We start from the raw sequence: 135,670 nt of genomic DNA, 5'->3' as shown, positions 1-135,670 counted from the left end.
TTAAAAGCAAAATTTGCTTAACAGTAGAAAATGGCTTGTTGTTTTTGTTCTTTCTTGTATATATCTTATCTGTAGTAGAAATAAAAATACCTTGGGGAAAGTACTCTGGGATGGTGCAGTCTGCTCAAGGGAGAAGTTACTGTTGTACACATAACTGTATACAGGTTTATATCTGCAAGTTCAACAAAAATTTGGCCTCAGAGTCACTACTGTTTCTTTCAGCAACCAATGAGAATGCATGCCCATGGCAGAACTGCTTATATGGCCAAATTTGTGGATTCAAGTTTCCAGCATAATCTGTGGGCTGAAATTGCATACGGCTGTAAGTTGGGTAGTACTTCAGAGATGTGAATTCTTCTCGTGTCTGCTTTGAGATTATTTTTTGTTCTCTAAAAGTAAAACAACCCCATTTGTTGCAAGATATGGTTTCTTACCCTGGCTTCTAATCTAAAATTTGTGCAAGGGTAATTTTCTGCTGCCACTACAGAGTTGGCAGTTTCTTGGTGGAAGTAAGGAAGCAACTGGCAGTACCTTGGGCATTGGAGCATCAAGGGAGCTTAGCTGGTAGCTGCATAAAGTGGAAAATGTATGGTACAATGCCAGCACAGACTGTCCCTTTATGAGGCAGATGGATGAACCTTTAAAAGGGTTCTGTTGGCTCAGGAGATGCTGGACAATGTGTTGGTCTTCATGCAAAGACTTGCAGGTTTCAGTGAAATGACATAGAAGCTTGGTTGGTGTGTGCAAAGCCCAGATGGTGTCTCATGCTTGGGTTTGAAAGGGTGTTTTCTGTTTGACCAGAGTTGCAGGGGCCATTGTTGTTTCATCTCTGTTATAATCATGGGAAAGTTTTGATACAGTTTGTGCAGATGCTGTTTGGGTGGCTCAGCAGAGGGACGGGCAAATGGCTGGCCCAGCCATGTCCCCCCAGCCCCTCACAGCCCCGCTTTATACTGTGGGACAGCACCTTGCCACTTCAGGTATGTTTGCAACTCTAATACCAAATCCCTCTTGGACTGGACATTTGTGAATGCAAAATACAGAAGAAATTGAGAACTGAGTTATTTCTATCGTGTTGCTTCTTGCAAATACTTTCTAAGAAAGGGAAAACAAAACACTGGATCAAAGTCATCCTTTGGCAGATTGGGTGGAGAAGAACACATTGTTTATTTGGTGAGGTCTGTATAAATGAGAATTAAAGGTGGCAAAAATATTTTTCTTTAATATTTTTACTGAACATTCACTTTTCATTTTGTTCATAGCAACTGAGCAAAGGGTTGGGTTTTGGTATTCCTGGATTTTCTTCCAGCTTGAAATTGCAAAACCTAAAATGCAAGAAAGAAACAAAAACCATCCAGAGAGGCTGGAGCAGTGGAAAGAGAGGAGGAAAGGTATGCAGTAGTGATAGTGCTGTAACTTGCCCTTTGAAACAGAAAATAAAGCTCTTGGTTTGGAATGCTTTTTTTGAGACAGACAAATTATTACACCAAGTTCAATCTTTGGGCCACGTCCAGTACAAAGTTCATTTGATACATTAAATGCAGTCCCACATTTGCAAATATGCTGAATTTGATTTGATTGCATCTTTTGGAAGGCTATACTAGCAGCAAATAAAATACATGCCAGGCATTCCTCCTGAGAAAAATAACAATTGCTAGTATTTCAGTCTAAATATCTCAAATGCCAATAGTTTTTCTCATTTTTCTTTATTTCTGCTCTTCTTAAAGAATCATAACTTGAACTCTGAAGCGATAGAAGCAGCCAACTTATCCTGCATGATAGTGGATAGTGCTGGAAAATGTGCTTTTGGTCATTGACAAAACAAAAAATTAAGAAGTGTGTGTTGCAAAGATAATTGCGTTCTGGCCTTCCATCAATCTGTCTTGAAAATTGCCCTTAGTAACACAGTTGTCTGAGGATCACTGACAGAGGCTGTCTCACCAGACTGAGTCCTTTGCTGCACACCACAATCGCATACAGGGAGTGATGAACTGATATTTCTCAAGGCTGGTTTTCCCCCTCTCTGCTGGGTATGTTCACTGGGCAGGCATGCACAATGCTGGCAAAAACACTTGAAGCCAGACATATCCTTCCAGGCATTAAGATCCAGAATGAATCTGAAACTCAGTGTAGGTTTCCTGAAATATGTCCACAAAGGAAGAGCAAGGCTGCTGCAAGAAGATTTTATGCTAGCAGAATCTATGTAATTTGGAGGATCCTAGAAATTCCTACCAAGTAATAGCTTGTTTACACAGTACTAGTTCTGGAAAAAGTTATGGTGGTGCCAAATTGGGAGAGAGAATTGGGGTTGTTCAGCCTGGAAATGAGAAGGCTTGGGATGACCTAATTGTGACCTTCCAGTACTTGAAGGGAATCTACGAGAAAGATGGAGAGGGACTTTCTACAAGAACAAGTGGTGACAGGACAAGGGGGGAATGACTTGAGTCAGTACGTTTACATTAGACGCTAGGGAGAAATTCTTTACTGTGAGGGTGGTGAGGCTCTGGCCCCCCAGAGAAGCTGTGGCTGCCCCATCCCTGGAAGTGTTCAAGGCCAGGTTCAATGAGGCTTTGAGCAGCCTGGTCTAGTGGAAGGTGTCCCAGCCTGTGGCAGTAGAACTTGGTAGTAAATGTGCTTTAAGGTCACTTCTACCCCAAGCCATTCTATGCTCTTCATATGACCTGGATTTTGTGCACGAAGGAGATTGCTTTCTCAGTTATTTGACTGTCATGTCCTAGAAAGATATATTAAAAACTAAGCTGCTAAAAAATTGCTTGTTTATGGCAATAAACTAGATAATTACAATCTTGTCTTCTTGCATTTATTGCCAAGAACTAGAACTCTTAAGTAGCTTAATTTCCCTTCCACATGTTCCTTCCTCCTGTCTTGAGGTTAGGTTTGTCCACTTTCCAAGGCTGAAGGATAATGTAGGCAGCATTAATAAATGTACCAGGGAACTGGCTTCTCAAGATCAGGATTATAGTGCAATTCTGTTTACCCAAAACTAAAACGAGAGACTTGGCTGGTGAATTTTTTCACTGCTCTGTTATGATCCTGTGATTCTTGGAGCAGAAGAGGCTGTTAGAGCAAGGTTTTTAGCAGAGACTGAGGAAAAGAGCTGAAACATCAAGCTTCCAGAGAACATTGGAGTACCCACTAAATCTGTGTGCTTTTGTAGATGGCTAACAAGTAATCAGCTTGAAATCCTTGTTTTCATGTCCCACTCTCTCTGAGTGGTTGGTTAGAGCACTTTAGAAAAGATGAGAAGAAAAATCCTTCTCACTGTCCTTATACCTACTGAAATGCAATATTTAGTAGACAGGTCTGTGATGTTGTCCCCTCTGCTTCTCAGGGGGCATGGGCTGGCAGATACCTAGGCTCACCAGTGTGTTCCAGGTGCCTGTCATATGTTCTGCTGTTGTTGATGTGCAGTTGCCCTGTCCTGTTCCTGGGACCTTGCTTTGCAGGGCTGGTATGGCTTTAGTTGTTGTCACACACCCTTTGTGCCTGTGGAATGGATAGGCAGGATTCATTTCATGGATCTCAAGCCTTGCCAAAAGTACAAAATGTTTTGGAAGTGGCAAACTGAAAAACCTGTGTTATTATGTATGTTTAGAAAACACTGACTGCCTTCTCATATGCTGCAAATGGCAGATGTGATTGTTATACCTGCTGAGATAACAGAGGTGTTGCACTACATTCATTAAAGCCTGAGGAACACTCCTGCTCCAGTGCTGAGAACTGCAAATCCATTGCCTGACACAGGCACTAGTCCGAGCAGACCGAAACCAAACTCCCACATACAGACTTGAGAACACCTTCTATGAAATGCTGGGGTGCTGTCTCACCTGGCTCTTCCTGTGACACACCTCCCTGGGGAATTCAGATTTCCAGGGTCAAACTTAGGCTCAAGCCCATGTTTTGAGATACCATCTCTAACATTAAAGGGCACCACACCTTATTCTTCTTTTCAAGACTCCTGGATGTGGTAGGACAGGAGAAGAATATGCAGACACTACCTGCTGGCCTATCTCAAGCTCGTGCTTACATCTCTGTCTCATTTCTGTCTATCAGAGTAAATCTGCTCTATCCAGCAAGTCTCATCATTAATGCTGGTGCAGTTCCTTTCCTAACTCAAAGGTAGCTGGCACATGTAACTGTGTCCCACAAGAGAGTTTAATGAAGTATGGCTTTGTGGCTCCAAGCTGAGACAGTATTCAGGCTGATTGGGTTTTTTTCCAGATCTGATTTGTCTAGGAATAGAGTTGAAAGCTGCTTTTTAGTTTCAAAACACTTAACCATCCTACTAAATTTACTAGCATTGGCAAGATGCCGCCACGTGGGATGGAGTCCAGTTCCGGCAAGGCGGTAGAACTGCTCTCTTACTTAAGTGGTTTTTATTGAATAGCAACCATGAAAGACCACCGAATATTCATCCAAATTTTTCCTTCTGATCTCATAGGAGCAGGATGTATAAATAGCATTGAGTCTGAGGGAAATGTGGGCTCTTCTCTCCCATGCCTTTCTCTTTTGTGTGTGCCAAGTTAAGGAAGAAGAGAATTCAGAAAAGGCAAAGAATTCTTATTTCACTTTTCTCCTTGCTTGTTTTAAAGTGCCAGAGTGAGAAGCTGGTACCTTAACATGTCTTCTATTTATTACCCTAGACACACTTCTTTGTGATGTTGATACGTGGAAAGGGAACATCCTCCGCCAGGGGTATTTTGGACTCCTGTTATTGTATTTGCTGATGTTTGTAAAACTCAGTTTATTGTCCTGTCTGTTTGTTGTTTTGTTTCAATACACCTTTAGCTGATCTTTGCTCCAGAGAACTGTTAAACATTGCAGGCATGCTTGAGGAAGGCAACTAATTTTTCTTTCAACTTTGAGTGCAGCACTTAAATTCATTGGTGCAGCAGAAGGAGCAGTAGATGTGCTGTGGGTGGTGCTAAACTGGTTTGGAGAGAGCTGGGAACAGCATGAAGAGCGGATCAAAAACTTTAGGCTGTGATGGGATGGATAAGTTAGCATCTATGAGCTGGCAGACTTTGTTGTGTGGGAATGTTAGAGCTTTAACAGCTTTGTCGGCTATAGAAGGAGCACTTTGGAAAGTCTTTGAGCCCCAGCTATCCTTTGCCTTGGAGAAGGTAAAGGAGATCACCAGAGATGGTTAATAAGGCTTTAGCTGCTGAGCTCACTAAACATTCTTCCAGTTCAATGGCCTGTGCAGAATGATGTGTTTAGTCAATGTTTAATTCCTAAGCAACAAATGGTGATTGTCAAACTAGAAGGCACTTTTGTGGTGTTGACTGAAGCAGTGGAGGCCAAGGATTAAAAAGGTCATGCAGGAAGATTACTTTGGCAGCCTCAAAGCTCTCACCTCTAGGTCAGGTCCCTTCTTACCAGGAGAAAACAAGGAGAAGTTCATGCTGCCTTAAGGCCAAAAAAGGTTTTCCAATAAGAAAATAAACAAGCTGTTAAAAAAAAAATTGGCTGTAGGAAACAAAACAAGGGGAAATGTGAACTGTGGATAGCTGAGGGAAGGCAGGGGAAAGCAGGAAATGAAGAGACATTTACTCTTTCCCTGGTGATGGGAGAGCAGGCGTGGAGCATGTAGCTGGTCAGTAGAGGCAGACTGTGACTGACAGCAAGAGGAGAAATTAGCAGCAGCTGTTGAGGAGGTTGAGGGCTGCTTAAATAGCTCAGATCTGGAGAAGAGGTGAGAGAACTGCAAACAATGCCTTCATGGAGCAGGAGAAGATGTGGACGGGATGTCAGGCAGAAAACTCAAGAAACTTTCTTGTTGAATGAGTCAGAAATGAGAAGAGCCCTCTCAGCTGAGAGAATCTAACTCTGTGTCACCTTCAGCCTTTTCCAAGATCTGATTGTGAAGGCGTGGACCCTAGGCTCTGAGCAGCCACCAGGGCTGTTTTTCCCCAAGCCTGGCCCGGTTTTGTCTGAAGCTGCCTTATCCAAGGATTCTGTTAACTCAAGCTTGAAGGGGGGGGGGGGGGGGGGGGGGGGGTGGGAATAGGCATATGACATTCCTGCTTCCTATGAAACTAACTCAAAGCATGTGAAGTTTACAAGTCTTTATAAAGTTTGGCCCAGGCCAGTGGGAGTAGCTTAGCTGTTTCCTACATATAGCAGCTCACTTCTGTATCAGTGCTAGGAGGATTGGGATGATTTGTCCTTTATTGTTCTTTATTTTCTATGTTTTATACATCAAAATGCATAATAGCAATTATTTTGAGCTTTTCCACCTCTGCTGGGTAAAGTACATAGGGATTTTGTGATGCAGACAGACAAAAAGTAAAGTGCTGCTCAAACCACTGCACTTTCCAGGTTGTGACTCAGTCTTTGGTATTGCTTTGTCTTAAAGACAGATAGAGCTATAACCAATTTTTTTGGCTTGTTTTTTGGGATTTTTTGTTTGTTTGTTTGTTTTTTGTTTTGTTAGGCTGTTACTGAGCCTGGACATGTGCAATGCAGACCAGACTTCTGCTTCAGTTTTAGAAGATTAAGGCAAGACTGAGTAGATTTTTTGATCTACCAAGTAGGTTCTTTGATCTACCAAGACCTCCACTGCTGATCTACTAAGAGAGGGCAAGATTGCAAGCTAATAATAGGGCTTATTTGTGGTCAGGACACACTACTTCTTCCAAGCTGGATATTGGCTCCAGTACTTATTTACTGGGCACCAGGAATAAGTTTTCATCCATGCAATTTCCAGTTGCAAGATAGGCTTAGTTCTAAATTACTGATCTGTGATGATTTCATTGATGGCAATGATTAATTTTGCTGATGAGTTGATGGTTTTGTAAACATGTAGGGCAGCTCTGCAAAAGTCATTGTTTATGAGGTATTTACTACTTTTCCTTTTGAAATTTCATGCTGTTTACCTTGAGAATGCTGTATAAAAGTCGCATGTCCTATGAGCCAGTATTACTTTGCTCAGTGTTAGCAGGGCTGAGCTGTTCCAGCAGTAAGGGTGCACATTTCAAAGCAATTAGAGCAGATTCATAAGTAAATACTGCTCAGCAGCTGATAAAATGCCTTTCAGATGTCTTCATAAAATAGATTCAGGTGACCAGTAAAGAACTACTTTGTTTAATCTTTGCAATCAAATGTGAAAATACTTCTTTTGATTCTTAACAGCTTTTTCATTTAAAAATTGCTGTGAATTGAAAGTAGTTCATTTGTCTTGTTGAAATAGCCTGCAAGTGAGTCACAGTGAAAAGAAATGGTGACAATCATGGATTCCCCACCCTATGTGCTTTGTCAGGGTGTCTGCCCTCTCTGAGCATAACCACCCATTGAAATAATTTCATACTTGGTTTACTGTGAGTATAAAATCTTCTAGGGAGGAGGAAGAACAAGTGGGAGGGTGGAAACAAAAAAAAAAAAAAGAATTTCCTTTGCCTATAAACTGGTGTAAAAAATTGCAATTCATCTGGGAAGCTCTGCAAACTGAAGCATACCTGTTTTCTGCTCAGAATGAGTATGGCTTCAAGCTACAGCACTGATTCCCAAACTTCTTGGACCAGCTTTTACCTATATTATCTCTTGTCATAGAGCTTTGAATTCCCAACCTCAGAACATGGGTGTGGTCTCCAGGCCCTTTTGCAAGCCCACCTCACAGCAATCTGTATTTCCAGCTGTGAGAACACCTGCCCTAGGGCACTCTTTGGGTAAATGCATAGGATGTTGGCCATTATGTATGCCAAGACCAAAGCTAAAAATCTTTTTCCAGAAGCATTCTTTCAGAAATTAAACAAAACAGTCTTTTACATGTGGGTTTGCTTTTCTCTTTCATTACCCTTGTTTTCCTGATTTTCATTCTCTACTATCTTTTATACCTCTTGGCTAGTGTTACTTTCTGGGGATTGTTTCCTTTTGTTGAATCATAAAATAATAAATGGACCTTTAAAGGCCATCTAGTCAAAAAAACCCTGGAATAAGCAGGGACATTCTTTACCAGACCAGGTTGCTCAGAGACCTGTCTAGCCTAACCTTGAATGTTTCCAAGAATGAAGTATTCACCACCTTTCTGGGCAACCCGCTCCATTGTTTAATCACAGTCATTATAAGAAACTTGCTCTTTATAGCTGATCTAAATCAGCCTTCTTCTCATTTAAAACCATCACCCCTCATCCTATCACAGCAGTCCCACTAAAAAGTTGGTCCTTATCTTTCTTATAATCAGAGAATCATCAAGGCTGGAAGAGACCTCTAAGATGATCAAGTCCAACCATTAACCCAGTACTGCTAAGACCTCTTGAAGTACTGAAAGGCTGCTCGAAGGCTTTCTCAGAGCCTTGTTCTCCCAGGAAGAACAACCACAACTCTTTTTGCTTATCATCACAGGAGAGGGGGCTTCAGCCCTTAGATCATCTTAATGGCTTCTCTGCACAAGAAGACAGGCAGGGGGCAAGGCAGGACACTCACTGGAAACTCCAGCTGCAAGGATGAAGGAGGCCAAACATGTGAAGAGTGCATAGGGCTGAGTGCTGAGCCTAAGGAGCTGTAGAGAGTGGAGGTGGGCCTCAAGCAATAACAGCTGAACTTCAGCCTGGACAGTGCATGAGCCAAACCCTAAATCTGTTTGCTTTGACTGGGTAACTTAAGACCTACACTTGGACACTGTGGTCCAGGCCCTGGCCGCCAAGCATATGGAGCATTAGTCTGTGTGAGTATGAGGAAGAAATAATCAGCTTTGGCAGTCCAAGTCCCAAGCCTGTCATATAAGCACACCCTGAACCTTAAACCTATGTGTAGCCCTTTTTTCCAGTTCAGCATTTGAAAATATGTCCTTGCTCCAATGCTTCACCCTGATGAAGAAAACAGAATTTATAAAGAAGATTTTAAGCATAAAGTTGCCTTTTGTTCTATATTGTACTGGAGCACACAGATAGTAATCACACACAAAGATCTGTTTAATTTCATTTACTCCAGATAACAGAAGTAGAGCTAGCATTGGTTTTGGTTCTTTTTTTGGTTGTTGTTTTGTTTGGGTTTTTTTGTTGGGGTTTTGTGTGTGTGTGTGTGTTTGTGTGTGCATGTGTGTATTTTTGTGTTGGTATTGTTCTGTTTTGATGTGGTTTTCCTGAGGGTGGTTGTATGTGATGTGGTAGCATGAGAATTGTCAGTCAAAGAACTGGCTTGGCAGTTTTCTGTGGATATCCAGGATGTTGCTAATGGCATGTATCTGGCAAGGGTCCAGATGTGATCAACTAACAGAAGATATTCTTCCCCTTGCTACCCCCACAAGCTTTCTTCCAGAACAGCACCTCATATTTATACTTGGTAAATCCCATTGCTGCTGGAAACCTTGGCCAGCTTTGTAGAGTACCTCCAGCCTGATGTGATATCCAGGTAAGTCAAATCTACTTTTTATCTTCCTGCCTCCCAAGTCTAAATATAAAAGTCTGTGTTTCCATGTGGTGTTTCTTTTATAATCCCAAGCTAAACTAAATAGAGAATCCTGTTGATTATGCTATGCAGTCATATTTATAACATGATTGTCTTCCTCAGCTAGACTCAGCTTTTTTAAAATAAAAAACAACAAACCAAGTATTTCCAGAATGAGGCAACTAAAGCTTTCCAATATCTCTGGGACCTTCAGTTCACAAGAAGTGTCCTGATCCTGGTTTGCTGTGAGTTAAAACCTAAACAAAATCTTTAGGTCAACCTTACTTCCCCCACTGATCTCCACTACATTAGAGACAAAGTACATTAGAGTACAAATTTTACCTGAATTATTTACCTGGAAGAGCTTTAAAGGACCTTCCTCAGTTTGGAAACCTTGTGGAAAAAGTAAAAGGAAGTTTCTATAATTTTATGTTTAGTTTCAAGATGGAGTCAGAACCTTCATGGTATTTTCTGGCTTTGGTTTGGAAAGGGAGACACTTGGCTATCAGCCAGCTGGCACAGGATAGCTTTCAGCCCTCCCCGTGGAGCCCTGCTCTCTGCAAGTCAATAGCTGAGCCACAGAGTCTGGCCACAGGCAGGAGAGTTGGGTCCTGGCCAACTTGGCATGCTACAGCCCTGCTGGCTAAGGATGCAGCAGGCCAATAACTGAGCCTCTGAGAATCAGGAAGAGGACCTGTAAGGAGCCTACCCCTGCCTCCCTTAGGAGGGTGCTGCTGCTTCACACCAGCATTGGTCTGGCAGGAAGCAGGTGTCTACATCATTCAGGACTGGATGGGAGGATTTTTATTTCTCTGTTTCCTAATCCGACACTGAGTGGAACAAGGTTGAAATCTGCAGCAAAATTAGCTCTGAGTCCTACTACCCTGAGTGATATTCAGACTGCTAAAAAAATTTTTAAAGTCCTGTCATGGTTCTTTAAATCCATGTGTTCTTACCTACTTCAAAGCTCTTGTGTTGGCATGACCAGCAGCAGTCCTATATGTGGTCCCATGTGATGAGCGATATTATTCACCTGCAGAGGAGGAACCTCCAAAGTCCTCTTCTGCTATAGAAACAGAATCATAGAATGGTTCAGCTAGAAGGGACCTTAAAGGTAATTTAGTTTCAACACCTGGGCTATGGGCAGGGATACCACCCACTGGACCTTTTTGCTCAGGACTCCATCCAAGGTGGCCTTGAACACTTCAGTAGATGGGACAACTTCCCCAGGCAGCCTGTTCCAGTGCCTTGCCACTCTCACAGGAAACAATTCCTTCTTAATGCCGAATCTAAATCTTCCCTCTTTCAGTTTAAACCTTGCCCCTTGTCCTGTCACTGTCTGCCCATATAAAAACTCCTTCTTCCTCCTTTTTATGAGCCTCCATAAGGTACCAAAAGGCTGCAGTGAGGTGTCCCTTGAGGCCTTCTCTTCTCCAGGCTAAACAACTCCAGCTCTCTCAGCCTGTCTTTGTAGAGGAGCTGCTCCATCCCTCTGATCATCTTCATGACCCTCCTCTGGATTTGCTCCAATAGGCTAATGCTTTTCCTGTGCTGGGAACCCCAGAGCTGGCCGCTCCCACCCCAGGTGGGGTCTGAAAAGGAGAGAATCCTCTCCCTTGACCTGCTGGCCAGGCTGCTTTGCATGCAGCCCAGGGTGGGTTTGGCTTTCTGGGCTGCAAGAGCACATTGCCAGGTCATGTCCAATTTCTTGTCCATGAGAACTCCTAAGTCCTTCTCCACAGGGCTGCTCTCAATGATTGCTTCTTCCAGCCTATGCTTTTGTCTGGGATTGGCCAATACTCCATCACTTGAAACCTGGATGGTCCTGCTGTTTTTGCTATTAACACAGCCCATATTTAGCCATGTGTCTCCGAAGGAAAAAACACATTTGTTTTGTTCTTTGCTGTGGGCCATAGTCTTGACCTCAGGTACAAAAGTGTATGCTGAGATCTGCAGCTTTGGAAGTTTGAATGTGGTCACCCGGGCTAAACCTGGCCTGTGTTCCTTGTACCTTGAATGCAAAGGTAAATCTTTCTCATTTTTAAACTTGTTAGTTTTCCACTTTGGTATGTTTCTGTTTGAATTGTTTCCTGGGAATGAGAATGTTAAAAGCTACTCTTTCACCTTTTAGTTTGGTAAATTAGGCTAAGTGCTGCCAATGTGACAATGTTTAAAGGGATTAGTTAGCACATTAACAGTTTCAGTTGCTAATCTCCTGTAGAACACAGAGGTTTGGAAGGGAATAACTGCTTCTCCTTAGTGACTTTCAACTGCTTGTTCTGCATGGATACAGGTATTTCCTCAGTCTCTGCAGAAGGCTAGCAAGCAGTGTGCTGAGGTAACAAATGGTGCGATGCTTCCACAAAACTGATAGTTGGCTGAGGTGCTGAGTTAGCGTTAAAATCATGCCATGGAAGACCACTGGTCATGGTCAAAAATAGAAAACGCTTCGAGGCATGACAATGTCTCCACTTCTCAGGGAAGCCAAAAGCAGCTTCTCAGTCACATAAGGCCCATTATGCCTAATCACTTCTCATGACTAAGTTAGAACAAATAGCAGAAATCAATTTCTTCTGAGTTGCTGCTTTCACTTCCAGCTGGTTGAAAAATCTGTACTTCCCACACCCCCTTGAATTTGTTCCATGCATGCATGAACTACATGGTGTTAATTTTGCACTTGCTCTGTGTAAAGCTACATAACTTCTGCATGCACATTTTTCAGCTGGGATGGTAGAAAATGCTCTCTTTTCCCCCTGTGCTTTTAGATTCCATACACAATGATAATGGGGATCTTGAATGGGTTCCTGTGGAACAGCTGCCTGCTGCTCAGATGTGGTAGGTCATGAAGCAGAGTGCTGGAGGGCAGGATACATTTGTGGTGGAAGATGGACAGAGGAAAATGAAGTCAAAGTTCCCTTCTTAAGGAAGTCTTTACATGCTGTTTACATGTAGACACAAATTATTCACCCTATCCCTTCCGCCTTAAATGTGTAATATTTTTTTCCATTAGAGAAACACACATCTCTGGCTACTCCTTCAGAAGGAATGTAGTGAAGTTCAGTGGGAAGCCAGAATTAAAATCCTCTTGAGATGTGCAGTGTGTTATGTAACCTACTGGATTCCCTCTCATGTATATTTCAGAAGAGTGTTTGCCTGTAATCTGGAGAATGTCCAATCAGTATCTTTTAGTGAATTGCACCATTTTTATTTTGAGTAAAGCTTTAACACTGTTTTCTCCAGTATTGTGTCCTGTTACTGCTCTCAGCCATGATCTCTTACTAAATCTCCTTAAAGCATACTTGTGTTCCAAAATACTTAATTGGAAATTAAACATTCAGGAAAAAGTGATAAAATGAAGGCCGTGCAGCACCATCTGATGTTTAACAAAAGGTTAACAAATGCAAAAACGGCTCCTGAAAGCTTCAGGCAATCTCAGGCCAGGTTTGCATTTTTCAAATTCTTGCTTTACCTTATTTGGCCATGCAAAATGGGATCCAGCGGTCCCCAGGGATTTGGCTGCCAGAGATTGGGCTTTGTTAAGAAGAAAGTACGTGTTTTTTCCTTCGGAGACACATGGCTAAATATGGGCTGTGTTAATAGCAAATGAGTCTGTTTGCTAGCAGAGTGACAGATTTTCAATATCTCTAAGTTAAAAAGGCAGGCAAACAGCAGCCCTGTAGCATCAAGCTTTTTGACTTTGACTGCAACTGAATTGAAAGGTGGGGGGAGTGGAGGGATGTGCCAACATCAACTGTCATGGATCTTGGGAAGTAGTTTGGGAACAAGACAGCTACATTGTCTAAAACAACTTGAAATTAAACCAAGCAGGTCAGAGAATCAGAGTTGAGTGATTTTTGTGAGCTGAGACTCATAAAAAGTCTTCTTTTCTTGTTTTTTGTGAAATTTTTCTCTTTATTAATAGTCTTTCCTGTGAACTCTGAAAAATACAAGTAGATAAAACAAGCTGGCCAAATAATATGCATAGTTTTAGGGAATAAATATTGACTTAGTATCTGATATTGGTCAAGTGATATGTCTGAGGTATGCCCTATAAAATGTAGCTCTTGGGACAGGAGTGCTATCAGATCAAAAGCTCTGCTGACTGCAGAGCTTTATTTACCTATTCACAACGATGAATTTGTTAGGCATGAAACCTGTTGATGCTTGGGCTGAGGTGAAGAGTATAAGGTGGACAGCAATGGAGAAGTATTGATAAAAGTATGTGTTGCATAAAGCAGTAACTATATAGCCACATTTTCAAAATCTAAAAAGTTGAAGAACTCTTGCAGGAACAACAGGGAGAGTCACAGGCAGTCAGGGAGCTATCAGAACCAAGGCAGATGTTAGGAAAAAGGTGTAAGTAGTTAAACAGCTCCTGCTGCTTACTTGAGCACTGCTGATGAGACAATATGAACTAGATCCTCTTGCTGGTTGAGCACTTTTTAGCTCTTCAGAAATGATTACAGGCCAAAATCCTTACAGATGATTCTCTGGTCACAAAACCAAAACCAACCCAATTTATGGGGGGAAAAAGGCTAAAAAAAAACAATGAAAGTTTAACTTTTCTTTTACGTGCAACTTGAGGCAAATCATGGAGGAAAGACAGAGAGTGTAGGTCCCACTGGGACTCTGATTAGGGACACACTACATTTCAAGCTTAGTGGCTTCACAAGGTGAGGGGATGAAAACATGAATTATCTAAAATGCTCCTTGAAGATGTTGGGAGCAGGACAGCCCTCTCTTGCTATCTGTTCTTCATAAAGTAATTCTAAACCTGCTACAGTCTCCTCATGTGTTTATATATTACCGCCTGGATTGTTTTCACTATAGCTGGTTGAAATTTTCTTGTAGGAAGAGCCTTGCACAGAAGGATTTTACTGAAAAATAAAAATTTCACAGGGAAAATGAAAACTCTTCCTGGGACATTGCTTTGGACTGTTCTTGCTATCTCTGTTCAAAATGTTTTCTGTGAAAAGAGAAGGATTTTTAAGTTAAGGAACCTTGCTTTCAGACTTCCTGTGAATATTTGTACTTTGTGGTGGGATGGAGGGGACTATTGGTTCCCATAAGTGTTGTGTGGATTAAAGACTTGGCAGACCTATGAACATGTGAAGCATTACAAAACTTCTTTTATTTTTGATGTGAATGACCTTCTCAGTTATCATGCAAATGGTTTGGAAAGCCAGAGAGCAAAGAGCTCCAAAAAAACCCCAAGTGTATGTGCATGTCCAAGGGAAACATAACAACCAACCACTGATTTCTTTGTTTGCTTGCTTTTTGGTGCTCAGGTTTGTACCTGAATATTTGTAAGAGTGAATGACTTTGGTTGGAGTTGAAGGTGGTTCAGGATTATCTCAAGTTATGCTGAGGCATCTCAGGCTCCACCCCTGGATTAGGGATATTGCCCTGGAAGTTTTGCTGCAATTTTTCCTCATAGCTGACGCTAGCTTTTTACATCACCATTGCATGATAGTGAGCTGATATTTGGAGAAGATGACTGTGTCTGCTGAGGACTGGTTTCACTTGACTGTATGATTGTTGTAATTTGAAAATGTGTGACCAGTTCAGGAGTCTGCTCTGGTTAACGTCCTGAGGTAGCTGGAGAATGGGTGAATGAAGGACTGAGAGCTGAATACAGTCAAAGTCCCCTTAAAATGGTGGCTTGTTTTACTCCCTATGGCCTGTACCCAAGGCTAATGAATTTGACTATTTCTTCTGCATCCTTTCTATGGACAAGGTATAGGATTTTGATAAGGTAAATCTTCTCATGCCCTTGGAGACTGTCAAGGAACTAAGTACCTGTGCAAAAGTGGGGATGCAGCAGGCTTGTGACTTTCCACAAGAGCCAGTCTATTCCTCTAGCTCAGGTAAGATGTGCTACAGGAATGAAACCACTTGTGTAGCACCTGTGGGCTTTTTAGTAAGATTCAGTCAGGCAGTTATCAGATTTCTGTAATACTGATGTTATCACTGTTCGAGCTGCCTCTGTTTTGATTCTGAGCACCACCCACGTTCTCAGAGACGGTTTGTGAGGCTTTCACTGCTGCCTGCCTGTGCCCCTGCTGGTCATGCCAACACAAGAGCTTTGTGCCCATATTCTGGGGTACACTGGGACAAGGCTGGGATTCGTGCCTGAAATGACTGGTGCATACCAACAAACCCACTCCCACTGCCTGTCTGCTTGGAGGAGGCACTGGCAGACCAAAGGGCTCTCGTGGCCTCTTATAAATTAATTACTGGTGGTTTAAATGTTTATGGGGTGGAATGTGCCTCCCATTTAGCATCTGACCTACACTGAGAAGCTGCCTTTGACATGTTGTTTCATGGGTGAATGGTTTAAAGTGTCTGTGCAAAGTTGAAAGTTGTTTGAATGATGTGTTATCAGTGCTCCTTTATAACACCAAAGCTTCTTTGCTTTCTGATTTAAAATATGAATAAACCCAATACATTGGAGCTGGGGATGTAAGCTCTCCTGGCACAAGGGTTTCTCTGAAGCAGTCATGTAGCCCCTTCAAACCCAGTATTTTTTGTGTGTAATTGTGTTATTGCTAATTACAAGGTAGTCATTGTTTATATCCTCATCTACCCTTCCGGCTTCCTCTTGGAAGAACGGGCACAGTTCCAATCTCCCTAAGGCAACTGGAGGCTATGGCTGATGGTGATTGGTGGCACTAGCCAAAGCATGACACTTGCGAGGGGAATGTCTGAGTTGGGACCCAGTAGTTGCCTTCCAGATCATCCTAACCCAGAGCAGGACACAGAGGAATAGCCCCTCATGTGGAAGGGAAGGCTTCTAGGGTGAGCTTAGGGAATGAGATCTTGTGCAATGTACGAAAACCCCTTTATTCTGCAGTAAAGTAGAATATGAATGCCATCAGAATGGTTAATTTGAAATAACTCTGTGAATAATTGACTTGAATTCTTGAATCAGGGAGTGGTTTTGATTTTAGTTTTCCTAAAAAAAAAAAAAAATTGTTTTTAAGGAAATGAGAAGAAAGAAGGGAAGCATGCTTTTCCTTTGGAAACAATAATGAGGGATTTGGATTATCAAATAGCACTGTGTTGATGCAGACGCAATAGCTGTCTGTCAAGAGCACATGCACAGCTTACAGATGAAATTGCTGTGCTTCCACCTCCCAGCAAACACTGGTATCCATTGTGGAAGAAACTGATGATGCCATGGATGAGGCACTTCCTTAGTAGGTTTTTCCAGCATTATAGCTTAACATGATGGGAAAAATTTTGATGAAAAGATTTTCTGTAAAATAGAAATTGTGGTTTTATCTAAACTAAAACACCTTCTATGAAAATGTGGATCCTGGAAAAAAATTATTTAGAAAAAAAAAAAGAGTGATCTGTTTTCTCTGTTTGGTGAAAGTGAAATATCTATACCTAATCAACTGTGTTTTGAGAAAGCAGTGTGTTTCATTTGGTTTGTTGAAGAGTATATTCAACCCCAACTGCATCAGGTATTTTAAGGTGGATTTGAAAGTGAAGAAAGAATGTTTGGCACAAGGTTTTGCTTGACTAAAGTCAGAAATGTGAATCTAAAATACTTTTATTGGTCTTAGAATTGGGAATTTTTCAGTCTTTTTTGCTTGTTAAGACTGAATTAATCTTGAACATCACAATGATTCTCAAGAACAAAACCTGATTTTTGACTGGCTTATCCACCATAAAGCATTTCATTCAAGTAGCTATCTAACTGCTAAACAGCCTTCAGGACACTCATGCTTTAATTATTTCCTTTAGGCTGCTAACCTCTTCACTTGAAGTAACACCCCCTCTTCAGTCACAGTGTTTTTTCAGGAGCTTTTTGTACCACATGGAACAGGCAGAGAAGACAAAAGCAGCCCAACATCACATCTGAGCTTGACTTGCTTTAGATTCTTGGAAGAAAAAGCCCAAGTGGTGCTGCCCTGACAAGCTGTACAAGATCAAACCCCCCACCTGTGTTAGTGTGAATAGAATTCCCTTTTAGTAGCATCCTGAAACACAAGGGAACTTAAAAATCATCACGTTTGTGGGCACCTCTTTGTATACTTTATATGCTCATTGTCCTCAGACACATAGGAAAGAAAACATGGATGCAGGTCTTCTGTTGTGCTGCACTGGTCCTGGAGGATGCCACAGTCAGATGGAAAAGCCATGAGAAGAAAAGATTAAAAGTATGTTTGTGATGGGGAAATGAAGTGTGAGAGACAAAGCAGGAGGGGAAAGAAGTCCCTGACCAGCATACATTGCTTTAGAAGGAGTCAGTAGAGACTCCCTGGCAGCAGAACCACTAGCTTCCGGCAGATTGGAAAATGATTACGAGCTGAGCAAAACACAGGGCCTGGGAAAGGACATATTCTTCAGTAGGGTTTGGGACAGTTATTTCGCTCTGTCTATTCCTGTCTTGCAAAAATACTTTAAACTGGCACCAGTCTGTAGCCAGTGGCAGCCGATGTTGCATATTTTTCATGTACCACATTTTGAAAATGTGACTCAGAACTGCCATGATCTGAAATGTAAGTTTAATTTTGAAACTGGGAGGAATGGCTTATAAGGCTTGGTGTAAATGGAACTGTTTTAGGACACTTATTTTTAAACATGTTATGGCATTGCAAAGTAGTGTGAATCAAATGCTGATTCTCATGTTGTACCGAGAAATAGGAAAGTCTGTATTGAAGAGTAGAAGCAAAAAGGGAGTTAAAGCAAGTAAACAAATAACATGATTTCTAAGGATGCAGAGCTGTTTAATCAGACCTGGTACTGTATCTGCATGTCTTTTTCTGCCTGCTTTTTCTGCCTGAAAACTCTTTTTATCTATTGTCCAACTTTAGGTGTGATAGTGGGAGTAAGGTATACAAAGTGATTAATTTTTGTCAATGAAATGCAGTGAAAGGGTGGAGAAGATACTGTTATTCCCCAGAGAGAACTTAGAGGTAATTACAATCTTGCATAGACCCCAGAAATTCCATGCAGATGAGCCCTTGTAGCAGGGAAAGCCACCTTGGGTGGTTGCAGAGGTTCCACCTTTGTAGTGGGTTAGGCTCTACTCTTTTAGCATTTTTATGGAAAGTTTTAGTAGGATAGTTACACAGTGATGTGCTCAGCAAAGTCCTGTTTGTTGGAGAATGGAGATGGTAGAGTGTAGCAATGGTGATGGGCACTGACATTTGCATGCAAGCCCAAAGATATTACAAACCCAAAGTACTATAAACACAGAGCTGAGATTGCTCAGTTGTCTGAGCGATGAGCAGCATGGCATGGGAGAAGAATTGTGCCTCTAGCAACAAATGTGGAAATTCCCAACCTGGGAATTGTTGTTTTAGAGTATGGAGTGGCTATTAAATTGCAGAGATTAAAGGCTACCTCTGTGTTTAAAAGTTGTGTAAATATGTAAAAAAATTGAAAAAGATAGTGCAAAAGAGTGTGTGATTTTTATAAGGCTGCATTTCACAGATGCAAAATGTAACACATTTTTTGCAGGTTTTTCCTGGTACTGCTTTCCTGTTACTAGATGGTGGAGCTGTTGACTGGACCTGCTAAGGAGAGGTGCAGTTTAAATGTCCTGCCTAAGTTGATTCTCAAGCATCACATTGCAGGGCTCAGTTTCAGAGCACTGAATACTTCTTGCCATAGGGATTGGCCATGGCTGCTTTCAGGTGACATGTGTGACAGCAGTGTGGAGTGCTGGGTCATGAGCATAGTGTTGATACTGAGTCTTCCTTACAGCTGGTCTAAGTCTCATCTTTGTGCTTACAGGGAAGAAACCTGCTCCAAAGTATCCTATAGACTGTGTGAGGGCAGGATGTGACAGTGCTAGGACAATGCTCAACAAAACTGAACTTCAGGTATTCCACACTGTGGTGGCTAATACTGACATGGCATAAGGCATGTTCTTTAGTAAACAGAGCTCATCTATTCCTGATGATAGCCAGAATAGGAATATTGAGCAATGGCAGGAAATCCTTCTTAAGCAATGGTACAGTGTAAATGGCAGTTTCGCTGCTGACACTTCTCATTGTGGAAAAGCTGTGCTCTCTTTAAAAATTCTCAAACAGACCAAGTTACTACTTTATTGTCTATTTCCTACACTGTGGCAGTGATGTGCTCACCATATTATTTTATGGAGTAATATGTAACAGTGTTAAACATTTGGCTTTAGCAGAATTGTAAGATTTAGGAAACACTGAAGTTTATAAGCGAAAGGAAAAATCTCAGGATAGTAGGCAGTTTTAAAATCTTTTTGAACCTGTAAGGTTCTAGAAGTTTTTGTTATGACCAAATGTCTCCAGATTTCCAGTTTTAAATGCCTTTTGCAGTCAAAGATAATTGTTTTCTCCTGCAAATCAATGAGGACCATGCTAACTTTGGTCCTCAAAGTGAAAGATCCACCAACTAGTGTTTATGAGGAATGATGCTATTAGAGTCAACAAGGAATAGTTTCTGTAATGCCATGCTTGACTGTGGAAGAGAATAGTACAACTGTGAACACTATAACAGAAAATTGCTGCAAAAGAGTTTAACTTAGCAGTTCTGGAAATCAGGAGATTTTGAGTTTCTGCGGGACTCAGGTGATGGAATGTTTTGTGTGCATCAAATAATACTTTTAGATCCAGACCTATTAGAACTCTGGTTTTATTGTGCTATTATATTTCCCTTGGAATGAAATGGGAAATAAAACCAAGCATGTGCAGACCATGTTGATCATGGACACTATCAGCTGATGTTTTTCAACTTGAGCTGCACTGTATTTTTGGTACTGTTCCTTTCTTATTCTTTTTATGTTCTTTTTGGATCCTGGTTTTGTTGAAACTGGTCAGACCTTAAGCCTTTACACTTGTGAATGCAATTCTTACACTGTGCCTTTTGCAGGGTGCAGCAAGCAAAAATGTTTTTGTTCCACCCAGCACAAACACCAGACATGGCCTGGCTATGCATGTGGGAAGGGGAGCAGGATCTTGTGTGCCAAGGAGCAGTGACTGCCTGAGAGGAGGGCTTGGTCCTTGTGAACACTCCTTGGTCTGCAGTTAATTTTGGCTGTGAGCCAAAATTTTTTAAACTGGAGGGAAAAAAGGAGTTTTGTATGATGCACTACAAGCAGCAAATCAAACCTCTGTGGTCCTCTTGAAGAATGACCATTATGATGAGGGTGGTGAGGTTCCCCCAAGATGTTGTTGATGCCTCATCATTGACAGGGTTCAAGGCCAGGTTGGATGAGGGTTTGAGCAACCTTGTCCAGTGAAGGGTGTCCCTGCTGATGGCAGAGGAGCTGGAACTAGATGATCTTTAAAAATTCTTTTCAATTCAAACCATTCTATAATCCTATGAAGAGCATCTTGGGACCAGTCTTTCAAGGCATTGGTGGAAATAGATGAGCAACAGTTAACCACATTTGCTGCAGAGAGGATTCGGGAAGAGATGTTAGGAGATCAGCATTTGGAAGATAGAGCAAAAGGCGGCTGTGTCTTCTGAGAGGGAACATGGGATACTTGTCACTTCCTCTTCTGCTTGGGAAATTCATTCTTGCTGAAGTTGTTTTAATCTGCAAGTTTTCTGTCAGAATTCTGCAGGAAAAAGGGCTTTGATTGTCCCTTTTCAACATCACAGTAGTTTACATCAGTCTTTAAATGATACAGCCAAATGTGGATGTGTCCTTTGTTAATCCAATGTTCTGTTCTATCTAAATGTTGTTATTGTCTAGCTTGATAAGTCTAGGAAACTACAATCTAATCAAACAACAGATCAGAGAAGTGCTCTTCAAGTACTAGCTGGGATCATCATCCAAATGAAAATATTCATCAGAGAGGTCTGAAGTCAGCATTTTCCTTAAATGGATGATAGAACAGTGTTCCTTGGATGATAGAACAGTGACTCATGATTAAATATGTTTGATAAAGTAATAATATTTCGGCTGGAAGTGGGGCTTGGGATTTCTAGGCAATGAGTTTCTGTTCAAAATAACTGAAAGAAATTGAAAAAAATATTTGAAAACAGATTATGTAGGCTAGGAAAGACAAATGTGAATTTCTTCACTGTAACAAGCAATAATTGGTCAGTTGGTCACAAGGTGGGAAACAAATGAATAGATAGCAGTTCTGCAGAAAAAGATCTTAAAATGTCAGTGAGATTATATATATATATATATATATATATAGTATTTTTTTCTCAGTAATATATTTATATTTATCAGTAATATATATTGTCAGTTATTCCACAAGGTTAAACTGACAGAAGTGATAATACATGCAAGGGGATCCTGCTCCCTCTAAAACCCAGCTGGAGAGGCTTGAAAGGAATAAGAAGAAAGACTGGGGCCCTATACAGGGAAGAAAAAGACATGGGTTGTGGAATTCAAGGAAAGCAAGGCTGAAAGAAACCAAATGAGTTTGCAAAGACAAAAGCAATGCTCTGTTCTCTGGTCCATGGTGGCCAAAATAAGCATTGCGATGGCTTTGCTGAAAGTAGCAGTGGCTGGAATAGGCAAGTTGCAGATTCTTTGTTCAAACCATGTAGGTGACATCTATCAGGGGTGGTGTGTACTCAGCTGATTCTGCCTCAGAACATGACTGTGTGATGTGAATTTAAGGTCCTGCTTAGTCTTGTGCTTCTGATCATGCTGGGAGGTGGTGGGGGAGGGAGGAACCCTTAACCTGTGGTGGTCTAACTTTTTGGCCAGTGTTTGCTTCTGCCTTTCTTCAACCTCATGCTTCTAATTCCTGAACTCAGACTCTGCTCTGCCTGCTTGTTGACATAAACTATGCAGCCAGTCCTTTCAGGCAGGGACTGTGTTTACCTGCCTATTTATCTGGCATCAATGGGGCAGCAGTGTTGATTGGCACTCCAAGCATAAACAATAACCATTGTCAGAGCAGATTATTCAGAGCAGAGCAATCAGAAGTCATTTGGTTATGAAAAGTTCCCCAGAGAATTACTGCTTGCTGTGACCCAGAAATGTTGGCACAAAAATTGATTACATGGTAGGATTTATGTGGCAAACTTGTGGCTCTTCCTTGTGCAGACAGCACATGGTGTCATGGAGATGGCACCTATTGTGTGACATGTATGTGCAGCCTTCCTAAAGAGAACAAACTCCAGCCATGGGAAAGATAGCTGAAAGAGCCCATTTGTTTGGAAAGGGGATGATGAAAAGAAAGTCTTTGGAGTTTCCAAAGTGAGATGATATGAACAATAGTTGCTGGGAAGGGGGTGAGATATAGGGGCCAAAGATGCAGGGTATGAAGCCAAGTGACTCCTGTTGGGCATGGTCTCTGAAGGAATGGCAGCTCTGTTGCTTGAGAGCTCATAATACAAAGCACTGAAGAATCCAGAGCTGTTAGAAATGGGCCCAAAGCCCTTTTCTTTTTCCATTTCTCTGTCCTCCTGCTTTCTACCTCTGATGAATGTTCCTGCCATATTCTGCTTGCTTTTTGGTTGGTGGGGAGAAAGTGGGAAAAGTTAGTCCTATCACCTGCCCTATTTCAGAGGGCTTTGCTGCTGAAGGTACAACATGTCTGATTCAGGCCCTGGAAACTGCTTTTATATTCCCCACTAAAATTGTGGAAACTGCTAAGGTCCTCAGCTGGGTTTCTCAGAGCTGTAAAGGACAGTCACCTGGGCAGGCAGACTGGAGATGCACTACGCAAAAAAAAACTAAAAAAACAAAAAAAAACCCAAAAAAAACCAAAACAAAAAAACCAAAACAAACAAACAAACAAACAAAAAAAACAAAACAAAAAAAACCCCCACCAAACAAAAAAAATCCCCCAAAAAACAAAACAAAACAAACAAACAAACAAAACAAACAAAAAAACACCTTTATAAGGTTTTTATTTCTCTAAAATAGCTTTAAAATGCAAAATATATGCCTTTTTGTGTCAACCAAAACCCTCCAAAATCAAAACACCGCAAAATGACTAAAGGTCTTTATGGATACTATGCTAAAATCTTAATCTGAAATGATAAATCTGCCCCAAGGACTGAATCCATCTGAAGATGATCAAAGCCATTCTTCCAGTGCTTTCTAACTAGCACAGCAAGGGAATTTCCTAGCAAGTCATTATTGGTATGTGAAAGTGCAATGTGTTGAATATCTAAAAGGTATGCTCAGCTCAGAGCAAGGAAACTTGTCTTAATTTCTGCTTTGGACAAGTTTCAGAAACACAGAGACACAGAGCTAGAAAAGTAAAGCAGCAAGAAGATATGCATGTCCAGCATCTACATCTTCCTCCGGGGCAAATACCCAATTTTTCAATCTACAGCAAACAAACCACTTACAAAGCTATGAACATGTGTGATCGTTTCATATGCAGTGAGAAACAGTTTCCTTCCTAATCCATATGATCATCAGTTTAAACCATGAAGTGTGAAATGTGATTACCCTTGTCCAGGGTTTGAATTAGGGGGCTGCAAGGAAAGGCTCATTGCTCCGGATTGTATGAAGAAGGAGAGAACAGGCACAGAGACTGAGCTTCTACATGTCTTTGTGAGGCAGGGCAGAAAAATTACTCTTCCTTGAGATTCAAGGATGGTGAAATAGATAACATTCCCTCAGCAGGTGTTTAAGATGCAATGCACTGATTTGGAGCCCTTTCTCCTACCCTATCCTAAAAGGTTTTCTAATAGAAAAGTTAGTGTGCTTTGCTGTTGATCTAACACTGGTACTTTTTCACACTGAGAAATACTGAGAAATTCACTTTAGGGTTGCATAAGCTTTCTTTTGCATCTGTGCTGCCATTGGAGCTGTCAGCTCCGTAGAGAAATCCCACAAAAGTGTATGTAAATCTAGAATGCGTAAATGAGAACAGCTGAAAAACAGTGGTGTTTTTATTGAAACACCTAGTGTAATTTTTCTGTTGCTTCTTCACTTGCTTCACTCTTGTAGACTGAATTTCCATGTTTTTTTAACTAGTTATGGTAACCTTCTAGAATCAGAAGAATCACTGCCCTGCTCTGGAAGTAGGTGTGTGAAATGCTTTGGTGTTAAGCGTGGCTTCATCTTAGTGTACTGGCATCCCATGACTGCATTTAGAGGGACAAATCCCATCATAGCTCTTCGCTGTAATCACCTGCTTGCAAGTACTTGACTCTGCAGTTGCTTGGGCTGGGACACGTTATAATATTCATGAGATATTGATGGTATGTATCAAAGGAAAAGAATTCATTCTGCTTGCCAAGTCTGGAAACTAGACTGAAGGAAATCCACACAGTACAAAAATCTCAGCTTTAGTTTGGTGGGCTGCAAATACACGATTGGTTTATCTGAGAACAGAATTCTTCACCTGCCTATAAAATGCTACACAGCGAATACATTAGAACAGTAAAGTAGTCTTTATGCTTATTCTCTCTTAGAGGCTTTCTACTGGCCTTTGAAAACAAACCTATTTTCAACATTTTAGTATTCACTCCATGAAAGCTATTGTGTAGACTATTGGCAAGCTACCTACAAAGAAATTCCAGTCTGGTTGCCTGTTGCCTTTTCTGTCATATTATTGATGTATTAATATCTTTTCAAGCATAAGTCTGTGCACTGAGATTTTTTTGTTCATTCAAGGCATTTTTCCCCAGTCTGCTGTGTCCTTGAGGAAATTCTGGAAGGATGCTGGAGAGCTGTTGTCATGATATGTGAGTCTCACTGCTGAGCACAGGGATTGTCACTCATGAGATGGAACCTCAGACCTGTCTCCTTGACCCAGTTCCGTGACTTAGCTGCTCAATAAGAAAAGATATTGGGAGAAACAGAGTGGCTTTAGGCTGGGAGCCAGGAAAGGTGGGAAGATCCCTGTGTTTGGCCTGCTGGGGATTTGGCTAGGGTTTTGGGATGTCTTTTAGTGAGCCTCCCTATTCAGCAACAAAAGTGTTTCCTTCATTCATTCCCTGTCCTAGGCTTGAACAGCCAGCATGTGGCCCAGGCTGTGGATCCCATGCTCATTAGAATATAAAAGGTCCATTGTTTATTGCAAAATAAGCAAGTACAGATGGGACTGTTATAGCTTGAGCTATGAAATCACATCTGACTCACTAAAGGTTACAAGTCCAATTCTCCTTTCATCTGTATCAAGTGCTGTTCTGCTATTGGTGCTAATACATACAAAAACAGGCATTAATATGGGAAAGTATTTAATGTGAGGTATTCATCTTATGTTGTTTCAGACTAGGTATTTCCACTGTGTCATCACTTGTATTTAACAGTTGTCAAAACAGTTGAATATGGCAGAGGGGTTATTTCTCATCAGCAGACTTTGCAGCCTGCCTGACTTCAGATAATAAATACCTTCATAGAATAAAATATTTTCCTATGGAGAAACCAGTTATTAATTTTTGCCTTCCTCAAAGTTTTAATAATAAGCTGCATACAGGAGATATCTGTGCTTTGGATAGGATAGAGATGAGAAGAAATATAGCAATTTAATTTACATATTAGGCAATATGTCTGGATGATGGGGGATGTGATAGAATTAATTATGTAGAGCTGCAGTGACAGCTAAAAAATGGAGCATACAAATATGGATGTATCTTTTGACTATTGCTAGTTCTAGCCACCACAAATAATAGTGACTATAAAGCTGGCCCTGCTTGGTTTGTTCATTATTTCCAATTAGCTCTAATTTCTTCCAGATGTATGTGGCATTAGTTATTTTTGTATGGTGTGTATATATGGTTTGCTTAATTTTTTTTCAGATTATTTGCTATTTGTACTCTGGGCTTGGTTTAGTAATCCCAATTATGCTATTTCTGTTTCCTCACTACATGACCAAAATGCACTGGCAGAAGAACATTAAAGAAAGAAAGGCACTTAGACATCCTAAAATTTATAATCTCATTAATATTGATCACTGTTTTAGGAGCCATGAACAGTTTTACAAATACTTGGTAATCCCCAAACATTTTCAAGCCTTTAATATTCTGGTCTGGTAAATGAACACAAATTAAGCTATGGGTTTCATTCCCTTTTAAAGCCATGCTTTATTTTAAGTTTTCTTTTCCCATGCTACTGTATTTGATTAAATTGCTGCTAGCCACAGGCGTTTGTGTTTGTCACAGGCTATCATTTTCCATAGGAAGCCAGGGGCCGTTGGGTTCCTGAGGCTGGGAACTCTATTGCTGCTTTGCTGTGCTTTGTTCCTGGGGTGTCTGCCATGGACATGGCCGCACTCACCACTGCTGCCCTGGCTGCTTTTCTCTTTCTTTCTTGTGGCAGGAACTCAGCTGTATTGGGTTTGCATGGCAAGGATTTAGTAGCAGGGGGGCTACATTTGTGGCTTCTCTGAGAAGCTGCCAGAAGCCTCCCCCATCTCTGATAAACTCAAAACCACATGCCCCCAGGATGGACCTGCCATGGATCAAGGCTGAGCCTGTTGATGCCTTGTGAAGGCTGACCTAGAACAGAGACTAGATGGAGCTAAAGAATAAAGTAGGTATTTCTTAGGAGACCTTGGGCAACACAAGAGCCCAGCCAGGGCTACAGCCCAGGTGAACCCAAAATGGTCACAAAATGGACAACTGGTCATGGGGTCTCACACTTTTATGAGTCCTGATCCATTAGCATATTGGAGCTAATTGTCCAATTACAGCTCCAGCCCATGAAGTCCCATCTTTCTTGTTTTTCTCACTTCAGTCTACTGTTGTTTATGCTCTTGGGCTTGAAATTTGGATCAGTTGTCCTTGGGTCCCCGGTTAGAGAAGGAATTGTTTTGTCTACTTACTCTGTGAAGAGAGCTTACTTTCCCTTAATATGAAGCTCAGAACTACACACTAAAGAAGTACAGAATCTGAAAAATATAAAAGCTAAAACCTGAGGCATCACCATCAGTGGTAATAGTAATGACTCTGTTACAACATGTGTAAGAAAGGGAAAAAATTATTGTGGAGAAGCAAATTGCAGCCAGAGAAAAGCAGAGTGAGAACCTGTGAGAGAAACATCTCTGCAGACACAAAGGTCAGTGCAGAAGGAAGGGCAGGAGGTGCTCCAGGCACCAGAGCAGAGGTTTCCCTGCAGACCACAGCGAGGCAAGTTGTGCCCCTGCAGCCCATGAAGGTCCATGGTGGAGCAGATATTCCCCTGCAGCCCATAGAGCAGGCCATGCCAGAGTGGGTGGATGCCCAAAGCAGGCAAACCCTGTGGCAAGCCTGTACCTTTTGCGGTATTTTCTCTCTCCTGCCCAGCTGAGGAGGGGAGTGATAGAGCAGCTTTAATGGGCACCTGGTGTCCATGCAAGACTCAACCCACCACATCAACTTAGTTCAAGAAATAAACTTTTTGGCACTGGCAGTCAGTCTTATGGTCCTTGCGCCAACTGGCTGGTGCACAAGGCACAGAAAGCTCCTGACCTGTGCCTCCAGGCAGCTCTCATGACTGGTATCAGCAAGTACCACCTTCCCACATAAATCCTTATCTCCTTCTGCCCTCCAGCATCTCCTAGTTGTTTGCTGATCTTCATTTAGATTGTTTGCACATCTTCATTTAGAAGTACGGTTCTTAAAATTAGTTTACACCATTATTGAAGCTGGTTAACAGCAGCAGCTTTGGACTCTGTGGTTTGTGCAGGAACAGTAAGAGATGGTTGTTGGTTCAGCCAGAGCTTATGTAATATCTGACATGCAGCTTATATAGAAAACCCTAATGAATTCCATTGTTCATCTACAGATGGATGTAGAAATGAGAAGATGTCATGGACCTACCTGGAGTCTCAGCTGTGAGCCTCTCATTTTTGCTACCAACTTCCATTTTCTGCTTTTCTTGAATCCATGAAAGAAAGTTAAGAAACAACTGACATATGTCTTGCACATCTCTTCACATGTGAGTAGTAGATCTAATGACTACCAAAGGAGACCTTGAGTGGAACAGGCAATAGAAAGGCACAGGCTCAACACTTTGTAAAGATGTTAACTGTCTAGCTCCTTGGGATGTTAGTTTTATTTGTATGGCTCCTAAATTTTAGGATTAATTATTTTAAATACAAACTAAGCAGGATACATAATTATGTAAGTCCCTTAGCATACTTTGGAAATAAAAATCATTTTGCTGCTAGATCCCATGAACTTCAAGAGGAAAATACAGCTTTATAATATTAGGCAATGAAATTAAACTTTACCCTATAAGAGACCTCTTTGGTTATTTCTACAACTTTGCACGATGTCTTAGAAATGTTTGATGTATGCAAACATAATAAACCTCCTGCAGTGTCTCAGCTGTAGGCAAATGGCTCCATCTCTGAATGGTCCATGCAAGTGGTTTTCTAAACTTGAGGGTTAAATTGTATGATTAGGCAATTAATAGTAAAAACTTTGCTCTTCTCCAATGGAGTGCAGCAATACTCAGCTGAATGTGTTGCTCATTTGTTCCTTGTAGTTCATTTTTCCTTCTTAAACAGTCAGCACTGGTTGAGTAATCATTTTTTCATATGAGAAAAACAGCTCTGACTGCAGAGTCACCCCTTCCTGTAGTCCCTTAGTGAAAACATCTTACATTCAGTTCTCCTTTTGAGCCTACCTGTGGAGGAGATATCAATGCTAGATATTACAATTACCTCTTCTTGTTCAGAGAAGGCAAGTAAGCACGTGATTCTTCATCTTGTAAAGTGATACTATGTCTAATAGGTCATTTTGCAAACAAATTCTGATGATCCATGGAGCACAGAAGTTCACGTGCTGCAGTCTCATGCTAATACTGCTGCAGCCATCGGTGATATATAGGGCAAAGGGATATATGGGCAGTAGCAGTGTTTCCATAAGGGCATATGATGTTGCTGAGGAAGAAAATATTAGCACTGAAGAAAAAAGAAGTCTTCCTATCACTGAGTCACTGATATCCATATGCAAATAATTCACTGTCTCAGTCTTTCCAGTGTCATCACTTCTGATAATATGGGTGTGTCTGTAAGAAGCAGGAGAACTTGCCTAAACAGACTCAGCTTTTGGCAAGCCATTTCTTCTCCTTAGAAAGGATTATGTGTATTTGCTGACTTATTTGGCATAGATACTTGACTATTTTACCTTGTTAGATAGTATTTACATATGGTTTTTTGAGACTATTTGGCTTGTAAATTTAAACATTCCTTTCACCGGTGAAGGGAATAAATAATCTGGAGGAGGGTATTTAATCTGTCATCATTCTTCATTAATAGACCAAAATCTAAAGAAAAGAGTGAAGATGGACCTTAGTATGGCTGCATTTGTTCTAGTCCTGAGAGGTATTGCCTGCTTAGGCTATCTAGCTTGGGTTTCTCTTGCAAGCAGAACCCCTGCCCAGTGCCTCCCAGCCTCTAGGGATGGCTGCTTCTGGTCAATTAAAAAATATATTTTAGTCATTATTAAAGAGTCAGTCAGATAACCAGTCTTTTCAATTTTCAACTGGAGATACACCTGCATAAAGCCTGCAGACAACTTAGGGTTTGAATCCTTAGGAACATTCCTTAGGCTATTTCTGTTGATAGATGATTTTTGTGTAGGAACTTCTTAACTTGTAGAAAATTTCAGTTTTTCAGTTGTTTTTTTTTCAGGTTTTCAGTTTTGAATATTTTTTTTGGCCAGCTTTAAACACTGACACCTCTAACACATTTATCTTCTTAATATGAGTCTTCTCACTCCACCTCCTTTTCTCTGCACCTCTAGAAGATATTCCAACAGGTCTGACTATATTATTTGGACTCATTAATGATGTCTGTGAACATGGGCAGCTTTGGTCCATGGGGGAAGTAGAAAGGGAGGTGGTTGAACACCCCTTTCACAGTTTAGAGGAGAGGGATGGCCAGAAGCTGGGAGAAGGCAGCACATGTATGTGCACACCCATTGCTTTTCCTGGGTTCTCTATAGTACCTCTGTCACTTTTAAGGACATGAGCATGCAAGAGTCGGATGTGAGGACAGAAAAGCAGAACAGACATGAGGGAGTGGTGGGAGAGGCTGAGGCACGTTGTAACTCCCTGTGCACTTTGGATGCTGTCAAGGTCAGTGACTACACTCCTGAAGGTGAATGTTAGCTGCCAAATAAGCCAGGGCTCAGGCTGGACATCTGCAGATGTTTTGTTTCTCCCCAGTAAGTGCCAAGGGCACCTGGTCCACTTAAATAGAGGGGCAAGGCTGAGAAAGCCTCCCTCAGGCAGGCAGCTTGGAGCAGGAACATTGCCTTAGAGAAGCTCTTGGCCTTTCCTTACATCTCAGAAGTCAGTGGCCATCAGTGGGTGCTGTACAGCACAGCAGGGCTTTGTTTGCCCATGGCAGCCCTGTGGGGCTCACACGTAAGGCTCAGGCTGTTGCCATCCCAAGCAACCTGTACCAGGAAGGATCTGCAGAAGCAATTATTTCATGTTGTCACTTCCCCCAGGGAATTAAAATCCCCTTGGACCAAAGTTATTCCATTATATGGGAGGGGTATCTGGCAGTTCACAAAGGAAACAAAAAGGTATTCTCCTGACACAGGTCCTGCATACTGTATTGTCTCTTCCTCAAAGATGTATTAGTGTCACTGGTCCCTAATATATCCTGGATAGAAAGATCAAAGATGAAAGGGAGGTGCATGAGGAGAGTGGTCCTGTCATGTAACGTAGACAGTGAAATTATCCTATCCTTCCCTTGGCAATAAAAATAGCTGTTTACAATTTACTATGAGTATTGTGACTGAAAACTGCACATGGATTATGTGTAATCCACAATGAAATCACTACTGCAATGAAGTCACGGGCTAAAATTGCATGGCATAACTTTCTGAAGTGACAATTGGTGGTGCCTTCTTGAAATACACTGTAGGATCTGGGTTTTCAGAGGGAAAGTCTTCAATGCTGTCTGAAAAACAAAAACATCTGAGCAGTTCTGTGCATTGCATATGGCATATCAGAGATCTAAACTCAGAGGTACTTTAGAAAATATGGACTAAAATATAAGAAAATTTATTCTTCATCATTTTATTTCCAGGGTTAATTCTCCTGAGATCACCACTGACATGGATGCTGTCAGTCTTTCAATTTCATTTCTGTTGCTGTGGGTACCTAAGCAATGGAAGTGTTTAAGACTTCAAATTCTTGTAGTGCAAAGAAAATCTCCGCCTTTTTTAATAAGGTTTCTTTGTTCTGACTGAATGCAGAGAAAAATCGTTGTCTTTGGTTTAAAAGTTTGGTTACATGGTGTCATGGTTTGATGCTGGCGCAATGACAGTGCCCCCATGAAAATATATGCTCCCTGGTGTCTGCTGTGAGATGTGACCAGGAATAGAGCAAAGCAGGCTCCAGCTTAGGAATGAAGAAGAAAAACTTTATTAACGTACAACTATATATAGAAAGAAACACACACAGAACTCAGAATGAAAACCTTCTAAAAACATTCCTCCTCCCCCCACCAAATTTCTAATACTTCTACCTCTCAGATCACCAACTCTCAGTCCATCACTACCCTTCAGATAATCAATTCTCAATTCATCAAGGAGTGAGGAGTCCCTCTTGTGCCATAGGCTTCCCCTGGAAACACCGTTGAAACCTCTTGTGTTTCCATGTCACACGTGGCACCACCTGGAGATCATTTGCCATCGTGACATCTTCCTTCCATGCCCAGTGCCCTGACCACTGTGCATGGACCAGAGCTGCTTCTAGGGTTCCCCTTTTAAGGATGCTTTGCCCACTTCCAAAAAAAGCACAGTCTCTCATTTTCGGGACACCTGTCCCCTCACAAATTCACCCCCTGGGGCCGAGGGGTCTTGAGAACAGAGATCTTCTTCCCTGAAGACGGAGGGCACCACCATCACCCTCCTCACCCACTGTCTCTGTTCACGCACTCCTTCACATCACATCACTGCACTCTCTTGCCTCCAAGCCATTGCCTCCCCCTAGATGCAGTCTTCTGTGTCACAGGAAAAATGTTTCTGTCCATGGCTATACAAGAAAAGTCCAGCCAAAGGCCACTCCATCACCTCTGCCCACCCAAGATTCTTTTCAACTTCTCTCATGGCCCATTTCCTCTTATCTCTATATCTCTTCTCATTCAACTCCAGGAGGATTAGCATTTGTAAGGTTTCCATCATCGAAGAAAAGGGTTAAAAATATCGGGCTCTGCCTGTCCAGAACTCCCACGGCTGCCCCTGTCGGGCACCTTCTTGCTGCACCCCCCCACCCCCTCTCCTTCTCGGCCGGCCGTGCTATGAAATTTCAAGGCGGCACAAGCACAGGTACCAGCTCTCTCTCTGTCTCTCTCTCTCTCTCCTGGGGGTGGGGGACTGGCGGCCGGTGCCTCTCAGTGCTCCTCCACCCCTCCATCCTGCAGGGGCCTTCACCTCCCTTCTCTGTCCAAGGTCCCAGCCTACCTCACCCGGCCACATGGCTTCTCCTCCCCCGCCCAGCCCGCCGGGCAGGGGAGCTCTGAACCTTTCACTGACTGGAACCCAAGTGAGAGTTTTCCGGGGCATTCTCTGCTTTTAACCCCCTGTGTTCTCAGAGGCGTATCCATGTCCTCAGTGGCCACACCAGGTGCCAATATTCAAATCTGAGCACCTATTGGTTTGACCACAGCATCCCAAAAAACTCACTTCCTTTTCAAACCAGGACACATGGTGACTTTTGGCAGTCTTTTTCACAGAATCAGTTACAGAACCGTTTAGGTGGGAAAAGACCTCTGAGAAAGAGTCCAAGCTTTGGCTGAGCACTACCATATGAACTAGATCCTGGCACTAAATTTTTGTAGATTTTTCTTTTTTTTTTTCCCAAATTTAGATTTTCTTGTATATCACAGATCAAAACCCAAGTGAAGTGTAGCAAGACTTCCAAAATATTAGTTTTTCCAGATGTGACATGTGAGCAAAAGACGTCCAAAGAAAAAGCCTTTGGCTTTCTACCAAAATGTCAATGATATTTAAGATGAATTGAAATAAATTTTGTTAGTTGCCAAAAACTAAATAGGAAAAATAAAGCATTTTCAGCTATAGAAAATTATTCTGACTCCTTTCCATTACACTGGATGACAAGGTCTAAATTCCCTACTCCAACTGATGCAGATCTATAATAATTCTTCCAAAAGCAATGCATAGCCCAAATTTATGTATTTACAGGCCATTGAATGGAATATTGCCCAGGTAATTTCTGCAACTTTGATAAAGATTCCAGTTTTCTCAAATAAATCACCTCAGATTAAACTTTTAAAATGTTTGCATAGGTCTTAAAATGTATATTTATATTTTCATCATTTCAAACTGAAAGTACAGAGCATTCTGATTGTGGAAAATAAAGCCATGTTTTAATTGATACTGGTTACATCCTGTTAAAGTATTTTAGAAATGTAATAATAAGTGGAACTATGTACTTAAGGAAAAGCTGCTTATTTAGAGTTCTATGGTTGTATAATATACTGTGAATTAAATTTTAAGTCTGGTTGCAGGAATGGAGAATTAGGACTCATAACCAACTACTAGGCAAACCTTAAAATGGCAATAGTGAAATTTCATTTTGCATCAGTCTCTGAAAGGACAACCTGCTAGTTAAAAACAGAATACTGGATGTCTGTCCCCTTAGAGTCCTTACAATGGTTCCTAGAAAACAGGAGTTATTTGCTTCAAATACCCATATTATTACTTTACCAAGCTTTGCAGGCCCAGCAGGATACACCTTGAGCTCACCTGCTGAGATAAAAGCTAACATTTGAAATTCCCCTAAACCTTGTCACTCAGCCAAACTGCAGGTCCTGTGCCCATGTCAGCGTTTCCCTGGGCCTTGGGGCCATCCTTCCTGGCAGAATCCCTGCTGGGTGCCTTGCCTTTTGGCACAGCTGCCTGGGTGCCACATGACAATGTTACAATGCTCTTGTCCAAATGGTTCCTGCTTAGAGATAACAAAAACCACGGAGGTTGGCTGCCAGAGATACTGATGGAGAACTCCATCCTTCTGAAATGCAACAGTAAAAGGCTCTGAATGAGCTAGGCAGTAAAAACATCATTAATTTTTCTTCTAAAACATTTCAATGGTTTGATCTTTTTTTCCAACAGAATGCATTTGCTGTTCACCAAGAGGAGCACACAAAGCTAACTTGTTGGTCCTTGTACTCTTGTCTATTTGGCCTAAAATGGTTTAGCAAATTTGATCTGTATTTGTACATTTGGTTTGAGTAAATTTCTCACTTCTTTTCTTTAATACTTCTTCTCTTGCTAATACTGAATAATAAAATAATTTTATTTATGCATCAAATTTCATTAAACAGGAGTGTAGAGCATGCTCTTGGATTAAATTATTAAATATAATGTATAATATAAGTGACAAAACTAGCAGAGTGTATATATATATTTAAATATAGTATTTATTGTATACTAAACAAGAAAAGAACACTTCTGCCATTATTAATACAGAGAATAAAATCAGAAAGCAGAAGAAAAAAGGACATAAGGCTAGGTTTTTAAATATTAGTTTAAGTTAATGATTAAACACCCAAATATCTGTAAGATAGGTGGGAGAAGAAACCAAGCGATGACAAATCAGTGGCTGATATAGTCTTAAGACTTAGAATCTGAGCCCCTGGCTCCTGGCTCCCAAAACTCATTTTTGGAAGGAACGAGTTGGGCCCTTCAGTGAAGCTGTGCTGGTTTCACAGGGTCCTACTGGCATGCGGCTTTCTGGAAATGTTTCCTGCTTTGGTGCCATTTGGGTGTCTGTTACTCTTAATTGGGTTTACACACCACTTTGGTGTTTTGCAGAAATTTGAGAATAAAAAGCAAATACCTCATCTTTTGGTTTTTCTCCACTTGATTTTTTTAATAGAAACCAAAAGAGCCTGCTTTTCAGTTTTAACTATGGAAGAAACTGGACTTCTCTGAGGGACAAAACAGGATCCATGAGAAATGGCATGTTTTAGTATTTGTGTGTTTTACACTAGATGAAGATGACAGATATCACCTGTTTTCATTTAAAAGCTTCTTTTAGTTAGAGCTGCCCTTCTTTCAGCGTGGGCTTTGCCCTTACGCAGCAATTAACTGAGTAAAATTAATTAATTTAAAAGGTATTGTTTGTATTAAGGCCAGAGGACAGTTTTTCACCTGGATCTTCAAAGAGTCTTTGCTCTGAGCAATCAATCTCTTTCTTCTTCTTTATATTCAATCCAATGTCCATTCTATTTACCTCACTGTCTCATTCAAATACTGAAACACATAGTATTCTTGTTTACCTTGGGCTGTAATTTCTGTACCTCTGTGGGGTTTTTTCACCCCCACCCAGACAGGAAACAAAAGACAGGGTGTGCTTTTAAAAGCAGGAAAGTAGCTTTAAATATCCTGATGGAAGAGCTGTGAGGTTTCTTTCTTTCTTTATTTATTTATTTATTAAAAGATATAATTTTCTTGAAGACTTTCCAAATTTGTGCCTTTGTGAAACGTTTATTTTAGAGTCCCTTTCTGAGTCTAGAAGTGAAGCTTCTTCTAACAACAATAAGCAGGACTTCCTTTTCTTGTTTCATTCCCCTACCTTCCTGGGGCCTTAAAAAAGGCATTTTTCCTGTAGAATAAATAACTTAATCAAAGTAGATATATAAACCCACTGTAGAACTCAGTCTGTTTATAGCTGAAGGCCAACTGTTATTTTGCAGCTGGTCTCTGTAGTTTATGTTGAAGCATACAAAAAGTTGTCTTCTCTGAGATCTTTGTATTACATGTCAGTTCATTTAAAATGAGAAATCAACCTTCCTCCTGACCTTTTTTAATACTAAATTCTACAATCAATAGGTACGTAGAGGCTCAATACTTTGTGAATACTTAAAAAGGTATTCACCATGTACACTTTCCTAATTGGAAGTTGCACCAGAGGCAGGAGCTGGTGTCAGGGCTGGATGCGGCTCTAGCAGCCATCAAGGTGATGAAGCAGAGGAAGGTGGCCAATGTGACTGTGTGCTAAAATAATAAGACAAAGAAAAAGCTCTACATAATTAACATTATTCTTGCTATACTCAGATATGCTGCTTTGCTATTTTGCATTTTTGAGGTGGGGGAAGAGAGACAGAGACAAGAGTTACAAATTAATCTGTGCAGGACCTTTTGTGGGTGAATTCAGGACAGAGACCTTCATTTTGTAACAGACTGTAGTTTCTAAGCTAGAGGTCATGGTCATAAAAGGTTCATGATCCTGGAGGTGATGTTATGTGCCTAGAAGCATGAATAAGAAATGTATTTACAGAGCAAAAATTTTTGGAAGCAGCCCTCTCTTTTTGCCAGCGCTGCTTTTAGGTTCCTGACCACAAGAAAGCAAAGAATGCAGACAACTGGAAAATTATGTTGCTGTTCCAGTTCAGGTGGTGTTGTCAGAATATACAAGACCTAACAAAATTACAGTAGTTTTACCCTTTAATTTGAACAGATGCAAGTTGAAGTTACTCGTAGTTCTACATCATCACTTTGGTTCAACCCTGAGTCATGGGATTATTTCATTCTGCTACACTCATTTTTGATGAACCACTTTGCTCCCTTTTTTTGTTTTGTTTTGTGAGGGTGGGTTAAACAAATGCTAGTTCCTCAGTGAAATATTACTCTCCTGTTGGAACTTGAATGGGATATTACAGAGTGCAAGATCAGAAACCACCCTTCACACAATAGCTGTGCCAGAAATGGCTCACCAGGAAAGCAAATTGCCGAGGGGTGAGTAATGTGAATGAGAGGAGCGAGGGGCGGGGGGGGGGGGGGAGCTTTTCAAGGAGGACTTATATTTTGATGTTTCTTGTCTTGTGATAGTAATCTAATTTTTTTTTTTTTCACTGAATCAAGTTGGACATCACACATTTCTTTAATCCAAGTTGTTAAAATTCTCAGCTCTTGCTCGAGCACACTGTAATTTCTGCTTTTCATTAAGGTTATTTAACTATGTCATGCCATGGAAAAAGAGGTTATTCATATCACAGCTTTCCTGGTTGTGAGGAGCAGATGGGACCTCTAGCAGTATCTACCTGACTGCTAGAGCAAGTCCAGGACCAGATCATGACTCTGGATTTTTATAGGAACCCACATGTTCAGGTGCCTACAGGGCCAAACAGGTAGAAGAGCAGAGTCACAGCACCCATCTCACCCCACTGCAGAGGAGGCTCAGGGCACTGTCAAAATGTGAGTCATCTATGCAACTCCAGAGTGCAGCTGCTACAGCACCATGGGAAAGCAATAAACTGAAGCTTGAAAACTAGAGGAAGGGACAAACTTAGGGTAGAAAGAAACTGTAAGTTAGTTGAAGGGGTGCCAGGAGGATTTTAATAGAGATTTCTAAGATTTTCTTGTGACTTCTATCCTTTAATGAAGAGAAGCATTTTTCTCAGGATAGGGAACAAGATGCAGCTATGTGTATAGTCAATGTAGGCTTGACCATGGTTGCTAATGCAAATGGAGAATGGATTTTTTTTTCAAGGCATTATATTTCAAACAGAGTTTAGAGTATGAAGAAAAATACCATTCTTGCCCAGCGCTGATCTTCCCTTTGAATTTTACCTGCATTTAAATGTATTTTGTTTGTCTCCTAGAAATCCAATTCTCACCAAAGCAGACTATGTATTTATCAGACTGCACTACTCTTGGAAAAATCTGCTTACCTTTGTGCTTACATTCCCCTGCTTTTGCATTTGAGCTGAGCCCCTGACAACTGAAAATATTTAAAGAAGAAAAACTAAACCCTGATGAATGTGAAAGGCATCTGCACAAAAACACAAGCCTTCTTTCTTCTGTCTCAATTCAAATACATTAAAAGGCTTGTATAGGCTATAAAAGTAAACATGGCTACTCATTCCCTCTATGCTGTTTTGCACCAGTTTTGAAGGTCCTTGAAACTGTTTTGGTGTCCTTATTCTTTACCTAATAAAGATCCCTAAGTAAAATTTCTGTCTGTTTCTAAGCTCAGCAGCTACGTGGTCACATCTCTCTGTATCATTTTTTCTGTGAACTTTCCATTCCTTCTCCTTTACTTGGAATAAAATCAAGCATTCTGTTAATGGCCAGAAGCCTGCACTGGGAGGGCCATACCACAGCTCATCTGGGCCTGTGGATACAATAGGTGAAATGCTATCAGTCTTCTGGAACGGTGATGACTATCTGTAAAGTCACTTTCCTATAACAGAAACTTAATTTAAGAGCAGGAAAAGCATTGGTCTCCTTCATGACTTCTGAAGATGTGTTTTTGCCACATAAAGTCAACTGGCTGTAAGCTGTGGACCCAGCTTGTCTTCAAAGTGTGCCTGGCTCTTCATTCACAAGCTAAATGCTCTAGAGAGCTGCCAAACTGGGGAGATTATTTTGTCTCATTTTCTGGCAAGCTGGGACTGCGTGTACCACTTCATTTATATGCTAATTGAGGCCAGGCCTCCAAATAGGCTCCATACAATATCAGTGTGACTTGGCTCTGCCTGTATGGCTATTCTGCCTTCAGCAGCCTCCGTGTGTGCTCTGATCTGGACAGGGTTTAATATGTCTTCATCAATGAAGTCCTGGGTCCTGACTCCGGCTTTTGGAGAGTGACAGCCTAACTTGAGGAGTCATTCACACTGAGGATTACCACGTCTCTGTGAAGGTGAGCTCATGCCACTTCTTGACCGGGACTCTACATTTTTCAGGTCCGAGGAGATGTTGATGTTTCTTAGGTCAGCTGGTGTAATAAGAGGTTGCAGAGGGCACAGCTAATTATGGTGACAACGTGTTGACAAGCCAGCTAAGTTGAACAGCTGGTTTAGTTGTCTCCTCTTAAGCATTGCAAAAGCTCACTCTCTCCCAGACTGCCCATTGTCAAAGCATAGTAAGCATCCATGCTCTGTCAGCCATCCCTTGAGGAGCACAGTATTGTTATAGAAAGAGCAGATACAAATATGTGCATTCAAGGCTATTTTAAAAATATATACATTAAGGGTTCCATTTGACTGTTTGGATGTTATGAATTCCAAAAGTCAAGCATGGACTATTCAGTAAGTGGACATATGGCTTATGCTGAATATTATAGAATCAATATCACTGAGGGTCTCTCAACTTAGGTTGTGAAATGTACATACCTTTTCAGAGAGGAGTATTAGTACTTCATGCTTTAAGGAAGAGATGTGGCACATACTTTGCCATTAACCCCGGAGATCAGGGATTCATTCTAAGTTCTGAAATTTCTATGTGATATAATTTCCACACTTTTTAAAACTTTCTTTTAGAAACATATTGAGGTGTGTTTTTAGAATCTCATTAAAAGAGAACTGAGTGCTTGAAAGTTAGAAAATTCCCAGCTATCAGTCACCTGTGTGATTCCTCTGTGGGTCTACTCTGCAGCACATGCCATTTTGGAGAACAGCAGAATGGGAATATGGAGTTGCAACATGTCTAACTTTTAAAAATGGAGGGCTTGGGCTGCATTTCCAAGTCCAAGTGTCCAAAATGGACATTTTCCTGGTCCAAGTGTCCAAAATGGGGCTACTAGCCATACCCTACTGGAGAGAGCAAACAACCCAGGAAAGGGGCTGTTGACAAGAACAAAAATGTGCCAAAAATTCCTGTGCTCTCCCATACTCACAACTTTGAAATGAGGGTTTATCTGAAATCAAGATTCATGGCCTGGGCTCAGGCACTTGCATTATCACCTGGGGGATTTGCTGTTCTCTTCAGAGTTGTGCGCCCATCTCTCATCCAGTAAGCAGGAGAATCAGTTCAGCAGGAGCTTCCTCCCCTTCCTGAGGCAACTCAAACTTACACTCCCTGTGCAGTATAATTAGCTTGTCCAGTTAAATAATTGACACACAGAGGCTCTTCACCTCACCTGTAGATGTGAACTCATGATTTTGCCAGAAAAAGGAGACTCATCAAGCCACAGAGCAAAAAGCTAGAGGTAGCATGACTGCTCTGCCTAGTGATGAGGCAATTTCCTGGGATGGAGCAGTTATGGGATCAGGTACTTCCCAGAAGTATCTAAGTGTTTTTGCAATCTGCTTGTAATTCATCAGGTAAAACTTCCATGGGATTTCCAAAGCCTGCCCATGCATTCACTTTTCTTTGTTCCTATGAACAGCTTGTTCATAGCAGCATGTTGCCTCTAGGTTATGACCTGTTGGTTGACAAAAATAGGTGCCAGGTGAGGCTCCTGCCAGGGCATGACTGCCAGGCTGAAGAATTCCAAGGAGGTGGCTCATTTATTTCCATGACACTGTGCTGTTTTGTGTAATCCATGGAGCAGCTCCTGGCAAGCAGCATTGAAGCAAGTCTCTGTTTAAAGTGGAAAAGCTCCAAAGCTGATAAATTTCCTCTGTCAAATGGGTCAGAGAAAGGACATCACTGCTCTAGGCCAGGCTGGGGTCATTAGGTATACGAGGGTTGTTCCTTAGCCTTGGAAGTGGTCCAACATAGAGCTGAGCGTCTGGAAGCTATGCTAAAGGGGATGATCCTAAAGGGCAGGAGCAGGGTGGAGTATCTGCAGCACTGCAGGGAAGAGAGCTTGCTGCTGCACTCAGAGCACCATCCTGGGCTTTGTGAAGCTCTGCAAGGGGCAGCAGTCTTTGTTCCATCAGGTGTTGGCTTTTTTTTTCCATCAGGTGTTCCATCAGGTGTTTTTTCCATCAGGTGTTCCATCAGGTGTTCCTTTTGCCCAGGAAGCAAAGGCAGTAAAGAAACCTGGACAAGTTGGGAAGAGACAAAAGTTGGCACAATTTGGCTTCTAGGAGACTCGTATCTGAAGAATCATCGAAAAGTCTGAAACACCCTCTGAGCAGTGGAATTTTAAAGGTTTCTGCCCAAACCCCATTGCTACCAGTGCTGCAGTTCTATTACTGCTGGAGTACAATGCTTGCTCCTCAGCAGTATTGGAAGTTTGGAATTTGTTTATTCAATGTTGGAGTGAAAAGAGAATGGTCTGAAATGTTCTTTTTTACACATATATATTTCTTGTTAGCTCAGTTGCACTAGCGTTTGCTTTTGGATGCTAATGGGATGTTTTAATTCCTGAATATTTGTTTTGTGGTACCAGGCTCTGACCTGATACAGAATCCCACTTAAAAGTTCTGCCCAAGTTGGACCAGAGGTTTTTACTCCAGACCCACTAAGATAAACAAAGCAAGAATTTGAATGTGGGTGTCCCAATGTCAAGAGCTTTCCAGAGAATGAAGCCAGCTTCTACTCATTGCCATAAAAGACAGTTTTGACTGAAAGGTAAAAATCTCTTTATTCTGGCTGTGCTGTATCTTACCACATTAAGGTTAGCTGACAATACAGGTTAATTTTGAAATGTGTAGAGTTGCGTTTCACAAAGTTATGAATCTACAGTTAAGACAAAATCCAGATCTTTCAGCAAAGAGAACAGCCTGTGGGCATACTTAACTGGAAAATAGATTTAGCTGGGGATAGGAAAATTATTTATAGAGCAAGAGGTAGAGTGGAACAGGCCATTTTTTCGTAGTACTCAGAGTCTAGTTTTGTCAAAAAAAAAGGGAGCCACTGCATTTAAATAAGAGGTTTCACTACTGTAGGAATGTAGACGAAGATTGTCTGCAGCTCTAGAAGTTCCCTGAGAAGAGATCTGTGTATCTGAGCAAACTTGTAATCCGTGGTTAGTGTCCTGCTGAGTAGTTCTGAGGGACATAAACACAGTGGCTTGCCTGGGTACTAAAAATGCATATCTTGTGATGCTGGCATTTGCTGAGGGTAGTGGGTGTAACAACCACCATTCATTTGAATCAACTGCAAAGTGCAATTAGGCTTTAAGGAATAGATAGCTGAAACAATAGGAGCCACCACCCCAAAAATAAGGGTATACACAAAGCTGTTTAAAAAATGTTATGTAGGTGGAGGGTTTGACAACAGGCTGAATTAACATGCAGGTGGCAGAATACTGTTCATGTGGAAGAGAAACCAGAAAGACAACAGGGTAGCATGCAGAGAAGGCATAAAGAAACTCACAGCCAAATAAATACTTTCTCTCTGACTGAATAAAAGCTGAGTTTTCAGAAGTCAGGCACCTGGAGCTTCAGGAAAGCAAGGTGTTATCTGCTCTGAAGTACTCACTGATATATGAGAACTTGTGTTTAATGAGTTGCCCCGAAATCAGGAGGCTTTGTATCAGAAAAATGCAGTGCCACATTCCAACTCTTGTCCACCTGCAAGAGATAAGTTATGCAAAAGTATTAGATGGCAATGTTCTGATAGATCTCCTCATTATTGCAGTGGCAAAGAAGCAGGTATCTCAGCTTTTAACTGTAGTTAAGCAAGTGAACCTTTTATTTAGAATGCAACTCCAGTGTGGAAAATATAAATGCAGATTTCAGTGTGGAAAATATAAATTAGCATCAATTAGAAGGAAAAGGCCAGGTCAGAACAAAACACAAACCAGACCCACCTAGCCTAAATCAATTCTACTGGTGCTTTCCACATAGCAATATTTACTTGTTACAGTGTTGAACTAGCAAAGTGAGAGCTGCACTTGGAGGTTTGCTTTTTTTTCTTTACTGTACATACAGTCAGCATGATCACAGTTCAGTTTTACTCTTTGATTACTAGAGTGTCCAGCATGGTCTCTCCCTTCAATGAACTTTTCTTGGTTATTCACCTGCCTCATTGCCTAGAAGGTTTTTTGTGCAATGTTTGTTTTGTTGACTAGATTTAGCATGTGAATGGGTTGTCTGCTGTGACAGAAAGGTTGTCCCTTGTGTCTTTAATTGAAAAAACAAGGCTTTTGACAAGTCTATTTATATGCCTGACCTCAAGTGATTTCTAACATTATGAGTTTTTGAGACAAATTTCAAGACTCTCTGAACTGTGCCTTTCACAGATAGTCCCTCTGGTTTGAAAGTGCCTGCAAGCTCTACGCAATTTCCCCTGCAACCCAGTCTGACTTTTATTAAAGCACTGTCTGCATCTGCCTTTCATTAGTCCCATGAATGATCATTAAATGTAGATTTAGATTCTTCTTATACTGATATTGAAGAAAATGAAAAGCAAATGGGTTCAAGGTAAGACTGAAGCAAGGTTGCACATGATCCTGCTGCATTCTTCTGAACTCCAGTTAGCTCTCTGGTGATGCACTGGCAGGAGTACTGGCTTTTTTGAGATTTCCAGAATGCATTACCCACAGTTCAACATCTAGACATTCTTTCATGTGCATTAAAGAAGTTTTTAGTCAATTTTCAAAGTGAGAATACAAAGGCAATTATTTATTTCTCTTAAAAGAGTGAGCAGTGTGAGGTATCATACACTGTACATGGAATAAGCCACCATGGTCATCCAATCCAATGCCTCACAAGCAGAGGGGTCAGACTCAGAAGGTCTACAAATCACCCATTCTGCATATTCTGCATACACCACAAGCACAAAACCCTCCCCAGTGCTCTGTAACAGCTTGAAGTTGTACAGCATAACCATTCAAAGACACAGATTGTTGTTTGCCACAATTGCAATCACGGCAATCCAGCAGCTCTTATCACATACCACAAGAGGATAGCAAAGAAATCTAAGGCATTTTCAACATCCTAAGCACCAAACACCCTGAAGACCTCTAAATGAAAATGCACTAAGCAATATACCCCACTCCTTAGCCCTACTTCTGCACTCTGTTGGTATGACACATGCTCAGTATAGGACTTGTACCTTGCACTTGAGCATGCATGTACGTAAACGTAATCCCCAGGGAGCTTCCAAAAACTACTTTTCTGTCTTCACAGCACGACTGTGGTACGTCTTCTTGGCTCTCCAGAGCCAGAGAAGAGAGGTGGCACCTCTCTTCCCAAGCACTTCCAATGCCTGTCAGGAAGTCACCAAAGGCTCAACAGCCTCAGACACGATTCAGCCCAGAGGCTAAAGGCTTTTTTGGTCTCTGTGATCACTGGAAAAAATGAAAAGCTCTGATCTGTCTTTGAGGGGAAGAAAGTTTTGAGTCTCAACCATCTGAGCAGACACATCTTCTGGGACTTCTGCTGCTCAAATGCAGAGCTTTCTTTCCTTCTCTTGTCCTGCTGGTGACTTTTATTTCCATGAATAATTAGGTGTGAATTGCCAGGAATATTTCTTCTCTTATGCAGAACCACCTTCTGCAATTTCAGGAACAGCTGTGTGTGTTTAATATCACCATACCTGGATGCTTCTACTAGAGTCACCGCGCCCTGCTCTTTGTATATGTGTGGAAGAAATGCAGAGTACTCCCACTTGCTTTTCTCCCTCTCTCAGAGCAAAACATCAAATACAGTAACCAAAGCATATGTGCTACACAGTACCCTACAGAAAGTATGTATGTACATATGTTTTCAAAATTATGTTTGGCTTGAATTTTGAGATTTAATCCAGTTTAGGTCTTCACTTACCCAAAACACTTATCCACCTTAATTTTAAAAATGGAAACAGCAGCTCTGCTAGGGACCAGAAAATTGATTCTATAAAGCTAGTTCCAAATGAAATGGTTCAGAAAAATAAATAAATCTGAGAGCAGTACTCTTCTGGTAGCAGGTAGATGAGAGCTTTGCTTCACATGGAGGTTATGCTTGAACTATAGGCATCCAAACAGATCAGCAACATGACATTTGTTTCTCACAGGAAAATCCTTTCCCTAGGCTACAGACAGGAAATCCAAAATGAGAGGAGGTAAATACCAAAGGATCACTGAGGAAAGGGGAGGAGAAAGAACAAAAAGCACAGTGTTCACTTGTGTCCACTAAAGAAAGGCTCAGGAAAGAAAACTGCATGAGAAATAAGTGCTTATTTTGATATTAAATGAAGTGCTGTGATTGCAGGATGAACCACTTCCGTACTCCAAAGCTGTAGTTCCAATCAGTGCACAGCCCAGTGAAGTCTTTATTTACTGTGTTGTTTCCTCAAAAATCATTGAATTCCCTTGGGGGAAAAAAATAAATCAAAATTCACCTTATTCAACTAAAGCATGAGATAGACCCTTAAGTTTGTTCACAGCATTTGTTTTTCTGAGTGCTGCCCACTGTGAACCAGCAACTTTTGTGAAGATTTTGACCCTTTTGTGTTAGAAATTCTGGTGCAAACTCAAGTGATCCAGTAGTGGGTGACGATTACAGCAGTACACATGTATGTAACTCGGGGACCTTTTGCTGACCCTACTGTGTCTAGGCTCACACAGCCTCTTCAAGCTGCTTCCCTCTGAGTACAGGGTGCTCTGTTTCAGATGCAGTGAAGGCTGGGAGGCACAGGAGCTGGCCCACTGAGCCTTGCAGTCACTTCTTGAACCCAGTGACGGGAGCTTTGTTTTGCTGTCACACCAGCCTCCCCCAGAGCTCAGCGCACAAACGCCAGGCAGCCATCGGTGGGGAATTGAGAGCTCAGCGCTGAAACACAAGGAACAGAGCAAGGATAATTCACCTTGGAAGGAAGGGCAATGCAAGGCTCTTCTGTGTGGAGCTGCTGAGGTGCTCCGTGACAGGGATCCTGTGAAACGGGGGCTCTGAAAAGGACATCTTTCGCACTGGAATTGCTGACTTGAGGTTTTTGTCAGCTGGATCTTTGGGCTTCTTGCCAGCCCAGAAAAAGCTAACAAAGGCCATTTCTGCTGTTGCATATGATCAGGGAAGAAGAAAAGAAGGAAGAAAATAAATGAGGGACTGTAGTACTTTTAAAAGAGAAATATTTTTTTCAAAGAAGTAAAAATAGAAAGTTAGGACAGTTTTGAAACTGAAGCTACAATCCTGCTGCAGTAAAAACTTAAAAAAGATTAAGACTCAGATGGAATTGTTTGAACTGGATTTGTTAATCAAAGGCAAATTTATTTTGAAGTGTTATTTTCACTTACTCAACATTTTTTCATTCATTCATTTTTTCACTCAGTTTCCTATGTTCTTTGGAGGGTTCATACTGTCTTAGTGTTTATCAGGATTGCATGTGCTTTCAATAAAGAAATAGGATACTCATATATCCCTATTTTTCAAACTTCCATTTCAGTTTCTTAGCCACTGAAAAGCTGTCCAACTGAGATCAAGGCTGGTGAGCATATGGTTAAATATGCCATGACCAGGGGCTATGAGCACCATTTCATGGTGCTCATAGCCCCTGGTCATGGCATATTTAACAAAAGTTGAGCTCTCCGATAACCTTTCCCAAACAAATTCCAGTACAGCTACATTTTGACTTTCTCTTCCTGAGGTTTGACCAGATACAAGTGGCACCATTTTATTGCCAAATCCTATCCAACTTCTACAAAAAAATTGAGAGGTGAAAACAGCATTTTAATAGGGAGGTATAACTAACTGTTCCTGTCCTTTCTCTGTATAAACTATTATCAAGACTTTGAAGTTCTGCCAGCTTGTTTCCATTACAAGGAAAACCTGATACCAGCTGGAATTTTTGGAGTACAGAGAGAGCAATGGCAATAGTCCTGTTGACTTAAAAACTATGCATAATGTCCTGGGGTTTAGGAACACAAAATTAAAAAAACTGGAAACAATTTTCTTTTTAGAGGTCTCTGCCTTTTCAACACCTCAAGCAGTTTCACCTGTTAAAACTTCTTTCTAATGTGATATCCACAGGAACTTTTCTCATTCTCTCGTTTTCCAGGCTTTCATTCCTCGTCTCTCCTGCCCATCAATACTTCAGACTATCAAATGTTCCAGCCCTGTGCTTATCTACCCCTTGAGAAGCCTCACTGCTCACATAGCATAATTTCATATTTTGGGTGTTAGCTTCTGGGATTTCACAGGCATCACTTCTCCTGAGAGTCCTCCAGTTTGCCTAATGCAAGCCTGGGACTGATGAAAAGGGTGACTTAACACTTTCAGCCTAACAGCAGGCTGCAGCTAGGGACATAAAAAACAGCTGCCATGTTCTGTTGATTACATGCATCAGCAGGCAGGTAAAGCTTTATAATCAATATGATCTGTGGTAAAGGTCCTTCCTTGTATACACACACAAGCTATAGCCCTGCTTCATCTGCAAAACAGTTTCAGCATGTGTACTGTATTAAGGTTTCTTTGCTTCATTGTAAAAAATCTTCTACAATATGTTGTGATTGGAGCCACATGGTGTGTAAGAAACAGGTGGAGCAACAATCATTGAAAGAAGAAAACAGCCATTATTTTAAATAGTCAAGATAAAGGATTACGTTTGTGGCCATCACTGTCCAAACAATTATTAACAAAATAGTCAAGCCTGAGAGATGTGGTGCTAACAGTTCTGTGCTGTATGTTGTCTACAGCCAGGACTGCTACAGGACAGTTTTCTCACTTATATTTTGAGTGTTCACAATCTACTGGTTTTGTGATGATTTTTTCATCTCCATCAAGAAGATTTATTTAAATGTCTCTATTGTGTGATTCTCAAATTCACTAATACCCTTTTCGAAGTGGTGGCTGGAGCACATACCAAGTAAATATTTGTTGAAATGCTTATTAGCAAGACAATTTTCTTGGATATTTTATCTTTCCATGAATATTCATATTAGAAATGTTAATAGAAATAAGAGACAATTTGCAAAATTTGTTGATATTACTAGAGTAGCAGAAAAGAATACTTTAATTGGGGCATTTACAAATGCAAGCCTCCTTTTCATTTTGCCTTTTGCTTGACATCTGGTTTGTTTTTTTAACAAAAAAACCCTTATGCAGTTGTATGTTCCTATGGCAAGTAAAAGCCAAAGCAGTCATCCAGCTGTTAAAATTAGTGTTAGATCTGAATTTTCTATGGATTTCCCACTGCATGGCAGGAAATCAGCTTTCATTGCAGCTTCCCCTCCTCCTCATCCAGCCCCCTCTTAGATTAATACCAGAAGCATGAAGTAATGTTTAACAGAAAGTTGTTGCTTTTAGCTCTGGGAAAACTTGGCAGCCTCTCCAGAAATGAAGGGGGAGGGGGAACCTGAAGCCTCCATTAACTAAAGAGGAGATTGGAGGCATAAATAAACATTTCTCTCCCATTAAAATTCTGAAGTTTAAAAAAATGCACTAATGACAAACTGTTTCTGTCTGATGAGGAACTGCTCTCATTCCTCCTCTCTCTTTATGTATTAATTGCCCAGCTCCTATGGGCTACTTTTGGGTCACCATTTCATATTGCTTAGTAATTTATGTCCTGTTGGCAAAGTGCATCACTGAAATAGTGCATTTCTCTTTTTGTTTAGGATGGGTTTCTAGTTTACAGGATGGTCTGAGGAGCTTGCAAAAGAAGGTTGTTGCTCACCAACACTGACATGCCTCCCCCTTGAGTGCTTTATGGTTTCAGTAGTACAAAGAAGAAAAAAAAAAGGAACATGTAAACAAGGCATTATGACAAAGAAGCCAGACTACCCCCAGCTTCCTATCTCAGATTTTACAGTGGTCTTTAAACTACAGTACAAAATTAGAATTTACTTAAACAATGTGCTAAATATTGTCATATGTTAATTTCCTATGATACTGTGGGATCAGCAAGTATATTTTATTGCTTCCTGCGGGCCTAATCCTACATCAGTCAGTGGGAATTTCATGGGAAATGTGTGATGTCATGGCCACAGCAGTGCAACCCAGAGCAAAGAGCATATATGGGGCACTGTGTAAAAGGGGTGCCCGAGCTCCAGGAGCAGCACGGCAGAATAGGGACAGGCAATCTGTGGGGACCAGTGTAGACAAGGACATGTGCATAAGACAGCAGACTTTTCATGGCTCAGCTCCTGTAAAACACCATTTTCAAACTACTCATATTCCCAAAATATCTGTGTCTATTTGCTTTTCAGTTTACCTTGTACCATTAGCTGGTGTGCTGCCCTGTAAAGCTTTGGCTTCTGGTTAAAGAGCAGAGTTCCCACTGACCACCAGCTGGGCAGATGGAGAGATGCAGAGTTCTGAATCTGAAGTACCCAAGTGCTTTACTTTCTTTACACTAAGCTTAGGTACCAAAAGCTCTTCCAGCAGTCTGCAGTCTGCACAAAGAGCAAGGTGATCCAGAGCCCTCCCACAGTTTCATCCCCTGCCCAGCCTGCCAGAACCCAGTCCTGTTACTGGCCTGTGACAGACCCTGTGAGGCAGGTGGCACATCCAACAGCAGGCACAGGGAACAGTGTTACCTGTACCGTGGCTGGGCATGGTCCCCCACTACTCCCCAGGGTAACCCAAACTTGGGCTGACATAAGGAGGAAAGGGAAGAACAGAATAATCTGGCACAGGGCATATATATCCTGGCTTCAGGAGCCAGGCTTTTACAGCACCCATCTGTTAAAAACCTGTGGGGAAGTGCTGGACCATCTTCCCCTTTCCCTTGCACATTCTGTTTGGAGATGAATGTATTGCATTCTGTGACATTCTCCACTATCCCAATATACTTTTAGGGTGGAAGGGGGTGCAAGTGCAGTGGGAAAGCCATGTGGTGGTGGGTTGTAGTTTGACTTCTATTTCGGTTTAGGTTGATTTTACCTTGGGTATTAGTGCATCTTCAGGATGTTTGTCTTTGGGTTTAGCATATTTTGTCTAAGCATTTAAGGCAAACTTACATAAGGGCTGTACAGGGAGAGAATTGTTATAATTTACATTTTTCAGATGCTTTTAATCCTGCCTCTGCTAGGAGAAAAAATCCAGAAATCTGAGGCTAAAATCTATCTCTGCATCTTTTTCTGCCTCTACCACGGTGAGAAAGTAGTAGCAATATTGTGTCATCCTTTGTGGTGCTAATGGGACATAATTCAACATTTGGGGGCCATCTGCTGAAAAGAAAACCTCTACAACCCTTCTGAATGCACATATAAAAACTTGTCAGCAAAAACAGCTTCATGAATAAGTTGTGAGAATATATTTTATCTAAACTTCATTAGACAAAGCTTTTTCCTTTACAAAAGCCCAAATGTCTCCAAAGAGAATGAAAGAAGCTTTGGCAACCATCTTTCTTTTTGGTACAAACTCATTGTTTCATCTCTTTTGACTCCATATTAATTAATTTAATTTCACTTGAAGGGAAAGAATACTTTTTTGCAGGAGGAAGAAAACAAATGAGAATTTATTTCAGCACAAAGAGATCCATCTTTACACAGATTAACTGTGAAATTAAAGTAGTAACTTTGGTTTTTCTGTTCCATACCATGCCCCCACTGAGATTTCTTGTGTAACCTTGGGCAAATAGCTTAAATTGCTTTAGAGTTCATCTCACTTCCTACTAAAGGAAGTACTGTCTTACTGACATGACCCACAGTACTGTTATATATGCATCCAGATTTGATAAACAGAGACCAAAGGAGAATAGAAAACTTCCCTGGCTTGGAATCAGAAGGAAATCATAAGGTACCAAACTTTGGTGCATGTAAGGACTTATGAATCAGCTTATTGCTTGCTGGGTAAAAGATAAGACTAGAAGGAGAATGAAGGCAACTATAGAATGAAGGTACCAATGTATCCAACCACTGAGTACAAAACTATTAGCTGTCCTAATCTGTGACTATAATTGTAAACCAGCGTATCTACAGAATTTGCACCATGTCTTGTGCCAACTTCTTTCCTACTGCTTTGCCATCTATGAGGAGCACTGACCAAGGTTTTGCTAGTGCTTGTAGTTTTCAACATGTTCTCTCACAGATCGTATATTCAAAATGTACTTGTGTACAGGAAAAAACACTTTACTAGCACTGCAGAAAGCTTAGCAGAGCTGGCTGATGAAGCCCCCAGCCACCCTCACTGACCAGTGCTCACACTGATTCTAGGAAAAGGAAGCGATTAATCAGCTGTGAAGACAGAGAACCATACACAAGCTAATAGGGGAGCTAAAAGGTGCTCTTGTGATTTGAAGCAATGTCCATACTGTGGTAGCAAAAATTCTTTTGATTACTAAAATACCCTATTTAATGAAGAAATAGCATGCTCTTCTATTGCATTAAATGGTCAAGTTGCTTAATAAAAATAGTTACCTCTCGGACAAATCTTGTCTTGTCTATATCTTTAGGCCATTATGGATGCAACACTGCTGCTTCTTAAGTGAGTCATTATGAGTTGTGCAATTATAGAGAGATTTTTTTAAGGTAACTACTGATTATTTACAGAAAATTAACTGTCTAAATTAGTCTTCCTTTAATAGTAGTTCTGCAACAGAGTTATATGTGCGCTGGGCAGTCAGCATAAAGGAAGAGCAAACCTCCCAAATGTACTGTAAATCTAGACAAAAACTCACAGAAGTGCAACAAAACCCATGTACCAGACCTGTCTCTTAAGCTCTGAATTCAACTGCAAAAGCAGCCAGGGCCTGATGATTCAGAAAACGTAAAAAATATAATTGCTTTTTTTGCCTTGCAATTACAACCTAGTTAATTATGTACAACTGTGCAAAGGAAGAGTGTAAGGAAATTCCTTTCTTTAGACTTCCAGCAATTGACTTGTGCCCTGAAGCATGAGATTTGATTACTCATGTAACTTATTTTCCCCAGGGAGTTTCTTCTTGATAGCTCTTGTGTGATAGTTCAAGAAAGTTCCAGGACAAGTCACAAGAACACTCCACTGGTTGAACCCCAACTTCTTTTACTACTAATATACATTTCCATTGAGTGCTAAATTAAGAGCTTTTTAGATTTTTAACTAGGATGACCAGTGTAAGTACAGAGTGTGATATTTTTTTTCACCAGAATGGTACTGATGAATGCAGTCATCCTCCACATTGCTTTTTGATTTTGCAGATTCCCAACGAGCCTTAAAAATCAAGATTCTTTCAAAACCTAGAATCCAGCCTGCTACACTGCCTCAAAATGTCTTTGAGGAAGTTACAGCAGAGGAATGACTGCTTACTTTGAAGTTTCACCCAAAGTTCTGCTTTTCAAGCTATAGACAGGTGGTTCAAAATGCTCTGGTTACATCCTAGAAAACGGAATCCTTATGACTTCAATTGTTGTAACAGGTTTGTTCAAAAAGTGTGCAACTTAATAATCCATTGGTGTGTTGGTGATGCTGGTTTAAGAAACAAAGGTTCAGTCTGAAGCACAACTGCTCAGATCTAGCTGTTTCTCTTCTCATCAATCACTCTAATACAAGTAATTTCTGGACTTTTTTCAGAAGACATAGAGGTGTTGGGAAGGAATAGCTTTCACCTGGATCATTTTCTTGATCTGGTTTTAATAAATAATTGCATCACCCCACCAAAGAATGTAACAAATCATAGACTATGAATCCAAATGAGTAGTTAAGGCACAAAATGGAAGACACAAGACCAGTTTTGCCACCAAAGAAAAGGCTGGGTGTAACAGCACCCAGTCATCAATCGGAAGCTTTATCTCAACCAGCTTTGTCTGATTGGGAATGGCCTCTCCTCCTGCAGGTAACAAAAGGCTGAACCAACTCCCAGCTGTGGGCTTTGGCTCATTTGACAAAAATGCAGTCTTTGTCCACACCTGATGTGGATAAAATCTGTGAAGGTAAGGGACCAGGTAATGCAGAGGTTGTGACTGCGGGTGCTTGCTCAGAGATTACTTCAGTTCTGAAGCAGCTGAAGTGATTTCACCTGTTTTACAGAAGCGTGGCATTGAAGGATGGTAACAAAATGGCATTTTATTACCATTTGCAGTTCTCCTGATTAAAGCATGCTTTTTGTAAACATTTCCACATTCCATTTCTACTTATATGGATTACCATGGAAACCAAATTTTTATCGGGCATGCTTGCATACTGAAGGGTGGAGAATTTTAAAAGCCTCTGTGATATGCAGTACCATTGATGTTGAAGTATAATTGCCATGAAAACTGTTAATGCTAGCTAGATGGACTGTAGAACCCATCTATGACTCGTAGCTCTCATGCAAGTTTCCATATACTTTTTCCTGACATTTTTAAAATTAGTAGCATTGCTTCTTTTGCTCCAACAAGAGTTTTCAGCTCTTTAGTCTATGGAGGTACTCTTGTTTCCTAATTTTTAAGTATTTTCTACTAATAAAATGTAAGATGGAGTTTTTGTTGTTGTTTTGTATTGCCAGACTCTTGCCTGTTAAACATTACAACTTACCAAGTTATTTCAGAACCTCAGCTATGGCTGGGTACTTATTATTTTGAGTACTTATTATTATTTTAAAAATAAGTCCTATTCTGTATTTGTATTTCTTTTGCTGAAAAGAAACAGATTACACTGATTAAGACAAAGTTTTCACAGCATACAGGTAGCAGGGGAAACATATGTTCTGCCTTACCCAGCTTTGCTGCCTCCACACCTACTGGGTAGGAGCTAAGTGAAGGAATATTTCAGCTGACATATCACAAGTCCTTCAGAGCAATGGTTTGACCACAAGAGCAAAGTTGCAGCTTTCCATACTTCTAGGCTTCACGTTCCCTAGGGAGATTTTTGCAGACTATTACTTACACTTTTTCCCACTTAAAAGGAAAAGGAAGATCATGTGAGATGATGGGAAGGCTGGCTGCTTTTGGTTCTGGCTGTGGCAGGATTAAAAGCAATTTTCAGTTCTACCAACTGTGAGCATGCCTGTAACTCTGCATTTATTACACACATATGCCTTTGTTTTTTAAGTGCCTTGCTTGCTCAGTGAACAAAACAGAAGAGCCAGGTTCAATGCTAGTGGAAAATGAAACACTGGGATGTTTATAGAGGCACCACAGAAGAGACCATCTAGGTTCTGGCCTCAGAGTAATTAGTCTCAATGCTTGTCTTTTTATAGTAAACCAGAGTAGACACTAGGACAGTCAAGGGCATCTTTTTTAAAATATTCTCTAGTATTGTGGGTATCACTATATAGATTTCAGGTACTAATGAGTTATTACCAAGTTTATATTGTAGTAAAGTAATGGTTCTAGCCAAGTAAAGTATCCCCTGGAATACCTAAGGCAGGAAGCATATCACAGCAAACTCTGTTTGCTCGTGGTACACGGGAACAGGCAGCAGTCGCAGCAGTGACTTACCTGGCTGAGTGCTGGGTGAGCTTTGACCCATCCCGCACGACCCCTGCACAGCAGGTAAGTGCTGCTATCCCCGAATTCCCTCTTTAGGAAACAAATGGGGAAAGGTAAAGTGACGAGGCCACACAGCATGGAACAAGATCTCTGTGCAGGATACTCTGGCTCACTGCCCTGAGTCCTCCAGGCTGGCTCGCATCTCTCACTGCCGGGATTTCTTTACCAAGCCTGACACTGCACAGGCGCTCAGAAAGCAAAGGTTGGTTATACGCCCTGGGCTGCCAGCACCCAGTGATCCCGGGCGAGGGACGACCCCTCCCCGGGAGGCTTTATCCCCTTTTCTTTCCCCCTTGTAACAGCTCCAAGCCCGCAGGATACTGCCTCTGTCATTGAGCAGCCTCCTGAGCCAGGACCCCTGAAGGTGGGCCCTGGCACCTCCAGCCGCTTGCCAAACAAGGACGGGCCAGACGTGCTGCTCTTGCAAACACTTTTTGCCGAGCTGGTGCTGGTTTGTAGGATTGCTCTGGTGTGAAAATCCCTCCAGCAAGGACCGGCCGGTCTCACCAGCCCTTTCCCTGCTTTGGAAACAGCAAAGAGCTGGTGGTGGCAGCTACATCCTTCAGTGATGCATGGGGACTGGTCGGGGGTCTTTTGGGACCCCGTGTGTGTATACACACGAGGGTGTCTATGTATTACACACATACTTTCATGGGTGTGTTTTTCTCGGGTAAGAGAAAATCTTCAATTTCAGGACCCCTCAGGCAGAGGCAACAGCAGGGTGTGACCCCGGGCTGAGTGAGTGGCAGGGTCGCCCCAGTCAGGGAACGGAGGCAACCCGGCTCCGCTCCGGGATCAGGAGAGCGGAGGGCAGCTCCCTCTGAAACACGGCTTTCCCGGGGATGAGAAGGAGGAAGATGAGGTGGAGGGCAGGCGCAGGTAAAGCGCGCCCCAGGCACGCAAAATGGGGCCCGCGCCCTGCCAGCGCCGCCCTGTTTGCTCAGCTAATCTCGCGGGCAGGAAATTGCCAGCCAACTCATATTTATGGATCGTGAAGAGCTCCACGGTGGCCCCTCCGGGAACATCCCTGTGCCCGTTTCCCGTTCTCGTCCGTCCACCCCCTGCTCCGTCCCTTCCCCCGATCATGGCTGCCCTTTGCCCGCCCCGCTCCCGCGACCCTGGCCTGAGGGGAGCGAACCATTCAGCCCGCGGGGGTGCCCCGGCCCCGCCGGGGGGCGGGCGCTGCGGCAGGGGGCGGCTCCCGGGGGCGGCGGCGCTCCTGCAGCCGGGCGGGCGGCGGAGACCGGGATGCGTGGGGAGCGGCGGTGGGAGGCAGCGGTGAGTGCGGGGGAAATGCTGTCCCGCGGGGTGGGTGACGCCCTCTCAGGCCGCCAGGATGGAAAGAGGCGGCGGGGCCCCGCGGAGATGGGGAGAGGGTCCCTCTCGGATACGCAGAGCCTGGGCTGACGCCGGCTCAGCTGCTTGCAGCCGTCTCCGTTTTTTGGGCTACTTTTAAGGGAGTTTGTGCCACCATCATCCCCATCCACTCCCCCGCCTCCCGTCCCTTCGCACGTCTGACGGGTGAGGGCGGTGGAGTCCCCCCTTGCCGCCCGGCTCTGCAGGGACCCCGCAGCTGATAGAGACGGGGCTCCCTTCCTCCCTATCCCTTTCGTCGCCAGAGGCTTCTCCCTCTTTGTCCGGGTGTTTCCCCTGGTTCTGCCGCTTCCCCGCTGGCGAACAAAGCCTCTGTTCCGGGGGCGCCGGGGACATCCGTCCGAGGTCCGAGGAAGCAAGGGAGGAACGGCGGGGCTTGGCTCTGCTTGGTTTGGCTTTCCATCGTAAATTATCTACCTGGTGGAGGGGAAGACGTGGGACAAGGCTCTTTGTCCGCGATCCTTTGTTCGGCTGGTGGCTTATAAAGGCTCCTGCGGCTGTGCGAGGGCTGCCGTGCCGGCGGGGATGGGTTCCCGTTCCCGGCGGGGATGGCTGAGCCGCCGATGGATGCCGTCTCAGGATCGCTGGAGTTTAGCGACAGGAACTCGGTGTTACGGCGGATCGGCTTGCGGACGGAAATCGGGGGTTTGGGTTCCATCTCCCCTGATAGATTCAGAGCTCCTAAGTTCCCTCTCGTGTAGCCCTGTCAGCAGCTGGGTGGGATTCGGGGGCGCCCGGAGCCCCGCGCTCGGTGGTGAGTTCAGCTTGGAGATCAGAGCTTTTCTTGGGAAGATATCTGCCCACGATCAGAGGGAGCAGAGGGCTGAAAACTACGGTTCCCGCTCCCTCTCCTGCCCCAAAGCTGCCTGAGGAATTTACCCATGTCCAGAACTGTAAATAGACTATCTGCGCTTACATAAAGACTCAAGAGATGGCTTTCTGCTCCTGCCACTGAGTGCTTTCTTGATCTCACACACATGGCTTTTGTCACCAGTTCCTTTTTCCCCCAAATGCTTATCTTGTCAACCTGTCATCTCGTCTCTGTGCCTTGACTCTTCACGTGCCCGAATCCTCTGTGTCTGCATCTTCAGGGCATCTGGGTGAACATGTTGCCAGTCAGAACATGGAGAATATTGCATTTTTGTGCCACACCTTCACTCTCTTTTGGAGGAAGAGGGACACCAGAGCAACCTTTTTTGCAGATTTTCATGTTTAGTGAACTTTCTAGTTTTTGCATTCTCCATATTCTTGTGGATAATGTCCTCAAAAATAAGTTATTAACATGGGAAAGGATCAGAGATGGAAGGAAGTAAGGCATGATAGAATGGAATTGCAAAGGGTGAGGATGGGCTTGCTTTCCCACAGCAGAAGGAAGCAGTGTAGTAAAGAAAGGAGATTAAGTGATGAGAAGATGGGAGAGCTCACTGAGATAAGTTAAAGGAAGAAGGAGGGTTAACTTATCTCAGTGAGCTACCTTTGCTGTCATGGGGAGGGTGAGTCTGAACTAAGCGGGTTACAGAAAAAGAGATACTTTTAGGGCTGTCAAGTAGTGACATCCTACCCTTTCTATATAGTTCATTTTACACAGTTCCTTTAACACACCAGTAATTTATTCTGCTTCCATTTTGACAAATGCTAAATCAACTCATTAGTGTGTCTCTTTTTACTGAGGAAATGGAAATCTTTGCCATCAGCCAGGGCAGGAAGAGTGGCCATTTTTTTTCCATATCAGTTACTGTCTATGCTTATCAGATACAATTATCAACCATATCCATGGAAGTAGTCAAAGGCATCATTTGACTATTGTTGAGAAGCAACAAAGCCCATCATGAAAAATTTAAAGTATTTTGGGTTTAGATAGGAAGTGGAGATTGGGTGAGGTAAAGGTAGCTGATCCATCTTGAGGCTGGAGTTGGATAAGAAGGATGGAAGATGTTTAAATGGGAAGATCTTTTTTGTCTTTTCCGCTTGAAGATCCAGAAAAAAGCTGAATTAATCAAAGTAGGTATGGGCAAGTGCTGGTGATTGTTAATGAAGAGATTAATGCTATGTTCACTGTGTATTATTTCTATTTTAATTTGTTAAAATGAATGGTTAAATCTGGTGTGTAATAACTGCCAGCAAGGCAAACAGTGTTTCCCACTGAATTAAACAAGCAGCTATAAAATTATGTTCTGGGTGTTTTGAGCAGGTGTTGTTCATTTAGGATTTGTTTTAGACTGGTGGAGCACATCCAAGATGCCACAGAAATCCAAGGGGATTTTTCCCCTGTACAAAGAAGGTCCTCCAGAGACTACAGTGTAGAGGGAACTGTGTAAATATGACCAAGATTGAGGGTTTTTTTTCTTGCTTGGGTCTTGTGCAGGTGGAGTCAGTTTTTAAATGAACCACTTCATTTAACTTCCTTTATTATATAGTAAATAGTGTAACTGCAGGTGTCGCACCTCTGTGCCTCACTTGAGGGAACACAGTTCTGGGACCTGCTGGTAAATGCTGCCCTGTGTTGGCACAAGCAGACCCATGGCTTGGGAGCACAGCAGCCACAGTGGGTGCCATTCAAGCTGTCACTGCCATGGTGGGGTTTGCCAAGCATGTGTGATGAGAAGCATTTAGTCTGGGGGCATGCTTGCTGCCCTGAGACTGCTGGGAAATGAAGAGGCATTAAAGAGCTAGAGGGGACATTTGGAAATATGGGGCAAACATCCCAGGAAGGAGACAAATTGAGGAGAAAAGGACAAGCAAAACAGGAGAGACAGAAGCTGTCAGAGTAAGTGGGCACTAGAGAGAACTGATTAACGGAAGGAAGTGACAGGCACAAAGTGGCAGTGAAAGAAATCAGCACAGAGGAAAGCAGATCACGGGCAAAGGTTGCCTGAGAGTGGGAAAATGCAATAGATGGGGGGAAAATGCAATAGATGGGAGAAAAATGGTAAGGACATGCAAGAAGAAAAAAGAATAAGAGTGGATGAAGCTGTTTTGATTAGTTCTTCTATCTGCTTAGATTTTCTGGGCCTTACCTACCTGTTCTCATTGTATTTGTCAGGGGTGCCCTAGGGGCAAGTTTGTCGTGTCAAGTAGGGTGGGAACAGAGAAACTTCTCTTTAAGGTGTTTCTGCTCTTGTACAGACAGAAATTCTGCTCCTCCATGATATGAATTTGGATACATAATTGTTTTGCACTCAATACCCTTCCTGAAATTTTAGATGAAGAAAGTCTGTTTTATTGAGCTTCAGGAATGAGAAATATTGGTCTAGAGTATTTAAATGTATTTATTTGTACACCAGCTATGTTGTTTGGTTTGGGTTTTCTTATTCTGCACAGTAAGCAGTCACAGCCCACCAGCAGAGCTTTCAATTTGCCATCTCTGTGTGAAACTTTAAAGTTTTAGTTTGCAAATCTTTTGAGCATACTCAACTTTTCAATAGCAAAGGAGTTAATGAAATAGCATCAGAATGATACCAGGGAGCTTGTCACTACTGTCATGAGATGATACAGTCATTGGGTCAGATAACTGACTCTGGAACTTAACTACCAGAAAGGTAGTACCAAAATAGAAAAGATGAGTATGGCTGGAGTTTGGCTTGTCCTCTGTCAACCCCATCTTTCTGCATGATGAAAGGAGTTCAGTTTTAACAGAAATCTCTTCTAGTATGTTTCTACCTGTCTGGGCTTTTGTTCCAGCAGAAAAGGATTAACCCTCCTTCCTTTAACTTATCTCAGTGAGCTACTCCAGATGAAATGGTGATTAGTGTGACTCTAAGGTAAGGAGGGGCAGTGATGTCTACTAAAGTAATGCTGTTTCAGTAGGTGGTCTAATATCTTGTCTTACCAAATGCACAGGAATTAGTTTAGATTCATTGAAATCAGTGCTTTGACAGTTTCAGTTTCAGGTAAGAGTAGCTATGTTATGGCACAAAAGTTAGAAAGCTTCAGCATTTTCCCCAGCATTTTTATTTGTGTCTCATATGTCAATGGCTCTATCCTCAGTTTGTAGTCACCCAGCCATAATGTTTACATGGAAATGAATGTTTTCATTTTTGATGCATATTTAAAATTGTCAGCTGTCGTGACCTGATTAAAATGATTATGTCCATCTATTGGAAAGTGCAATTGATGGGCAATGCCTGCAACATAAATCTGTATCAAATAGGAGAGAATCATGTTATAACAATAAGACAGGGTAATTAAAAATGTCATATTTAAGTGCAATTTTTGGAGTAGTCATGTGGGTTGTTACAGTAAAATATATGTGGTTTATGAGTGGGATAATGTTACTCAGGGTGTTTTCTCTTGCACTATTTTATTTCTTCTTCTTCTTCAGTATCAACATGATAATTTCTCAGAGAAAGAGGTAAGCCATAAGAGCGACTTCCTCTGCCACTCCCTTTTCCACATCGGAAACCTGCAGGGCTGCAAGGGAGTGACTTAGTCAAATATGATTCACAGATATTTGATTTTTAATGTACTTAGTGTTGCTGAAGGTGCCAAGCTGTGAGTTTTAGGAACTAAAACAATCTGCCTGTAAGTAGGCCTTATGCTCACTTGCATGCAAAGACCTATGTGTTGCAGGATTTATATCTTGAAAAGACAGGGACTGAACAGATTTCAGGACTATGCTGGCAAGAAGTTAGGTGTATTATGTTGTGGGGTAGGAGGAGGAGGAAATGAAGAAGGATGTTTAGGGCAACCTTTAGATCACAGCCTTGCTGAGTTGTCCAGTTTTTGGCAGAGATGACTTTGCATGTCTCATAAAGATGTGTTCATTCATAGGTACAGAATCTCCACCAAATTATGCAGGTGCCTTTCTGTGAATATATTGTTTTAGTATGACAGTGGGCTTGGGGAAAGGTGGATTTCCACGTAAGTGTTTCAGAGGCAAACAGTAGATTCCAGTGAGTTATACTTTGCCAATGAGCCTATCAAGACTTTTGTTTGTAAATAAGCAGAGTAAATCAGGAATAAAACCAAGTTTGATTTAATCAGGAGTAAGTACATTGTCCTCAGATTACACAGGGAAAAAGTAAATGAGCCTGGTGTTGGAACAGTCTGTTTATGCACGTAGGCGTGCTATACTGTGGGAAAATGAAATCTCCAGATGCTGAAGCCATCAGCACTCATTCACCAAATTTTGTTCAGAGTGTGAAAATTCAGAGGCTTTCTTGCTTCCAAAACAATGTGTCTTTTATTGGAATAGTTGAAACGGACCCTAATCATTTGAAGATCTTGTGGCAGACCAAATGAAACTCTAATGATGTGCAGGCGGTGCCAGTGATGGGCTTTTGTCCTCACCCTCCTTCAGTTGGGGTTTCATCTGTTTTCCAAGAGTGGCAATACACTGCTGTAGGAGTTTCTGAATAGAAATGTCAGAGATAGTAGAAGTGCCAAGAGCTGTAGGGAGACACTGTTAATGTTCAGTGAGAAACTGAAAATGAAAAAACAATGAAAAGCAAAAAAAGCCTTAAAAGATAGATGGCCAAGTTTGAGAGTTTTCTTTAAAACTGTTTATTATCAGTCAGAGAAGGGCCTTGATGATGTCTGAGGCACTGCAACCCTCTTGATTGGTAACATAAGAGCAAAGTGGATGCCAGAGGCGACTCAGCTAAAGGGAGGTAGGTAGCCCAGGCAGAAGTAAGGAATAGGTGAGAAGCTTATGTGCTGGGAAAACTTCTCCCTAAATCTATGGATGAAATGCTGGGAAGTGCTGGTACACAGGTACACAGGTACACAGGTAGTGTACTTGTGGCTTGGTTGAACTGCAGCTTTTGGCTCCTACAATAAAGTGTCCTTGTTTTGGCTGGGGTACAGTTCATTTCTTCCTGCTAGCTGCTACAGCATTGTGTTTTGGATTTAGTATGAAAATAATGTTGATAACACACTGGTGTTTTCAGTTGTTGCTATGTAGTATTTCTTTTGAGTCAAGGACTGTTCACCTTCTTATGCCACACCAGTGAGGAGGCTGAGGGGGCATGGGAAGTTCAAAGGGGACATAGCTGGGACAGCTGGCCCAAGGGATATCCCACATCCTATTGCATCATAATCAGCATATAAAGCTGGGACAGGAAGGGTTTCCTAGGGGTTCAATTCCTTATTTTGCTTTGCTTTATCTATCAAACTGTCATTATTTTAATACATGTTTTCACTCTTTTATGATTCTCTCCCCCATCCTGGGTGGGTATTAGCAAGCAGCTACAGGGTCTGAGTTGCCAGCTGGGCTTAAACCACTGCACAAGGGAAAGGAGTTCTTACTGTAAAGCCACCCAGTGTTATAATATCTTAAAATTGGAATCCTTTGTTTGACTCTCTGCTTGAGTTGTGAATCATTGTTTCTTCTGGTTGTTAGTGAAACAAAACTTAATTTGGCCTGGGCACTGTAGAGATGAAACATGATTGGTAATGCTGTATACATTCACTTCAGATGACTTTATAAATCCCAGATGAAATAATTTTGCTTCATTCCAGACAAGGCAGAGTGTGGCATGTGCTCTGTAACAAGAGTCAGCCTTGCTGGACGCCCTGCATAACTTTATCTAAAAGAGTATGATTTCATGAGAGCAGATATACTGTGGATTTTGAGCTGTTTGTTACATTAGCTCATTAATTCACTCGTTGTTTCTTGGTTTTGCTCACAGTGGAAAGTTTTTTAAAAAGTTCTTTTCCCCTTCAAATCCAATTATTATTAAGTGATGACTTCTCCGATCTCTCATCCTCTAGGAAAGGAGATGAAAAAATACAGGTGTTAGAATGGTAGGTGTTGCTGCCTAACTCTTGTACCCAACAAACCTCTCCTGTCAAAAAGCAGGCTGAGTTAACATTCAGGCAATGCAGTCAAACCTCCACTCAACACTCACCACAACTGTCTCAGCAATAGAGGCAAGAAAGGCTCTTTTGCAAGGTTTTATTCTGGCAGAGTAACACAGTCGCTGAAGGGAAACCCGATGGGAAAGAGAGCGAACCACATGGAGCAGGCAACTTATCAAGGGGAAGGGGTGGGGGGGCAGAGCTAAGGGCTGGGCAGAGGGGACTGACTGGCCTCCAGGTGAAGTGGGATGGCCGCCAGGGATGCCAAGCCAGTCAGGGGACGGGGGAAGGAGTAACCAGAGGAAGTTGTGACACAAAAGGTCCATTTGGGAGCCTGTTTTTCCCCTGCAGGAGGACTAACTCTTAAGGTGAGTAATGCTACAATGTGTGATGAGTTCTCAAACATGAAATGAAACCATATAAATATTTAACCTTAAAAAAGGTTGTTAGAAAACCCAAGTATTCACCACACTGAATAAAAGATTGAATTTTTAATTGCATAGAAACCCTTCCCTTTGAGATGTGCTCTCCTTAATCAGCATATAAAGCTGGGAGAGTTTGTCACATTGATTAAGTGGTAGCTGTCATCTCACGAGATAGGAAGGATGAGGTTTTTGGTGGTCTTTACCATAAATCACGGGACATAAATCAGAGACATGGGAAATGCAATGAATCTTCCTGTTTTTTTAACCAACCCTTTACTCTGTCTTCTAATTCCAAGTTTTCCCTGTTTTGTTTTTCTGTTCAATGATACGGTGACATCTTTGTTGCAGACATCTGTGAAATATTGAGTGTCACTAGTTTTCTGTGTTAAGTTGAACATGGCCTGAAAAATTAAATTTTTGGTTCTTTTCTGGGGACCTCTGGGCACAAAGTGCAGTATTTTTGATAGAGATAACACAAGCAATATGCCAAGGTGTCAACATAGTGGCAGTATTAACTGGATTTGTGTCATGATCCTTCAGTGTTTGGTCTGCAGACAAGTGGGAGAGCCACTGTCACCTCTTGCTGGGGTCAGCTGCCTGTGGCTGCAGCTGTGCTTGGGGTCCAGGGGCAGTCCCCAGCCCTGCTCCAGCAAAGCTGGGTGCCTGGGATGCTGTGCAGGCTTTGAGTTTGGAGGATCTGTGGCAAGCTGGAAGGAGCTAGCAAAGGGGTCTGTCAATGGATTGGAAGACAAATGAGGTAAAAATGATGGTAAATGTCTCATGTCAATAAAATAACCTTCTGAGGATGAAAATTGGGTTGTAAAGCTCTCTGCTGTCCAGGTTCTTCCCCATCAGCTGCTCTGCAGAATTTTAGTCCTGTTATGCTGGAAAGCCTTGACATGTGGGTGAGTCCCTTCAGGAGCTGCAGTGCTCTGGGGGGCTTCCTGTTCTCTGGTTCCTTGGACAGTAGTGCCATTTTTTGGGAACAGTGGATTATGTGATCTTAAAGGAACCTGCATCTTGCTGTGAGGGCAGAATATGCACAGTGGGGTTAAAACTTTCCTTAGGACTGAGAAATGACCTCCACAGAGAAAGAAAAAGCACTGCAAAGTGAGGCCAGCACAGGGGGATTCCTGGTGAACAGAGGGAAAGGTCTGGCCTCCCTTGGGAGAGCAGGTTGTGGGGAGCAGGAGAGGCAAAAGCCAGAGGTCAGAGAGAAGGAGCCTCCCTCCGCAAGGATCAGCAGCCAGCTCCCTTCTCCCAGGCCTGTCCTCCCAAGGGAATAACATGAAAAAGCATGGCACAGAAAGTCTGTGCACCACAGACCTGCAACCTTGGGGCTGTGATGACTGCAGTTAATTAAATAGGTAGCTTGTCTCTAGACAGCCCAGACATCTGTCTCCATTCTTTACTTGTTTTTCTGACACGTTTCTATTTGCTTGTCCAGAGCTAAGCCCAGAGGACCTACAGATGGTCATCATTAATTTTGTCACTTGATGCAATTAAAATTTTTTTTTCTCAACCTTTTAAAAACAGATGTGTATAAAAAATAAATAAATCTGTTAATAAAGCAACTCACTAGATGTCTTCTATTTGGATTTAGATTTAATTTTAATTTTTAGTGGCTGGGATTCAATTTTGACATTTCTTTTAAACCAAATCTCTCTTGTAGCCATATCAATTTTAAAATTTGATCTTAAATAAACTTTCAAGTTTCCCTTTGCATTCCTAGTCTGGCTTCTTTGGAAACTCAAAAATCATTGCATACCAACATATTTTCTTTGTTTTGGATCACATACCTGGTTTTGTATAGGTTTATTCATGATTGCAGGATGCTGGTGTTGTGTGGGCTGAACTTGGGCTATGGGCTTTCCAAATAAAGTCTTCAGCAGCAAAGTGAAACCTTGTTAGTGATTTCTTAAGGAAGCCACAGGATTACAGACAAAACTCAGGAGGGGTGACTAGTAACTGCCTGTTCAGAGTCAGGATCATAGATAATGGCCTGTTATGAAAAGTAATTATATATACTCTTAAAAGGATAAACTAGCTGCAGACAGGTTTTGGCACTTTTTTTTTTCACAGTCACCATATTAAATGTGGAGTGTCCTTTCTAAATATCTTTTAACATATTTCTCTTTGAGTTGCCTCTGGAAATTTTACCAGAAGAAAAGCTAATTGTGTTCTATATTATGCACTTGAAAAATGTTCCTAGGATACACTTCTTAACAGAATGCTGGTTTTTTTTCCTTTTTTACTTTATTTGCAGGTCAAAATTTATCTGGTTCACTCAAATTAGTGTAATTTTAACCATCCAGTAGAAGAGAAATATGATGCCAAACAGAAGTAACCTCTCCTCCTTCCAGAATGTTGGATCAGGTAATCAATTAAAATGAAGTTTATTTGTAATGCACTGAGATATTTCAGAATTTCTAATTGACTTTGGTCCTTTAATTCTCTTGACACATGGATAAGATCAGTGCTCTGTTCTTATTCCATGTCTAACTCCATTTGCCAGGCAGAACTAGGCACAGCTGGATATGCTTCAGACAGCCAACCCTCCCCCATCACTTTAATGCCTGTCTGTAATAGATATCAGTGACGCCCAGCTAAACAACTTGGGAAAGGAAGAAAAGGAAAGAGAGAGGGAAAATAAGAATTAAAAAAAAAAATAAAAAAGGAAGAATTTCCTTCTGTAGCTCCAGGCAGCAAATACTTTGCTAAACAGAGGACCCTTGTGCTGAGCATGAAAACTGGGTCTGACCTGGAAGCTGGATGGGTTCAGGACACGTCAAAAGCTGAAGCTCCCATCCTCAGTCTCCATAGATGCGTGCAAAGACAGCACCAGCCAGGGTGTGTAACACATCCTGGCATATTCATCAAGTTTCTACTCAAACATTACCCTAAAAATAAACAAAACAAACAAGATATGGTTGGTGGGAAGCAGCTATGTTTTACTTGAACGTGTGCTGTTGTCCAGTTGGGATTTAACTGTATGACTGCGGGCACTGTGGCACTGGAAGCAAAAACACAGAAGAACTGGCATAAGGGATAGGAGAGAAAAGCTGAACTGAAGTGGCTACATGAAGGTATTGTGACCTTTTCTTAATGTACTTGCTTGGATTTCAAGTACAATGAGCCCTTCACTGCTTCACTGTGGTGAACAGGCATGAAAGTTTCCATGAGCTAACTTGTTTTTTGGCTAAAGCATTCAGTCTTTGAAGGATTAAATGTGTCCTACTGCTGTTGCAAGAGAGTAATGAACAATTATTAATGTCCTATTAATATGTCTGCCAAGCTATTTAGAGAGTAGCCAGTGAAATTTCTGCAAAAATATTTGAACTTAGCTGTGTTAGTTAAGGTTTGGACAGTAAAATTTTCATATGAAATTAGATTTCAGTTTTAAGAGAGATTTGGAAGAGGCGAGGAGAAAGAGAGACTGAGATGGAAATTAGGGTCTGTTCCACAATGAAAGGTTAAGTATAAAAGGCATATACATTGTGTTTTACGTCTGGGCTCTTAAATAAATTCTACATCTTTTTCCATAAAACACCACTAATATCATGAATACTTGATTTATCCAGATGATGTTTTCTTGTCCTATCAAGAGTTCTTTTGAATTTGGGTCACATTTATCCTTTTGTTCATTTGAAATTCATCATGGCTGTTATCAAAATTTATGAAAATAGCTAAAAAATGTCAAGTAAAATATCACAATATAAGAAATGGTAGTTTCACTGCTCAAGGTGGTGATGGTGTGATGGAGAACTCTGTGAGCTCTCTGGTTCAAAGGCAGCTTAGATAGTTGTATCATCATAATGAGTGCGTTAAAATTATAAATATAATATAAATCCCATAATTACAGCCAGCATAAAAATATTAAATTCTGTGTAGTGGTAGACTTGAGGTTTAGTTTTGAAGGTGCAAGTTAATGCTTTTGGCTGCTACCAGAGCTTGTAATTAACAATAGCTTAACCAGGTCCACTGTGGTCAAGAAGGTGTTGTATTTTACTTTGAGTTTTGTGTTTGTGTTCCCTAATGCTGGCTCCTTCTATCTTCTGCTTACTCTATTCCATTAGTAGTGATGGTTACCTTTATTCTCAAACTTATGGCTTTTTTCCTTAATAACTGAGGAGAAGCTGTTGTTGCATGTCTGGTGGTGCAGGGGAAGCCTGGGTGGCAGAGCACTGCTGATGCCCTGGACAGTGGTGAATTCCAAAGCATTGTGCCTTATCAGCAAGGAAGGTCCCAGAAACACCTGTGAGGAACGCATTGCCACCTTCCACAAGATCTGAACCTAGTGGTTCTCAATGAAACCAGGTCATATGAGCTCTGGTGGCGGACAGGAGTCCCAGATTCTGTCTCTTAGTTCATGTAATTGCCTGAAGCAGTACTTGGACTAAAGTACTGCCTCTGAGGATGTTAAGGGCACTTTACACATTAGATTTTCCCTCTGAGTGACAAGCTGAAATTCAGTTTCTCATGAGGAAGCTGAAGTCATAGCTGAAATGTGACTGAGCCAAGAGTAAATCCCAGATTTGAGCCTTATTTTCAGAAACTCTTGCTGGCACTTCAGTAACTGACACTCAGGAGTGCTTTATAAGTTTCAGGTGTAGACTAGCACAAGCCAGGAACTGCTGTAAATATTAATGATGTCATTTCTACATCAGCTGAGGTCTAAGTGCAAATCTGCTGGGGGTCCAGTTTAACTCCTGCAATAACTGGCACTGTCAGGAGCTGAATTCTTTGCTTTTGGCAAAGTGGAGCTCAGAACTGTATGCTAGAGCTTGATACATTGTTGAACAATAACATCCAGCAGAGCAAAGGCTTTTTTGGTCTGTGCTCTCTTCCTAGGTATAAATTAGATTTTTCCAAAATCATTAGGATCTGGAACCTTTCCCTCAGCAGTATTTTTAATAGTCATGTGGTTTTGTTGTTTTGAACAAAGTCATGCAACCTAGCATTCTGCTTCCTTAAGGTTATCTTTTAACCAAAGTGTTCTTTGCAGAGATAGTTGCAGCCTTGTATTTTTAGAGCAATAAGCTGAAACACCTTGAAAAATGTGACTTGGTTTTGTACTTTCGTATTAAGCTTTGCAGGACCATCCACTAAGCAAAAAGGTAACAAACTCCTACTGAGCTTTAAATTGAGCTTGCTAGTTTGTTGGGGTTCAGATGCTCTAGCTGCACAGATTAAAGGGAGAGGTGATCCACAGCAGTGTCTTATGTCTTTGGCCCTGGGAGACGTGAGTTGGGTTCTTTACTCTGCTGTCTGCGTTGTATATTCTCCCTGTGCCTCCATTCCTCAGCTGTAAAACATCGGGGCAATAATTCTTCCTTACTTCATGGATATCTCAAGAGGCTCAGGAATATAGAGGCTGAGCCACAGGCTCCTGCAAAGGATTGGACAGCAAAGAAAGAGTCTAGCCTCTCTCCAATTGTGTTGCTGATTTTGGTATGGTTTTGTGCCTCTACCCCTTCTTTTTCAGTCTCACATCTTTTGCAGAAACAGATGGGAAAATTGTGCATCTCCTCCTTTGCTTAGTGATCTGAGACACATTTACTACAAGCACAGTAATTATTGCAAAAAGTGTTCACATTATTTTGCAGGCATGCACATGCAAGAGGCTATTTACTTGCTAAATTTTTTCTCTCGTTTGGTCTTCTTTACAGATTCCAGCAAGATTATGGCAGACTATAGCCACTCACAGAACCAGATGGAATTACAAAATGCTAGTTTGGGAAAGGGTTCTGTGGCAAATTCCCTTGAAAATAGTCTCCAAGATATTATGGAAAACCTCAACACAAAGAAATATTCATCAACTCTTAAATTTAAAACAAATGGGGACTATGCTGGCTCTTATTTAACCCTTTCACAACCTATGCCAATTAAACCTAATCCTTCCACCAGTGTTAAAAATATGCACTCTATTAACAAAATTCAAGGAGGCAAGCAGTTCCCCTGTGAAAGCCCATATCTTCCAGATAAAAGCATCTCTGCAAAGCATTTGAGTTCCATATCAGGCATGTCTCCATCCCTCAGCGGGTATAGTTCTGGAAGGACAGATTTTGACATTTATGCCAGCAGAGAAAATGAAAAATCCCTTGGACACATGGAAAAGTTTCACTACTCAAAGTACAGTCAGAGAAATAAATCTTATGACAACATCTACTTCCCAGGAATGCTGGAATCCAAGAAGATCTCAGGTTCTCTTCTGACTATGTGGAATGGAAGCTCGGGAAACGAGCTGACGCTTTCACCTTGTAGCAATTCTGGGGCAGCCAGCATGCCTTCCAGCCCAAAGCAAAGCAGGAGGATGAATGCTGAAAACAGTCTGGCCCTTCACATAAAACCAGTGAAGTACAAGGATGAGCTGATGGAAACTCTGGGTTCACGGCCAAGGAAATACTCTGGTGGATCTCTAAGTCATATGGGAATGTACAGTCGTTCCCTTCCCAGACTTTATAAATCAACAGAAATCCAGCTGGTGCCATTAAGTTTGCCCCCCAGAAGCTCTCTGGGTAATAGTAAAAGGAAAAAACTTGGAGAAAAAGATCTACCTCAGAATGCTTTCGATGCTGATAATTACCTGAATTTTTCTTCTTGCAGCTCAGGGGTTTCACCACATGTAAACTCTGTCTCCAGGAGTAATCCTTATGTCAATTCAACTCTCAGTGTTCCTGCAAGCCCTCGTATTGCTAAAAAAATGCTTTTAGCACCTTCTTCCCCATATCTCCCTGATGATTTTGACAGACTTGGACTCTCAGAAACAAGTCCCAGTAGTTCTTTCTCCCCAGTGGATTTTGACAGGTCATTCTCTGTCCGAAGAAACCTTTCCACCAGTTCCATGGAACTTGATGACCCAGATCTGGAAAGTTACAGACAGACACCAAATTCTCTGCAAACATCCATGCGAGAGCGGAAGAACAGCATTAGCTCGATTTCAGGAAGGGAAGACCTCATGGACTATCACAGGAGGCAGAGAGAAGAGCGACTTCGGGAGCAGGAAATGGAACGGCTGGTAATTTTTTCTCTTCCTCTTAATTATCTGTGATATTTACCATTTGCAAAACACCCATCCCAAGTCTAGCCATCAGGAAGGTACAGCAAAGAATAAGCTGCTCTGTTTTGAAATTCAAATGCAGCCTGCTCCAGATACCTTGTTTATTATCACAGTCCATGAAGCTGACACTTACAAAGCATGCTGCTTGGATAGACAGTACCATTCAGCTACCCTGGAAAGAATGCTGGAACCCGTGTAAATTGTGTTCAGTTATCCTGCAGGCTGTGTTAAAATGTCTGTGTACATAAAACCCGAAAATTACATTGCAGGGATCCTGCAGGACTTTTTGTTTTACATGATGGCACTGTTTTGTGATAAGTGAGCAAAGAAGAAGAGATTCTGCTCAGCCTTGTGTGCTGCAGAGTCAGGTGTACATTGGTGTGGGCTAAACAGCCATCAGCAGAGTTTTTTCTGCTTAGTTTTCATTTTTTCTTTCTGAACATGTTCATTAAAATAGAGGCCTCCTTGCTTCTCCCCCTCCCAACATGGAGAGTAGCAGAGGGGAGCAGTTTCTCTCTTTGTCTCAGTCAGTGTAAAGCAGTGCATACTGCCTCAGCTTGGGATTATCTAGATAGTAAAATGTAATTTATGTTTACTAAAATAAAAAGGTCTTCAGAACCTACAGAGGTGTTTGAAACAGTTTTGTATTGAAACTGTCTCTACAAGAACACATAACAGTTCCTCCAAAGGGTTTTCAAAGTGGCTTTGGGACTCTCTGACCCTATTAACATGTCTTCATATTTTATCATCCACATAGAAACAGAGGTCATTAGATGGGCCAGTTGGTATTCCTGAATCTTAAATTTGAGACACTAATTTTACATTTGTGTGCCTTAATTCACATCTTATGAATTTGAGCAAAATGGCAATAGGATTCTCTTGAACCTGTCTAGTTTGCATACAGACAGCAAGCCTGCAGGAAAAGTCACTTTCTGGGCAGGGTGGAGGTGAAAAGCCATGGGGAAGATGGATGCAGGGGTAGTGGGAATCTGGGAGAAGGGGATGCCTGTCAATGACCACTAGCAATGACCTGGTGCCTATGCAGGGCCACTGTTCCCAACTTGAACCACACGAGTGAGCAGGTTTAGGTTAAAGAACTGTAACCCAGTGAGATGTCTCCCCTTTCCCCATCTCACCTATGTCCTTGATGCAAGCTGGTGAGGAGCCTGTTATGCAGATAGAAGTCTGCCTTTTCCTCCCCATTCCACTGATCACTGTAGTTTATAAGATAACCACTGTTGTTTGCAAGATGTGAAAAAGTCTTTGCCTGCTCAAAGGCTGTAGTGTTGAGGCTCAGGTGTGAGAGGCAGGCAAGCACTGCCCCCTCCCCACTCCATGAGTGTCAGGGCAAGTGCACCCCATCTCTGCTTTGCTCCCCAAAACCTCTGCTGGCTCCCCTTGAAGCTGCAGCTTCTCAGGAGCAGGGACTGGGCTCCCCAGGGCGAGAAGGACTGGCTGTGAGTGAAATGGCTGGGTGGCTTAAGACAAAGGTTTTGGGAAACATGTTTCTCCCTCTTCTTGCTGCCTTTGTGCTGCCATTCCTCTGCTCCTTTCAGTAATCTTCTCCCATCCTGGTGTGTTGTGTGTGCAGTGGTGATTGCTTCTTTGCTTCTTATCAGAAGGTTTTTCAGGCAGTCATGCTGTAAAACCTGAGATAATCAGTCATAAAAGCAACGTATTTGTATTTCAAAGAGAACAGCCCTTTTTTTGGTTTTAATTATTATTTGCATTGAGGGATGAAAGATACTGGGTTGTTTCAGTATTCAGTGATGCTGATAATCATTCTGGTTTTATATTTGGATGAAGTGGCTACATTCCCACCCCTCAGTATTTCCTCTTGCTCACCAAGACTTCCTTCAAGTCCCAATTCTTCAAAAAGAGAATTTGCTTACTATTTTTCCAAAGCTTTTGAAAACGAGATGATGTTTTGTGTGTTGCATATTTGAACATGAATGATTTTCCTCCTGCTTGAGGTCATCTTATACTCAAGATCCCATATCTGCTCCATTCTCCATTTATTAGAGCTATCTAATAGATTGAGTGAAATATCAGGACAGTGCCTCCTTCCACTGGTTTGAGACTCTGAAAAATGCCATAAGCAGATTTGTAGATCTCTGCGAAGCAGAAAGATATATATTAAAAAATCCACACATCAGTTCTTTGTATATTAGAGTCTGTCCTGTTCTGGTGTTATTTTACTTTGTCCTTCTGTATGGATCCCTGTCCAAGGATAGTCAAGGATCTGTCCAAGCAGGGTCTTGGATGTATCTAGCCAGAGCTTCCAAAGAACAATTTTGTTTGCCGTTGTATCCTGACATGGGCAAAGGATCCATGTCTGCTCAGGTCTCTCTTTTTCTATGGGGTTGGGGAAGGTATGAATAAAAAACCCCAACTAAACAAGCACTCATGGATATCAAAACTCTGTGCTCTGAGCTTTCAGTACTGTATAAAAGCCCAGGCTGAGTAGCTGGTAGGTAAATGGCAGGGGAAATGTAGTCTCTCTGTGCACAAGTGTTAGGATTTTCCCTACTGGGTTTTTGAAGCACAGTAGGGAGAACAACAGTGTAGGAATACTCAAATAAGTCCATCAGAAAAAATAACACCCTTTTTTAGAGGACTAGACTGCCTGTGGCCCAGATAAGAAGTGGAGAGTGTCTTTCTTTGCACCAGCACTGCCCCTGTAGCTATTCTGCTGGCATAGAGTGGCTTGAAAGTGTTCTAATTGATAGCTGATATTCACGTCTGGATTTTTTTTTGGTAGTAAAATCCCTGCACTCGTTGCAATTTGACCTAGTATCTGCCCTTGAACTCTTCTGTTTACTTTCACTTGTTTAATGTTTCTTTGTGTTTAGTTTGCTTTTAAATGTCAGAGGCTCTTCTGGTAGTTTGCATTTAGAGCTGCTGCTGCAGCCTGCATATGAAAACAAATTATTTGCAATCATTGCCCAAATAAATAACCAGAGATTAAAAAAAAAAGAAAAAGTACAAATAGTAAAAATATGCAGGTTGGGTTTTTTTTTAATTGTTTAAAAATCCAAGTTTTAATTTGTTTCTGTGCACCAAATACAAAAGACACATAAATAGTTGTGTAGGATTTGGTGGTTTTCCATATCTGATTCTTTAGATCTGCTGTCTGTGGCTGGATTCACATAAATTAGCTGAAGACTGGTGCCCCTTCTGCTTTGCCAGCATGTTCCTTTGTGGCTTGAAGAGCAGGGGGAGCTGGCATTCTGAGTCCTGCCATCCCCCTGGTGCTGGTGCTGGGGGCTGATGGGCTGTGGGAGCAGGTGGGGCAGCCACGGCTGCTCCTGGCACAGGCAGCGGGGTGACAACCTGCTTCTGCTTCCTCTCCAGCCCAGCTGACCGGACACTGCATCCCACCATGGGATGTTTATGACGAGCTGTACACAAGTAGAAGTTGGAGTAGCTATTGCTGACACTAGCCCAGGAGCCTTATAAACAAGGGAGAAAGTTACTGCTGTGATCTAATAATGTTCCATGTGATTCAGTTAGCTTTATTATTATTATTATTATTATTATTATTATTATTATTATTTAAAGAGGAAATCTCACTCTTTTTTTTTCCCTGAGATGAAAGCCCAGTTGTAGCTCATGGAACTAAAAGGGGCTCTTTTTCTTCAGCTGATAGGGGGGTTGGGAGTGGAACTGCACAGGCAACATAGTTTAGTAGATATTAAGGGTCATCTGTTTTCTTTAATAGCTACTTGTTTAAATAGCACTAAACTTTTCAGTACTGGTTTTTAGGCAGTACAATGTATTTCCTCTAGGTGGTGGTAGGTACCTAAAAATTAGATGTGCAGTAGGTTCATGATGCCTTCCATTGCCCAGCTGTCTGTAGGGATCTGTGAACATACATAAACATTGTTAATGAAGTTTTAGTAGACCCAGGATTTGTACTGGGAGAGGTTTGAAGTTATCAGTGCTTGAATGAGCAGTAATAAAATTCAAGGGGCTTATTCCATAGTCCACTTCGTCCCAGTCAGAAGAGCACTGAATTTCATTAGTGTATTCAGAAGTAGGGAATAATACAGAATATCACTATGCCTGGTTTGCATTGATGCCTTGCAATTTAGTAAGATGTGCTTATGCAAAGGAAAATGAAATGAAACTATTTTGGGGTTTTTAAGATGGTACTGCTTTAAAATCATGGTTAATGGAGCTTATGTAAATCTTCATATGGTTTGTGGAAAACCTCACATACATGTTTTATAAATCTGTATTTTCACTATGTCTTTCTATAGACCCTTTAAGCATAAAGTACTCAAGCTGTATGTAAAACTGTAAGTGTTTAGCTCTTAAAGGAGCCCGAGCCAAGTAGACAAAGGATAGCTTCAAGGTAATTTTTCCCACCACTAGTATTTGACAGTCTCTATAGTTTTACAGAACAACTAAATATAATTTAGTTTTGTAATTGAATAAGTGCTGTATAATAGGATAAAACCCCCTGCAGAATATAACTAATGTTGATGACTCCATAACTTTCCAGGAACATTCAGTTTCAATTGTGTTGGAAAACATTTCTGTGGGGTCTTTAATAAGCCAAAATCTGGATTACATATGCTTAATTTTTGCAGCTATATCTATTATGTAAATTAACACTCAGGTCCAGGAAGAAATCAATTACAGGAGACCTGTTCTCATTTACAGAACGTAAGTACTGCTCTATAACTCTGGTCTTCAGGCTCCTGCCCTCAGTGTGGTTTGAAAAGGAGCATCTGCATAGGTACTATAGTGACAAAAGGGATGAACAGTGCTGTTATTTTGGCAGCCAGTGGCATTCCCTCAGGAGCAGAACACATGCCTTGGGTACAAGAGCTAATTCTTGGAAAGTCATCTGCTCAGCTCTTCCCTGCAGGCTGTCTCTGCTCTGTGCCACTGCTCTCTCCTGCTTTTACCAGTCTGTTTCTCCTGTGCCTGATCTGGGAAGGAAAGGAGGCACACCTGCTCCTGTGCTGTGACCTGGGCCTCTCCATACTGCTTCTCTGTGCAGGTGTCTCTGCTGTCACAGCTGCCTCTGAGAGTGGGACATGAAATACAGGTGCTGCTTCTGAAAGCTGTGCTATTGCTGGTAACTTTGGAGCTGAAGCACTAGCTATAGGAAAACAAGGACTGGCAATGAGAAAACAAACTAGTCTGGAGTAAGAAAATGGTGCAAACTGGAGGGAAGGGAAAGAACACTTGCAAATTGTTGTCTGTCCCAGTTCAAGTTTATAATTGAAATAAGCTCTTCAGAAATGTAGCACAGAAAGAGAAAGCTTTCTCCAGCCTCTCCTTCATGCGGTAGTGAATTGACATGTGAGAAAGAAAGTTTGGGGGTTTTCTGCACCTGTCTTCTCCAGTCTTTCTGCCTCTCTCCCCACCATCCGTTTTTACTAGCTGCTGTTCCCAGCTTTTGCTGACAAAGTGATGGTTTGTCTGAGCAACCGTAGGAACATTTTTCTTTGGCAGCTGAAAAGTGCAACAGCTTCTTCAGGCAAAGGGAACCTGGCTCCATGGACTAGCCATACTTCATGTTAGTCTTTGTCACAAGGGATAGACTGCATATGTATTTTTAATGAAATTTGAGGTTATCTAGTTCCTAGTGGCACTTGCCTGAAAAGCTTCCTGTTTACCACAGCTGATTAACTGAGGCTTGCCTTGATATCCAGATATCAAGCACTTCTACACATTTGTAAAATTCATAAATTGTGATATGTAGCAGATGAACAAATCTAAGAATCACCACATGGTTGCTATTAAAAAAGTGGGATATTTATCTCTGCTATTTTGGAATTTTTTTTTACAGGGTACCAGGGATGTCTCTTAATGTCATTGATAATCAACAGCAGAAGAAGGTTATTAGCTCCTTATCCCACCCTTGTCCTTCAGCACTTAAATTTGCAGCCAACCATAGGTGATATGTAGCTTTCTCAAAGCCAGGAATAGTGAAGCTGCTCAGGCAGAAACTGCGCAAGACTTGTTACCCCTTTTTGTAGTGGGCAAGAGAATTACACGGAAATGTTTAAATGTTAAAAGAAAATAAACAGAGATGTTTAAATCAGTTAGAAAAGACATTTTATAGGGAAACACACTGACCAGCTTACAAGGCTTGAGTCAACATTCCCCCCTCCCACCAGAGCCAATTTTAAATCCATTTCCTGCTCTTGACATACCTGTTTTTTTCCCTCTGCTGTGTTCAGTGTCACAAATAACTTGTGTGGTATCTCTTGCAAAATTATTGACTGGATTTTCCATGTCCTACTCATTCGGTGTTCTTCATTGCAAGGGTGCTTTCCTAGCTTGCTTCTTCACTGAGAAATTAATTCTGGAAACAGTTACATGCAGGTGTGCTGGAACTGGAACGAGCTGGCTGAGATGAAATTATGAGAATAGGGTGTATTAAATAACCACAGAGCTTCCTGTCCATAAGCCTCTCAGCACATGTCAAAATAGAAGTGAGAAATATCAGTATTTCTGTAATGCATCTGAAAGCTCATCAGGAAATTTTTGAAGACTGGTTTTCCTGCAATTTTTAAGCTTCTTCTGAGCAACTGAGACTTGGTGGGGGTGCGGGGGGAGGGGGAGAGGCGGGGGGAAGAATCCCTGTTTTCCTGACTGCTGGCAAATGGCTGGTTTGCTGCCAGAACCCTTCACCTGAGCACTTAGGCTGGAATGAGCAGTGGCCTGCTTTGAAATTTGCTGTTTCCTATTATTGCCCAAGGGATGGAAGCTTGGCGTGGGGTAACCCGATACAGCCTGTTTTTGCCGGAGGGGTGGGACCTCCCTCATATCCTAATGTCCATGTTTCCCATCTATAATCATTATGACAGGCCCAATGCCGTCACAACGGGGAGAGCTGCATAATTACTGACTGTCCCAGCCAGCACTTGCACAGGGCTTTAGGAATTGGGTTGCCTGGCCAAACTCTTAGTAAGAGGGAGGATAGTGGTGTTGGAAGGATAAGGGAAGAGGCTTATAGGGTCTGGCAGTAGTTGCCTGGTAGGAAGAAGGCTTTGGAGAGTTGTAATTATGTCGACCATTTGGGGTTGAAGGATGTCTGAGAATCTGCTATTCATGGAATAGCAGAGGACCTATTTCATGGAAAACAGTTTTCAGTTGCTGCCCTGCGCTCCGTTATTTCAGCGGCTCATCTTGATACAGGAGGATTCTGAGGAAAGCTGCAGTGGGAATCTGGGAATAAGCCCCCCAAAGGCAAAAGCACTCTCTTGTTTGGGTAGTGCTTGGAAAGGGCTGGGTTCAGACAGGTTCTCCAGCTCAGAGGTCTGAATTGCAGGTGATGTGCATGTGTGGTGCATACAGCCAGGTAATCTCTCAGTAGTGCTATAAAACTCGGGGTGCATGTAACCAGTGTTGCATTTTCATACAACGCAGTGGCTTGCTGCAGGGAAAGCTGAGGCAGTGCATTGCCTGTCCTGTTTTGCTTGATCCTTGTTATCACTTGCTGTTAGGCATAGGAAGTGTTTGGGCTGGCAGAAGTAGCTGCTGTACAAATTCTCCTTGCAAATGTAGTGCCAGGTAGAGCTGGGAAATCAAGTCTGTCTGTGGTGGTTCCTGGGGAGGGAGGCTGACTACGCTGGTTTTTTGGCTTTCTTTTTAAATACTACTGTAGAAGGATTTCTCAGAAATCAGATCATTAGGGCAGATACTAATGCCAAGCATGGAACTCTCACAGTGGTCTTTTTTCCAGCAAAATTTTCAATAGACTTATGGTAAGCAATTTTTCTTTTCTTTTTTTCTTTAACAAAAGTAACATGAAATTACATAAATGTTTTATCTCTTAAAAATGAAAAGGTATAAAAAAATCCATCTGAAATAGAAGTTACCAGAAGCTATGCATACAGTAAGATAAAACAAATATAACTTGCTAACAGTTGATAAAAGGTGTCATAAAGATCTAGAAATCCTTCAGAAATTAAATGTTTATCAAAACCTGAAGCATATCTAGTCAAAATGGCACAGCTACTCTGAATCTCAAGTTTGAAATGTTGGTATGAATCCATAGTGAATTTGAGTATACTGGTAAATAAAGATTTCATCCACTTCTGTTCATTTGACAGATGCTGTATTTTAGATATGATGCCTCTTTTTTCTGTTAATGCTCCTAAAACTGTGTTTTTCAAAATGTGGACTAATTCTCTCAAAAGGAGGAATCAGAGTTAACAAAATGGAAAATCTAAATAAGTCAGGAATGCGTGAGTTCATGGAAAATCTGTGCAATATTTTTCAGTTTGGTAGGAATATAGCATATGTGTGAAATGGAACAATTAGTGATTTACGTAGTGAGATCACTGGACGTGTGTACATATGGGGTGTAGACACAGACACCTCAATAAAAAATTTAAAAGCACATTTCACAGAAATTAATGGCTAGTTAAATAAGATGTCCTGACATTAATTTATCTTTCCAGTGTAGAAAGTTTTAATATTCTTAAAATCTTCTTTCACATTAATTTTGATTCTTCATCTTGCACTGTAATTTATTTATTACAGTTTATTATCTAGAAGTGGTAGATGGACTTTAATCCTTCATTCTAAAACAAAAAAAAAACAAACAAAAAAAAAGACCCAAAGCAACAAACAAACAAAACCCTAACCCAAACAAAACAAAAAATACAGGCAAACGATTTTTGACTTCATCTTTACTTTAGCTCACAAGTGACAATCAGTGCTATTATCTTTTTCTGAACCAGGAACGACAGCGGCTCGAGACCATCCGCAATCTGTGTGCAGAATATTCCAAATCTGACAGTGATCCTGCTGCAGCCACTACAGTTGCTGATGTTCAGAAAATTAACAAAGAACTCGAAAAACTTCAACTCTCTGATGAGGATTCCGTGTTTGAAGACTCACAGATGAATCTGGAAATGAGGTTCAGAAGCCACTTGAAATCATCTGCAAGTGACTCTGATTTCTCGGAGCTGAGCAGCCACAGCCGTGGCACTGCTGCTTACCTGCCCTTGCGCGGGCTGAGGGCTGAGGAGCACTTCAGTGAGAGGACCAAGCCTCCACCTTTCGCTGCTCACAGCTTCCTGAAGGATGCCACTGAGTCATCCTACCTAAGCATCACACCAAAGGTAATGCTCTGTAGGAGGAGACAGCGTAATCCAGACTTGAAATCCTCCTCTAGGAGTTATGTGTCCTGGCAAGGGCCACAATTAGGCTGGCTTAGGTATGGGAATTAATCTCAGAACTCATACAGCTTTATAAGCCATCAAATATAGAAGATATAGCCAGCAAAATGTAGCAGCCAGCAAATTATTATTCCATATCCTGTGGAAGCTAATGGTACCGGAAGTTGGTTTGTTTTTATAGTGGGATGTACTGTTCAGGAAGAGTTTTAAGACCTTCCAAGGGAGAAAGATTTGCTTGAACAATTATAGCTACTTAAATAAAGGTTTCCAGAACCCTGCTTATCATCCTGCTGAGATGAAGGAGGGAAGAGGCACTCTGCTGGTTTTTCCCAACCTGAGGCTCTTGTAAGAGGAGCATGTTTTCTCACACTCACATGGGAGATGAAGAGGAGTTGCCTGAGCCAAATTTACTTCCTGTCTCTTTCCTGGGGTTGGACCTGAGCCTCTTGCCAGATCAGCTGTTGTCTCTTGGGAATGATGCAGTGGCAGCAAGCCTTCTGCCCCTCCAACCCAACTGCTGCCTTTAATAAGCTCCTTTCCTGTGTGCTTCTCACTGCTGTTTCATTACCAAAAGGAAGTTGTCCTTTAATAAAGGAGCTAACAGCATTCCTAACTATTTCCGTGCTAGTGCAGCAGCAGCCTCCTCCCAGCTGTGCCAGAGCAGCAGTGTAGCAAATCCCAGTGGCAGGCAGTGTGTTAAATAACTGGACTGAAGAGCTGGAGTCAGGAGTGAAATGAGACCAAGCAAAGCCATAAAAGCAGGTTTCTGTTTAACAAGTTCACACCTTCAAAATACTTTGTCTCTTCTATTTACTGTTATTTACACACTGTATGATCTTAAGCATGGTTATATGCGTCAGGTGAATTGTATTTAACCCCTGCTACACTCACAGCTTGAGAGTCAGTAGTGTGTGTGTAGAAGATGAGAGAGGTGTGACAGTAACACATTTTCATTTCCAAAGGGTGATCTCTGTGGAAATCTGTCTGCCAAATCTTCTGGTGTGAAATTGTGTTGAACAGGAACATGCTATTATGGCTTGACTTGCTCTTTCCACATTGAAAAGATGGTAACACATTTCACTTACAAGTTGTTGTGGTCTTTTATTTCTTTCCCGTTTGTTGCTTTCTTCATGCAAGTCAGAGATCCTATTTAAAATCCTTATTAGGAAGTTGAAATCAAAGATTTTATGTCAGCATTATCCAAACAGGAGACAGGACAAAAAGAGGCTTTGCTGCTAGGACTACTATTGCTAAATCAAGGAATAGTGTTCATTCATTCATTGTAAAGGGAGTTCTGTTAAGCCCTGAGAAAAGCACCAGCAAGCAACTGCATTAATGAAGTGCAGCTTGTCTTTAAATACTGACTTCAGATTTGTTCAGGATAAAATGCCTACTCTCACAGTAGCCATTCATTAGCTGAACTGAGCCTCTCTTGAGCAAGGCTGTGTGGCCCAGAGGTGACTGCGAAGGCCTACAGGCAGCCCAACTCTAAATCCTGGTTGGGTATAATGAACAAGCAGCCTTCCCAGAGAAAGTGGATTGCAAGCCCCTGGGGTCAGGTGAACATGAAGAATGCATTTCAAACTCAGTACTGTTTGATCTAGTATTGGATGGTGTAAGATCCCATGTATTTTCTTCCTAAATCTTGTTTAATTCTTGACACAGGCATCTAGTAAGGAAATATCAATGAAAAGTGGAGCATTAAGGGTGCTACTTCCTTAGTGCTACCTGGGGAGATAGGACCAACTTTTGTCCTTATTTTACAGAAGCCACCCATCTTCATGGCTGGTTACAAAAATGTGCTATCCTACCTCCTGGCCTGTATTAAATGAACAGCTGAAATGTACCTAAAAAGTGTCTTCATCTGTCTGTGTTATTTTTATAAGGAAAAAATTGGATTTTCACAACCTAAATAGCACAGCATGTAAAGGATTCTCAAAGGTTAAGTTTTAGTAATTCCTTTAGAATGAATAGTATTTACTGCTAAGTGTAGTATTTACTTCCAATGCCTGGAAGTAAAGTATCATGTTTGTTTCTGTTGTACGCCTCCTAAATATAGAAATGGCAATATAGTAGATAGGAAATATGTAATGGGTTCAAAACCAACAGTGCCATACTTGTCTAAAGTGAAAACTATATGGAAGGGGGCAGAAAAGGCAGCATTTGCCTCTTTTTCTAATGAACCTCTTGTGATGTGCAACTGCAGATATCAGAATGCACCAGTGAAGACCAGAGAAGGCAGGAGCTTGGTCAGCTGGAGGAGGAACGCATAGTAATACTGAATAACTTGGAAGAACTTGAGCAGAAGATCAAAGATTTAAATGACCAGATGGATGAATCCTCAAGAGAGGTATGAAAATATGGTTTTGGTTTTCAATGTCTTGGCTGTTACATGTGCTTCCATAGCAGAAGTCTGATGGGTTCAGCAAGTACAACATGAGGGAACTCGTGGATGTGTGTAGTCTTCATATTCTGTGCTTTTTCACCAGAATCACAAACTTGCCAATCTCCTGCTATAAAGGGTATTTTTTCTCTAGCTGGGGGATGCTTATAATGCTTGGATTAGCTTTTCCCAGTTGTAACCATTACACTCTGAAGTGGAATTGGAACAATCTTGCTTGTTTAATGGCCACTCAGTTAATCCAAATACCTTGGGTCACTTGGGAGTTTTATGGTGGTATCTCCTGTGACTGTTTAAAGAAAAAGGAAGTGAGACAACTTCCTTTCAATCTTCCTTGGCTTTACAGTGGCAAGGGTAGGTTGGCACCCTGTTGAGTTTTGGAATCTCACAGTTGCAAACTAAGCTGGCCAGGCATTTGGGTTCTGCCTGGGAAAGAAACAGCTGTTCCAGAAGGGTTTCCTACGGAGCCTCGGCACAGAGACAGCATCATAACAGGAGATAGCACAGAGAAGAGTTAGAAAACAAAAAATTTTGGAAAAAAGAATCTTCAAGCTAAAGTTGGTTTGGACTTTATTTTGCACTATTTTATGTGCAATTTTACTTTTTCTCAAATTTGTGACCTCTTTTTAACTTTCGTGGCAGAAAATCTTATGGTTTTTTTTTTTATCCTCTCCTTTTTAAAAAATATTTCTCTCTTGTGAACAACCTCATTCCCCTCCCCCTAAAAATAATGTGTATTGAGATTTTTTCTGAATCTGGACTGCTTCTGAAAGATGTTTTGTGTTCCTAGTTGGATATGGAATGTGCCCTTTTGGATGGGGAACAGAAATCTGAAACAACAGAGCTGCTGAAAGAAAAGGAAATATTGGATCATCTAAACAGGAAAATAGCTGAACTGGAGAGAAATGTTATTGGTGAAAAGACAAAGGTAATTCAGTCATTGTAGCCTGCTGTGTTCTCTGTTACCCTTGATTTTCAAAATATTTTTATATGGTTAATATTAATGGAGCTTATTTGATGAAATACTGCCTGTAAGTAAACTTGCTTCATAAATAAGGAAGAAAAAATTATTTTTTCACTGTCATTTCCCTTTCACAGTATTGTTTTCCAAGGTATGATTGACAACCAAAAGATAGTAAGCCAAAATAGAAAGACCTGACCTACTGTGAAGATACTTTTATTAATAAAAACACCCCATATAGGGCTTGTACTTGGGCTACCTGCTGTTTAAAAGAACAGTATTAATTGAACTGTTCCCTCCTTTATATAATTTGGAGGGAAAAAAAAAGAAATTATTTTCTCAGCAAAGGAGCAAAATGAAAAAGGGTGCAGTTTTTATCTAATATCATATAGAATACATAGTATAAGACATCCATCAAGTATGTAATTTTAAAGTCATTATATTGTTTTGTTTGCTGACTGACAATTTAAGTACTGAAGACTATTCCCTCTGTAATTAAGTCTCAGAAATTAATTAGTTTTGATATACAGTCACATACTTAATTGTTCTCAGCTACACAAGAAACAGATAGGCACATATTTGCAAAATAAGATAGCAGTATAAGATTTTAAGTGCAGAAATGGAAAGGGCCTGCAAGATGAAATTGCATCACTCAAGGCAGGGAGTGCTGGTTCCCTCCAACAGGCTTTTTGCTGGCCTCTTCAGGCATGCAATTCCCTTCTCCACAGGGGATCTGCCACGGCCAATAATACCTCAAGGTCAGGAAGCTTTTCCAGGGATTTCAGCCAGCATTGTTTCCTTTTAAAATTTTATCCTCTACCTCATAATTTAGACCTGTCACTTGTGGAATTGCTCTAGCTAGTCTCTCTTCTTTTCTTAAGCTTTCCAGAAATATCTGTAAGTCTTCTGCATTTTTTGCTTAGAAAAACTGCATGCTTTTAGCATGTCCACAGTTCCCATTCAATTCACATTTTACAGCTTGCATTGTTTTATTCTGAGCTTTCTATCCTCAATTTCTGCCTGCCCTGTGAGGAACCTGGCTGCTGTTTTTTGGCTCTGCTTATCAAGCTTGTGTCTGAAATGGAGAATGGTGCTCCCACGTCTCCACTCTGTGGGGAGACAGTGCACATCCAGTTTGAGTTTGAACCTCCCTGAACTTCCCTGTCTGCACTTTTCTTTGTGCTTGTGTACCCCTCACTGATCCTTCAGCTTTCAGTGTTGCCTGTGGTCACATTTTAAGTTGCCTATGGGACATGTTTTATACTTGATTTTAGCAGAAAGATGAGTTCAGACAGGGTGTGCAACCAGCAGACAGGGTGTGCAACCAGATGCCCTTCAAAAGAATGCGGCTGGAAGTTTTGGTTGGTAAGCAGTAATAAATAACACGTTCAGAAATTCAAGAGATCTTTAGTATTGGCTTTCCAGTAGCCTGAAAGTTCAGTTAAACTAATGGAAGTTATTGTAAAATCTGGACGAAATTTAAATTTCCTTGCAGCCATCTGTTAGTGTGTAGGTAGCAAAAGACAGGTCTAGTTTAAATTTTCAGGTGAAATGAAACACAGAAAGCAGCCTATAAAAGGCACTTTTTGTTTAAAAGGCAAGTTCACTCAAAACATTTTTTTCGGTATGAGGCATGGCACTATTCAGATCAGCTACAAAATTATAGTTGTGTTTTCTTTTGTGTTCCTCTTTGTTTTAAACAAAGAAACCCAGTGTGATTGTGTGCTGTAAATGTCGAGCCATGGCTCAGTTAATACTGAAATTATCTTTGCAGGAATACACTCACAGTTGTTTGGTTTTTGTTTTTTGGGAATATGTCTGAAAGCATTGCATAAAAGTGAAAGTTGAAAATACAAATGGGAGATGGGCTTCTACAAAGGGAGTAAAGTATAAAGTGACAGCTGAAGTGTTCTGGGGAAAGTAGTGTCAGCCAGCAAAACAGATGGCACTGATCCTGTCAACAAATAAAAGTTCTGGCTGGCTTGAAACAGTAGCATTTTTTAAAGCTTGATTATTGTATCTATGTTGACGTTCAAGCAATGCAGATCTGCTGCAAGATAGTCAACATCTTGACTCTGTAGTAATACAGAATCAGCCCCCACCCACAGAAAGGGGGCTCAGGTGGAGGTGATAGGTAGTCCCTTTTGCTGAAATAATTTCATACTTAGGACAGAATTAAGGCTTGGGTTTTGACCAGAAGTTTCCACTCTGCTGATGGTACTTTTTGTGTTATGTCTTGCTAAAACAAGTGTCCCAGTGTCCACTGGTTCGTCACAGTTTCTATTAGTTGCCTTAATGTTTCACCCCTACTGATAGCTGAGGTCTTGGTTTTTGGTGGGGCTTCAAGGCAAGAAGCTGTTGGGGTCCCATATCTTGAACAGTGGTTACATTTCTGCCAGGGTAAGGGAGTGATATCTGAATACACCACATGGTGTTCGTTATCTGGAGGTGAGAGGGAGAGTTCATTTGATGGCAGGGGCATTAGTGCTGTATATGATGTCATTCGTCTCTGGAGCAGCTTGAGCATCTCATGGAATTTGCCACTGATCTTGGCACCTGTTTGACAGTAAACTCCTGCCTTCTTGAGTCTTATCCTTACCCGTACACCTGTTTGGAAAACGTGTGAAATTCTTAAAAAGAGAGATAATAAATTACAATCTAATTTTTTGGCCATGTTATGTACTTGAAATGAACTGTTTGTAGAAGCTCTTGTACTACCTTCTACCTAAGTATTTAGGATTTTTTTTTAAATGCCCTGTGCATGTTTCATTTAGGTGATGACACAAAGTTTTCCCAACTTTTTCAGAGTATTAAAGCCATAATTTTTAGTCCTTGCAAGGCAAAAGAATTGACTGGAAAACATACTGGAAGTCAGAAGGCAGGAGTGAGTTCAGGATTGGGCTGTCAGTGTGCTCTTTGCTGTGGTGCAATATCTCTGTGTCCCAGCCCCTTGCTTGTAAACCAGGGATGTATTTTGTGAGTGGTTTGTACATTATGCATTAAGCTGCATGATGGTCTCATCCGAGTCCCATGCTCAACCCTCTCAGATCACGAGGCAGGACTAATGGGGGAAGAGGACAAATGAATGAGTGGGGAAGATGATGTAGTGCTCACCCTCAGGGTAGTTGAAAGCTTTTCCCTTGCCTTTGTGATTCTGCCACCACACACATTAGAAGGAGTGAAGCACCTTGTATTGGTTTTCTGGGTTTTGAAAATCAGAGCTATGGGTGATTGCCGTTTCAAAAAGATGACAGAACCTTTCAGCACCCCTGCTGGACTTGGGATAGTTCTCATGTGGTACCTGGCCTGTCTACGACCTACCAGTGCTGTCAGGACTCAGTTGTCCTGGCTGGAGTAGCTACTTCCAGAGCTGGTTCACATGGCCTGTGCTTTCAGCTATGCTGGAAACCATGCTAGCATGTGGAGAAAAGTCCAACTTTGCCTCCTTATCTGGTCTTCTTGAGAACAGCTTCCTTTCTTCATCCTTTCTTCTCTACAGAAAAAGGTGATGACCTACATATGTGAATATCAGCTGTTAAGCTGTTAATCACAAGTTCCATTTATGCAGAGAGAGCCCTGATAAGTCCTTACTAACACAATTTGACAGATCCAGCTTGAAGCTCTCTGGGAAAGAGCTTAGTTATGGCTCTTGACAAAATTACTTTGAGCACAGCTTGCTAAAGAGGGAGCTGAGCTGGGCAGTATGTAATAAGTTAGTTACCATTCATACAGAAAAAAGAAAAAAGAACTATTATGAACCACCTTCTTCTGTCTTATCAACCTGCTTCTTATGCTCCTTTTCTTATGCCTGGCATACCTGTTATTTTCTTCTCTTAATAGCTTTTGCCATGAAACTGACTGGAATTTAGTGACAAAGAATAAAATTGTGGCAAGTTTCGTGCATCTGTCCTTAAAGAGATAGAGGAATGCAAGAAAGAGTAGTCAGAAAATACAGAAAAGGAGCATGTACAGTTTGCACAGGAGACACTGTTTTATTTCAGTGGGGTTTTCTGGTCAGTTATATGTAATTACATTTCTCAGAAACCTCTGAGACTTGTGAGACTAGCTGATTCCATACTGAGAGGGACTGAATGTGCATGTCTGAAGTCTAGTGCGGTTTATGAGAGGTTGCTACCTTAAAACATGATGATTTATAGGTGAGTTGGACTGAGGAAGATCCTGGAGTATTTCAGACTAGATCATGGAAAGTATTAGAAGTGAATTATTCTGCTTGTTGGGATTTTTCTTTCATTTGCCTTGTAGGCTTCTTTACAGTTTCTCTCTGAAATTAACACATACCATGGGGTTTGGAGGGGGATTTTTTTTTTGTTTGTTTGGGGGGGTCTTGGGGGTTTTTTGTGTTATTTTGGAGGACAGGGAGATTTGGAACATTGGTAAGCAAGCCCAAATCACCTAGCCATACAATGCATATCACAGTGAGCTGATAAAATGATAGGTTTCTTACTTTTTTAGGGAGGTTTTGCCCAGTTTTTAACTAGATTTTCAAGAAGTTTTCTCTATTTCGTCCAATTTACTTTAATTTCTTCAGAGTTTCCATGAGTTTATGCAGAAAGGTTGGTTCACAGAGAATATGGACATGCAGCCACATGTTGGTCTACAATTTTAGCCAGCCAGCCTGCATGCAATAGCAGACTGGGATGGAAGACAAATTGAAAAGCAGCAGCTCTCTGCAGAAAGGGTGTGGAAAACCACTAAGGCTTAAAGTAGCAGCATTGATCAGGTATAGGGCATTGTCAACCACTGGAGACAGCACTGGAGCAATTTTGTTTCTCCTTCTTCCTGTTCCCATTCCTGTAGGGGCTATGATTGCCTTTAATACCATCCTTTTCTCTCCTCTCTGTCAGGATCATCTATGAGATGTGTTGTGTATATATAGTTTGGGGTTTTTTTGCTCTTTCTTTGCTCTTAAATCAATTTTACCAGATCTAAAGATTGGTTTCCTTTTCTGACCTGTGTTGATAACTTATGGTTGGTTTTCATACTGTGTATCCTCTGCTGACATCCCATCGCTGCCTTTGGGGACAGTGTCACACGTCAGTTCTTTTTACTGCTATCCTCCACAATTCCCTGAAGTCCTCCAAAACTGATCCAAGCATTGCCCAAAGCATGGTCAAACCCCAAGTCAGTCCTGCTTTGTATTTGGGCTGACCCCACATTTGTTCATAATGTTCATGTAGAGGCAGACCATAGGCCAAGTTGGGCAGTAGGCTAAGACCGGATGTTGCACTTGTTTTCTCCGGAAATAGGATGTTAAGAATTCAGCCAGACTACAGCTGATGTGCCTCTGGCATTCACACTGGGGCTTTCTGCAGAGAGGTATTATGCCAGCTCCTGCCGTTAAATGAGCATGAGCAGCAGGAGCATGGGTTCTGTTCTCAGCTGTGCTGCAGTTGCTCTGGAGCAAACAGATGTGGAGTCAGCCACTGACCTGCCTCAGCTGCATCTTACACTTGGCTTGCAAGGTCACAAATCTTTCCCCTTCTAGAAGAACTTGTCTTGATTCACTTATAGAAAACACTGCATGAAAAATTTCTCATTCACTTCTCTCTTCTCATTCTCATTTAAATGTTTTTTGTAAATCAAATGGACTTCACCAGTGCATAGCCTGAGACATCAGCGAACTTAACTCCACAGCTACAAAACATGTAATGCCTCTCATTGCTGAAAGTGATATTTCCTGTTAAGACTGCACATTTTGAAGGGAGCCAGTTTGGTGGAATCTTAGCACTTCCTATGCTATAAATAGACCAGATGAGTATTGCTTTCAATCTCAAAGGAATACATTTCTAATTTTTTGAGGCATGTAACAGTATCTCTGGCAGGATTCTCAGGGAGTTTTATCCTTGATGATGTCTCCTCACACTTGAGGTTTGACTTGCTTGTTGATGAATGAGCAGGCTTATAGCAGTGCACAGACATTTAGAGAGCTATTTATAGCTTCAGAGGCACTGCAGCTAAGGTCAGAGAAGTCCTTGCTGCTTTGGATGGCTAGGTGGGCAGAAAAGGCAAGTGTGTAACAAGATGGAAGACTGTGGGCTGAATGTTAAATGGACAACCGAGTTTGTGAACTACCAGTTTATTCATAGCTTTCCTTCTGTATTGGAAGTAAGGATGATTCAGCAAACGGGGCTTCTTGGGAACAGCAGTCTGGAGGTGACATCACAGGAGTTGCATGCTTCTCCCTCATTGTGCAGCTCCCTTGTGCTACATCCTCTGTGTTTCTGATGCCTGCTGCTGCTGTTGTAAGACAGAGGCTACTACAGGAAGTTCAGGTCATAAAATATGCTGGCTCAGTTGCTATTTTCACAAGCTTAATAAAATATACTTGTGTTCAGCATAATGTTCATCTGATTGTATGAACTGAGAAGCTGCACATGTAAATGAACATAATGGAGCTGGGACTCTGGTTGATATTGGACTTGTATAAAGATTCTTCCTGTTGTTATTATATACTGGGAGAACTGAATCCCAGCTCCTGGTCCCGCTTAGAGATAAAACCATAAAGAAAGCAGGCAGCTAATAAATGTTTATTACTATACCTCTGCCATACATAAGGGTTTGAGAAACATGTCAGGCATAGCAAAGAGGAAGTTTTCCCACAGTTTGAAATGGCAAGTGCTGTATACTAAAAGACATTCCTTCTCTATGGCAAAGGGTGATGCAATGTCCAATCATACAGTATCTGCTGTACCACACATTTGATTTCAAAATTAAATAATAAGTGGGACTGGAAAGAGTGGAAATGAGTATATGCTATGACAGAACTCAACTGTTCTTGGAGTAATCCGAATACTACTAATTTTTGAGTATTAAGGGGAGCTAGAGACCATCTGGAAGGAGATGCATTACCACAGAACAAGAAGTAGGAAAAGAGAGCTCTACAGGTGCGATGCTAGAAGATAGCGGAGAGCCTGGCTTCAGGAACTTACTTGATTATTTTTGCCTGGCATATCAGGCATAAATTGTTTTTTTCCAGTTATTAATTGCTGAATTTGAGAAAATGCATCTGCCATGCCAGCCAGTGAAAGACATTGAAAAAATGCTCTGTGCTCTGATTTATTGGTTCCCAAACTTTGGTCCATAGATAAATAACAGTCTACAGCCAAGCTTTAAGTGATGTGCAGCCAGTCTTTGGAGCAGTGTTGCACAGTAATTCATGTAGTATTTGATTACAAAGATTAAAAGGCCAAAGGCTTTGGAGGGTGAGAAGCAGTGTTCTGGGTACTGCTGCTTGAGTGGAACAAAAGGAAAGTTGAACTAGTTGAAGGAGACCAGGAAAGCTGTCCCCTGTGATCCCCATGGACAGGTTGCAGTTCCTATATCCTGAAGCAAATTTGCTGGATCACTTGATGTTTCTGCTGCAACAGGATTTCCTGGCCAAGAGTTATTTCTTTATAATGCTCTGTCTCATTCTGGCTTTTCACTGTTTGCTAAATGTATTTATCTGTACAGAGCCACACAGGCATGAAATTGTTTCTCCTAGGAAGCTCCATTTCTCTCTCACTACCAAACTACAGTCATTTTCCATCTACTTTGCTTTCTAAAAGCTACTCTTTCTCAGCTTCATCAGTTACCTCACTGACATGGCTACAGTTCTCTTATTTATTTTTTTTCTTACATTAGGTGAGACAAGTGTTTGGGCGAGGGGGCTTTAACAGCATCATCCAGGCACAGGTCCAAAGCACAGTGATGAGGGAGAGAAATAATCACTCCCACTAAAATGATGAATGTTTTGCTTTGATTCTTTTGCATCCCACCACTGCATTTCAACTAACAAGGTTTCTGTCTCTGACCTGCGTGGTTCAACTGTTTAGTAAGGTTTTGCCACACGCTGTCATAATCACTAACAACTGCTTGGGTTTGAAGGTAATTGTCTTTATTTTCTGGTTCATGCTTCAGGAAAAATTAAAACTTGATGCTGAGAGGGAAAAACTAGAGAGGCTTCAGGAGCTTTACTCCGAGCAGAAGACGCAGCTTGATAATTGCCCTGAGTCCATGAGGGAACAGTTACAGCAGCAGCTGAAGAGGGTCAGTAGCAAGTTTCAAGATTGCACTATTTTTTTTATTTTGTTGATTTTTAATTTTCTTTTTTTTTTTTTTTTTTTTTGTAGCTAAGTGTAACATTTTCTCTTTCAAGGATCCAGTGTCTGAACATATTTGCAACTTAGAATTGTAACAGTCATGAGGGTTATGGCTTGCGGTTTATTTTGTGGAATGCTTGTAATAGATTATGTGTGTGATTGCAAACAAGTAACATGCAAATGTGTGGATTAGAAATCATTTGGTGTTGAATGTTTCTAAAGCTTTGCATCACTTGCCTGTAATTAGCCCTTTAGGCCTGTTTGGTGATGTGGAAACTGTTGTGATGTTTAGATGGATGGTGGAACATCATTCTTTATCTGTGTGAGCAAAGACAGGAATTGGCCAGTAAATTACCATCTCAGTGAAGCTATGGATAACTTCTTTTTTTTCAATATATAACTTAGCTGTTAGCCTTACTTGTAGTTTGAAAAATTAATTTTGAAGATTTACCACTTGCTAAAATAGCTTTATTTTGTTCTATATTTTCAACAGCATCACATTGGTATAAATAAACTTTTCACAAAGTCTAATTGCAACTTGATTTTAGTTTGTATTATTTGTAAGCAAAAAAAATAGAATATTGGCAGTGAAAGCACCCTTAGTTTCTGTGAAAAAGTCTTAATATTCATTAGCCTTAAGTAGTTTATACAGCACATATAGTTAGCTTTAGTATGTGGGGAAAATAATTTTAGAAGCATCAGTATGGGACGCTCAAGAGGCCATCTAAAAGTTAAATCTTTTTTTCTGTCTTGAGTATTTGTATTAGGAATAAAGGCTGTAATAGCAATAATGAAAAAAGGGCTTTTTCTGCTTTATAGGAAATACTCTTTAGATGTTGTTTTATTTGCAGAATTCTATTTTGTTTTTTCGAAGAGCAAAAAACAAGCCCAGCTCTGGAAAAAACAATGTTAAATTCTCAGTTGCTACAGAAAGTTTGCTTGTTTTGAGACAATTAAAACTTTTGTGTGTTATCTTAAAAAAAAGGAAGAGTATTATGTAATGTCTCATACATATTAAAAGGAGAGGAATCTTCTCCTCCGCAGTCACATGCTTGAATGTATTAATTCGTGAGATGCTGCAGTCTTGTTGCTGTGGGATGGTAGTAAATCTCTTTTCACTGCTGACCACCAAGATGTTTCTAGAAATCTGTTTAGTTAAATTTTTTAAAATTATTTTTTAATGATTTTTGTTCCTTGCAAGTCATCTTAATAATGATTTTGGATTTGAAAGTGGGACAAAACTTGAAATGTGGGGATATGGTTGTGTCCAGTTAGTTCTATTGCATATTGTTCCAGGCCAGTTGTAATGGGAGTTTGCTGTGGCTGCTGTAGTCAATACAGTAAAAGTTATCAGTGAATTAGTGCCCAGTAGCTCTCAAACTGATCCCAAAATGTGAGAGCAGTCATGAAATGATTGTAAGTATTTTACCCAAAACAGAGAAAATATCTTCCTGAAAAATAACTGGGGCTCCCAACAAAAGAAGGACATGGACCTTTGTGAGTTCAGAGGAGGCCACAAAGATGACCAGAGGGCTGGAGCATTGCTCTTGTGAGGAATGGCTGAGAGAGCTGCATTCAGCCTGGAAAAGGAAGGCTCCAGGGAGTCCTTACAGCTCCTTCCAGTACCTAGAGGAGTCTTCTACAAAATTGGAGAGGCACCTTTCAAAAGAGCTGGTAGTGATAACCCAATCACATTAAACTGAAAGAGAGGAGGCTCATATAAGATGTTAGGCAGAAATTTTTCACTTGGAGCTTGGTAAGGCTCTGGAACAGGTGGCCCAGAAAACTTGTAGGCTCCTCATCCATGAAAATGTTAAAAGTTAGGGACTTTGGATGGGACTTTGAGCAACTTGGTCTAATGTAAAGTTCCCTGTCCGTGGCAGGGGTTTGGAATGAAGTGATCTTTAAGGTCCCTTCCAACCCAAACCATCGTGTGAAATACCTTAGTCTGCAACATGTTCTGTTGTGCTACTTTACTGACAACGAAGAAGGCACGAAGGAGACAAATTCCCTGAGGGTTCTCTGGGACTTCAGTAATTTTTGCCCAGGGGAGTGGGCAGCCAATTTCACTATAGCAGTTGGCTGCAGGGTGGGGCTGGAGTTTGGGTTGGGGTGGGCAGATGACGAATTCTTGCTTCCTTGTACCTGAAACACATATATACTCTCCCTGTTGGGCAGGAAGTGTATTTTAAAGGCCCCCAGTCGGCTTTTTCATCATCAGTTCCTTCTCTGAAGTCTGTTCTATTGCCTCAGTAGCAATTACTGTTGTGTACAATAGGCTAAATTTACTGGCTCTCATGGCCCAGGCAAAGCCTTTTGGTATTTTTGGGGATGCTGAAGATGTCTGGCTAGTTCTGTATTGTAGGTAACAGCTTTCCTGTAAATACCCAACACCTTTGCTTTTGATCTCTTCACTATCTCCTACAAGTGAAGAGCACATCTGTGGAGAGTAAGGGGAGGATATTTGTATTCCATGTATGAACTTGAATTCTTCAGTTTCTGCATCCTGTGTCTTTCTCTGGTACACTAGAATCTGCTTTTGAATTCCTTTTATAGAGACCTGTCTTAGTAGTAGCTTATCTTGGCCACTAACCTTTGCCTTAGGTTGAAATAAGAAAAGGAACAAGTTTGCATTGTTCCCGGATGTAGGTTTTCTTGTGTAGCAAGTCATGTGTCTGTTTTAGAGAGCCTTTCCATTTACTAATGCTGCAATTATTGAATACACCCTTTTCTTCAGCACTCTGAAACTTATAAGCAGGAATTCATATTATGAATGCACAGATGTTGCAGGAGGGAAGATTAGCATTAATTTCTTGTGCTGAAAAGCACCATGATTTTATCTCATATCCTAAGCGGAGAGCAGGTGTGTTCTTATTTCTTGGTTCATTTCTGCAGCATTTGACTTCTTCTTTTTCTGACAACACATGGTATCAGTTCAGGGGAATGCGTAAAAAGTGGGCTGATACATTTTCTGAAGTATACTGTCTGCACCTATTGGCTAGGGTGGATGACTAGAGTCCCTAATTGCACAGAGAGCAATTTTCAGCAGTTAATTCCATGTGCAGTTCTCTAGTTTGGTTGGAAAGCAGCTGTCCTCTGAGTTTGGCATGTGACAACCTCACCAGGTGGGTTCAGGCTTTGGTGGTGTCCCAGCCAGGCTACAGCAGAGCCCAGCCAGCTCGGGAGGCTGCACTTGGCTCTGAGTGCTGCAAAACAGCTCCCTCACAGTGCAGATGCTTCTTAGCAAGAGGCACAGTAGGAGTGATGGAGAAAGCAACATCAAAACAATAATTAGCCCTGTTTACTCTCTTATTATGCAAGAAGGTCATTAAAAGTATTGAAATCCTGGTGAGACATGTTGTAGGAAATATATAAATATAATTTTAGGTTGATGTTTGTGTTTGTTTGTAAGTACCTCTACTGTGGTGTCAGCAAAAGCATTATTATGTTTTTTTATATTACCTTTTTCTCTTTTTTCCTTAAGGATGCTGATATTCTGGACATAGAAAGCAAACACTTTGAAGATTTAGAATTTCAGCAGCTTGAACATGAAAGCAGGTTAGATGAAGAGAAGGAAAATCTGACACAACAGCTCCTGCATGAAGTAGCTGAATATCAGCGCAGCATTGTCAGTAGAAAGGTAACAGCACCAACACTCAATTAATTTGTTCTTTGTTGTTGAGCATAAGGGCAAGGAAATGGATCTACAACCTGCCTATCTGCAAGAAATAATGCAAAACATTCCACTTTGAAAGAGTTTTTGAAGCAGAGAATGCCCCAGTAACATCCTATACAGATCAAATAATGCGCTTATCCAAGAAGAAAGAAATTAATAATATTTCATGCCCTGTTTGCATATTTCATATGAAAATCAAACCCCTTAATTTGCTCAAAAAAAGTACCAAAGTTTTGGTTTTTTCTTTTTTTTTCCTCTTTAAGAAAGGAGATTTGTACTCTCTGGACAAAACTGCAGTTATTTTAGGCTTGTTAATGATTTTGCTGTTAAATGTTTTTGTTAAAATAATAGTAGAACAGCAAATTAAGAAAATACAGTCATTTTAAAAATTAGTTTGAAAGGTGCTATCTCAATCAATTAATACCACTTTTTTCAGAAATCACAGGTTGGATCTCTAAACCAGTTCTGTTCAGTATATGGATGCTTGTCACTATATTATCAAAGAATACATGCAATTATTCTTTTGTCTCTTGAATAAGTTTTCTCTTTACTGTCTAATTCTTATTTAATTATCTCCTTCAGAGCAGTGAGCTGTCTTGTACAAACATTTTCCTGCTGCTTAGCCATGCATATGAATAAGTGAACTTTCACGAGTAGGATCTTTGCTGCAGGTTGTCTTGAGATTTGAAAATAAATAATGTAAATTGTGATTTTCTTATATTAGGAAAAGGTTTCTGCTCTCAAAAAACAAGCCAATCATATTGTCCAACAAGCACAAAGAGAGCAAGATCATTTTGTAAAAGAGAAAAACAACTTAATAATGATGTTGCAAAGGGTAAGTATTTTTTGTCTTTCAAACATTTTTGGCAATAAAAGAGCATTTCATAGAATAAAAGAATGTAGAGCAGAAGAAGAACATCAGTTGTGCAGAAGATAGCAAGATGGTAATAATGTGACAGACATTTACCTTTGAAAAAAAAAGGAAATCTTTTGCAGTCAGTCAGCAGGTATTCTTAAGAGAAACACTACTCGCATTTGATAATCAAGAGTGTTTTAGAGGTGCCCTCTTTCCCAAGGACTCAAGCAGAGGCACCCGCCCACAAGCTGGAAGCCTCTGTTCCCTTTGTGGCTAGTGGGACTCTGCACAGAGTGCTCAGATTTTTGGCTTTAATAGCCCCTGTGAGGCCATGAGATGAGTTACTTCTCATCAGCTAACATCTGGTTAATAAGAAGCTGTCATGAACCCTTCATGTCCATTTTATGTTTTGCTTTTAATCCTGAGAGAAACCATGTTTAGCTCACTAAGCAGAATCATCATTTTCAAAATGCTGAAGGAGCACTTACCTGGTTTGGCTGTGGTTGTTAAATAAAGCATTTTATTTGTTTTTTGTTCTATACCTCCAATTTTGTTCAGTGCTGTTCTAAAAGGACAAAGCTGAAGCTCTGCTCTGTAGTTTCAGTCTTCAGTGTGTTTCTTCAGATAGTAAAGGAAATGGCTGACATTTATTTTCACAACTTGGCTGTTGTTATTTAATATAAAATGTCTGGTTTTAACAGGAAAAAGAAAATCTCTGTAATCTGGAAAAGAAATATTCCACACTTTCTGGAGAAAAAGGATTTCCTGTCAGTCCCAATAGTCTGAAAGAGGTAAATAGCTTCTCTGCTTTTGATGTTACCATAACTAACTTTTAATAATGCCTCATACAAAAGCACTTCAGTATGTAGTATTGAGTGAAGTCCTAGTCATCAAATCTTTGCAAAGTAATTTCACACCATTTTTTAAACTTATTCGTAGAAGGCTAGATTCACTAGTGAGCAAAAATAGCTTCTCTTGACATTCTTCCAAATGTAACTGGTATCATTTTAATCTCTTGCTGTGGATAAATTATTGGTTTTATGTGTGTGGAATGTGTGTGTATGTCTAATTTTCTCAAAATAGACAATTAAACCTCTTGAAGTGAAGAAGAATTAGATCTGGGAATAACTGTTCAATTACAAATACAATTTGGTCTTATTTTTGCACTGTAGATTTTATTATTGCCTCCCCTCCCTCATTCTAAGACCCTTTACTAAAGCCTGACAAATGTACATTTTGTTCTTTTTAAAAAGCATTGATTTGAAGACTTCAAGTTATTGTGATTCTAAGATATGTATTGAGCTATTTATTTCACTTTTTTTGAACAGTTAGAGGAAGCAGAAAATTTAGCATTTAAAATACACTGACAGGCATATATAGCTGCTTCATTAACTTCTTCTTAAGAGTTCTGACTGAACTTGCTGGATCTGCTTGTCTTGAAGCCCTGGCCAAGGTCTGCCACATATAATGATGTAGGTGCCACTCTGGGAAGTTGGGCTTTCGAAGTCTAAAGCAACCACAACCTTTCAGCACCTGGGAACTGGGGTCTTGCTTATATGATCTCCAAGTTCCCAGTGTGCAGTTTCACTTGTCAGTGGGATTGAGCACCCTTCCTTTCTTGCTTAGACTTGCAGTGTCCTAGGTTGTGTTCTGACCTGGACATCCGTCCTCCCACCAGAACATCTGGCAAGTCTAAGTTTCATTTGTTTCCTTTTGAGATGGATCTGCCCATTCTCTCACTAGAGAGTGGGTGCTGTCTGGTTGGTTTTTCTCACACACACTTCATGGCTTGTTTACTCACATACTTCAAACTGCAACTATACTAAGTGAGGCTACACTCTTTTTAAAAAGAAAAGGATTATTTAATGGTGTCAGTCTGATCACCGCAGTGAAGTCAATCAGGACTTGCTCCAAGGCAAATAAGAGAAGGAACAGCAAGGGTTATCTGTTTCATCCTCAGTGTTTCCATGGGCTCTGTCCTACAAAAAAACACCTTTGTCAGATGTCATGTTTGTCTTGGTCCAGTTTAATTCTTCTCTGACTGTCCTGGCACTTTTGAAAATCAGGCACCAAAGACAGGCTTACAGAGACTGCTGGAACAGCAGTTCATTTCACCATAGGGTTGCTATTCATCACTTGAGTCTGTGGTCCAATGTTTGCCAGCCCTCTTCACCAAAGCACATGCTTGTAACCCTCTGCCATCCGTTGTGAGTTCGCTCACAGCCTGCACAGCAAGAGTAACACTGCCTCAGGTACTTTACAGGATGCTTATCCTGCTACTTAAATAAGCAAGGAAAATCAATGCTGTTTAAAAGTTCAGCATTGAAAAAATTACTTGGATGACTAATCTGACTTGAAACCATTTATTTAATTAAATGTAACAGGGGTCTGAGCTAGTGCAAAGCACAGTCATTTGTTCCTTACTTAGTTTTTTATTCCCCTTCTAAATCCTCACTGGCATTGTGAGTCAGAACTGAATATTCTTCATATAAAGGTGAAAGTGTTTATATCTTTATTATTAACACAATATTGCATTGCAGAAGTGCTGAGTTTTGGTTACTGATAAACTGCCACTACAAGATAGTTAAGCAAGTTTTATGTTAATTCCTTCTGGATTCTATTTTACTGTACTGTAGTCATATGCTTTGAGAGATAAACTTTAGTATCTTAGCCAGTTTCCTCAATTAATGGCTCATCAAATAATATGAGAGTTAAGATTTGCCTCCTATTTGTAGAGTGCTTTGTTCACTCTATGATACATAATTTTACAGGATTGTCTTCTATGATTGAACTAACTGATATCATACATTGAAAATTGTGCTAATAGATAGTAATCTTGATATTTGTTTTCAAGTTGTCTTCTATGATCATTGGTAAATTTAGGCATTTCTAAAAAGAAGTAGTATAGCAGTCTGTGCCTTCTCTTACAGAATTGCTGAGGTATATGTTGGTGCAGTAATAGAAACACAGCCCTTGCCAGACACTGTCAGGGTGAAAGCAGCTTTACATCTTGATTTAAAAATAATCATATTTCTAGCTCTTCTTTATGGCATTGCTTCAACAGTGATTTACTCTTACTTTTGCATAGCCTTGTTTTCTATGGATTAGAAATTAGGACATTTTACTTTTTACAACCTGGTATCCTATGCACAATGGATTAGAATCCATATTTTACTTTTTAAAAAACATTTGTGCAGTTAACACCAAAATACATGCAATAACCACATTTTGGCCTCAAATCTTAAATCTGCTTGCATAAATCTCAGCAGGCAGCAGCACACTGATGGTTTCTGCCATGCCTCAGTCCATCACTTTCTGTATGACTGCTTAATTAAAAAAAAAAAATAAAAGCAAATCGTAATGGCTGCAGGCTAACACTAACAGCATCTTACCCGGTTCTTCTGGTAACAAATAAAAGTTAGAAGTGTCTTCCAGGCAATGCAAATGGAAGTTGTGTTAGTGTAATTTCTGAGAACAGCTTGTCCTTATAGAAGTTCTTCTCAGTTCTGTTAGTCATTTGATTTACTCAAATTAGCCTAATATTTAGGCAAGAAACAAATCAGGTTATTTAATCAGAAACAAAAAAAATTAAGATCTCAGAATAAGATTTATTCTTCCATTTCACCCAGTCTGCTTTCCTGAGAAAGAGCTATATAATTTCTAAAGGGTATTTGCCTTTTAGTAAAATCTTTTGGACACTTAATGTTCATTTGCATTTTGATTACACAAATGTTTCTGGAATTAAATTAAGAACAATTTTCAGAATCCAAGTATTTAACCTTCAAAAATCTTGATGCTAATTTTATTTTATTTATGATTAAGTATTTCAATGATAACAAATATTTGGCTGAATCACTCTAAACTAACTTTCATTTTACTGGATACATTAATACTCTTGCATGTCTTTTTTGGCTTTTGCTCCTTTTAACTTCTGAATTCCTCCTTTTAGGGCTATATCAGTGTAAGTGAAATTAGTGAGCTGTATGGCAATTCCACGAATATATCCCCTTCCACTCAGACCCCCTCAGATGTTGAAGCAGTTGCCACTGAGCCTTCCACGGCTGTGCTGACGAGCCAGCCACAAAATAAAGAGGTTTGTTTGAGAGACTTTTCCCTTTGTTTGCATTGTTCTTTCATGGCTGCCTTTTTTATTTTCTTTATTTTTTATTTTTTGGTACTTCAACATGTAACAAACTGACCCTAAAGCAAACTGCCTCTGCCAGTTACCAAGTTAGATAACAGGTTAATAGTAAAGCTGAAGGACTGCTCCAGCTTTAAAGTGTCTTTGATGAGGTAGATGGGACCCTGAAGGCCAAAAATCGTGAACTCTTATGACCCAAGCAGCACTAAGCAACAAACTTTGCCTGCCCAACACTACAATGTAATGCACCTTTGGGAAACCATCTGTGGACAAGCTTATGACAACTTGATTAGTGGTGTTCAGGTGTTCATTTTGTTTTGTAGCTTCTTTTTCTTTTCCCCCTGTAAGGTGGTAGAAGAATATCTTGAATAGTTGTGGGAGATTAATAGCTTCTACACATCTTAGCTATTCCATGGAGTCTGTCCAGTCTGTTTTCTAGCTTACTTTCTCTTCCTCATTCTTTGTGAAATTTTGAATAAATCCCCTTTTAAAGGAATGGAATAACCTTATAATTGTAAATTCACATACTTTTGCATTGCAATACATCAGAAACTGATTTAGAATTTGGTATTTGTTTGCTGCTTCTGGTAGCTCAGTATGCCTTGACAGTTGCAATAGAGTACACCTCCTTCCTGCTAAACACTCCAACAAACACAGTGCTAAAACTGCAGCTTTTATGTGCCGTATCTTTTGAGAAATTCCAAAAAGAAAACTCTGTGTGTAATTTCTCTTTTTTCTATAAAGCTAAGATCACCTCTCTGTTCTGGATTTGTGTTTCCTCACTCTCTTTCTCCTCGCTCTATTGCTCAACTTCTATCAGTCCATTGGCCTGAGGTCATGGCTATTCATGTAGATCCTATTCCTTTATCTGATACACCTCCACCTCTGCCAGCTAAGAAACACTGCAGGCAACAACAGGTAACGGATTCAAAGCTGATAAATTGGGATTGTTTTGTTTTGTTTGCTTTTGATATGATGGCCATAAAGTTGATTTATACATGAGGACTTTAGTGTGATATTGTAAGTGGATTGTGCTTGTAGAGTGTTGCACTTAAACGCACTGCTCATTTAAAAATTAACATGATGTATTATAGAATGTTTCTGGAAAAAAATTCATCTTATAATGCAGAGGCAAATATTAATATTCAGGACTCATTGTAACTTTCAGAGGACTTGCAGCAATAATGTATGTGTGAAATCCTAAATTAATTTTTCATATACATTTGAACTATGCCTTTCAAAAGTTGTATTGGTTTTAAGCCACCAATTCATTAGAATAACTTCTAAGAAAAAGTTTTCCTTTATAATTGAGTTCCACTTGTAAACTAGACTTGAATATTTAACACAAAAGAAAAGGTACAGGGACATGTACATACAATGTGTACATGAATTTAATGCATTTTTAAAATCAGTATGATTTTAATGTGATGGAAAGCACTGTGAAGTAGGAGGTGCTCTGTATGTTAGATTTTGTTTTTTCCAGACTATCAGAATTTTCCATATAGAGTATAACTGAGCAAGTGCATCAATTCATTTTATCAAAACTGTAACAAATTCCCCATGAAGCATTTCAGAAGCCTGGAGGAGCGCAAGAAGCAGCACAGGGAGGGCACGTACCTGAGCGATACTCTGCCCCGCAAGAAAACAACCCCATCCATGTCTCCCCACTTCAACAGTGCCACGCTGGGACGCAACATTGCAAACAAAGTACGTGCCTGCTGCTATTTACAGCCTTCCAGCCTCTGCAGGAAATCCTGCATTGGGTTACAGGGAAGGCTGGGTAGCACCCTAAGCATTATGTAACCCCCCAAATTCACACATGAAGCTGACTATGAAATGACTTGAGGGTTATTAGCAAATGGGAATGTATGTGAAACCATCTGTACTTTCAGCCATTCTTCTGACCTCTGGAAATACTGTGCTGTAGAACATTAATCATAAATACACAATTTCTGTATCAAGGATTATAATTATCGACTGGTTTAAATTGATTCTAGAGACACAACTTGTTGTTTTCTTTCCTACTGAAAGCCTCTAAATGGTAAAGATAAAGTTATATATAAAGGGGAAATACTCTTTATTTTTGATGGTCAACCAGCAAACAGCAGGAGGGTGGAGGTACTGCTTTGAAAATGTTTTGGCCTAATAGACACTGTACACAGCTGGCTGATTGATATGACATCACACTAATATCCATGAAAAAGCACATTATTTTACCATTGCTGATAAAAAAAAATCTTGAAATACAATTTTAAGCACATATTTACAAAATTTCCTGCAGGGACATTTACCATTAGTACAGAGCAACAGCTGTGGCAGCGTACTTCCTCACTGCCTGGCAACCATGACCAAAGAGTCGGAGTCAAGAAGGATGCATAAAGGTAAGACCTTTTAATTGTTGCATTTAAAATTAGTGTTCTGTTTTTCAAAAATAAGCCTGAAACTAGTGTTGCTATGATCAACAGGCCTGCAAAATAAAAGTTTACTTCTTGGTGACAAAAACAAGCTCTAAATGTAACTCATTTTTTTTATATTGGCATAATAAGAAGTTAATATTATTATGTAGGTACATGTGTAGTTTTTAACTACATGGTCACCAAATATAATCCCATAAACAAGAAAACTATATTGAAAATACACATTATGTTAACTAGGTAATTTCTGCAAGTGATTTTGAAGCACTATATTACATGTTCTTTCTTCCCTTTTTTTAATGTTGGGATCTTAAAAATTGTTTTTCACAGGCACATGTTTTTGTCTGGATAAATTCCCCAGAGAGAGATAACTTTGAGGAGCTGTGACTGTGATATTATAAGTAATCTTGAATATTTGGGCTACAAAACAGAAAGGGAGAGAGCTGTTCTGTTGTTGTTAGATGGCTGGGTTTGTTAATAGGGACACAGCAATTCTGGATCCAAAAAAAACTACAGCTCTGAAACGTGATCTTGTAGGCTATGGGATTCTGTGTCTGCTGTGTGTTGACTTGAGTTGATACATATATTTTTTGGCTTTAGTGAGATATATCATTCATAAGTATCCCATCTTCAAAAAGAGGGACTCCTCAGTGCCATCTGTCAGTTTATTTTCTTTCCAGCATCTGCATCACCATTATCAATACCAGTGCAAGAGGTCCTTGTGTAGAACTGCACTAATTGAGCCTGAGCTGAGCTAGATCCATCTCATTGTTACAGGACTTGTCAGAGCTTGCAGCTGTTAAAGGTTGCAGTGACTGAGGTCAGTCATATGCACGAAGATGACTCAACACAGGGATGGAACAAGCAAGCTGGAAAAGGATCATGACGTGCTCCTTTCCAGAGCTGATCCTGTTGTGATTTGTTGGTATTGAGCTTTAGCTATGCGGCAGGCCTTACAGGTTGGGGCTAACTTATCTTTACATATTTCAGGTGCAGTAAAAAAGGAGCTTCATGCTCATCTTGGAAAGTGTCTTCGATGTAATGTGTGTGCAAAGATGGAATAGCTGGCAATTATGTTCAAAGTCATCATTGTGATGTTATTTCAGTCTGAAAATCAAGAGGGATGTTTTGTCTAAACTCTAACAAGAGATCGAGTATTTAAAATTGGAAATACTTCTGTAAAATTGTTGCAAAGAGTGTTAGTGTGTGCCCTGAAGCACAATTTTAAAGTGTTATCAAACCTAACACAGGCAAGGGTTTTAAAAATAAATCACTTCTAATGTTTAATTTTTTTGTCACTGTGCAATTAAGACAACCTAAGAGGAGGGTCAGATTTCTTGTTTTAAGAGTGGGAAAGAGAGACACCTCACAAATCAAAATGAAATTATGGCCTGAGAAAAAAAAAGAAGCAGGGGAGAAGGAGAGAGATGTATTCATTGGGGCAGGTGGCATAGCACTTTTCATATGCTGTTGAGGAATCAGGTGCTATACTGCTTGTCATACAAGTTGGCTGTTATTTTTTGAAAGATCCAGCAGTTTGAATGGAAATAGAAAATTATGAAGAGAGGCTTAAGGGATTAATTTGTACTGGGAAAGAGAACAATTCTAGATGTCGTTTTCTGAAACATCAGCTTTGCCAAAGGGGAACAGTGCTGCTGACAGGTGCTTTATTTGAACTGTCACAGGATTTTCAAAGCATTGTTAAGAGGAAGGATATAGGAACACAAGGATCATTTGTGGCATCTCTTAGTAGTTACTAAAGTGTTCATTCCCTTTTTGTTCAACCTCAAGCTCCTTGAATTTATTGCTATTGGAGGAACTTGAAGAGTGTAGCTGCTTTTGCATTGCAGTTCCACATTTCTAGGTTGGGGAAAGCTCCTTTGTCTAGTTAACACACCACAAAAGCGTTTGCAGGGCTCTTTCCACACTGCAGTGCAGAACTCAGCAAGGACAGGAATATCCAAGTCAGGTGGATGGGGTAAGATCCCAGAGTATTTCAATCCAGCTATACAGAAGGGCTAGAGAAACAATCTTTAAGCACCTTTCATTCAGCCTTACAGGTCCTTAATAGAAGTTTCTTTGTTGTTTGAGCAGGGAAGGGACTGGGTTTGTCTTGGTGGGATTTCTGGTTTCCCCTCACACTTCACACCCATACTTAGCACATGGAAGGAAAACAAACTTTCTTCAAAGTCAAAGGTAAAGAAAGTCCATTTCTGTGGAACAATGAGATTTGGGTAATGTTCTGAACATGTTGTATACTGCTTCAACACACCACACAGGACTACTGAAATGGAATATCATTATCCATTAAAACTATGAAATCTTACTTGTCTTCCACTAAAGTCAACAGGACTAGAGTCTGAGTAACTACAATTAACTTCATCGGGCATCTTTAAATACATCTTTAAAAACCAAGTCAGATGCTATGTCAGTGGTCCTGTAGATCAAGTAGATCAGGTTTGCCTTTTCAGGATAAGGGAATACTTTTCAGAAGATTTACTGACAAATCAGTGGGACTTTGTAAATGTATAGAGACTGATTATAGTGATAAATATGAGCTCTTTAATCTTCCTGCTCCAAAAGTTAGTTGGTCACCTAAAAAAGGTGATGAATAGATAAAAAGTGTTCTCTACCTGTCATGTGTAGTGTGTCAGCACTTGCTTTCCTTGCATTTCTTTCCCCACTTGACAGGTTTTTCACTCCGTCAGTTTTCACTCTGTCAGTTTTCCAAAGTGATCTATTGCAAATGACATGTGTCTTGGCTTCCTGATACCTTGGGCATAGAGCTGCACCCAGTGCACTGGAACTGGGTTCAGTGGGGAGACAGGGTCTCACATGATAAATGCCACTTTATCCACTCAGTCTGGAGCCCTGGCTATCAAGCAGTGACCCACACACTGCTATCCAAAGAGGATGATGTGCTCCAGATGTGGTGTTAGTACCTTCCTGTGCTCCTTAGAGCTCGACAGCATTGAGCAAATTTCTAGACCAGATGTTCTGGTGTGTGCATGTAGATCTGAAAACAAGTATATTCAAGGCTGGCTGGAGGCAGTAGCAGCTCAGCTGGTTTAAAGATATTATCTGAGTGTTATCACTAACTAGTCATGGTCCAAAGTGAGTTTTCTCCAATATGCTTTCTCTGTTTTTTCTTATTTCAGTCCAAGAAGATAACTGTAAAAGTCTGAGCTGAAAAAAAAGGAAAGTTAAAAGTGAAATCAGGAAATTAAGAACAGCCTTTTGGGTTTTAACATGGAGTTCATTCTCATTTTCTTTATGCAGGAACAAGCAATATCTATGAATAAATTTTAGGCTGGATGCAGTAATAAATATTTTCATGGATTTTAAAGTAATAAACAGTCCTTATTCTAGGATTTTCAAACCATGTTCAGTCATAGGAATTCAAGAATTGTTACTGAAAGAAACAGTCACAGTCAGTAATCATAGCCTGAGTTAAGGGCAACTTAAATGTTTTAGAGGATACATATTTGTTGTAAATTATTAGTGGAAAAGGTATTTCTTAGCAGTCATTCATGAGGTATTTTTGACAGACTGTATTTATAAACTGACCTCCTGTGGACATGTCTTTGTAACCAAACCATATGCAAAAACAGAGTGAAGAAGCTGCTGTTTGGTACAATCTCGAGACCTGACCCTGAACAGGTGGATGCCTGGAGCTCCCAGGGAGTGCTGAGTGCCAGAAGCTTGCACAAGGAGGGAGGGTTAGCCAATGCAGTCCCCCTGACTGTAGGATGGACTCCAGAAGGAAAGAAGGAATGGTTAGCTGGGAGTTAAAGTGTAAGACCAGACACAGTGCTGGAAACAAAGCTGTTGGGACAGACAACTTATGTACCAATAAGATGATTATTTGTGTCCTTTCTAAGCTCTGTATTAAAAAAACAATATACTGCAAGCAAGGGATATTTGTACAAACAATCTAGAAACTTTTCAAAGGAGTCAGCCTTTTTTGTTTGTTTTTCAGTCTTTTTCTTGTCAAACTCAGGAAAAAACAGAAAAGGTATGAAAATATCCCCTTCCCTGGCTGTATTCCTCATGTGATATTTTTGCAAAAGTACCAGTTGCATCAGCACTGTCAAGCAGTTCCTAGACTCTTGAAAAACTTTTAAATAATTGTTAAATAATGACAGCACTTCAAAAATTCTTTTTTCCTGCTGTCAAATAACCTGTCACAACAAAACTTCTGACTCAGGCTAATATCTGCAGAGCTATGGCTTTGCACAGGCCTGATTTTTTGCTTCTTTGCTCATAGCCACACAAGTGGAGCAGAAAATTCAAAAATCTTTGCAGCTCTGTGAGTGACAATGACAATGTAGACAGACTTGGGCTTCCTACTTTGGCATGTTTCCACACAACAAATGTATCTTGACATGTTAATGTCAGTCTTTACAAATCGGGAGGAAAAAAAAGAGAAAGAAGAAAGAATATGAATAAAAGAAAAATAAAAGAAAAATGTAATGGGATCATTTTCATAAAATACTAGTGGGTTTTTTACATACTTGACAGTGCAACTTTTAATAACAGCTTTCACCTTTAGTTCTACCCTCACTATAATTTTGTGGTGGTATACCTGGATTTTGTGATTCTGCAGTAACTCCTGTGGAGTATTTTTCTTTGATGACATGGCTTTATGGGTTTTTGCAATATTTTTCTCAATGGTATGGCTGTTAACATTGTTAAGGTTAATACTGTTTACAGGTTTGCTGCAGAGCAGTGGAACTCTGTAGTAAAACCAATGCAACAACAAATATTTTAGCTCTTGTATCAGGTTAGACTTTACTGATAAAATCTTGGCTTGTGGGAAATTTTAGTTAAGTACTGGATCTTACAAGGAGTCTAATATTTTTAAGTGCATGTTGTGTGAATAGGCACCTGAGCAGCTAAAAATTCCTTTAACAACAGATTCTACCTGCCTAGTATGTGCATGTGGCTGTAATGGAGGTAGGTCAGTTGTGAAGCTGTGTTGGTACACAGTTGATCCTCAGCTTTGAGCTTCATGCTGCTTACAGCATAAAGATAAAAGGCAAACACTGAATTATGCTTTGTTTCTGTGAATGCATCTCATTTTGCAACCTAAGAAATGTTGATTTCTTCCACTGTTTAGTTATATTTGCATGATTGCATAAATTTGACTAATAAATGTTTTCTTCAAAAATGGGTTCTTTATCTTAAGAAGTAGAGTGTTTGTAGCTCTGCTATGCTGCTCTATGTCTTTTAGATGGGTTTATTTTGCAGTGGAATATAAAATATGGAATTAAAATTTCTGAGTAGGCAAGGATTTGTAGAGGGCTCAACAGAAAAACACGCATGTGAATTAAGTTTTTTCAGTAATATATTTTTTTCTCTCTTTCACTAATGAATCATTGATAACCATTTCACAGGAGCAATTAGTCATTCCAAAGGTTCATGTATGAAAGGTAATTGCTTATCTGCAATAACGGAAGCATTTGTCAAAATAAGGGGGAAAAAGCAAACCACACGTGTGAATCAGGAACACCTGTGTTGTGTGATGTTATTATTTATGACTGCTGAGGTGTATTTGTGTCCCTTTTGTCTCTTTTACTAATCAATGCAATTGAATTTTTGATTGAAATTCAGCATTCATTTAAATGGCAAGTGAGTCTTATTAGTTCCTTAGAAACCAGCTTTAACTATCTCCAAGAAAGCTTTGTATGATACAGAGGGAAGTGAGGAGAAAACTACCTTGGAAATGCTTGTAGGGCACAGTTTCTTCAATGAAATGCTTTAATTATTCAGCTGAAGACACACTTTTCAGATAACTGCAGTTGTTGGCTCTCTGAACTGGGACTCTCCCAGCTCTGGCTTAGCAAAAAATACCAGAGAGTAACTTGGTATGCAGAGATAGGGAATGAGAATGAGAATGAGGCAGAAGAACACTGCACTTTGAGCATGCTTTCATGATTTCATGCATCAGTGTCTTAATGGTGTCTAGTAAAAATTTGTATCTGGACCTTGCTGTATTTGTACATTTGTCTGCATTTTTCCCATGTCTGTTTATCTTAAATATGTGGAATGTCAGTGGCTGCCTTCCTGTAAGAATGTGAGGTTTTTGTGTAGCCTGTCAATCCTTCCTAATCTCCAGCTCTGCCAGCAGCTCAGAATTTGGGTCAGAAATGTGCAGAGAATATTACAAACCTAACAATCAGAACTATTAGAAAGTCTCACTTCTTGCATTCATTGAAGGAAAAGATGAGCAGTGCAATTGCATTTGTAATCAATAGATGAAACAACCTTAAAGGGCACTGTAAAATACTCCAGCAGTTAAAATGACAACTCTTCCTCATCAGGCAAGCTGAACAACCTCTCTCAAAGTCTGCATTACTTTAAAGAGCAACGGAGACATGAGATAAAAATAATTGTGAAGAGACATTTTTAAAGGACACATTGCCAAACAGAGTTCCCTGTGTTCAAGGAGGATGACTTTTCAGAAAAAAATGTTTTTGTGGAAAAATAACAAAAGAACCTTTGCATGAACCTTATTTTTCTTCAGAATCATTGAGCTATAAGGATCTGCTTCAATTCCATAGGATGAACTGCAATTTCAAAACTCCAGTAAAGTACCTCTATACTAGTAACTATGATTCTATAAGAAGCAGCCTGTATTATTTCAGCTGAACTAAAAGTCCAATTGCAGTTACCAGAAAGCAAAGTTTCCCAAAAAAAAAAAATTAATATTAATAAAGTCAACCAGACAAGTACTTAAGAATATTGAATATCAGGACTTTTTTCTTTTTTTTCTAATTTAGTCAGTGTAATTTCTTCTAAATTCCTGGATTTAACTACATTACTTTCCAGATTAGGCCTAATTGTTATTTTAAAATGTAAATATCATTTTTTCAAATTAGAGTTTCATAATACCTATAGAAGAACATATATTGAAAAGTCACTTGTACTAATGTGCATATATTTGAATCCATCATAGATAAAACAGGTATTTAAAGCTTTTACTTCAGTGTGATTAACTTGTAAAATTAACTGTAATCTTGTAGTACCTTAGTCACAGTGCGGTTAATTCTGAGGTGATGTTAAAAATGCTTGTGCTGCTAACAAGTTATGCTTCTGTGACATAATTTTTGTGTGAAATCAGTGTTTCCTCTGTACTTTATAGGGTATAACCATCAGCGCATCTGTGAAAACCAAAGGCAGAAGTCTCCGGAATTTTACAGCAGAACAGCATCAGAATCCAATGTGTATTTAAACAGTTTCCATTACCCAGATCGTAGTTACAAGGACCACACCTTTGACACGTTAAGTTTAGACAGCTCTGACAGTATGGAGACAAGCATATCAGCATGCTCACCAGATAACATTTCCAGGTAAATCTTCTTTCCTCCTGATCCTGCAATTGTCATAGGGTCATATGAAAAAAGAGAGTTTGTACATGTACACTGTGATAGTGTGAATGCTGCTGATTGGTTGAGAAAATGTAAGATCTTTAGACAGGCATCATATTTGTCTAGCTCCTCATAATCGGGTTTAACTACATCTCACCTGTTTATTGAAAGATGAAAATAAAACTATGCAAAATTTTAGTGATAATGCTGAAGTTTACTGAAGAGCAATCAGTGCTTCCTCACCTGATCACTGCAGGGAAGGAATTTCCTCTGATAGGAAACTCTTCAGGGACATGTTCCATTGATGACATACACTGTTCCACAAGTCTAGCATGTTAACCAACTAGGTGCTTAAGCTGAAACACTCAGGCTTCCTCCAAAAGTCTGATTGCCCTTTCCTCTCTATTTTCTGGGTCAGTAAAAATGAAGAGATGACACTGAAAGGCTTGCTTTACTCATCTTCAGAGGCTGTCAGCTCAGACACCATTTCTCAGATTAAAGGCATTTCCATGATCTGTGTTAAAAATCCAGATGAGTCTCAAAATTGTGTGCAAACATTCTCTCCTGACAGTCCATTTTTATATCTGACATTGGTAGTGCTTTCATTCCTGCTCGCAGTCCAGCCCCAGCAGTTTCATAAGCATAACTAGAGGCTGATGATCAAGTACAGCTTTGTCACAGCACTATGAATACCTTGTGAACACAAGGATGGCTTTTTTGGCTAGCATGTAGTGTTTTACTTAGCATCTGTTTGCTGTGTCAGGGAAGCCCCTGATTTCCCCTTTAATGTCATTATCACTGCAGTGTTAAGAGTTTTAGAAAATACCACTGGCAGTCATTCTGCTGGCTGGTTTGCTTGGGCTTTTTTGCATTGGTTGACGTTGGTTTTTGTTTTCTTAAAGTAAAAACATTAGGACTTGGGTTTTGAGGATTTCTGTTTTAAATGGATAATCAACAAGTCTCTGATACCTGGAGACAGGCTGGGAACTAAATCTGTGCATTGAGCTAATGTGCCAGTGATATGAAACCTTTCTCTCTGACTTCCTGCTCTGACCATTTGGAAGGAGGATGGTGTGTGTCTGATCTTACTATCCTGTAAGTCCAGTCTCCAGCCCAGGACTGGGAAACCCCCAACAGCTGTTGAATTTCACTGGTACTGCTTGCTCTTCTGCTTCCCTCTGACTCTTGCAGGCAATGCCAGAAGGAAAACAAAAGAAAGCAACACAAAGAAAAAACTAGCCCAAATCAATACAAAAACCATAAAAGGTTCCTTTACAACTGATCTTTCTGTTTCTCACAAGGCAAACTTTGTTGAAAGAAGAAAAGAGTGTGAGCTGATTTTGTTGATAAATTCTGGAAGATAGCCAGTTAGTTAACTTTCCTTGACAAAATTTCCCTTAAGTAAAATTAATTCATACCATTTTAGATGGTGTTTGAGCATCTTTTCAAGCCTTATCAGACTTTAAAGGAAAACAATTTATGATGCTTTGTTCTGATCAATTTAAAATGTATAAGATATTTTACCATGTTTAAGGCAGGAGAAGCTTTTTTGTAGAAATGCATAAAATTTGTGGGTGCTCAAAGTACAGAAGAAACAGAACTGCTGTAGTCACTTATCAACTCACCAAAGATACCTCTTTTTTTGTTAGTGGCTACTGCACTGAATTGGATCTGAACACTGTCAACTCCATTCTTAAATTATGGTGGACTGCAAAATATTTCTTTAAATACCACCTATTATTTTAAATAAGAAATAATGGGGTCTTTTGCAGTGCTAGCACTTCAAATGTTGCAAGAATAGAGGAGATGGAGAGACTTCTCAAACAAGCACATGCTGAAAAGACTCGGCTGCTTGAGACCAGGGTAAGTGTAATTTTGAGTGACTAAGAGGAGGCATGTAAGTTTGGATAATATTCTCCTAATGCAACATAGAAACCCACCCAGCTTATACCTAATAAAAACTTAAAAAACACCTCTTCCTCCATGGCTTCACCTCACACTACAGCCTTGAGCCCATATACAATATCTCAAAGGGCAAGCTGATGGCAAAATCCCCAGAAACTTGTTCAGCATTGATTTGACACCTGCTGGGGGACTTACTTAAGAAGAACCTTCATTTCTATTTGCAATTCTTACTCCAAATTTCATTCCAGTGTGCTGGATATATATTTCTGCCTAGTTAAGGGACAAAAAGGTATTTAGCCCTAGCTTAGAAATGACATTGCCCACTATAGTTTTGCATATAATTGAAGTTCTCTGTGTGCTGTGGTATTTAGGAACGGGAGATGGAAGCTAAGAAACGAGCTCTGGAAGAAGAAAAACGCCGCAGGGAGCAACTGGAGAAAAGATTGGAGGAAGAAACGAGCCAGAGGCAAAAATTAATTGAAAAAGAAGTCAAAATACGTGAGAAACAAAGAGCACAGGTCAGATATGGGGATGTGAAATGGTTTTGAAGTGCAAGACTTCCCCTTCATACACAGAAAAGGACGTAGTGTATTTCTGCCAATGGTAAACAGAACTGCTTTCAGCTGAACAGATAGATTTAGTATTTCTGAGGTGCAATTGTTTTGCTAAAAGTATGTTTGGGCTCTTGGAGCCAAGTATTCATTTAAAGTTAGATAACAGCATAGGCATCTATTTAGCATTTTATATAAAAAGTATGAATATTAATCCTATAAAGTTTGTTACTGAGTATAGGCAGAGCAGAATTTTTTGGCCAGAACAACAGAAATTTGTGAATGTGTTAATTTTATAAACCATTGGTATGGAGTTGGGGGGGGGGGGGGGGGGGGGTTTGTTTTGCTCTGCTTTTTCTTTTAATACATAAAATGCCTTGAAATGTGAATTATTACTTCCAAACATTTGACAGAAAAGACAAATAAGGAAGTTTTTTTCAGCTCCACATCTACAGTACAGAGTAAATATTTTTTCTGAAGTTAATGGCACTGTACAACATGAGAAACATTGCTTAATTTAAAAATTGTTACCTCCGACATATTTTTGCTTCTTCTTTGTGCTTAGAGGTACCTTGAGTTTTCTTTAGGCTTAGTGTCTTACCTATTTGTTTATTCCTCCAAAACCAATAATATCTATGAGGTACAGCAAATGACTAGGCAGTCATTGCTTGTATACCAGAGCAAGACAATGTCTCCACCTTAATAGATGTCTAATAGATGTCTCCATCTTAATAGATGTCTCCATCTTAATAGATATTTGAGTGCAGAAGATTCCATATCATATTGGAATATCTTTCTGGTTTTATCTGTGCTGCCTTTGCTGATGTTTCACCAGCTGTTTCTAGTTAAATATATTCATTCATTTATTTTCATATAAAATGTAATCAGGAATGCTAAATTTTACTTGCTTCCGTCCTTTTTTTCTAAGAAATTTGTTGACAACTCACGTATGGCATAAACAACAATGCAATGCTGATATCTTTATCCCAAACTAGAGCATGCATGTGTTGTAATAGAATGTCCCGTCAGTTACTGCTAATTGGCAGACAGAAGAAGACTGAATTGGCAGGAAGGCAAAACCTTATCTGTCAAAAATGATGGACTTTTTTTCTTTCTTTTGTACAGTGAGACCAATTTTTTCCCCAGCACCTTCTGGCACTTAGAAATGTAAACGAAAGGAAGGAACTCTATCTTTGCACTTGCCAGAGCCGGTGCCAGCTCATATCATACAGAACTGCATAATTTTAGAAGGGTGCTAAGAGTTCTTGTGAGGAACACAGCTCCTATTGCACCAAGAGGCTCTTAAGAATGCAATGAGGGAAAGTCCCTTTGATTTGAGACTCATAGTGGGATTTAACAGGCTAACTTGAGGAATGGAGCAGGGGCAGATTAGTTTCTTCAGGTCACTGATTTCTCTGGAGTCCAGGGGGAGAGAGAGAGGGAGATGGTCCTTTCACAGATCCTTGAAAGCATCTAAAATTAGCTTCTGTTCCAAAGTAGCCTCTGCCTCAGCTGCAGTAGGAGGCTCCTCTGGGAGACCTGTCTTCTGTGTTTAAAATGACAGGGTGGTGATTATGCATAGACCCTCCAGGCACAGAAAACAGGAATCTTCCTTCAGTTGGCAGAGGTTCTAGATCATTATCTCCTCCTGCTTGTTCTCCCAACTGACACTATCCAGGCTTGGTGCAGGGTCTTGAACTGCAATCAAGAAGGAGGCACTGTCTTCTGCACTGCTTTGCTGTCTTTTGCAGAGGGATGTGAACTAGTTATCACAGTTAATTTGTTCAGCAGAAAATAATTCTGTTTTGTTCATCGCAATCTCTGTGAAACTAACTGGCAATTACAGTTCATTCCTATTATTAATGTTTCTTGCAATAGCATGTTCTTATTATTTATATATTATACGCTGCATAAAAATGCCTGTAGCAGTAACTTAAAATTAAAGAGTGACATCTGTGCAGTGAGTACTTAGAGAAATAAAGAGTTTGCTTAACATCCTACATATGAAGTTCTTGGACTTCATCTAAGGCAGCAACACACCCTTACATTTAATTAATGTCTTAATTCTATGACAGTTTTTCTGTGCTTTGGCCTCTGTTTTACTGGCTTATCAGCTGTTGATTTCAAGAAACTTCTATACTATATCTGGCTTTTACAAAGTTGTCCAACACTGTAAAGTTAGAAGTTTAAAGGATTTTTCTTTTCAAGAAAATTAGAGCTGCAGTAAAAGCTCTTTATTTTTCTTACATTATTCTTAAACTTTAATAAGCAGTTTTCAGTTATGTCTTCCCAGCAGAAAGAGTAGGAGATGATAAGGCTTCTCTTAAAAATAATATGATTTTCTTTTCTTTCCTATAGGCCCGTCCCTTGACTCGCTATTTGCCCATTAGAAAGGAAGACTTCGACCTACGAAGTCACATTGAAACAGCTGGGCACAACATAGAGACCTGTTACCACATTTCTCTCACTGAGAAAACCTGCCGAGGCTTTCTGATTAAAATGGGAGGGAAAATTAAAACATGGAAAAAACGGTGGTTTGTTTTTGACAGAAACAAGAGAACTTTTACTTATTATGCAGGTAAGTTGCAGGATTGCTACTCAGGTACATCTGTTCTTCTATTTTTTTATCAAACTCAGCTGAGTTATGAACACATAGTGAATCCAGATACAACTTAGATTTCCATTTCATCCATTCCTTAGAGGTCATGTGAACCCTTCCCTATAGCATTCAATCCTCATGCCAGGTAAGGCAGAATTGAGCATAGAAAACAAAGTAAAGGAGGAGATGCAGATGGGCAAGAGAAAAAATGGAAGATGGTCAGGTTACAAGTACACAGAATAATGGTTCCACATATTTTATTTTTAAATATTATATACTTCCCTCAATGACTGAATGATTTCTTGTACCCTTCATACAAGAATATAATTTATACTTAGTGTGAAAATTGAAGTGAATGTTTCCACAGGCCTGTGCTTAATGTGAAGAAAAGTTTTTCAGGAAATTAAACATACAAGATAGACTTTTTGAGTTTGCCTTATTTTGAAAGTGTAAGGAATTTCAGATTAAGAATGCGCAATAGTCCAAAAGTGTTTCTGTTCATGAAGTTGTGTAACACAATATCTCAAGCCATTATAAGCATTACATTACTTTGTTATCTTACGGTAAACCCAGAAATGGGGAATTTAAGAACATACTTATTTCTCCAAATGCTGTGCAAATATACACAGTGGTTTGACTTTGAAGTTTCAGCTCTGAGGAAGACACAAAAATAACATTGTGCTCTGAATATTTATTGTTCAGAGAGGCCAGAAATAGGCATATGCAGGACGGCTGTTGCTAAGATGCAGAAGAAAACATCGAGTACAAAAACCACCCAAACAATTTCATTTACTTTATTGACATAACTCCTTTCCAGCAACTTCTAAGGAACATAAAATTGAATTCATTACATTCATTCATTACATACCCACTGAATATTTCTTACTAGTTTGCAGTAATACAGTGAGGAATGTGACAAACATTCTTTATTTTGTTCTAAACATCTGGTTTATTGGTTAGGAAGGCTTGTAACACACAGTAGTGTTCCCATTTGGTACTGATCATTTTTTGTCTTTTTTTAGTAGTTATGTTAACATTTAATGGTTTCACTTTTGAGTTCATTATAGTTGCCATAATGTAATCTCAATTACCAAAGAAAACTTTTGCTAATGTCTCAAGGACTCCAGCCAACAAGCATAGTTTTATGAGGAGTCTCAGCTGCACTAAAATGCTGCTGCTTGTATGAGTGAGGATCGTTAAATCTTTAGATCTTTAAATACATAGTAGATTTCCAAAATAAATATTGGTGCTGCAAATTCAGAGTAATTGAACTCTGAGTGAATGTCCTGAGATAATGCTTTAGTTCTGCCAATGCACTGAACCAAGAACTTAGCCTGAAGTCTGACAGCTTAGTGTGGTGACTGAAGCATCTGCACTTTCTGAACTGAAGCATTCAGGGAACTCTACCAAGACACTTTCAATAGGAGCTTGTGGGTACCTGAAATAGTCTGGTAACCAAGGCCCCAGGTGGGGCTTGAAAAGAGAGTGGATCCCCTGCTTACTAGTAGTGCACAGACAGCAAACTTTGTATAGTGCTGTGTTTATCTCAGTATAATGTGTGCTGTGATCTCATAATCCTGTATCTCAATGCTTCAGCACTGCTTCTCTGTGGGCTGGCAGGAAGATTCCCAAAGCTGCATCATTTGCTCTCTGGGATTTTATTTTGCCATCCTATGAAACTTTAAGAATTGCTACACATAGGATGTTAGCTGAGTTCCCCAAGTGTTTGAATGACAGCGGAATCCCTCATGGGACTGATAAAGATGTTCTGCATGACTGTTCAGTGTTGAGATGATACTATGACTTGGGGGCAGAAAACATTCTATTCCCCTAATACAAAAGTGCTGGGAGTGAAAGGAAGTTTGCCTTTCAGTGTCCACATGCAATTGGGATGCTTCTTACCTATTTCTCTCTCCACTGCAGGAAGATGGAGTGAAAATGGCAGGAAGATGCTGCCCTGCCCTGCTCCTTTTCCTTGTGAAAAATTTTAGTGGTGACTCTTAAGTTCACATGTGAAGAAGCATTTTTTTTAAAGTACATGCACAAACTATGTTCTAATATAAAGATTTTGCTGTCAGATTGTATTGAAAATTCGGTTATCGTTGCAGTTTTCTCTTCAAGGCAAACTGGAGGTCGTAGCCTGTGAACTGTGTGAACTCTGGCTGGTTTTCATGGAATTGGAAGAGTGGATATATCTGAGAGATATCTGTCCTTCTGTGGGCTAATACCCTCCATAACATTTAGCCAGCTCAGTGAAGGGAGTGACTTGCAAATAGATGAGGAAATTACAAAAGCTTTTATCCTTGGAAACTAGGTGAAGAAGAAGACATATTAAAGTCAAAAATGCATCTCTCAATAAAACCAACAAACCAGTAAGAAAACTTGAAGGTATCTATGGGATTTCAGAAGTAGAACTGTTAAGTCAGTTACTTATCAGCTGAATATATATGGAAATGCAAATTAAGCTTTTGCTTCTTAGTGGTCATTTCAGTTCTGAAGTAATTTCTCTCTTTTCTGTTTTAGACAAACACGAAACTAAATTAAAAGGTGTAATATATTTTCAAGCTATTGAAGAAGTCTATTATGATCATCTAAAGAATGCATATAAGGTAAACTTTGTTATTGCTGTTTTAACCATGTATCACACAGAGTACCCAAAGTATGTAGCAGCTGTAAAATTAAAGGGAGAACTAACAATATTGGAGGGGGAAAAAACCCGAACAAATATTTAAAAAGAAACCCTGGAGTGGAGGAAAAGGAAGAGGAAGCTAATCAGTGATTAGCACTGTTTTGGTGGCTTTTTTATACTGATGGAAGCAGAGATAAGTGTCTACCTGCAAAGTAGTTTTGCTGCAAGGAGTTCCTTAGTCCAGTGGCAAGACCACCAAAATCAGTGGCTTGGACAAGTCAAGGGCTGGCTGCATGCCTCAATCCCAGGGAGGGAGTTAACTGTGCCAGCAGTTCATGGCACACCCTGCCTCTCATTTGTAATTTAAATGAGCTGTGAACAATTTGTGGAAGCCACTGGACAGAGTGGGGGAGTTACTAATTTGGGCATGAAACAACAGCTTGAAGCCCTGTAGTACTGTGTAATAGTCTACTGGAAAAATGCTGTAAAAGGTGTTTATGATGGCTACAAACACTTTAAATGCATCTCTGCTGCAATATAGGATGCAGTGGTACAGCACTTTATCTTTCTTCTTAACCCTATTCATAAATATCCCTGTAAGCAAATCCACTTCTGATACCAATAAATGGCTTTGATTTCACTCTTCTGATATCTTCTTTGCATTTTATTCGAGAGTCCCAACCCGCTGCTGACCTTCAGTGTTAAGACCCACGACCGCATCTACTACATGGTTGCTCCTTCTCCAGAAGCCATGAGGATATGGATGGATGTCATTGTTACAGGCGCAGAAGGCTACACCCACTTCATGTTATAATAAAAGAGAGCAATAGGGCATTCTGCAATAACATAACTAATGAAGTTAGCCATAGCAAGTGACAGCTGAAAAGCCAGTGAATACCCTGAAATGTCCTCCTTATGATGTGCACCCAAAAACCTCAGATTGAGAGGGGGTTACAAATGCATGGAAAAGGGGGGGTTGTGACCTGTTGTAGTTGATCTTTATAGGAATGAACAAACTAAAGCTGTTGAGAGAATCATAGTGCTCCAAAATGGATAATCAGGCAATTTTAATTACAGCATCTTAGTTGAATGATAAGTTTCTACAAACTCTCTTATACAGAGAATGTCTTCATAAATTTATACGGAACAGTTTACAAGTGTGTGTGTTCTCACTGGTATGCAAAAATTCTAGTAGTGAAACAAAAAGGTGTAATAAGCATATATTTTAATATGCAACATTTGACATTTATAGATGATTAGGTGACTTTTTAAAACCTTTAGTCAAGTATTTTATAGAAATACAAACAAAAAAGAAGCCCTAAGGTACACACAGTTCTTGCCTTAGTAGTTAAATGTTACAACAGAGCCAAAGAGTTACATGATTCCCTTACATTTTCATATTGTTACTTGTACCTAACTTTCTGTGAAGGGATAGTGCTAAAACTCTTAATAACTTTTAATGTAATTAAATTATTATATTCTTTGTGTTCAAACACTTTGTGGCAACAATTCTATGTTTAAAGTTCGCATCTATGGAGCTCAACAAGAGAAAAACAAAAAACTCCGAGAGGGATAGCTTTATAAAGATGCATTTTTTTCCACAAGGATGAGAAATGGAAACACATGTATTAACTTCCTCATAAAGAAGGATTTTTTAAATCCTCCCTGTTGAACAGAATAAGCTGATTCTGGACTCTACAGCACTTTTCTTTTATATATAAGGTTCCAGTATCGTTCTAATGTTACTCTGTGCCAAGTGAATGCTCTATTGAAATCTCTCAAATATTGCCTGCCTTGAAGCCAGCACCAAAATCTCTACCTGTCTGAATTCTTTGGAGCCAAGCTTTCAGTCCCAGAGAATTGTTTTGTTGTTTAATGTACATCTGCACAGAATAATGCTGTCAAATAGAATAAAAGGGGAGAGGTGAGTTCCAAGAGTTTACACTAAGCAGTGTATGAATAAAAAACTCTGAAAGTTTGAAGTAGTAGGGATTGAGATTCCTAAAACAGCAAAAATACTGAGGGGGCAGCAGTCTCCCATTTTAAAGTCACCTCTAAGTCCTTGAGTAATATTGCAAAAAGATAAAGTATTTAATTGAAATTAACTTCAAGAAAGTGTCATATTATGACTTTAAAGAGGTTCTCTTTGATTATAATTGAAACTTACACACTCTGTGGTTTGTGTACTAGAAGAAAGCACATTCACCTTTTTTTTCTTTGATGAAAAAGTTAATGGCTTTTAATTGAATAAATAAACTGAAACCACAATAGAAATATGCTGGCAGAATATTTTTGTTATACTTTTTAAACCCTGTAGCTGTAATGAACAGGTTTGTGGTATGTACAGGTGATGTGGTTGTTCTAGCATGACAAACATCAGTTTCTACTTGAATCATAGAAGAGACTGTTGTTGCAAGATAATTGTTATCATCTGTGCAGATCACAGCTTGTAAGCTATAATTTAAAACACTATCAAATAAATTGCTTTTGTTTATACAGTAATTTTTTCCTCGTTTTTTTTGATTTTATTCCCAAGTATAGTTATAAAGGTTTTCTAATACTGATTTTTGTATCCTGCATGATGCAATGAAGGCATTTCAATAAACATTTTTAAAAATATACTTGTTTCAAATATTTTCTTGCTGCATTATCCTGAGACATTTATGCTTGTCTTTTAAATAGTTGTATACAGTCATGCAAACACTGTATTTCTCAGTAACACTTAATTGGACTATTCCATGTATTTTCCATAAAAGAGCTATGGAAAATAATCTTTCGGAGGTCAGTGAAATTAGGAGTGTAGTCTGTTTTCTGCATGTACATAATATAATACCTTTTTCATTTTTTATGAACCTGTTTGAAAAATTTATTACCAGCTTTGGATATTGACAATTTTTTTTGTTTAACTGCAAACCAGAAACTGCTTGAGTTTAAGGATTTCAGTTTTTCCAATATTTTACTTAGACATGACCTGAATGGGAGTATTAACTCATGTGGTAACGAAAAGAAGTGGGGTTTTATGATTGACTTGTTTTCACTAAGTTTGCCATCATCATCATGATGTGGGGTGGGTTCTGTAGGGGTGTATATCAAGACAACGTAAGTAGAGCAAGGTGGTGGGCACCTACTTTATGTTCAGTCCGCACTGATCATAAAAGCCCTTCAAGCTTATCCGCCTGGGAGTCAAATACCTGTTTATCCTGAAGGTTCTTGGGCAATTGCAAACCATGGAGTCTGAGTCTTAAAAACTTCCTCAGCTGTGTCCCATGACCTACAGGTGCTGGCCTGGTGCTTGAATGAGAAAACACCCTTCCCTTGGCAGGCACTGGCCTTTCCTAGCATTAATTTTCATGTTCCAGGGGAGGTTGGACATCAGGAGGGGTTGTCAAGAATTGGAATGGGCTACCCAGGGAGGTGGTGGAAGGACATCCCTGGAGGCATTCAAGAAATGACTGGATGTGACCACAGGTGATGCTGTGGTCTAGTTGATGTGGTGGTATTTGTCAAAAGTTGGACTCGATATTTGAGATCGTTTCCAATTTAAATAAATTATTTGGAGATTCTATGATTATTTTCTTTGTGGCTGCCATGGCCTGTATATGAAAGATGTATATGCATAAAGATGTCGTTTTGGATCCTGTGCTCATATATCTAAGGCTGAGAGAAGACGAGGAGGTGGGAACCCGTTAATGAGGTCCCTTCTCAGCCATCTCTTCTCGAGGCTGAACAGGCCCAAGCCTTTCCCTCAGCCTCTCCTCCTAAGAGAGGTGCTTCAATCGCCCTCACAGCCTGCCACCCAACCCGCTCCAGGATCTCCGTTTCCCTCCTGTACTAAGGAGCCAAGACCTGGACACAGGACTGCAGAGCTGCCTCACCAGGGCTGAGCACAGGGGCTGGATCACCTCCCTCGACCTGCTGGCAGTGCTCTTCCCAATGCACACCTTTGGCGTTCTTGGCTACAAGGCACAGCTAGCTCGGGGGAAACATGCACGCTGTGAAATGCACGATCAAGGTTTTGGCTCTTTTTATTGATAAAACTTTGCAGTTTCCCAGGGAGGTTCGACCCTGACCGCAGACCAGATCCCGCCCCGCCCCGCCCCGCCCCTGCCGTCGCTTCACTCCCGCGGGAGGCGGGCGGCGCGTGCGCGGGCGGCGGCCATGGCGGGAGTGCTGGTGTGTGCGGGCCGTGCCTCGGCCCTGCGGGGATCGCTGTCACCGCTGAGGGCGGCCCGGCGATTCCTGGGTAAGGGAATGGCCGCGGGGAGCTCGGAGCAGAAGGGCTGCCAGTCGGAGGGGAGAGGATGTGTGTCGGTGCCGACTGTCACGGCCACCGTGCGGCTCTTGGGCAGCTGCGGGTGGCACCCTTTCCTCCCCTTCAGGGCCGTCGCCATCGGAAAGGCCGGGGCGCGGCTCTCTGGTGGGAATGAGCATCTTAAACTCGATCCCCTTCGCACGGGGTTCCTGACAGGCTTCTCTCCGCCTGGCTCGCGGGGGAGCTTGGTGACTGTGCACAGGGCAGGGCAGCTGCTTTCCTACGTGTGTTTGGTTGGCTCTGAGCTCTTGCCCCGGTGGGTTTTGAGGAGCTGGGAATCGTGCGCCAGCGCTTGATCGGTTGTGAAACGTGCCTGCCTATAAAGCTCCGTCAGGCACCTGAAAAGCTTTGCTGACGTCCACTTCTGAGTGAGCTCGGCCTCTGCCGAAACACTTAGTGTCCCTTCTTGATGTGTCCTTGTCTGAGCTGTTGAGTTTATTAATTATCTTTAATTGGACAGGTGAATCTCATCTAAGGTTGCTCAATGAGTAAAACTTTATTGCTACTACGGGTGCACATTTTGTAGCTGCATAAAAGCTTGAATACAGTGGGATTTTGTTTCTGTGTTCTTCTCCCTTTCTGTGTCTTTATAACAGTAATATTTTCAGAGTATCTGTTTATTTGAGTGTGTCTTTAGGTCCTCTGGGACCAGGCCAAGCAGCAGTTCCTGCTGCAGTGTGGATGGTTGCATGAAATCGAGTGTGGACGGAGTTGAGTCCATTTACCTGTCTCAGCAGCATTAATCTGCTGCTGCTGGGAGTGGGGAGATCTTTGTGCAGGAATATTTTCAGAGTTCAGGGAACTTCTTTGGCTTTAATGTGTAGTGTAACACTGGTCTCAGTCACAGTTTCTGATGTTCATAAAAGTTCTCAGTGACTCCAATATTAAGAGAATTCTATAGATAGCATCAGGCAAGGATCTTGTGGTCTTCCTACAGCTATCACCTTCTGTCTGTAACTTGCTTTTTTAAACACTAATACCTGTCTTGCACCCTTCAGAAATGCTTCCCTGCTCTTAATAAGGTCTTTCCTAAAATCAGGAGGGGAAATTACTGGGTAGTTGCTGATGGTTTTGTTTGTCTGAAGAGAAATCTGAGAGGGTGACAGCATTGAGCTTTGCTTTTGGGTTGGCTGCGGTGGTTGCTTTAGGGGTTTGCATTTATTCAGGTTGGAATTGCTGCTGGTGCTTCCATTAACTTGTTAAATGGAAGAATAGTTTGTGAATAGCTTAGACAGTGTTTGTGTCTTGCAGCTGCAGTTGGAACCCTGCCCAATGTCAAAGTAATTTGAGGACACCTCCAGGGTGCTGCAGCATGGAAGACAAGTGGCTTCGGAGATGGCTATCAGGACTTAAGGGGGAGAAAAATATTCCCAGATATTTTTCTATTAAATTTAGCACTTCTTGGTTCATCTCTTATTGGCACTTGCACTCTACTGGCCCTGAAGAAGTGACTGGCTCAGTGAGAGACACACACAAATCAAAAGCCACAGTGTGGATGCATCTGAATACCTTTACTGTGGAAGTCATTCACCTTTATAAACAAATCATGCCTCAGTAGGATAATGAACTACCTCATTGTTTGAGGAGCAATTTAATGGTTTTAATCTATAGTTCAAATGATGCCATTTCTGTTGGACTGTAAGAAAGTTCTGAATGCTAGCTGCACCCTGTATCTGTTATGTATCCACACTTACTCATGCGCATCCAAGGTTAACAACAAGCTAACCCCCCGAAACCCCTTGAATGTAATCTCTCTGATAGTGACAGAACTCAAGGCTGCAAGACTTGGGTTTTGTACTATTTATCGACCCTGACACTTCATTTTGGGTTGCATCATTTCTGTGCCCCGCTGTTGAAGAGCCCGTGAGGCTCTATCTAAGAGTTAAGAATGTCAAAGTCTTAGAATACTTGACCAAGTTTTCAGTTTAACAAATTACCTTGCTGTGTTGGATAATAGAGTGGAGTAAGTCTCCTTAATAGCTCTCTAGGAATGACTTGTTCTCACCTGCAGTAGAGGTACAATTGACTGCTAAAGTTAGATTAAATCCTGTAGCAGCTGTTGAGATTCAGCAGAATTATTAATTAGTTAGCATTTCCTCTGTTAATTTCCTTGTTTGATGTTATTTATTTCATTTGGTTTAAACAATGCTAATGTTGGTTTATGTTCGTCATGATGAAAAAGTTAGGCACAAGATTCTTTCCCAGTTCTTGATTATGAACTTGTCCCTATACCCCATATATTGTGTGGATCTAGGGCTTTGATAAAGGTGAAATTTTATCCTTCAGTTTTAATTCTAATGAAAAATTTGTCACCTCCTGTACTTGTAAAATTCCATTGCACAGAGTACACTAGTCTCAAAATTACGCTTTTTGAAAATAAAAGTTTAAACTAAGCAGATATTAAATGGGAAGATTTTTTGGTGAAACGAGTAAATGTGTTCAAGATGAAACATGAGGACTGATGAAGTCAAGGAAGCCTGAGAGTTTGTTTTCAGTCAACCACTTTGCTAATTGCTGAGTGAACTCTCTACCTGGTTGGCATTTAATGATTTGAGAATGAATCACAATAAACTTTGTCTTTCAGGTTCATCAATACTTGTCAGTCATTAAAGAACGTAGGAGATGCTTTTTTCATCTCTCTTGAGCCAAAATACCTTATTTTCACATAAAGTGTCCATATTTGCCAAACCCTGGGTTTATAAAAACTTGTGTTTCTGCCAAGGTTATCATGATGATTGTACTAAATAGTTCCTCTTACTAGTTTGCAGGCTGAAGTCATCAGTCAGCTTTCTCACTCGACCGGATCGACCAAATATTGCTTATCAGAAACTAAAAGGAAGAAATCCAGGGGTTATTTTCCTTCCAGGCTTCAATTCAAATATGAATGGTCAGAAAGCAACTGCCCTTGAAGATTTCTGCAAATCGTTAGGTCATGCCTTCATCAGGTACATAGAGGAGTATTGTTCTTGAGAAAATTAAACTAGTCTCATGAGTTGTGGGAAGGCTTTTAATATAAATACATAAACTTTGGCATTTGGATTGGGATGCTCCCTGTGCTAAGGGAGCTCATATACAAGACAAGAATTCTTTCCTCTATTACCAAATGTAGGATTTCTATCAGTAGAGAGACTGAGGTAAATCAGGAGAATGTATTCTGAAAGAAACTCAGAAAATTCTCTAATTTTCTGTAGTATAACCAGTGCTACCTGTTACAATCAGGCTGTAGGCCTAAAAATTTAAAATTAAGGACCTGGAATTCTGTTTTTTTAAGTTACCAGTATAAGCACTGTCCTTTTGTGCCAAGTCCAATTAAGTTACCCTGTGTCTTCTGTGGGTTTAGAAGAACATGCCCCTGCTTGATGACGCTGTCCTTTGATAGATGAGGTTGAATGCTGTCTGTCTGAATGTGTCATAAGTCTTCATGTTTGAGTTCAGTGTTTGAAAGAGTTTGTACATTTTAAAAGTACCTTAAAATTCAAGTGTCTGAGGGGTTTTTTTTTTTTGGTCTGTAAGGGAATTTTTTTTGCCTATTGTAAATTATGATTTTCTGTCAAATGATAGAGAATGCTGCATTGCATAACTTAGTTGTGTTTGTTGTATTTAAACTGGCTTTGTGTGATTTCTGGTCCTAGTGATAAACAGGACCAAGTAAGAAAATACTCACTGTGGTATCTTGTTCCCTGCTGATTTGATTATGCAGTAGTATTTATTTAGTGTCTGTGATGCTGTAGACAGTACTATGACTTCCCTGTTGATGGTTATTTTTTCAGATTTGACTATACAGGATGTGGAAGTTCAGATGGTAAATTTGAAGAGTGTACAATTGGGAAGTGGAGAAAAGATGTTCTGTCTATACTGGATGAACTTACAGATGGACCACAGGTTATATTTTATTTTTAAATATAGAATGCTGTTTTTCCCTCAGGGTAGAACCTTAATCAAAAATATGCCATAATAGCTCTGGTCAGCAGTAGCTTTTGCTGAACAGCTGACACCTGCTCACTTCTAAGCTGAATCATTTGAGCGGTCACATTCATAGGGGCTCTTTTGCAGGCAGGTAGGTCACAAAATCATGGAAGCATGCATTGGCAGGACCTCCTGGAGGCTGTTTATTAGAATCTCCTGCTCAAAATGGGTCTGTTGTCCCAGAGAGTCTGAGAAAGCCTCATGGTGGGGGTGCCACCTGACAGGGGACAAGGAATTGTTTCTGTGCAGTGCGGCCCTATTAATGAAAAAGTGTGTCACTGTCCCATGCTGATGCATTAATTAAAGGATTTGCAAGAAGATTACAAGATACTCCATATGATCAAATAGCTTTAAAAAACAGGCAGGAGAAGCAGCATTTGATTTCTTCAGTTACTTTAGAAATTGCTGTGAGAAACTTGGAATCTCCTACAACCTAGAAATACCTAATATTGTGTTTAAAACAATTTCGTATTATGAATTGCTTTTGTTTACTTCTTTCACTGCACTGAGTCTTTACCATGTGCATTTATCTTGAGAAGGAAACATAAAAGTATGCATATGATACTGAATTGTTTCAACTCTCATTTTGTTTACAGTGTTTCAGTCTCAGACAGCAATAACCAGCCATGCCAAACAGAATAATAAATACCAGATCTTGTGGTGCTTACTCAGGCAAAATTTCCATTGGAGGTGACAGCAGTTCTGCCTGGGTAAGGACAGCAGGATTATGCCCAAGGTTTATATAGTTAAACCAAGTGAAAATGGATATTTTGTGCAAGAAGAAAAAATCTATTAGCCATTTCCTGTAAAACACTATATTTTCTTCTCTTTTTGTACTTTTGTTTTCCAGATTCTGGTGGGCTCCAGCATGGGTGGATGGCTGATGCTTCATGCTGCAATAGCACGTCCAGATAAAGTAGCTGCTCTGGTTGGAGTTGCTGTAGCAGCAGATCACGTGGTAACAACTTTTAAGAGGCTTCCTATTGAGGTAAATGTTGATGGTTGACTTTTGGTGCAGTCTAAAAATCTTACCCAGAATTTAAGAAATGATGTTATTTAAACTGTACTTTTCCTGCAAATTTTAGGGTAAGTTTTCTGTGTTTGATTAATGTAAGCTTACAGTATGAGACTAGCGTGAGCACTAGCCAGAGTGTACTTATATTACTGTGGTTTAGAGGATGTGAAGTCAGATCCCTACTGTTTGCAGTTCATTAGATTTCAGTTTTGAATATCTTATATTTGCACTGGAATTGGATCCTTGTGCTTGGAAGGATGGAGAAGTAGCCACTAAAGTAGTTGAGGTTTCACTGGATAAGATGCGTATGACACAGATTGTATGCATAGAAAGGAAATTCTTCAGATTAATGTGTTTGTAAAGACTGTAAGATTTAGGTAGTGGGAACTGCCCTTTTGAGATGGTAGTAATATCTAGTCTTCAGGAAAGTAAATGAGGTGTTACATGGCAATAAATAATGTGTGCCTTAGAATAATGAAAATATTTTCCCAATTTATTTGGGTTTTTTCTAAGGTACTTTGTAGTGTCAGTATTACTATTTAGGATTCAGAATCTGAAAATACTTAAGAATGTGGAAATGTAGTATTTAGAGACACCTACTATGGCAAAGACTGAAAAGACTGATCGCTGGACAATGTCTTTTTCCTAGGATTTCCCCTTGTTTGAGGATCAGTGAACTGATTGAAGCCAAGGAGATTTACTGTTCATGGTGGCTATACATATTTTTCTTTTCTGATAGAGTCTGGCTAAGAAACTTAATTTCATTGTTGAATTTTAACTAGATTAATTTGCAGGAGAGGAGATTTTGTGACATGGTAGAGGATTTGTCCTCTCAGATGCTGTGAGGAGAACAGGAATACACCCATGATAATAAAAATCAACAAGGTGAAATTTTATGCTTGGGGGAGTCTTACTGCTTTTAGAACAGAAATAAGATGCAGTACTCTTAAGTACTCCTAACATGTGTTTTGTCCATTCTTTGCTCTCTTTTTATATAGGCACAAAAAGAAATAGAAGAAAAGGGTGAATGGAAGTATCAAACAAAGCAAAATGAAGAAGGCTATTACTCCTTGACCTATGACTTTATCAGAGAAGCAGAAAATCACTGCGTGCTGAATAGTCCTATTCCTGTGACATGTCCCATACGCCTTATTCATGGCATGAAGGATGGGGATGTCCCTTGGGAGATCTCTATGCAAGTTGCTGACCGTGTTTTGAGCAAGGATGTGGATGTTATCCTCCGCAAAATCGGCCAGCATCGGATGAGTGACAAGGAGGATACAAAGCTCCTTGTGAATACTGTTGATGATCTAATTGACAAGCTGTCAACAGTAGCATAAGCTGAAGAGTAGCATTAGTGCATGAACTCTACACCTGACTCTTTTCCTTGAGTAACAGAAGCCTTGTTCTTACCCAGATGGTGGCAAGCTTGTGACTGTCACAGTAGGAACTGAGCTTTATCTGCTGTTTCCTTACCTCTGTTTCGTAAATACAGGAATTGTATTATTGCTGCATTTGCACACAGTCCAAAGTGTGAAGGAGTGCTGCTATTGTGTTCAGAACCTCTCCTTCACCATTTTACCAATTTTTTTTCACAAATTTCCTACAATTTTGTACTGACATGTTGATTACTTTTTGTTGCTATTCGCCTGTACAGTAAAACTTTATTTTCACATCTTTGACACCTGTTACTGTCCTTCCGCTGTAACATCATTGTATCTTATGTCTAAACAATCTGTGCAAGGCAAACTACAACTTGAGTGTTTACTGAAGTTAGTTATTAGAATAGTTAGTACCGTGAAACACAATAAACAGATTTCAGATAAATGGTTATTTTGTTCTGAAATGCTGTTAAAAAGTGGAAAGCACACCCTGATGGTGTGCTTGTGGTACTGCATAGGGAAGAATTTGACTTAGAAGAAAGCCTTAAGAGCTCTTTATCTGTGCTTATCAGGAGGGTGTCTAAGATCTTCTCCAGGCTGCCATTTGTCGTTCATTTGTGGGCCTACTGTTAAGGAAACAATAAATAATCTTAGTGTAAACTGAAACTGGATCAATAAGATGACTTTAATAGTAACTTCTTCAAAGTAGGGAGTACAGTGCCACAGAGCACCGTTGCCTCTTTCCCACGACTTGAGAGCTGTGGATTGCTAGGCACAGTGTCTTCTTCAGCTGCATGAGTCCAACCCTGAGAAGCTGTAAATGGAACTTGATAGTTGAATAAGTCTTAAAATGTAAATCCATGGAATTTATTAGGAAATCGATTTAATTGCAAATATGACTGTTACCTGGGTTTTGTACAGAAATACAGTACCATTCGTACACTTGAGAGAGAGGCTGGAAATAGTTCAGGCTGGCCTTAATGTGTAATATCAGTCAAAAGCATATAATTCTTTCTGGATTTATTATTTGAAGTAGTAAATGGCATCACTATTGTTACCTTAAAAGACTAGAGCTGCTGGGGGTAAGGTATTTCTAGAGAGTTTGTCATTTTCAGTTTTAGCTATGTCAGTAGAAGAGTGCTGAGCAGGGCTTTGCTGAGGCAATGGGTTTTAATTAAAAAAAACACCACAAACAAATAACTAAAGTTTAAAAAAAAACCACAGCAACAGCAAAACCAAAATTTTGAATTAGTTCCTGTGAACTACAGTTCTATTTAGGCTTGCAAAAACAAGCTGTGATGTAAAAAATCTGAATTTGATATAAAAGTAAAAAAAGATGGCTCTTGTTTAGATGCAAATTTTCTACTTCAAGTGTACCAATTCCCTAACTTAGTGAATGCTTTGGGTTGGAAGGAACCTTAAAGATCATCTGGTTCCAACCACCATCCCATGGGCAGGGATATATTCCACTAGACCAGGTTGCTCAGAGCCCCATCCAGCCTGGCCTTGAACACTTCCAGAGATAGGGCATCCACAACTCCTACGGCCAACTTGTTCCAGTGCCTCACAGTAAAGAATTTTTCCCTAATTATCTGATCTAAACCTAGTCTCTAAGTTTGAACCCATTCTTCCCCTTGTTCTGTCACAACATGTTCTTATAAATAATCTATCCAGCTCAGGATGATCTAGATTGGGATAATTGCTTGAGGATATTAGAACATTTCATGAAATCTTGTTCCCTAATATTTCTGGCATAGACTTCTGTTTGTATCACTATGCAATTCACTTTAGCTTTAAAACCTCTGAAATATGTTTCTAACTTTTGAGAAACTTAATGCAAATGGCATTCCTGGAGTTGGAGCTGTGTTCATGTTTATATACTGTTAAGTAGTTGTCATCTTTGTATGTGTTTGTATGATTGGCATCTGATAATACCTAAAAAACAAATTTTGTGGGTTTTAAAGATGCAGTCAAATCAAAATTATTTTAAAACTTTGTGCCCTAAGCCATGATATGTTTTTAAATCTAGTTTTGACACGTCTTAGATTAGTTTGGCTCGTAATGGAAGAAGAGGCTGAAACAAGTGGACTGCAATAATTCCAAAGTAATTAATTAATGCCAAGAGTTACCAGTAGTAGTAGATATGCTTTTTCTTCACATATATTAAAGTTACTTCAATGACTGAAAAGTTTTGAGCTTTTTTTTTTAATAGGGAGTTATACCTGTAAATACTCAATTTAATACTTCAGACAAGGTAAAGGCTTTGTGTGCCTGCACAAACTGTAGCTGCGTATTTGTCTTGAAAGAGTTGCATTGTATTCATGCTTCATGTTAGCCTTTATTATATAATTGATATTTTACAGGTAAGGTGTCTGTTGCAATGCCTTAGAGCAAGATAGGTGAAAGCAAATGTGAAGTGGAGCAGTTGTATAGAGAGTTTTCAGGAGGGCTTTTTTCCTTGTTTGCTGTTGGTGTTTTGTGTTGTTGCCCTCTCCATTATTCTCCTGTTATAACATGAGGTGGGAGAATTCAGTGTAACAGAGTTGTCATAATTGGTTGCTGAAACCACAGCATTACTGAAAAGTCCTGTTTTCCTTCTCTGCTGGCTAAATGGAGATCAGTGGTAGCATTTACAGTACAGGTACACCCGAAGTTTGTTACATGTAGTCTAAATGCAAAGGCAGAGATGGTACTTTCTTCATAAAGACAATATTCCAGGTAATGTTTTGAAATTCAGGGAATGCTAGTGTGCTTCTCTCTGTGCTCACTTTTTGTTTTTGTAAATCAGGTTTGCTTAAATATGAAGAGGTAGACCTTATGCAGACAGACCTTTTTCTCTGACTTTGTTGTAGTAATTCCATTGATATTTATCTTTGAAAACGTAAGCATTTTCCCTGTGTTCATGCTGGGAATTACCATAGTTTTGACTGTTGGTAACTTTGCACGTTCAGGTCCCTGAAAGAAGGGATAGTGATAACTAGGGAGGTTTACATCCTACCTCTGAGCAGCTGTTCACCTACCAGGAAGTTTTGACAATCTCAAATAAGGTGGCATTCACATATTACTATGTCATTCCAGATTGGTAGTGTTTTGTCTTCTGCGTTAATGCCTGGGGCATGGCTTTTTTCTTTGTCAGTAGTGCCTACATAGTAATTATTTTCAGTATTAATCATGCTTAAAAACTAGTATTTCATTCCTCTGTAGAGATACGGTATTAAAATAGGATATTACACACTTGGAAAGCTCTGCATGATGCAGATTTTTAAAATAATTTTAAACTAATTATGTTCTGTTTTGGGATTTTTTTAACAGACTGCTGATTTGTTGACAAATGCAAAGCATTTTGTGAACATATAATGTACAATAAGCTTGATTCGCATGAAATATTCCGTTTCTAAAGCTAACTCAACTTGTTTCCTAATAAACAAGTGCTCTTATTTTGCTTATTTTGAGCTGTACTTCCACGGTTTTAGATACATGTATTTTTATCTTGTTAAATATTCTACTTGTTTTGTCTCTCCTCTTGTTTGGCTTTGTATTACACACCATCTGATTTGAGTTTTTTGGTTTTGGGGGGTTTTTTAACTTAATTGGTGTTAAGTGTTTCATGTAGTTTCAGTTTAGCTAAGCTGTTTTCTCTTGCATCAGCACTAAGTGTAAAAAAGGCAGTGTTCACAACAAAAGCCTGGCTGGATAGGCCTTAGAAGAACCACCTCCTGCTGTTTTATTTTTATGTTAATTTTGGTTATGTGCTCTCTTGGACATGCTGTTACTCAATGGGGCTAAAAGATTTATGGTACCGTACTTTTCATACCAAATTAAAATGTGCTTAGAGAGGAACATTCAACTGGTGATTTGTCTGCAGCTGCTCAACTATCTTCAGTGTTCCAGTCATGATGCAATACAGAGTTGTAATATTTTCTGAACAGGTGCTGTGGTCAGAGTTTTTACATTAGGTTTGGCTTGTATTTTTTTTCTCCTCTGGCAGGAAAAAAACCCAAACAAGTGAGAGGGAAAATTGTGTCCTGGGGAATGAGATTCGAACTTGTTTCTAAGCTACTCAGTTGAGCTGTTACAAAGAGACCTACCTTACCCTTTCACATTTTTTTGGTTTTCTTAAATGCTGAAAAGTTACATTATACTAAAGGCTTCTGGGAAAATAGAAGAGGGCTCTGTGTTTGACCTGTCTTTGAGATGAGCAACCTCTCTGCTTTGTGTTGATGACCAAATTCATGAAGATGTGTATGAATGTAAAATTTCACCAATGCTTGGTGGAAATCCATCAGCTGTGTGAGGAATGCAGACAGAAATACCAAATATCAGTGTGCACTCTCACCCTTCTAAGTTTGTTCTCAAGCCCAGCAGGAACAAGAAAGGCAGAGGGAACTCAGCCGTTACATTAAATAGCAGCCAGATTGCTGAGCATGAGGTTTTAATGCCCCTGTCAATGGCACTTTGCTTCTGGCAGGTATTTTCTAAGGGAAGATTTTACTGTTGGGAAAGAGAGACAGAAGTTAAGAGATTTCAGAAATGCACTTCTCATAGATTTACTGCATGTTGGTCAGTTTTTATAGCTCACATTTGCTTTGTGACCTCATCTCTCTTCAGTATATATTTGCCTAGAACAGAAAAATGTTACAGCCTTGGTCATGTAATACATTAATCTAAACTTTTTTACCGAACTTACTGCAGTCTGCTTGTAGGCTTGACCTTGTATTTCTCTTTCAAGTCCTGCATATGTATGTTATGTGGTCCAGTGCTTCTTTTCCATTAAAGAGAAATGGGCATCCTCCTTATGATGCAGTAATTGCAGCTCACAGGTAGACACATTTCCAGCCTGCTACAATCTCTTGATTTATGTCTGGCAAGGAGCTTCAACTAGCTCTGCATTTATATTTGGAAGGAAAAGCAAATGACAATTCCTAAAACTTCCAGTCATTTGGTTCTGAAATTAAAATACATATTTGAAATCTTTCTAGGCTAGCACATGAAAGGTTGTGTTCTTTTTGGGCCTTCTGATCTGCACCATGCTGTCTACTTGCCTCCCACTTGGCAACATGAGAAGGTCACTGCTGCCTGCTGGGATGGAAGCAGGTGCTCATGTCAGTGGCAAAGATCTGCTGAACAGTAGCATACTTAGATGTTGGAGTGATGCAAGTGGGCTGCCCAGACTAGCCTGGGAAAAGCATTCCCTGAAGCCTTCCTAGGATCAGATCTTAACTGTACAAGAATCTTTGGGTTTGGGGCTTAATTGGTTATGGCTTGCTAGCAGAAAGTGTGCCAGAATGTGCTAGTCCTTGGGACAGTATCTCTTGAAAAAGTTCCTTAGAGCAAAGCTAAATCCTTTAACATAAGAAGCAGCATTTATGTAGTTAGAGGATTTGATCTTTTAGGGGGTTTTTGTTTGTAAATTCTGCTGTCTGTTTTGACCTGTATTTCAGTGAAATAAAGATACTACTTCCTTTCTGTTCTACTGTGAATGTACATTGCAATGTATAATTTTCAAACCAAAGTAGTTCTCATGAGATACTGTTTTAGCTGGGGAGAGATAAGCAATTGATATGAAACCTTCTGGTTTTCTTTCAGAGGAGAATCCAGCACAAAACTTAAGAGGTCCTGAGAATTCAAATGCACAATTTACCTCCAAGGTCATCTTGAGTACTGGGAATGCTAACAATTATAGCCACAGGAATTGGTTTCCAGTGCTAAGTGGTAACCAATTTTCTGCTAAGTGGTAACCAATGTTTCTGCTGTTGAGCTGCTTGGAAGGTGGTCGGTTGTAGCCACAGCTCTCTTTATAGAGAGCAGACGGCATGATTTTCCCAGGCATTTTCCTGGGGAAGGCTGTGAGAAGATCAGAGAAAAGAATGAGAAACGGTTCTTACGTCCACTTGCTGCACCTGTTGTTGTACATATGTGGAATGTGTTATGGAGATGTGTTTACCAAAGGGTGATTTCTTAACTGGTTGCTGGTGATGGTGTTTGTATTGATTGACCAATTGGATCAGTCTGTATCAGACTGTCTGTAAGGGTGACAAGTTTCTTAATAAGTAGTATAATATAGTAGAATAAAGCGATTGATCAGCATCTGGGGGCCTGCAACAACAATCAGTGACTTACAAATTCCAGAAACACTTCTGTTCATGGCAGCCTTAGGAACTGCCTTGTTCTGCAGGCTGGAGTATTGGTGCATTCTCTTTTGTCACACAAACAGGAATGTTCTTCTTTACTGAATTACTTTTCTTTTAAACCCAAATTTGAGGTATTCCAAGTATGCTCTTGCTTGGGGTGTAACATCTTCAGAGCTGGCAAAGAAACCTTTTTGTGAGTGGAAGGGAAGATACTTGCTTAAGTTAGCATGTTTTGTCTTTGAGGACATGTAGACTGTAGATTTCAAAGTAAGGAGGAAGTTAGAATTTCTAAAATTAATGTTGTCCCCTGGTTCTGATAACTCTGCCACCTGTTTTTGCACAGTTAAAAGGAGGGCAATATTCCAATATTACCTTTTATCCCCTAGTCTGACTAGTTCTTTTGTGTAGAACATCTACAGCTATCTTATGACAAAGCAAGGCCATGCATAAAACCAAGGCTCTGCAGAGCACTTTCCTGCCTTGAAGCTCCCGGAAAAAGGCCCTGTACTTGAACTGAGCTTGTACTGGACCTGAGCATCGCCTCCACAACTCTAGAAAACCTGACATCACACATGGACATTCATGCAGGAGGGTCTTTGAGAGCTCTTTGGAGGTTTCCTTTTGAAGGGAGGTTTGGAAAAGTTTAAAGTTTTCCAAAACTCCCTCTTTTTGTTTTGGTTGTTTTTATTTTTTTTAAACTTAATAGTGAGAGGTCCATTATTGTACAGTGGCATACCAGGGAAATGGAGCCTGGGATTCACAGTTATTGCTGAACAGCTTTATGTGATGGGAATTCAACCCACCATACTTTGTAAGATTGTGCTTGGGGTAGCTGAAATACCAGTCTCTTTCTAAGGAATGAATTGCCAAACAGTGAATCTGACAAGGTTAATGATTGCTCTGTGGTAGGAGAGGTTTTACATTTTCTTATGTATTCTAGTTGGAACACATTGAAAGCTATTGAGTTACCCTGGATCTACATGTGAGTAGTGAGCTAGTTAATGTCAGTTGTTGGTTTTGGCAGCATTTATTTATAGGCATACAAAGATTTTTTTAAATTTATAGCATAATATTGTGATTATCTGGGAGCATAACGGGGGAGTCATGGTGCTTACAGGCATGAAACGCTTCTTCAATTATTCAAGCTTCAGCCCTAGTTTTTAGTCATAAATTCTAGCATTGTGTTGCCAAGAAAAATAAGAGGACAAAATCCATTAGAAGCAGTAGGTGAAGTGTTCTAATGGTACTACCTTCATGTTGTAAACCTGCCTCTTTTTTCCACATCACATTTCTAACCATCAGGCTTTAATCTGCCTGTGTCTGACATAAGGAACTTGAGCTTCTTCAGTTGTTCTTTAACTTGTAGGCACATGTGCTTGCCATTTCTTAATTTCTGGTTTTGGTGAGATAAACTAATTTTCAGTCCTCCAGTTACTGGAATCACTATTTAAATTTACTTTACTCTTCCACTCCTTTTTATGAAGAGTAATTGTCAGAACTTGATATGATATTCCCATTGCTGTTGGTGCACGTCCCATGTTTTATTCAGCCTAGCCCTTCAATCATAGTGTCTTACCCAACATCTTCATCATCCTCTGCATTTTTTTTACATCTGTTTTGTCATAGGACAGAGTGCTGCATTCTTAAAAGTACTTCTTCAATGATGGCTGGACTTTGGCTGCAATAAGACACTTTTTGTCTGCTTTCACCTGCACTGCTTTCAAAGAAGTTTATCTTTTTTGCTTACTCACATGAGCTGGGATCTTCTTAGGAGCACGGGGTTGGGGGGAGGGGGAGGTTATTGACTTCTAATAACATTAACTAATTCAGGCCTAGGAACATATTCTTGTACAAACTGAATAAAATATACACCATCATTAATGATTTTTCAGTTACAGTCATATTACATGATCTACTCGTTAGCTAGCTTTAATCTCTCTAATGTGTCATGTTGCTTCAGATTTGGTTTAGTTCCCTAATCAACATGTCATGGAGTAGCCAACTCTAATATATTACAGAGCACCTAGTAAATTGCATCAACATTATCACTTAAAAAAAAAAATTCTATTGTTTTCCCCAGGATTGATGGCACAGAAAGCAGGCTTATGATTTGTTTAAGTGGTACTTTGGAAAATACTGGTGGAGAGCTGGCATTTTTCCAATCCTCTGCAGTTTCTGAGTTTTTCAAAGGCTTATTAAAAATTGATATTGATGGGCAAGCTTTTCAAGCTTTCCCAGTGTGGAATGGTCCCTCAAGAACAGATTGCACAGCCAACAT

General features: G+C 40.4%; 2 protein-coding genes across 9 annotated transcripts; both read left to right on the top strand.

Moving 5' to 3' along the window:
• The first annotated feature begins 55,372 nt into the window (after positions 1-55,372).
• On the top strand, positions 55,373-119,205 carry PHLDB2 (pleckstrin homology like domain family B member 2). Of its 8 annotated transcripts, none has more exons than XM_071433448.1 (20): positions 55,373-55,450; positions 65,036-65,145; positions 68,439-69,787; positions 78,541-78,924; positions 81,188-81,331; positions 82,173-82,310; positions 90,264-90,392; positions 93,930-94,085; positions 94,846-94,956; positions 95,679-95,768; positions 98,927-99,070; positions 99,863-100,036; positions 100,685-100,825; positions 101,400-101,499; positions 108,677-108,884; positions 110,675-110,765; positions 111,179-111,325; positions 113,717-113,936; positions 116,481-116,566; positions 117,260-119,205. In XM_071433448.1, the coding sequence occupies exons 2-20, from the start codon at positions 65,097-65,099 to the stop codon at positions 117,398-117,400; spliced, it is 4,002 nt and encodes a 1,333-aa protein (XP_071289549.1). In that variant the 5' UTR covers positions 55,373-55,450; positions 65,036-65,096; the 3' UTR covers positions 117,401-119,205. The 8 variants fall into 8 exon arrangements, with proteins under 8 accessions (XP_071289549.1, XP_071289551.1, XP_071289550.1 ...); XM_071433449.1 differs by lacking the exon at positions 55,373-55,450 and adding an exon at positions 55,506-57,547; XM_071433450.1 differs by lacking the exon at positions 65,036-65,145 and having other exon boundaries at positions 55,403-55,450.
• A 1,495-nt stretch (positions 119,206-120,700) lies between these two features.
• On the top strand, positions 120,701-130,707 carry ABHD10 (abhydrolase domain containing 10, depalmitoylase). Its single transcript, XM_071433442.1, has 5 exons — positions 120,701-120,829; positions 123,660-123,843; positions 124,669-124,780; positions 125,715-125,852; positions 126,878-130,707. Exons 1-5 carry the CDS (start codon positions 120,745-120,747, stop codon positions 127,217-127,219), a joined length of 861 nt encoding a protein of 286 aa, XP_071289543.1. The 5' UTR covers positions 120,701-120,744; the 3' UTR covers positions 127,220-130,707.
• The last annotated feature ends 4,963 nt before the right edge of the window (positions 130,708-135,670 follow it).

The sequence above is a fragment of the Agelaius tricolor genome, unplaced genomic scaffold, assembly GCF_023055355.1.
Source record: "Agelaius tricolor isolate 1412-34295 unplaced genomic scaffold, bAgeTri1.0.p SCAF_9, whole genome shotgun sequence".
NCBI lineage: Eukaryota > Metazoa > Chordata > Aves > Passeriformes > Icteridae > Agelaius > Agelaius tricolor.
This window is presented reverse-complemented; position numbering and strand designations above follow the sequence as displayed.

What these genes read in the sequence shown, in the direction of transcription:
- ABHD10 (XM_071433442.1), top strand. Translation starts at nt 120,745, where the DNA reads ATGGCGGGAGTGCTGGTGTGTGCGGGCCGTGCCTCGGCCCTGCGGGGA. An exon ending in GGCGGCCCGGCGATTCCTGG is followed by an intron (nt 120,830 to 123,659) that starts GTAAGGGAATGG and finishes TCCTCTTACTAG; the next exon opens with TTTGCAGGCTGAAGTCATCA. An exon ending in TTAGGTCATGCCTTCATCAG is followed by an intron (nt 123,844 to 124,668) that starts GTACATAGAGGA and finishes TTATTTTTTCAG; the next exon opens with ATTTGACTATACAGGATGTG.
- PHLDB2 (XM_071433448.1), top strand. Translation starts at nt 65,097, where the DNA reads ATGATGCCAAACAGAAGTAACCTCTCCTCCTTCCAGAATGTTGGATCA. An exon ending in TAATAATGATGTTGCAAAGG is followed by an intron (nt 94,957 to 95,678) that starts GTAAGTATTTTT and finishes TGGTTTTAACAG; the next exon opens with GAAAAAGAAAATCTCTGTAA. An exon ending in GTCAAGAAGGATGCATAAAG is followed by an intron (nt 101,500 to 108,676) that starts GTAAGACCTTTT and finishes TGTACTTTATAG; the next exon opens with GGTATAACCATCAGCGCATC.